Source organism: Oncorhynchus tshawytscha, linkage group LG14 (genome assembly GCF_018296145.1).
Source record: "Oncorhynchus tshawytscha isolate Ot180627B linkage group LG14, Otsh_v2.0, whole genome shotgun sequence".
Classification (NCBI taxonomy): domain Eukaryota; kingdom Metazoa; phylum Chordata; class Actinopteri; order Salmoniformes; family Salmonidae; genus Oncorhynchus; species Oncorhynchus tshawytscha.
In genome coordinates, this window is record NC_056442.1 from 28,370,752 (window position 1) to 28,500,451 (window position 129,700).

The 129,700-nt window shown below is 43.9% G+C and overlaps 2 protein-coding genes and 1 long non-coding RNA gene across 5 annotated transcripts; 1 reads left to right on the forward strand and 2 right to left on the reverse strand.

Annotated features, from left to right (window-relative positions):
* Positions 1-30,730: 30,730 nt before the first annotated feature.
* On the reverse strand, positions 30,731-106,989 carry sorl1 (sortilin-related receptor, L(DLR class) A repeats containing). 2 transcript variants are annotated; one of them, XM_024444864.2, is made up of 48 exons: positions 106,592-106,989; positions 90,052-90,168; positions 88,434-88,568; positions 85,042-85,203; positions 84,504-84,571; positions 82,438-82,618; positions 65,717-65,818; positions 65,160-65,329; positions 63,738-63,930; positions 62,516-62,633; positions 59,003-59,076; positions 57,114-57,202; positions 56,433-56,611; positions 55,985-56,171; positions 55,019-55,147; positions 53,667-53,752; positions 52,284-52,456; positions 51,932-52,063; positions 49,770-49,861; positions 49,270-49,516; positions 48,617-48,755; positions 48,205-48,378; positions 47,208-47,321; positions 46,783-46,905; positions 46,514-46,633; positions 46,289-46,414; positions 45,957-46,067; positions 45,550-45,681; positions 45,134-45,265; positions 44,877-45,011; positions 42,112-42,264; positions 41,636-41,806; positions 41,158-41,286; positions 40,627-40,753; positions 39,778-39,947; positions 39,288-39,400; positions 38,861-38,962; positions 38,662-38,728; positions 38,232-38,314; positions 38,050-38,140; positions 37,706-37,896; positions 37,082-37,201; positions 36,683-36,847; positions 36,053-36,227; positions 35,579-35,685; positions 35,262-35,454; positions 34,731-34,943; positions 30,731-34,032 (listed from the first exon to the last, which is right to left on the reverse strand). In XM_024444864.2, the coding sequence occupies exons 1-48, from the start codon at positions 106,973-106,975 to the stop codon at positions 33,965-33,967; spliced, it is 6,762 nt and encodes a 2,253-aa protein (XP_024300632.1). In that variant the 5' UTR covers positions 106,976-106,989; the 3' UTR covers positions 30,731-33,964. The 2 variants fall into 2 exon arrangements, with proteins under 2 accessions (XP_024300632.1, XP_024300631.1); XM_024444863.2 differs by having other exon boundaries at positions 41,636-41,809.
* Positions 106,990-112,262: 5,273 nt separating this feature from the next.
* Positions 112,263-113,940, forward strand: LOC121839267. Of its 2 annotated transcripts, XR_006078824.1 has the most exons (5): positions 112,263-112,456; positions 112,829-112,928; positions 113,146-113,257; positions 113,559-113,610; positions 113,859-113,876. It is a non-coding gene; the product is annotated as an uncharacterized LOC121839267 (long non-coding RNA). The 2 variants fall into 2 exon arrangements; XR_006078823.1 differs by lacking the exon at positions 113,146-113,257 and having other exon boundaries at positions 112,297-112,456; positions 113,859-113,940.
* On the reverse strand, positions 113,522-121,621 carry LOC112266923 (beta,beta-carotene 9',10'-oxygenase). Its single transcript, XM_024444865.2, has 13 exons — positions 121,537-121,621; positions 121,081-121,282; positions 120,748-120,959; positions 120,512-120,627; positions 118,874-118,976; positions 118,559-118,696; positions 118,158-118,318; positions 117,820-117,987; positions 115,900-116,037; positions 115,349-115,531; positions 115,102-115,212; positions 114,878-115,002; positions 113,522-113,937 (listed from the first exon to the last, which is right to left on the reverse strand). The coding sequence occupies exons 1-13, from the start codon at positions 121,556-121,558 to the stop codon at positions 113,853-113,855; spliced, it is 1,764 nt and encodes a 587-aa protein (XP_024300633.1). The 5' UTR covers positions 121,559-121,621; the 3' UTR covers positions 113,522-113,852.
* Positions 121,622-129,700: the final 8,079 nt, after the last annotated feature.

Below are 129,700 nucleotides of genomic sequence, written 5' to 3' on the forward strand. Positions count from 1 at the left end.
CTATTAAACTGTGATTTGAGAGGGGGACTTTGACAATGGAGAATTAGAGAATGCCTCGTGCCAAGCTGAGGGAGAACCCAGGCTCTCTTCCAATGCAATTGTCGCAGGCTTTCTATGCATGTAGCCTATGAACGTTCTTGTCACTTTAAAGTTTTCAGGAGAACAGTTTTTTTTTCTACCTCCTTCAGCACATAATGTATCATCAAAGCTGGGATTAAAATGTTTCTAGATGAACAGCTCTGACTGCTGGAAGATTTAAGCTTATTAGCTTTAAAACTAGGATGGGAGTTTTCAACTGATGTATGGCAAACTTCAAAGATGTTTTAATCTGTCAGTATACATGCTCTGCACAGACTATTTATATTGGGAACCTGTGCTTCTCGTCGCCATGGCTCTTCCCAACCCAGGGTTTGTCTGGCTGGGCTGGGGCAGGAACTGGAACTAAGGGCTGAGGCTAGGGTGAGACAGCTGCCTCATAATGAACCGAGACATAATGCATGTACCTACATTGACATGTTATATTTATTAAGTCATTGAGCATTTAAGTCATTGAGCATTCAAGTCATTGAGCATTTAAGTCATTGAGCATTCAAGTCATTGAGCATTTAAGTCATTGAGCATTCAAGTCATTGAGCATTCAAGTCATTGAGCATTTAAGTCATTGAGCATTCAAGTCATTGAGCATTCAAGTCATTGAGCATTTAAGTCATTGAGCATTCAAGTCATTGAGCATTCAAGTCATTGAGCATTCAAGTCATTGAGCATTCAAGTCATTGAGCATTTAAGTCATTGAGCATTCAAGTCATTGAGCATTTAAGTCATTGAGCATTCAAGTCATTGAGCATTCAAGTCATTGAGCATTTAAGTCATTGAGCATACCATTAGCAATTTACGATCGGTGCATTCATTTGAGGTATATGAAACAAGCACATATCACAATCCTCAAATTCTGTTGTATATATCGATGTATAAATCATTTCAATATAATATTGCATCTTCCTCTCCACTGCGTTGTAGAAATACAATTCCAATATGTAGTGTATAAGATGTACTATCAGTTTCATATCAACTGTGTACTAAATATTACTACACCTACTCTGAACAGTAGCTGAATAAATGCTTTGTTCGAGTCGATCGGATGTGTCATTGAAGTCTTTTAATCTTCAGGAAACTCCCGTAAGTCATAATTAAAGGAGAAGAGCGATTGTGTTGAGTCATTAGTATCGTTAAGGATTAGGGACACAATAAGTCCATTTCCCATTAATGAAGAACAGTGATGTATCTCTTCGTACCAGGAGTCCACTAATGATAAGCCTAATGTTTGCTGCTGTGGAGAAGACAGATTTACGGGGCGGTTATCACTGTAAGTACATGATCAGATCACAAAGCTCCTTTATTAAGTACACCTTAACGATGTTCCGGTGCTACCCACCACTGCAAAAATGGATCATGCTATAGGGGATGTCCCGAGATGTCACCTGCTCAGCTTCTCAGTGAACATGTGTTTTTCATTTATACTGCTAACAAGCCCTTGATGGTGACGCTTTTCTGAAAGAGACAACAACTCATTTTCTTTCAATCATCTGACTCATCGGTAATGTGTAGGCCTTAAAGGTTATTAGCAGATTGACTGGCTGACCTAAATAATCTTTTTAAATCAAGATGATATAAGAGGTAACCTATTCTCTACTTCTACAAGTGTATCCTCTTTTAGACTGAATGCAGAACATGGAAATTGAAATAAACAAATGAAGAATGACAATTGTATTGTAATTATTTTGTTGTTAGATGGCTCTTGGTACTAAGCCTTTGGATGTAAATTGTTGAGAACCATAAACTTGAACTGTGCGGTTGTCTCTTTTGTTGATATGCATACATCATCTACATTCAAATTAAAAAAGGCACTAGTCCTTCTGGAAGTTCACATCCACTGTATCACCTCTTGACTGTGTAATTGTGCGTTTAACTTACTTGTGAAATGACAAGTCGTCTTTAGAGAGGGATCCTTTCGAACAACCTCCTGTCCACTAACAGGCCTATTACAGTCTGGCAGCAGTGTGTTAATTCAGTGGTTGTTAAAGCAATACTGTAGGTCACCTCGACGTCATTACTAACACAAGTTCTGTTAATAAACATTTAAAACAGGAGCATGACCTGCTACAATTCATAGTCTTCCAATGGTTACCATCAGTCACTTCACATTTGTCTAGCAGATGAATAAAACTAAAAGATTGGATTTAGTATAGTTTTATTTACAATTATGTTTAAAAAATTGTTTTTATTAGTCCTAATTTTTCTAGCGAGGTCCATCCTCTGTTTCAACCTGGAGGAACCTTCATTGGACTATACAACTATAGTGTAGCTGTGAATTACACTGCCTTAACATTGCAGTGGCTGATTAGTATTTAATCCAGCTGGTAGGTTGCGTCCCAAATGCCACCCTATCCCTATACAGTTTGATACTTTCCTGCAGGACCTGGAAAAATGTAGTGCACTAATAGGTTGCCATTTGGGACATATCCATAGTCTGGGTCAGTGGCGAGGTGATGTCATCGTTTTTCATTCTAAGCGAAGTGTGGCTGTGTGATTTCATGCGTCTGGGAGAAGTCGGAGTGTGTTTTTTTGTGACTGGCTATGAATAGCTGATAACAGCTCTTTCCTGTGCTAGAAATAGAGTCTCCGGAATTGGACTCACACTTTCCATTAAACAGCACTTTCCATTAAACAGGGAAAAAAATGCAAATGGTGCATCGCCATGGTAATAATTTACCATGAACTGAAGCTCAATATTCCATAATACTGCCACCTATATCATTGCTGCATACAGAAAAATGACTTTGTCATTTCTGAAACTCTGAGGTAATATTAATTTCCCCTGCCATGGGATGTCTTGTTACTTATACTAAATGATACTATACTATATTATGTCTAGTTACCGTGCCTTCACACACTTTTACTTTTTCCACATTTTGTTATGTTACAGCCTGAATTTAAAATGGATTCAATTGAGATTTACTGATTAGTTAAAAATTTAAATCTAAAATGTCTTGAGTCAATAAGTATTCAACCCCTTTGTTATGGCAAGCCTAAATAAGTTCAGGAGTAAACATTTGCTTAACAAGTCACACAATAAGTTGCATGGACTCTGTGTGCAATAATAGTGTTTAACATAATTTTTTTATGACTACCTCATCTCTGCACCCCACACATACAATTATCTGTAAGGTCCCTCAGTCGAGCAGTGAATTTCAAACACAGATTCAACCACAAAGATCAGGGAGACTTTCCAATGCCTCCAAAGAAGGGCACCTATTAGTAGATGGGTAAAAATGAAAAAAGCAAACATTGAATACCCCTTTGAGCATGGTGAAGTTATTCATTACACTTTGGATGGTGTATCAATACACCCATTCACCGCAAAGATTACAGCCTCGATGCAGGCCTCCCAGAAGGAGATAATAGGCTTTATGTGCTACTTGAGCACCTGTGTTAAAGCCCAATTGCAGCTGAATAGGAGCGGGGCTCTCCTCTCTATCTAATCACCCTCCATGTGCAGCACAGCTCTCCTCCATGGACATACCCCCAGCCTATTCACCTGCTGGAGCTCTCTGGGCAGAGTTTAATGGCTGTGATAAGAGAAAACTGAGGATGGATCAACAACATTGTAGTTACTCCACAATACTAACCTAAATGACAGAGTGAAAAGAAGGAAGCCTGTACAGAATAAAAATATTCCAAAACATGCATCCTGTTTGCAACAAGGCACTAAAGCAAATCCAATAAAACACATTACTGAGTACCATTCTTCATATTTTCAAGCATGGTATTGGCTGCATCATGTAATGGGTATGCTTGTAATCGTTATGGACCGGGCAGTCTTTCTGGATAAATAAGAAACAGAATGGAGCTAAGCACAGGCAAAATCCTAGAAGAAAACCTGGTTCAGTCTGCTTTCCACCAGACACTGGGAGATAACCTAAAGCACAAGGACAAATCTACACTGGAGTTGCTTATCAAGAAGACAGTGACGGTTTTTCTGCTTGAGAATCTATGGCAACACTTGAAAGTGCTTGTCGAGCAATGATCAACAACCAATTTGACAGAGCGTGAATAATTTAGAAAAGAATAATGGGAAAATGTTGTACAATCCAGGTGTGCAAAGCTCTTAGAGACTTACCCAGAAAGACTCACAGCTCTAATCGCCGCCAAAGGTGATCCTATCATGTATTGATTCAGAGGTGTGAATACTTATGTAAATGAGATATTTCTGTATTTCTTAAAAAATAAAAAAAAATCTAAAAACATGTTTTCACTTTGTCATTGTGGGGTATTGTTTGTTAGATGGGTCAGATAAAGCATATTCAATCAATTTTGAAGTAACGTGACAAAATGTGGAATAAGTCAAGGGGTATGAATACTTTCTGAAGGCACTGTAAATACTCTTTGCCTTTCGCAGGAGGCATGGTCTGTGGAGGGAGTGAATGGGGATGGCTTCTTAAAGCTTTAGTTGTATGACTGCATTGTATGACACTTATCAAGAAATTCATGTCCACTTCCGTTATCATGGAATTGACGACAACCCTTTCAGACATCATATGACGTCTGTGGAGCATCAGCCATCTTTTCCCAGTGGCCTAGGTCACAATGCCTGACCTGAATAACAGCTGTCATGCTTGCATTAAGACCATAGACTTCACCAATTCCTATAAAAATGTGTTTCTAGAGGCTCGATTCAATCCGTAGCGTGGAAGTTCAGTGCTATAGCGCGATTGAAGTTTAAAGTCAATGCACCCGTGTTCGCAGAGATGGTAGACGCTGCATATATCAGCACAATCAGAAATATGGATACAGATTCAATCAAGCCCTAAGTGGATGCAACAGCACCTTCAGGGGCATATTTCTGAAATGTATTTCATTATATCATGGCAGGTAGCCTAGTGGTTAGAGCATTGGATTAGTAACTGAAAGGTTGCAAGATCAAATGCCTGAGCTGACAAGGTAGAATTCTGTTGTTCTGTCCCTGAACAAGGCAGTTAACCCACTCTTCCTAGGCTGTCATTGAAAATAATATATTTTTCTTAACTGACTTGCCTAGTTAAATAAAGGTAAATAAATATATGGGTTATGGTAAGAGGATTGCTAATGCACTTGGCGTCACACTGACCTTTATGCAACAAGGCCCTTTGAAAAGGGAACTTTTTAATAGCCTGAACTGTGTGTGTCATAGAGGATCCTAACAAACAGAGGCGATGCTTCTGACTTAAAGACCTGGTGCTTCGGGCAGTGTGAAAACTGAGAAACTGTAGTTTCCCAAGATGTCTGACATAACAGTGAATATCGTAATAAGTGGTGAGATCTCATTAAGACATGTTTTTTAATTTCACAAGACGTTCACTCACTAACTGAAGTGAGCCAATAATTCCGTCCTTAATGTTCTCTACTACTACTGTATACATAAAACATCACTTTTTAAGCCATGTATTGATTGCTTCTTCAGATTTGAAATTATACCGTGGTAAATAAATATGAACTATAAATGTTCCGGGGGAGGTAAGTAACTATGTGTGTGTGAGTGTGCGTGTGTGCCTGTGTGTGTGTGTGTGTGTGCGTGCGGACAAAGCAGAGTTGTGAATACTGTGTGTGGTAATCTCAGGCCGGTCTTTGATCCAGCCCTTTCTCTTGTCCCGTTTCAAAAGGAGCCCGAGAAGAGAAATGGGTGTGCAGTGAAGGAGGAGAAGGTGGAGGGGGTCGAACCATTGAAGTGTTAAGAGTGTGCAACTTTCTTCCCCTCTCTCTCTTTCATTCCTCCCCCCATACTATAAGAGCCTTATTATGTCTGTGGAGAAGTGGTGAAATGGGCGGCCGTGTGACAGGCAAGGCTCTCTCTCCTGTTTATTAATAAAGGAAGCAGGTTCCCACACAGCTAACAATACGTTAGCCAAGCGAGGCGGCATTGTCTGAGTGGTTTGGTAGAGTCTGAAACGTTATACCGCGGCAGAAGGCGATGTCTGGAGGGGACAGGGAGCAGTGAGAAGCAACATGGTCCGTGATGTTAACATACCATCCACTGAAAGTACATACTGTACAAGACGCAGCACATAGAGTTGGGATGTTTTGAGTCTATCTGGAAATACTTGTCTGTGTGTTTCTGTACACTGTACCGTCAATACATTTCACCTCTATTGCCTTCAAAGGAAAAAAATACATAATTGACTGGAACATTTTCTTTCCTTCTACCTCTCTTTCCTTGTTCCCGCCACAACTCAACAAAGCCCAAGCATTGCTCTGGCTGTAATGTGGTAGCAGGCTAGATAATACATACAGTGGAACCCGGAACCGAGTCAGAGGAAATAGCAGATGCTATCAGCCAAGTTCTAGAGCACCTTGTTTTCTCCCCTTCCTGCGATTCTTTTTTTCCTCTCCTCTCTCCCAGGGCCACTGCACAAACGGCCGTCAGCAAGGTATATGACTCTCCATTGATTGTGTGCTGCAGGGGGTCCCTCACTTCAAACCAGGCCCCTCTAAAAGGAGGCTGCCAAAGTCCCACCGAGTCACCTCCCTGAGCCGTGAGCGGAGGGGACAGGCGTGACCGGGCCACGGCCAGGACTTCAAAGTGGGGCGTGGTGGCGTTGTGCCTCCATCCTGCCGACATGCCGCTGACCCTGTCACCCCGCTGGCTTGGAGGGACATCCTTCATTAGGGCAGGCGGGGGGCCGATCACTGAGGCATCATAGCTGGACAGGCACAAATAGGTCATTTTCCGAAATGGAGAATACCTTGCCATATGTCAGCTACTGTATATGGCCGAGTCACTGCACCAACAAATACCCAGGCGACAAGGAGTTCTATGACAAAGCCACTTATTTCTCTTAAGACAAAGCCCAGGGACAGAGGAGGGCAGGGGAGCCCGGGGGGGGGGGGGTGCTGCCCCAACAGCTCCAGCAGGTGAATAGGCTGGGAGTCTGTCCACAGAGGAGAGCTGTGCTGCACATGGAGGGTGATTAGATAGAGAGGAGAGCACCGCTCCTTTTCACCGCAATTGGGCTTTAAACACAGGTGTTCAAGTGGCACATGAAGCCTATTATCTCCTTCTGGGAGGCCTGCATTGAGGCTGTTATGCAGGGCTAACAATATGAAACAAAGCTAAATCTGAGCCAACCACAGCTCCATTCTCCAGTGGTATTAAGGTGGCTCTAATGAGAGTGTTGTAGTTTACCGTATGCCCCTGTAAAGCTGCAGTAACTACATACTACACCATGCTGCACTCTGATTCAAACACCAAGGCTCATTTGGAAAATGGGTAAATCTACGCTTTATCAAATTCTTTGCAGGGCATTTCAAATGTGGTATGGGGCTAATGTTGTTAAACATGCTTGGTTAATGGTCTCTGCAGTAGCTTGACGTGCTGTTTAGAGTGCTGCTCACATGCTGCTAGAATGTTCCTAATTTATGACGAATAACTCTGAGTTGATATTCACATAATAATAAGGAATTCCTCTAGACCACACCCACAAATTGGGGAAAACAAACATTCTTTCCTATTGACCCCCATTGTAAGCGAGTCAACTTCGTCTTAGATTTTTTTGTCATACAGAAATAATAATAAATGCCGAAATGCTGCATTGTTGTTCAATGTAAATGTAACCAGGTCAAAAATCTCGACCTGGGTAATAGACCCTCAGAAAATAACCCTGTGGCTTCAGGCTATTCGGTGTGGGAGATTGGGAAATGTGGGGCCCTGGTGTCCAAGTAGACTGACTACAAGTAGCTAAAGTTGAAGTCGGAAGTTTACCTTACCTTATACACCTTAGCCAAATACACTTAAACTCAGTTTTTCACAATTCCTGACATTTAATCCGAGTAAAAATTCCCTGTCTTAGGTCAGTTAGGATCACCACTATATTTTAAGAATGTTAAATGTATGAATAATAGTAGAGAGAATGATGTATTTCAGCTTTTATTTCTTTCATCACATTCCCAGTGGGTCAGAGGTTTGCATACACTCAATTAGTATTCGGTCGCATTTCCTTTAAATTGCTTAACTTGGGTCAAATGTTTCAGGTAGCCTTCCACAAGCTTCCCACAATAATTTGGGTGAATTTTGGCCTATTCCTCCTGACAGAGCTGGTGTAACTGAGTCAGGTTTGTAGGCCTCCTTGCTCGCACACACTTTTTCAGTTCTGCCCACAAATTTTCTATAGGCTTGAGGTCAGGGCTTTGTAATGGCCACTCCAATACCTTGACTTTGTTGTTTTACCACAACTTTGGAAGTATGCTTGGGGTCATTGTCCATTTGAAAGACCCATTTGCGACCAAGCTTTAACTTCCTGACTGATGTCTTGAGATGTTTCTTCAATATATCCACATCATTTTCCACCCTCATGATGCCATCTATTTTGTGAAGTGCACCAGTCCCTCCTGCAGCAAAGCACCCCCACCCCACAACACGATGCTTCATGGTTGGGATGGTGTTCTTCGGCTTGCAAGCCTCCCCCTTTTTCCTCCAAACATAACGATGGTCATTATGGCCAAACAGTTCTATTTCTGTTTCATCAGAGCAGAGGACATTTCTGGGGATCTTTGTCCCCATGTGCAGTTGCAAACCGTAGTCTGTCTTTTTTATGGCGGTCTTGGAGGAGTGTCTTCTTCCTTGCTGAGTGGCCTTTCAGGTTGTCGATATAGGACTCGTTTTACTGTGGATATAGATACTTGTTGTTTCCTCCAGCATCTTCACAAGGTCCTTTACTGTTGTTCTGGGATTGATTTGCACTTTTTGCACCAAAGTACGTTCATCTCTAGGAGACAGAACGCGTCTTCTTCCTGAGTGGTATGACGGCTGTGTGGTCCCATGATGTTTATACTTGCGTTCTATTGTTTGTACAGATGAACATGGTACCTTCAGGCGTTTGGAAATGGCTCCCAAGGATGAACCAGACTTTTTTTTCTGAGGTCTTGGCTGATTTCTTTAGATTTTTCCATGATGTCAAGCAAAGAGGCGCTGAGTTTGAAGTTTGGCCTTGAAATACATCCACAGGTAAACCTCCAATTGACCCAAAGGATGTCAATTAGCCTATCAGAATCTTCTAAAGCCATGACATAATTTTCTGGAATTTTCCAAGCTGTTTAAAGGCACAATCAACTTAGTGTATGTAAACGTCTGACCCACTGGAATTGTGATACAGTGATTTATAAGTGAAATAAACAATTGTTGGAAAAATGACTTGTGTCATGTACAAAGTAGATGTCCTAACTGACTTGCCAAAACTGTAGTTTGTTAACAAGAAATTTGTAGAGTGGTTGAAAAACAAGTTTTAATGACTCCAACCTGAGGGTATGTAAACTTCCAACTTCAACTGTATGTGTGTGGAGAACATTTCCTCACAGGTGAGACATTTAACTTGTTTAATTCAGTGAGTTTGAAACTCCACTCACAACTTGTAGCTGTATAGTCTGTTTGTTTGTGTTGTTGGTCTTGGCTAGCTAGCTATCCCTCATCATGAACGAATGCATGAGAGAAGCCCTACAATATTACGTTTTTCTAAGTAGTGAGAATGCTCGGGAGCAGGCAATGTTGAAAAGTCATCCTTAGACATGTTGTACTATTCTTAAATGTAATTTTGTATTTGACTAATCAAATCGAATCAAATTGTATCGATCATGGTTAGCAGATGTTATTACGAGTGTAGCGAAATGCTTGTGCTTCTAGTTCCGACAGTGCAGTAATATCTAACAAGTAATCTAACAATTCCACAACAACTACATAATACACACAAATCTACGTAAAGGGATGGAATAAGAATATATGCATATAAATATATGGATGAGCAATGACCGAGAGGCATAGGCAAGATGCAATTGATGGTATAAATAACAGTATATAAAACAAGCAGACAACAAGTAAATTGCTTTTGAAAAAGGTCAAGTTTTTGCTGTGAGTCAATGGGGTAACCTAGGTAACTACTGTACAGGATGTTTTCCCCACAGTCGAATTTCTATCTAACACCGACTGGGAATGAGCACATTATTGTGACACAAGATAATTAGCCTATGAGAAACCTGAACTCTGCCTATTTACAGTAAAAAGTAGGTTTGATAGAATGGTACAGTAGCCCGCATACAGTAGCTGTTTAATCTTGTTCATAGTGAATGTGACAGTAAGTGTACAGTGCATTCAGAAAGTATGCACCCCCCCACCCCACCCCACCCCCCCTCTTCTCTGCAGATCCTCTCAAGCTCAGGTCTCTCCAGAGATGTTCGATTAGGTTCAAGTCCAGGCTCTGGTTGGGCCACTCAAGGACATTTAGAGACTTGTCCCGAAGCCACTCCTGTGTTGTCTTGGCTGTGTACTTACGGTCGTTAGAAGGTGAATCGTTGCCCCCAGTCTGAGGTCCTGAACGCTCTAGAGCAGGTTGTCATTAAGGATCTCTCAGTACTTTGCTCCGTTCATCTTTCCCTCGATCCTGACTAGTCTCCCAGTCCCTGCTGCTGAAAAATATCCCCACAGCATGATGCTGCCACCACCATGCTTCACTGTAGAGATGGTGCCAAGTTTCCTCCAGACGTGACGCTTGGCATTCAGGCCAAAGAGTACAATCTTGGTTTCATCAGACCAGAGAAACTTGTTTCTCATGGTCTGAGTCTTTAGGTGCCTTTTGGCAAACTCCTCCAAATGGGCTGTCATGTGCTTTTTACCGAGGAGTGGCTTCCATCTGGCCACTCTACCATAAAGGCCTGATTGGTGGAGTGCTGCAGAGATGGTTGTCTTTCTGGAAGGTTCTCCCATCTTCACAGAGGAACTCTGGAGCGCTCTCAGAGTGACCATCAGGTTCTTGGTCACCTTCCTGACCAAGGCCCTTCTCCCCCCGATTGTTCAGTTTGTCCGGGCGGCCAGCTCTAAGAAGAGTCTGTGTTTGCAAATGTCTTCAATTTAGAAATGATGGAGGCCACTGTGTTCTTGGGGACCTTCAATGAGGCAGAAATGTTTTGGTACCCTTCCCCAGATCTGTGCCTCGACACAATTCTCAGAGCTCTACGGACAATTCCTTCGACCTCATGGCTTGGTTTTTGCTCTGACATGACCTATCATCTGTGGGACCTTATATAGACAGGTGTGTGCCTTTCCAAATCATGTCCAATCAATGGAATTGACCACAGGTGGACTCCAATGAAGTTGTAGAAACATCTCAAGGATGATCAATGGAAACAGGATGCACCTGAGCTCAATTTCGAGTCTCATAGTGAAGGGTCTGAATACTTATGTAAATAAGGTATTTCTGTTTTTTAGTAAGGTATAGGCTCTCAGCAGCTATGGCTAAATAAGGTAAAAACCTGTTTTCACTTAGTCATTATTGGGTTTTGTGTGTAGATTGATGAGAAAAAAATGTTTTTAATCCATTTTAGAATAAGACTGTAATTTAACAAAATGTGGAAAAAGTCAAGGGGTCAGAATTCTGTCCGAATGCACTGTAAATGTTTTAGTGTTGTTGTCTATTAAACCACAGGCTATATTGAATGTGCTGTCTGTACTGTATGTTTGTTTGGTGCCAAAATACCACATGAAAAGTAAATGGCAAAGCCTAGTGATAACATTTGCTAATATATAATATTATATCCCAAGCAACTTATAGTCATGTGTCATTGTGTATACATTGTGTATATGGGTGTCCCCAGTGGGAATCGAACCCACAACATTTGGCATTGCAACCCCCATGCACTACCGACATGAGCCAAACAAATCACTTACAATCCACACTCAACACCAATTAATCTGTTAAGATAATGACATCAAAACCACTTCTACTGTTAATCTACTGTTTTCAATATTTAGCATTAGTTTGTGTTTGTGTTTGTTTGTGGGAGGGTGAGGATTTACTCTGTTCTCATGAGCTGCACAGCTTGATAGTATCACAATGGGTGCCACAGGCGAGGTCATTTCCGACATCCATACTCATATTACCGTTTGTTTAGATGAGATTGGATAAAACTACTGTACATAAACACTCTTTGCCTAGAACGTTCGAGTCATTAGCAACTAAGTTACCAAGCAACCCCTTGCCTTTCAACTTTTCCCCGCAGAGATAAGTACAATTTCAGACGTTTTTATCGGTTAGGCTTGTGCCTGCACACCACAGGCATGAAAACAACGTAACCACAAGTGCCTCATGTACTGTAAACAACCTTCAGAATGTACTGTACACCACTGTGCGTTTAGTCCATGCCACACGGCCATAAGATCCTACTGGGCTCAAAGGCTCAATGACACGATCAGTTGTAGCTAATGGTTCTTCACACAGTACTTACATTATCTTGATGATCCCATCATACTTACATTATCGTAAATGCTTCCGTCTTATTCTCCATTATCTTACATGATCACATCTTTCTTACATTATCCTACATGATCACATCTTTCTTACATTATCTTACATTGTCCCATATTATCTTAAATGATCTTACATTACACTAGTTCTTCAAATTGCGTAGGAATAACAGGTGCATTATCTAATTGAAGTTTTATTGTGCTTCAACTTAGTTACATTTTGAAACATACATTTTGCAGCTACATTGAGCATTTGTTACTGAAAAACACACAATTGAAAAGCAAATTAAATATCGAATTAACTTTGAATCAGAGCATTGCATTTTTTAAATCTAAAGATGGAGACAATCACAAAAGCCACACATCATTTAACTTGCCAGACGATGAGGTACATATGTAGGATCTTAATTTGAGCCAGTTAGCTACAGCAGGAACAAAATCCTGCAGCAACAGGAAATATGGATTATAATTATGTGGATTATAATTAATGGACATTTTCATAGGGGTTGATACATTTTTCGTAAGGGAAAACCAAGTGGAAATTATAAACTCAGAGCCTTTTTAAACCTCAAACACACTACAAGTTAAAAATATCCTGCATTGCAGGAAAGTTCTCCTGCAACAGGGTGATCAAATCTGTAGCTACTACCTGTGTCTCATTTCAATTTTGGCATAGCCTACAAATGTGTGAAAAACCCATATCCCCCTATGGGAAATATGTGAAAATAAGAAAAAAAATTGTGTGGGAGGTAAGTGTAAACAATTAATTAGACAACTGTCTCACATGATCATTATCTCTCTCTCTCTCCCCCTCTCTCTCTCTCTCTCTCTCTCTCCCTCCCTCTCTAACTCTCTCTCTCCCCCTCTCTCTCCCTCTCCCCCTCTCTGTAAGGGATGGGGGCTCTTTTTGCTTTTGTAGTTGAAATTGCCTTACATTCTTCAGATTAGTCTGCGCACAGCAAGAGCCAGCCCAGAAGTTGCCAGAGAATGTAAATTCCCTCGAAGTCCCTCCATGCCAAAGACCCTGAGGGAGGAACAGTGATCTGCAGTAGAGAGCGGACACCACTGTATTAAGGCTACAGTCATACACCAAACCAAAACTTTAGCCCTAGCTGCTGAGAGCCTATAGGTTAATTGGTCAATTTATGTCTGCTCTCATGGATAAAGAAAATATAGACAGATGGGGTTAGGGTTATAGCTTAATCTCTCTAGATTTACACACACACACACATAACATATTTCATTATTTTTCCGAATTCAGAATTGTACTTAATTTCATTAAAACATAATGCAACATCAAAACATGACATTATAGTTAACATTACTAATCATTATTAGATTCTGTATAGTCTACTAATATAACAGGCTTCTACGGGAGTATAACAATATGAATATATTTGAAATTGCCCTAAACGGACAAATGATAATGACTTTCCACTGTATCCCAGAATCAGAGAACTACACTTCCTAGTCCATCAGTACAATAAGAACTCCAAACAAATCCTTTTCCTTGCATCGTTATAGAAAATAATATATTTGCATCCAATTGCACTAAGTTATGTTGAACCAATTGGAGCCGGCAGTACTGTAAGGATAATGATGTTATCTACCCAGACAGATTACCTCCCCTTGTGTTGGGTGTGCGGGGGGAATATGTGAATCCATGAAAAGTGAAAGATTGCTGCTGTGTGTATATCCGCGCTGGCTGGCTGGCTGGGTGATACTAGCTGAGTGCAATGAGCCATTGGCATTTGAAGGCAATTAGCATGGAGGGAATACGTTCCGGAACTAGCCAGCCTATACAAACAAACTGCTCGTCATAATGAGCCTTGACTAGACTGGGGAGGGGTTACCATGGAGACCCCTCAACAAGCTGTCTCAGTATCATCCCATTTTGGAGAACCCATCTTTTATTGGATGTGTTTAGCAGTAGTAGTGCATGTACTGGAGTATGCTTTGTCAGATGTGTGGCAAGTAGAAAGTCTATGATTACATCAAAAATATATGCTACAATTCAATTCAAAGACACATTTTTCACTGCACTATTTTTTTTACACAGAAACACATTCACTAAGTTTGAGATTCCTCAAGCGTCTCCCATCCTAAGCCTTAGAACTGCGTTGCCCAGCCAACCCTGACCAGGAACAACAGGCCAGGTGTTTGAGGCACTGTTCTGATCCCTCGGAAGGGGGTTCCTGCTCTCTGCTGGGAATGCACACACAGACACAGGGACACACACAGACACAGGGACACACACAGACACAGGGACAGACACACTAACACACACAGGGTCACACGCTTAGACACACACACAAAGCGCACCACATTCAAACTCATTCATCGACTCCCACTATGCGCAATTCTTCTGTTATCCCATTCAGTTGTTTCTATAGGCTAGTGGTACTTCAAGACTGTTTCCTAATATCATATGTCATGCCTCTATTTTATTCACATTTGATTATACATTTTTATTTTGGAGATGCAGTGTTTACGTAATATATATATATATATATTTTTTAATCTCACAGGGACCTATTTCATGCCAATATTATCTGACCAATGATACATGCTTTTTGTTGTTTCATATTTGAAGACATGGACTATGCTTGTCTCTTGCAGTAGTCCATTCTTGTTTTCACTGAATATTGTAGGAATTGAGGAGATCAATATGTGAGTGAAATGATCGTAATGACTTTGCACAGACAGACAGATAAAGCATTCTCATAGTGTGAGTGGTTGTTGGTCCACTGGTTGGAGGTCGGAGGTCGCAGACACAGTGTTCCAGCCCAGCCTGCCGAGCTCAGCAGAGCAGCCTCCTGTCCTGCATGGTGCCCTGGTGCTGTCCAGTCACTGCACCGTCCCTCCCGGCTCCATTTGTCCGCCAGTGGCACATTCCTTCCTCTTGGCCACTCTTGTGTTTATTTCCAAGGAGAAGTATTTTTCCCAGGTCTCTCTTGGCCTCCGAACGAAGGTTTTTGGCTGAGATCCACGCTAGACAAAAAGGCCCGGGCATTCCAGCTGTCTGCGTGTAATCCTCTGTGTCAGCTCGTGTTAATGTTGCAGTGTAAAATCTGAGGGCGCAAAGCGGCGTGGAATATTAAAACATCACCCTCAGAATTCTCTGGAAAGGCAACTAGTCTGCTGGTGGCCACTATACTGTAGGAAAGGCTAGCCACTGGCTATCCTTACAGTTCTAAGTGTGTTTTTGTGTGCGCGTGTGTGTTTTTGACTTGACTATCCTTGGATAGTCCCCACTTGTCAGAATCGCTAGATTATAAAACAATGAAAATTCAGATATTTTTCACCTGTCCCCACAAGGAAAAAAGGCTATTTTAGGCTAAAGATTTAGGATTATGGTTACAATTAGGGTTAGTGTTAGGAGTTTGGGGTTAAGGTTAGGGTTAAGTTTAAGTTTAGGGTTAGGTTAAGGCTTAGGGTTAGGTTTAGGGGTTAGGGAAAATAGGATTTTGAATGGGATTCTTTTCTTTGGTCCCCACAAGGATAGTAAAACAAACGTACAGTATGTGTTTGTATGTATGTGTGTACGTGTAGCGAAGATTGCAGTTGCACTATCAGTAAGGAAAACCGATAAGATTCAAGGAGAATCTCATCCAAATCAAGAAAAGGGAGGAGATAATTGACTAATGCGAGGCTAAATCAGCATTTCCGTTTATCTGAAGGTCCTCCACAGACTACAGAGGCAGACAATGGATGAATGACATGGTTCTGTGGATGGTTAATTATCCAGACTCCCCCCCTCTCTGCTCCTGTCCAACACACCCCTCATCCCACACACCCCTCGTCCCGCACCCCTTCTCACTACTGCACCACCTCCCGCCCCTGTCCCCACCACCCAAATCCGCTTTTATTCATCAAAATGCATTGTCTGCAATAATGTGTTGCATGCAATATCTGTCTGAGGAAGGCATTGACTTCAGCTTCACGGAATCCATTCTTTGATTAATCATGGCTTTGGATCGTGTTGATGCGTGTGTGTGTGTGCGCTCCTGCATGTGTGCGTGTATGTTTGGTATGTGTGTGTGCAGACGTGTGTGTACTCCTGATACGATGGTTCGTCGTTTGTCCTTTCTTCTTTGTCTACTTTCCTGTTTCCCTCGGTCTGTCTGCCACCCAGGATGTTCTCTCTCCTGATGCACAGCCAGTCTGAGATCATCGTTGGCACATTGAGTGAATAGAGATTTGGGATTTATTTACTGAGCAAAGCAGCTTTGGGATGCAGACGGTTTCTGGTTGTGTTTGGATAGTTTGGTTTAGAGAGAGCTGACACTGCTTCCAGCACTAGGAGAGGAAGAGAGATCAGGAGAGTCAATCATATCATGGATGATGTCTCACACAACGACACACACACACACACACACAGGTTAATTAGCTAGTGTATAAAGAGAGTGCAGAGCAGACAGAGAGAGAGAGAAAGAGAAAGCTACGATGGAAAGGCACTGTGTGTGTCTCTGGGAGACTGGGAGGGGGCCACTGTTGCCAGCTGCTGTGCCTGCTTTCTGATGACTTGTCAGTTTGCGAAGGACAGGTTGTTTTTCTGTGCTGCTGGGCAAGGGCCCTCATTATCACATCAGTGTCATCTTTCTCTGTTTTCATCCACAAAGCAGCTCACACCCCTGCGAGAGGAGGACCATACCGGCCTTCATATCTACCGCCTCATACAGATGGGGCCGGCCATGTCAGTGCGTGTGTGCATGTGCATATTCTATTCTGTTTCATACATTTCATCCATGATACTTTTTGGCATGAGTTTATGCAGAGGTAGGGCTGAAGTGGTATAGATTTAAAGGTAATTCCCGACTGAGCAGTCATATGCAGCATTTACAGTGAATGCAGTCTCCGCTAACGCCTTTAAAATTCAGTCACGCCTTTGAATAGAGACCGAAGTTGTGGACTTTTCTTTAAATAAGGGACCATTTTAAATTGTTTTGCAGGAACCAAAGCGTTGGTTTTATTTTTACTTTCAAGTGAGAGAATGGACTTGAACTTGGTCTCCCTAACATTGTGACAAATGCAACTTTTGACCTCTTTTGTCCTCACAGTTCAATAAGACGATACCAGTGTATTGCATATCATATAACTTGTCTTAGGTCATCCTTGTGCCAAAAACTGGTACCACAGAGGTTATTTGATTTGCTGGGAAATGATGTCACAGGAAAACGTGCTCCAAACATTTCTGTTCGGAGACCAATTAGACCCCTTGGTTTGAGCAACAGTTTGGCTCTGTGAGCTCTGTTTAGACATCGAAGGAATACCTGTGTAGCTGGCTCTGTAGACCAGGTGTCTTCAGCACCGTCTGGGGGCACGGGGGGAGGTGTTGACCGCTCCTTTTGACGAAGAGACGGAGTCAGTACGCAACTGCATCGTGTTTCCCAGCTGTTCCAGCCCCTTGTGTCAGAACGCGATTAGCCCGATCTAGAATGAACCCAGAATGTGTTCTTAACACTTGCCTATATGTCCCTCTTATCTACGCCCTAGATGCGAGGCTTCCGTTGGTACCTGTTCTAAACAAGAAATGAGGGGGGGTGGGGGGGAAAGAACACGAGGACAAAGCTGGGAGCAGAGGAACAGAACACAGTGGCTGTTGTGTACGAGGGGGAGCCCTGGCACAAACACAGGCTTTTCTGTAAGAATATCCCACTGCTCCTAGCTCTCTGCCTGGGCCCTCAATAAAGCCTTTGTCCTCTCACATCACCAATGACATTGAGAATCGGCACCCAGCAACACCTGGCCCCTCGCAGCAGAGGCACCAGCGATAGCACTTTCTCTCCCAGCAGGCCACATGCAGCTCATGAGTTATGGTATAGAGAGGATAGGAAGGGGGGATGAGGAGGACACTGTGGCTTTGTGCAACTCGTCTCACCTCTTCTCATTTCTTTTCTTCTCTTCTCGTCTTCTCTCCTTCCACTATCAACAAAATGCCACCTATGTTCATTGGGTAGGCTACACTTCTATACTTATAATCAGGATACAGGAGACTCGTCTTCTCCTGTAATTTTCCTAGCAGCCATCTTTTGTGTGTGTGTGAGAGAGAGAGAGAGAGAGAGAGAGAGAGAGAGCGACACGGAGAGAGTGGGAGGGGAGGAGAGTTGCAGAGGCGGTCAGTCGGCTTTTCCTTTTTGCAACCTGATCTCTGTAACAAGGAGGTTGGGAGAGATAAAAGGAGAAAGGAGCCCTGTCTGAGCCTGACTACAGGAAGAAGGCCATTAGAGGTGAGTCAGTATCAGGTATGCGGTCAGATATCCCAGCCAATCACAAGTTCAGTACATTAGGAAGACGGCAGCTTGTCTCCAGTCCCCCCTCCTCCCTCCCAACTGCTGCCCCATCAGAGTACAGCAATAACACACACACAACGTTGACATATATCGTTCATGGTTGCACTGACCTATCGTGTTGTTTTCAGATTTCTCACTGTCTGTAGCCTATAAGGGACATCCTGGCACATCAGTATAAAAACGGACACCCCATTTCCTACTTGCCACTTCCTGCTCTTCCGAAACTTCGGAGTGAGCGACAAATGGACTCCGGAGGTTGTGTCATTACGATGATCTCCTTATCAGAATGGCTTCTGCTGAAGAGGATCAGGGGCAGCAGAACCTCTATCTGATCATGGCTGTGTCCAAAATGGCTCCCTATTCCTAATATAGTGCGCTACTTTTAACCAGAGCCCTATTAAAAAGGGAATAGGATTCCATTTGGGGCATAGTCCTTGACGGGTATAAAGCCTCCAACTCCTGCAGCTGGGAAAGTCTAGGAGAGCAATGAGGGCTTACGCCTGCCTGCAGGGGGTTCAGAGAGGGTGGAGGTGTGTGTACAGTATGTATGTGTACTGCTGAGGAATGCACATCTTTCAGACCACCTGACCCACTAGTCTCTGGGGTCTGTATAATTGAACCCAGGCTCAGAATAGAGCTGTCGCAAATACACTAGGTCCAGTTGCTTAACTTATTTTTAGATGCTTGCATTTTCTATTATCGGAGTACTCGGACAGGGTCAACAAAAATGGGTTGTTTCTTTTCCTGGTCTAGAATGTAAAGAACTGTCATTCGTCTTTGGGTTGGCTATTAATAATGTGTTGATGTCAGCATTGGTCAGACGGACCTATACAGTTCAGGTTATACTCGATACACATGATTGGATTGATTTCAATCCTCTAAAAAAATTCATCTGGGCAGAAAATGTACATGGAGGTTGACATTCCTCCTCACATGCTACTGCCACCTATCTCATTCAGTTGCTGTAGTCTATAATGTGATATTTTTGTACACATAACATGATGGACGGGATTCCATTCAATCAGAGAATCTTTCAGTCCTGAAGGTATTTACTTTACACTTTGAATTCAACTATTAGGATCCCCATTTGCTGACACAATAATGTCAGCTACTCTTCCTGGGGTCCAACACAGAACTATAAATACATTACAAACAATACATTTACATTAAGACATTACAAACAATACATTTACATTAAGACATTACAAACAATACATTTACATTAAGACATTACAAACAATACATTTACATTAAGACATTACAAACAATACATTTACATTAAGACATTACAAACAATACATTTACATTAAGACATTACAAACAATACATTTACATTAAGACATTACAAACAATACATTTACATTAAGACATTACAAACATTTAACAAGTAGACAGAATAGTCATTGTTTTTGAAAACAAAGCTCTTTTTCAAAACCAGCAAGTCAAAAACACTTGGAGACACAACCCAGGCCAGTAAAACGTACGTGTGAACGGGTAAGAATTCAGTAGTATTCAAAGAGATACACGGAAATATTTCCTAATATGAATGTGGGATTCTCTGTGTTAGGATTTCATGATCGTTCAATGTTCTTCCATTGATCTTGTGTAAAATGTTTTCCTGCGTCTCTCTTCCCTGTCAAGTAGTCACAAGTAGCCATCTGAATGCACATACTGTACTTCCAGCCAATGCCATGCCAATGTGGGAGGTTTGCTCCGCTCAACAGGCAGCCACAGAATACCCATTCAAATGTCACTGCAATAGCCAACAGATGGTTTCCATCTATATCACAAAGTGACCACACATGTCAGTTCTCTCTCTCTCTCTCTCTCACGTGCAAATGCACACGCGCACACTAACACACACTCCTGGCTTGACATGGCTGTGCATGGGACTGGGGGCCCCAGTTTTCCTCCTTTTCACCAGTAATGACATGTGAAAGAAGCTGGCACGGCCTAATGTGGCACCGTGTCCAGACCAGAGAGACATTTTCTCCCAGGATGCCCGTTGCCCCAGCCACATCCCCAGACGCTGTTTGGTAATGGCCTCAGTGATTGAATGGTAGCGGAGGGCTGGGAAGAGGGGGGGGGGGGGCAGAGAGAGAGAACATTTTGTGTTTTTATTAACTTGGGAAGTTGGCAGATTGGGGCAGAGTGTCAGAAATGAACCTGATGAGGACGGAGGAGTCATCAAGGTGATGGGGTGAAGATTTAAACGGTCAACCGTTTCCCTATAACAGTGCACAATTTTTTATTTAATAGACAACCTATTCCCTACATAGTGTGTTGGTCAAAATTAGTGCACTTTATTGGCAATAGGTCATTTCAGACGCATCCTATTATGAGGGGGCAATTCCGTGTATTTTTGGTTCACACTCAAGTCATCTTTCATCTTTGGCCGTTTCAATGCCTCTCTGCAATCTTGCTAGTCCCAACTTCCCATCTTAGATGGAGAGAGCCTTACCCTACATGGTAGCATTAGCTTTAGGTATTGTGGATGAGACTGACTAAAAAAGGGCTTGAATGGCAGCTGCTCTGCTGTGTTCACCCCGGAGAGCAAGGGAGAGAGAGACGTGGACTCACTGCAGCCATCCCACACTGTAGAGCACGATGCCCATCAATCACCCTACTGTCCCACACAGCCTCCCATTGTTGGGGTTCCTGAGAATCAAGAAACACGTTGGCAACCTCTGTTTGTTTTTTGTTCTCAGAAGGGCCCTGCAATAACCATCCCTTTGTCCGAGTCGTATTGATGGAATCTGGAGAATAAGCAGATTTGCAACGGATATTAATGTGCCAGAACAATAGGTGATCAGTGGTGCAACACAGGTCAAACAACAAGCGTGGCTTTTATGTTGCCAGGATACCGTGTGCTTGGGGGTTATTCACTCACAGGAGGAAATGATCATATCTACACTGGGCCTGTCTGTAGTCACCCAGGTCCAGGCGCCGCCCTTGACAGATGGACGGACAGACAATCACTCTTGAAGACCAGAGAACCCTCACAACGACTGAAGGAACAAGAGTTCACAGGAAAAGAACATCAAATGCACATGCAAGCAAAGCATCGACTCGGTAGGTTGTGCCTGTGCTGTTAACGTCTTCATTTCAAACTCGTACCCTCCTCAGAGATGCCTATGGGGCTTACTATAACCCTCACGCCACATGGAAGGGATTGTATTGGTTTAAGCCACAGGGAGTCTCTGTAGCTACAGAACACCTCCAGCCTTGTTCATGCTGGGGAGATGTCTAACATTGGAGACCAAAAAATAAGAACTCACAAGGCTCACATTTTAGGCTATGCAAAATGTTTAAAAGCACCAATGACATTAAGGAAGAGACATTTACATCTACAATGAGCAATATGCGTAAAACGATTTATACGTACATGCATATATATGGTTTGTGCTTAGTAGGCCACCGTACGTAAGGGAGTCTGTGATTTTGGCAAACAAGTATGTACTTAGACACAGTGTTAAAGAGGTGAAAATGATTCAGTAGAGTGCCAACAGCCTTCTTCAAATATTTACAAATAATTTAAAAAATATATATATTAATGTGTTAAAACATGGCCAGGGAAGGGCAAGTGGCCAAAACTGTGGAAGTGGGAGGAAGCTGAATTAAACTTAAACCGGCATCTAAGAAAAGGACTAAATGCAGCTCATGAATTTGTTTGATGGGGGGACAGCAGGAATATCAGGACACTGGGATTGCTCCAAAATTTTCTCACAAGAGGTCATGTTTGAGCCAGAGGGTTTAAAAGTCAAGTTTGTCTTTCTCACACTTCACAGTTGTCATTAAGTGGCCATTACGTTTGTGTGTGCGCACATCCATGTGTGTTTGTGCATGCGTATGTTGAGCTGAGGGTTGACCCCTGAGCTTGATGCTGAAACAGCAGAAGGGCTAGGAGGGGGTAAGCCTTCTCAACCTTGTCCACTCTGTGAGGAGATAGGCAGCTAGCCCCAGTCCTGATGGAGACTCACTGAAACCTAGCTAAACATAGCAACCTGACCAGGCCCGCTATTATTAGGAAGTATGCGCTGAAAGGGGTCAGCAGTCGCCATGGAGAGAATATGATAGTGGCCACTGTCCGGAGTGGTAGCACACCTCGAATGAGTCTGAAATGGTATTCTATGCCCTATAAAGTGCACTGTTTTAGACCAGGACCCATAGGGCTCTGGTTAGAAGTCATGCATTATAGGTATATAGGGGATATGGTGCCATTTGGGAGTTGGAGGAAGAGTCTAAGACAGAAATGGATTTGTCATTATTGCGGCGATATAAATAAGATGTTCTGTCTCATGATTTATCTCACAATATGACTGCACTGCAGACTATGGTTTCATCTACCCATCTCTTTCTTTGACTTGGAAGATTTGACTTCATTTCTCTATTCTAATTCAAGTCCTCTCCTTTGTATCAATGATAAAGGCATTTAAAGAAATGACAGAAAATGAATTGTACATGAGATTTTAGTTTCACTCAAGTCAAAGAAAAGACTGGTAAAATGATGCATCTTATGACACTCACACCAAGTAAGGACCTGTGTACTCTAGTCTACTGTTATTTATACTGTGGCCAGAGGCAGCTTCACAATTTGTGGACGGCTACGGTATGTTTGATGACATTAAACCGTCAACGATAACAAGAATGAAAGACAGATGGACCGAAAGGAAAAAGAAAGAAAAAAAACATTTCTTCTGGGTGTCAGTTAGCTAGCAGCACAGCACAGCTAGGGAGTCTTGTTGCTAGGAGAGGAACAGCACCAATCTCTCCAATTGGCTAGAAAGACCTGCATGATCCTCCAATAAAACCCCACACAGCACTAGGACAGTGCTAGCAATCGTGACAATTAATATGGTAGCCGAGTTCGGGGCTGAAGTGGATTGAAAGGTATATTTATTGGAAAGGTCAAGATTGGACTGTGTGTGTGTGTGTGTGTGTGTGTGTGTGTGTGTGTGTGTGTGTGTGTGTGTGTGTGTGTGTGTGTGTGTGTGATGGTAGTAAATGGGAGTTATTAGAAATGTTGAGAATGCAAGGTGCTATTTTCCTGATTTGTATTCTCTGAAACCATAGTCATCACACATGCTCCACACTAAGGACTGGCTCCACACTAAAGAATGGTTCCACACTAAGGAGTGGGTTCCACACTAAAGAGTGGGTTCCACACTAAGGAGTGGGTTCCACACTAAGGAGTGGTTCCACATTAAGGAGTGGGTTCCACACTAAGGAGTGGTTCCACACTAAGGAGTGGTTCCACACTAAGTAGTGGGTTCCACACTAAGGAGTGGTTCCACAATAAGGAGTGGGTTCTACACTAAGGAGTGGGTTCCACACTAAGGAGTGGTTCCACACTAAGGAGTGGGTTCCACACTAAGGAGTGGTTCCACACTAAGGAGTGGTTCCACACTAAGGAGTGGTTCCACAATAAGGAGTGTTTCCACACTAAGGAGTGTTTCCACACTAAGGAGTGGTTCCACACTAAGGAGTGGTTAACTCCCAAGATTTGGAATAATAGAACCAGTATTACATGACAATACAAGTCCCAACTGTGTCCCATCTGTTTCTCTGACGAGGTCAACCTGACGAGGTCAAACTACACGTCTCCCAAAGCAGAGGGAAGTGATTGAACGTTCGAACTTGGCTTTCGGCAACCTATCCTGCTAGACATTCCCAGCAGTCATTTGCTTTTAATACTAATGTAAATGTTCACCCAACACTTTACCCCGTGGGCAGAACTGGTTGTTCACCCAACACTTTACCCAGTGGGCAGAACTGGTTGTTCACCCAACACTTTACCCAGTGGGCAGAACTGGTTGCAATGACGTAAGGCGGATGTTTTTTTGTGTGATATCATGGTACTGACGTTTACAACCAGAACTAACATCTTTCAATTGTAGTCCTTTAGCTCGTATCCAGAGCGACTTACAAATAAACATCATTATGACTTCCTGTGCCAAATGTTGCCCACTTGGTAGGGTACACAGACAATCGATTTCTTAGCAAAGAACTTATTAGAAGTTGAGCATCATTCACCTTCAGAAAAATGTCACCTTCTTACTGAGCCAGGTTAGTCAATAATCATATTTCCATCCAACCCTTTTTATGCAAGTAAAAAGTAGGCTGCCTGTCGGATAAAAAAAAACTCAGGTCAGGCCTGTTGGAAAAAGCAATTGTCGGTAAACTTTCCTAAATGTTGACAAAACCAAAATACGTTTGAAAGGGTGGATCCTTATTTTGTCTGTGAAATAGATAATGCGACAAATGGCAGTGAATTTTTGTTTTGCATATCTTTTGATAGAATAACCATCATGTCGCAGTAAATGTGCAGTCACATGATGCTATGTTGTGTGGTCCTATGACAGTGCTTTTTATTTACACTACCTAATCATGCACAGCTTTTTATTTACACTACGTAATCATGCACAGCTTTTTATTTACACTACGTAATCATGCACAGCTTTTTATTTACACTACGTAATCATGCACAGCTTTTTATTTACACTACCTAATCATGCACAGCTTTTTATTTACACTACGTAATCATGCACAGCTTTTTATTTACACTACGTAATCATGCACAGCTTTTTATTTACACTACGTAATCATGCACAGCTTTTTATTCGCAACAAGCCAATTTGATGGAAACACACCGCTGCCTGAAAATGTGCATCTCTTTTTGTGTGAATAAAATATTCACCTGAAAATCTTTCGACAAATGGATGGAAACCTAAAGTAGCTATTGAGGCAGACGTTTTCATATAAAAAAAACAATACCAAGGCACCCTTATGATGCAAGTTAAAATGTCATTATCGTGACATGTCCACAAGGATAACTCTTTCAACCTGGACATCCAAAGATTTCTCAGAGGGAAAGTGCCTTTTGAGTTCCCCCTACCAGTGGTAACAATAGACCACAATGGCTGTGGCTTGCTGTCCACAACGGCCTACCTTCTCTTTCGCAAGCCTGTCCTTGACCTTGACCAGCCATCAGTTTCCAGCCTAATGACCTTTCAGCTCCCAACCAATCAGTGGGTCAGGTACCTCTTGACCCCTGGGAAGTGGTAAAGGTGGACTCTCTTCCTCTGGTCAAGTGGCTGTAGAAACTACACACCACACACGTGCACCCACACTGCTCACTGCCCGTCGCTGACCTTCAACCTCCTACTGAGTTGTACTGAGGAGCCTCCATGGTCCTCTGATTGGATTGGCCATGATAAGGCCCACTGTGTGAAGTGTCTAACGGTCTGATAATGGTAGGAACACTCAAGGAGAGTGCCCTTCCTTCTTTATGAAGGAAGGGCATGGTATCATATAGATTGCGGTGTCATACAGATGATGACTCAGTGTGTGTGGTCATGGGGACGTATAGCCACGCAGCGTATAAACATGTTATCATCGACATACATGAGAGGCTCACTCGTCCCGCCGATTGGATTGTCGACGTAATGCTACCATAACGCGCTTAGCATAGCTTCCTCCATTTGCTGGAGGTTTCCCTCCCTTTTTCCTCGACTGATCTTTCACAGCTAAACTAACACAGTCAAACTGAGAAAACGCCAGCAGTAACTCTGATGTTGTCATGTTTCCATCTTATGAATTTAACTCAGATGTCTTCTTGTTAGCCTAGATTTGTAGTTTTACATTCAGTAACTGCAGTGGCATATTGTTTTAATATTTAGGTCGATAATGGTATTGATGTGTATGATATTGACATCTTAACATAAAGACTGCAAATTTGACTTTGATTATGGTAATTTTGTCTCATGTGCAATTATGCCATGAATGTTATTGTCTCACAGTTTTGTGTTATGTTCAATGTATAAAATATATCCACACTACTTTGTTTTTTACCCCATTTTTCTCCCCAATTTTGGGATTACGATCTCGTCTCATTGCTGCCTGGGATCAAGCCCCTGCAATGCAGTGCCTTAGACCGCTGCACCACTCGGGAGGCCCCTATTTTGTATAATTCGAATAAAGTGAAAAACGTTGGTAACGTCTAAGTTCTGTACAGCCTGTATTATACATTTTTTTTAAACAAATTATGACTAAGCAGGAGATCTCCCTTCTCTCTCGAGGTAGCCTAGTGGTTAGAGAGGCAGGTAGCCTAGTGGTTAGAGAGGCAGGTAGCCTAGTGGTTAGAGAGGCAGGTAGCCTAGTGGTTAGAGAGGCAGGTAGCCTAGTGGTTAGAGAGGCAGGTAGCCTAGTGATTAGAGGCAGGTAGCCTAGTGGTTAGAGCAGCAGGTAGCCTAGTGGTTAGAGCAGCAGGTAGCCTAGTGGTTAGAGAGGCAGGTAGCCTAGTGGTTAGAGAGGCAGGTAGCCTAGTGGTTAGAGAGGCAGGTAGCCTAGTGGTTAGAGAGGCAGGTAGCCTAGTGGTTAGAGAGGCAGGTAGCCTAGTGGTTAGAGGCAGGTAGCCTAGTGGTTAGAGCAGCAGGTGGCCTAGTGGTTAGAGCAGCAGGTAGCCTAGTGGTTAGAGAGGCAGGTAGCCTAGTGGTTAGAGGCAGGTAGCCTAGTGGTTAGAGAGGCAGGTAGCCTAGTGGTTAGAGAGGCAGGTAGCCTAGTGGTTAGAGAGGCAGGTAGCCTAGTGGTTAGAGAGGCAGGTAGCCTAGTGGTTAGAGAGGCAGGTAGCCTAGTGGTTAGAGGCAGGTAGCCTAGTGGTTAGAGCAGCAGGTAGCCTAGTGGTTAGAGCAGCAGGTAGCCTAGTGGTTAGAGCATTGGACTATTAACTGAAAGGTCGCAGGATTGAATCCCTGAGCTGACAAGGTAAAAATCTGTTGTTCTGCTCCTGAACAAGGCAGTTAACCCACTGTTCCTAGGCTGTCATCAAAAATAAGAATTTGTTCTTAACTGACTTGCCTAGTTAAATAAAAGGTAAAAATATATCTTAAGTCCCAGCATACAGGACACAGTTATTTTCTCTTTGATTTTGAGGTCATTCACCTCTCTATACAAGAGGGTTCGACAAAGTAGTTGACTAATGATGTTTATCAGTTTGATTGGGTCTTGGAACACTGTAATGTGGCAGTAATAAATGTCTTGTTGAGGAGGCAACACAGATGGTGTTATATCAAGCATGCCCTCTGCTGGAGGAGATTCCAGGCTGAGAAATAAACACTTGTTCAAGTTTCCTCCTCCCAAATCTCTGGCCAGTGAGAATCCTTAGCAATCTGAGGCCCACTAGAGGGGTACTGTAGGCTACAGGACTATGTAACAGGGTTGTTTGAGTACTTACCAGAAGCAATGTAGGAGTCTGAGAACCATGGTTCCGGAAAATTACTATATATGGGGCTGACAATTGTTAAATCGGAAGACGTTCACCCGAAACTGTGACATGCACACATTTGTGAACTGGGTAACCTATTGGTTTAAAAATACCTTGGGATGTGTGTGTGTTCTGCACTGTCCAGTCTGTGCTGTGTACGGTGAACGCTGCCTGGCCATGACAGTACGGGCTGTTTATCCAGACTACCCCTCTCACCCCCCTCCTCCCCAGCAATCTGCTCATCGTCCTCCCAAGGCCCGGGCCTTTTCCTGGCTGCAGTACACACTGGAGCCCACTGTTGCGTCTGCTGGGGCTGATAAGAGGCACCGACCTCAATGCTGCTCCCTCCGATCCACTGACAGGTCACCAACAGAACAACTGGCTGTTGTATAGGGGGGAGTGGGAGGGAGAGACAAATCTGTGACTGACATGAAATTACACCAGTTGAAGGGAGGGTCAGGGCCTGGCCACTTGTGTTTGGGGTCATTTCTTAAGCACTGTTTAGCAAATCATTGTTGTCTACAAAGGTCGACAGTGATACCATGATGTGGAATATTCCATACAAAATCTAGAACTGATGGTCTCAAATCTTGAACAATGTAGTTTTCTCAGTGCATTGGCATCCGTTACTCACATAAACAGTGATTGTGATTTGGAAAGAGATGAATAACTTCGATTTGAAAAGAGAAACAGGGAGGAATTAACTTCTTCAACAAGCAGGTCTTTCTCCGACAGCTCTGAAACCGAACACGTGAGACCTCTAGTGGTAGCCTTGAGAACAACGAAGCTATTCCACAAAAGAAGAAAAGCTTGTCTGGATCCCAAATGGAGCCCTACACTCTAAAAAGGCAAACAAAAAAAGCCAAAGACAAGAGCATCCCTGGTATCACGGCACAGTTACTGTGAACAGTTGAGCTGAGGAAGGAACTTTTCTGACTGCAGGTCTGTGTTTTCTGAACAACAGTGGGGGCTAAATGCATCACAGCGTCAGATAAATCCTGACACTCTGTGGTGTCAGTGCTCTCTGTCTGAGCTGCCCTCAGAATCTGATGGACAGATGAGAATGGAGAGGTGAGGAGAGAGGAGTACCACAACTCAATTTAGAACGTCGTAAGAGTGGAGTGCTTTCTTTTTGGAGCAGAGAAAGAAAGAAAGAAAGTAGCCTACACAACAAATATACTTGGATTCATCCGAGCACAGCATGTCTGGGTCCGCTGTCTGTGGTTGACCAGGACGAGTCAGTTCTGAAAATAAATACAGCCAGACGAGTTTAGTCAGAGAAATAACAGAGAGGAGACAGTTGAGAAGGAGCAAACATTTCTAATAGCGGTTCACGACAGGGTATTTTTACTGAGGGAGACTGCCCAGTTGGTTACTCTTTGGGCAATATATGATAATGTCCCTTTCAGGATTTAATTCCCTGTACTATAACAGTGTTGTTTGAAGTCATGTTTGAAGTTCAAGATTATTAACTATGTTTGGGAGCGTTTCTTTCGGCAATGTCTGAGGGTTCTTTTCAGGTGGAACACAACAATGAGCTGGCGCAAAGGAATGAGAGAGATTAAAGAAGAGGTCATACAGAACTTTTGCCCCTGGGGATGCTCTTGAGAAAAAAGGGCCAAGTGGACAAATATATCTAGAAGTGCACCTTGTTATGATAAAAAATATTGTGTGTGATAATGTGCTGTATATGAACCATACAGCAAACATTCAAGTCACAATTTAGCAAACAATTAGGGAAAGGGGGATACCTAGTCAGTTGTACAACTGAATGCATTCAACCAAAATGTGTCTTCCGCATTTAACTCAACCCTTTGTAAATCAAAGAGGAATTCAACTTCCATATTCAACTTCCAACGTTCGTCTAAGTCTTATAGTATTTATTTGATGAAGTTTGAACTGCTGTTGATATACTGAAAACATGACATACAGTATAGAAGTGTGAAGAGCGTCTTGCTAATGACCTTGTTAAACTTAGTAAAATCATGAACAGCGCTATTTAAGTACACAATTACACCCCCCAAATAAAATAAATATGTACACTTGATTAAGGTAGCACTTCAAAACTTTGATTAAAAACACAAAAGATATTACTCTCTTTTGCGGTTATTGTGTTGTTCTGTTTTTTCATTTCATGGATGTCTAATTCCATTGATTACTGTACTTTGTACCTTCAAAGCACCTAGCCTGACAGTCTACTCTTCTGAGAAGCACACCTGCCTCTTTACTTAATCATAGAGCTGTCTGGGGAATTGTGCAGCCTGCATTAAAGCTGGAATGACCTCACTGTTTGTTTCTAGCCCTCTGTCTCTTTCTCAGAAGTTCCCCTGAGAACGTGGACAATGCCCTTCACTCAACAGTCATAAAAGCCTTATGAGCGTCAGTGGAGCTGTGGTCGTTCTGCATGACTGGAGGAACGAGGGAGAATGAAAAGACCAGGAGATGAGACGCGAGTCAAAAAACCACAGTGAGAGAGGCCTGATTAAGGACTGACCCCAGTTCATCTCCAGGACGTCCGTACTCTAGAACCTCTACACACACACACATACACTACACCGCACTGTCTACATGCACTCCTTCCTGTTTCACGCTGCCAAATACTGAAGGACTTTCTCATAGCATTGTGGTTAACCAAGGCTGAGTTCGTCGTTGCTTTGTTAAGGGTCTTTGAGGAGACTCGATAGAGGATTTGTTTATTTCTATCAAAAGCATTTGGAATTTGGAAGGACATTGACTAAAGACAGTAAATTAAACAAAAATCATTAAATCATTTTAGAAAGCAGAAATCTTCAGTGTTGTTTTTGTCTATCCATTCATCCATCCCCTCTGTGAAAAACGAGGAAAATGAGGCTTCGGCACATTTCCAGTAAGTTTATTTCAGTAGAAGTGGTTTTTAAAACACTTCACACTGTACCTCAAACATCTCACGTCCTTGAGACCCCCATAAGCAAGATCAACATATTCAAATATGGCGGTGTCCAATATCATTATATTCTGTGCAAAAACATTAAGCATACTATTTTACAGAAAGAAAGAAGAAAAGTACATTTTGGAAGGTTGGGGGTTGGAACGGTCACAACAATCAAGAATTATATTTTGTACAATTGTCAAAACTTGGGACTACATGAGATAAACTCCATCAGGTGGCTGTAGATATGTGCCTTGTTTAAAACAGCCAATGCAGACAGGAGTAGTGACCTGTATAGAACAACAACAAACAACTTCTACTGCTCTCTCTTCAGTACAGATCATTCTCTTTAGCAATTGTGTAAGGGTACTGAGTGTGGGTGTGTGTGTGTGTGTGTGTGTGTGTGCACTCGTGTCGTCAGAAATACAGTACATACATACAAACTCAATGTGTTCTAATAAGGCGTATGTGGCAAATCAAAGTCCACAGAAAATAAACAGTCCCATCAGTAACTTTACAGCACTATTTAAGGCCTGGAAAACAGAAAAGGGGGAGATAAAATCACAAGTACCTTAAGGAAAGAATGTCAAAACAATGTATTGAAAGCAGCCCTGCAGTGGCCGGGGGCCGGAGAGTGCGATGGGGGAGGCTGCTGTGACGTCACCCCCAGAGTGGGATGGGGACGTGGTCCTGGAACCTGGGGGTGCGATGCCTGCCCTGAACCAGTCTACAGTCAGACACTATCAAAACTCATTATCAGGTCTCTCATTCCAAGAGTATAGGGGTGAACCATTCAAAGTAGAGTTCTTGGCTATACAAAGTGAGAGGACTGCGAGTGTATCCATTTCACATGAGAGGTGGGAGGGAGAGGGGGGGAACCACATTGCCTCGTAGCCATAAAATCACAGATATAAAATACATTCATGAACAAAACCCCAAAACAGGTCAATGAATAAAAGCATACCTCACATCAATTGAAATGGCTCTTTAGCATAGAGGAAAATACACGTTTCAGTTCATGACTACACAATAGGATGAGATGGGGAAGAGTAAAAACAAAAACATTTCTTGGCGCATCAAACTGACGTGAAGCGTTTTGCTAAACAGGGAGAGAGAGCCGGACACACAGTCCACTTCACTGTGACCTAAACATCATATTGTTATCCCAGCAAGCAAAAGTGGTTTCAATGACATCGTTATGATGTCTATTATTAAATTATGATCAGGTTGTAGATTAGACGTGTCCTTTTTTTAAAACAAAAAAACAAACAGCAACCACAAAATGCAATAGTCTGGTTATCTGACCAGATAACAACCAAAATATGACGTCTTTCCCCATGACATCTTGCTCTCGTCATGAAAAATATATCTTGCTGTAACAGAGACCAGTTCCTTGTCATCTGGTTTTATATTTTCAACCAGAAAACCAGTTTACAACAACATTACGTCATGCTCCAAATGCTGTCTCTAAGGTTACGATAGTACCTCAGTGAGGGTTCTGGCGAAAGACTCAGATGATGGTACCACGTCAGTGTCAGACCAGACAAAGACCCAGTTCCCTGAGAACATCAGAGACAAAGGTTCCAAACACTACAAACTAACGGCAGCAGATTGGGCATAATAATATTTGAATAACAAGAATATTTACATCGTGGTGGTCCTGAAAACAACTCAAATCAAACTGTTTTCCTATTGATGCAGCATTGGGAGTAGAGAAACACAACAGAATGATCGAGCTGACTTTTTGGAGTTAATAAATGTGAACAACTCCTCTGTGTTATTGTTACTGCTGAGTAGACTACAGCAACTCCTCTGTGATATTGTTACTGCTGAGTAGACTACAGCAACTCCTCTGTGTTATTGTTACTGCTGAGTAGACTACAGCAACTCCTGTGTGTTATTGTTACTGCTGAGTAGACTACAGCAACTCCTGTGTGTTATTGTTACTGCTGAGTAGACTACAGCAACTCCTGTGTGTTATTGTTACTGCTGAGTAGACTACAGCAACTCCTGTGTGTTATTGTTACTGCTGAGTAGACTACAGCAACTCCTGTGTGTTATTGTTACTGCTGAGTAGACTACAGCAACTCCTCTGTGTTATTGTTACTGCTGAGTAGACTACAGCAACTCCTGTGTGTTATTGTTACTGCTGAGTAGACTACAGCAACTCCTGTGTGTTATTGTTACTGCTGAGTAGACTACAGCAACTCCTGTGTGTTATTGTTACTGCTGAGTAGACTACAGCAACTCCTCTGTGTTATTGTTACTGCTGAGTAGACTACAGCAACTCCTGTGCTGGTGGTAGGAGGAACATGGATCTATATGACACTGCCTGGTGCCATCGATTTCATCTAATCGCTACTCATTGGTTGGTTACGCGGACGCCGAATGCTGTGTTCAGGCCAACGGACAGTTTCAAATCAAATATCGACAACAGATTAAAGTGATCTCATTCGAACAGACAGCAACATATTCAGATCGATTTCAGTATGGACACTAACCAACATACCATGGGCAAATAGTATACTCTTTAAAGTGACATAAATCCTGAATAAATACCATAAAGACTGTTAATTTATGCTGTGTCAAGAGCTTGTTTTCCTCACTCCCTTCAAGAAGCTTTTATTGGTAACTTTTGAACAATATTTTTTTTTACATACAGTATATTGATTATGTGTATATTTTCTTTCCTTAAGTGTGTTTTTTCTGCAATGGATATTCCAGTTGCTAGGTACTTATTTTGGCTTCAAGCAATGAACTGCTCTTTATGGAGTTACGTTTGTAGTTGGGTCTATTCTCCCAGAGCGACTAACACACGACTCGACTCGCCTGACAGACTCCTAATCCTTCACAGTTAGCATCAGTTCCCGACCAATAAAGTCCTTTGACCGATATATATATTATGTATAAAAAAATAAGTTATTGCGCATCCCAAAAAAGTGCATCGTTTTTTTCTTTTAAAAAATATCTCTCGTTGCGTTTCACTTTTTCTTCCTTTGATCCGGAATCGTATTAAGACTGTTTTCTCTGAGGGGGTTGGTTGACGAAAGTGTTGGCGCACCTTCTTTCTTGACCTCTGACCTTTTGTCGTACCACGTGGGCACGAGCGCGTAGGTGACGGGTTGGGACAGGCAGGGCAGAGTGTATAGTAGAGGGATAGAGGATGAGGAGGGGTGGTCCTGCTACGCAATCACCATGGGAACGTCATCTGAGAAGCCGCTGATCATGGGGGTGTCTTCGTCATCGTCACCTTTAAGGAGGACGGGTAAACAAGAGAACAAGGGAGGAGGGAAGAATGACATGATAGTTGCATTCAGAACGGCTCATGCTAAAATGTGGTTTATGATCCTGGTCATACCCATGAGAAATGAGTGGGACCAGGAGTTTCTCCGGACGATGGGACCTGACAAGGACAAACTACGGTCCCTAGCAGCACAGCCTTTAATTGGGGACTAGAGTGTTCCTGGTCAGGTCACACCATCAGGAGAAACTCCGGGCCCTACAAGTGATTTTTATTTTTTTACCTTTATTAAACTAGGCAAGTCAGTTAAGAAGAAATTCTTATTTTCAATGACGGCCTAGGAACAGTGGGTTAACTGCCTGTTCAGGGGCAGAATGACAGATTTGTACCTTGTCAGCTCGGGGATTTGAACTTGCAACCTTTCGGTTACTAGTCCAACACTCTAACCACTAGGCTACCCTGCCACCCCAAAAGCCATGCCAATCAGATGGACGCAGAGCGGGATACCCGATGGGTGTTAGTTCACAAATAAAGACAACGTGGTTCAAGTCCAACACAGTGTAGACTGATAACATTAAGGCTCCTTAGCAGCCATCACACGCAGGCAAAGTCAACGGTAACATCAAGCGTCAACACCAAACAAGGGAGCGACGCAATTACGGACGTATGTGGCTACTTCGATATAGAACTTAACCAAGGAGTCTTACCCAGCTCGTCCCCCGAGGAGAAGATGGCCGAGCCCAGGCGGGAGTTGTAGTGGCTGTTGGAGAAGGCGGTGAAGTTGTTCTGCAGACGGCGGTGCCTCAGGTACAGGACCACCAGGACCCCACACAGCCCCAGCAGCAGCAGGAACAGCACCGGCACCACCACTACCGCCATGTCCCCTGACTGAGCCGAGCTCCGCACCGCGTCACTGGGACCTGCAGGGAGGTGGGGGGAGGAGTTACACCTGGTGAGTGACATTCACTGACTGACGTTGTTGACATTGCATATACAGCACATGAAGGAGCCATTATGAGAGATTCTTTATATACTTTTATCTCACAAAGTTGATTGATGAAGTAAGATGAACATGGAAAACAATCATATCCATCATATCAGTATCCTACCTCGTATACCTCTGTTGTATGAATGTCACCACACCTTGTTACTGAAACCGACGTTGAGGATTTATGGATGTTGGTAGTAAATCTGTCCCGTAACTTCCCATCCTCCCCAGTGTCCCCTCCCCGCCTCACCTTGTCCCAGCTGGTCGTAGAGCAGCAGGGCGGGCTCGCCACACAGCTGTCCATTGAGCAGGCAGCGGGCCTGGACGGAGAAGGTGTAGTTGTGGCCCGCCAGCAGGCTGCTGATCCGGAAGAAGGTCTCTGTGGTGTTACCCAGGAGCACGGTGGAGTTGGACAGGCTGTCGTACACGTGCACCTCGTAGCCCTGCGGAGAGACACCGAGCACAGATGTGCAGACAGACAGACATTGATGGTGAATATCAGAGGAACTAAAAGACAATGGGGTAGATCTGTCATCACAGGGAGAGACAGCTGTGTGTGTCCCTCACCCTGCTCTCATTGAAGCTCCTCTCCTTCACGGCCAAACTCTTCCAGAAGAGGAACACATGGTCTTTCTCCGTCAGGATCTTCAGAGCCTCTGGAGCAGGCAGGGGCACTATGTCCACACAGAGTAGAAGGAAAACGTTTTAACAACATATATTCATACAACTTTGTTGATGTAAGAACACTAGGTTTTGAATGTGGTCTCCCAGAGCTGTTGGTGCTCTAGCTTGAACTCCTTTAATATTCAAGAAACCTTGACTAGTCACCAGCCACTATATAACACACTGTGGGCGCGTTCCAGGTCGTCTATCTATATTGCAGTCGGGCTGCACATGCCAGAAGATCGCTACATAACATTAACATGACCCCTGAGATGTTTTAGCTCTTTCCCGGGGGATTGTGGGGAAAAAGAAACAACTGATCGTCGGCTGCAATAAAGATGACCTGGAACGCGCCCGTCTCCGGGACATAAGCCGTACTTGTGTTGAGCGTGTAGCTGGCCTCCTTGCTCATGTTGCGCAGGCGGACGGAGACGCTGTAGTGTCCGCCGGGCTCCAGGCCCTTGAGGCAGTACTCCACCGTGTTGTTCTGGGTGGTCAGCTTGTAGCTGCTCTCGGTCTTACGCACCACGTCCTTCAGGTGCACCGCGTACGTCTGCACGGGACGGACACATTCAAATCAAACTTTATTGAAAGTGCATTTAACAATCTCAACAGAGTTTACAGTAATATAATACAACACAAGAACAATGAATGACAGACGTGTTGGCATCCAAAATGGCAACTGACTGACCAGAGCCAGAGCCCTCAAGTTGAGGGAGTGTGCATTTTATCGATGGCAATTTGAATGCACAAAAATTCCATGACCAGATCCTGAGGCCCAATGTGAGGGCCATTTTTTAAGGTATCTGTGACCAACAGATGCATATCTGTATTCCCAGTCATGTTTCAAACAATGTATCCTTACACTGAAAGAAGTCAATGGACAGGGAGAGACTGCAAATCCTTACTTTGGGTCTGTTTTGAAGTTTAAGCTTCAACTTACTTAAAAAAAAGTTACCCATCACATTAACTGTATCTGAAAGAGCTGACGCTTGAGGTTGGCCGTACCAGAGGGGCGCTGGGGGAGTCGTAGGGAGGCTGCCACTTCAACGTAGCCTGGGTTTTCTCAACTCGCACCTTGTGCAGGTTACGAGGAGGAAGCCGCTCGTTGGGAATCATCTTAACCACCGCATACTCCGAGGGAGGGCCCAGGTAGGGAGAGATGGCCCGCACCTGTCACACACACGTGAACAAGCACACACACATTGAGATATTGTTCTTCAGAAACCAAAATGTACACATTGATTAACTGTGAGCGGATGTTCTGCAGTCGATCATTTTACAGTTCAGTACAGTCAGGACCAAAATGGAATCAGTGGCGACAACGAAATAATCGTGTTTGTCGGATTCTGTATCTGAGGTATTGAGAGAGGAATCAGGGCGAAGAGGAATAGGGGGTGAACTCACGAGGAACAGGTACTGCTCATCACTGTCCACAGTGACGGTCCGGCTACTAGCGCTGGTGTTCACACTGTGAGGGCTGCGGTACAGGTCCAAGAAGGAGGTGGCAAAGAAGATGCCATACACCTGTACAGACAGACAACAACCACACAGTACATCACTGGCTGCACAGGGAGCCAGAATACTCCAGCAGGGTGCTTCACAGTAGCGGTGGACGAGGACAGTTCCCCCCCTTACTATGGAAAGAGCTTTGAGCATCTAGAAAATACATCCAATCAGTTATGTAATTCCTTATTATATTTTGATTGTGGGGACAAGCTTTATTGCTCTTGTGTAATGGAACCAATGAAACAGTGCAAACCCCGCCCATCGGGCACTCGAGGCAGGCTTAATCAAATGCTTTAAGCATTTGAAATTATACTACAGATACTACTTAAACCCAGGGTCATGTTCATTAGGCACCAAATAGAAGAAAACAGACTAGAGTAGGGACAACCCAAACTTGTCCAAGAAGAAGCGCTCATTTTCGTTTTCGGGTCAAAAAACGTTGTATGATGTTTTCCGTTGCGTGACCAAATGAACATGTCCCATGTCTGTAATACAATAACTGTCATGCTGTACCCGTGTTACCTGTGCAGGGGATCCGGTTACAGTCCAGCTGCAGTCCACAGAGCTCTGGTTGAGGGCCCGGGCCTTGAGGAGGGGAGGCTCCGGCTGAGTGCCTGTGGTCTGCTGGCGGGACAGGGCTGTGGGGCTGTCTCCTACACTGGTCTGGGCCCACACAGCCACCTCGTAGATGGTACCCGTGGTCAGGTTGGCAGCTGCAAGTGTACAGGTAGATACAGACAGAGTTGGATTAGGATATTGAAAACACTTAAGTGTGTGTTTGTGATGCATAACACGAAGTCATGTTTGAAAAACACTTGTTTTGTTGTCTGAAAATGTGCGGACACTCGTGGCAGACAGGGGCCTACCTTTCAGTACGCTGCCTCGCACAGTGTAGTTCCTGCTCTCCTTCACGTGAGCATCAAACACCCAGGACAGCACCACCACATACTGCCTCACCTGCACACACCCATGGAACAATGGTAGAATTATAGGGCAAGTTAGAATACATAGACAAGCACTAAGTCACTCAGAGACGCCACCAACTGACCTCATATTGGGAGTTAAAGCTGAAAGACAGGCTCATGGAGTCTTCTGTGATGCTGTCGGTGATAACTGAGGGAGGTGGTAGAGCTGAGAGAGAGGGAGAGACAATAAGCATCAGCTCCAATACATAAGGCACCTACACAGTGGTGGCCAGCAGAGGGCGATAGAACACTGTACATCTCCACAACGCAACCAGTGGAGGAAGAGCACTGAAGGATGACAGCTCGAGACCCGTATGTATAAGTAATGTGCCATCCTCCGGTGACCCAAACTAAAAGGAAATAGCGTGTGATTACAGATACATTCTTCTAACTTGCGACCCACATCTCACATACTTTAACAAACCCTGGATTAGTGAATTGGTCAAATTTATCAAACTATCACATTGCCAAATTATATATTGTTAGGGCAATGATCATGAGAGATTGTCATACCTTTCATGGGCATGATGGATTTAACCTCAGTCCAGTTCCCCATACCTCGACCCGTCACTGCTGCCACCTGAAAACACACAGGTTTACAACTCATCAGACAGGCTCACAACTCAACAATTCTAAGAGCTCATGTTACCTTGTTCTAATGCTAAGGACCCAAATGTCAATATGAAGCTGCTCTGAAAGACAGGTCTCTTACTCTAAACTTGTACAGAGTGCTGGGCTGTAGGTTTTTGACCTCCACACTGTTGCCGGTGCTTCGCTGAGAGAACCACTCCACGCCTTTTTCACTGTACTCCACCTGACACACACACACACACACACATACACAGTCAGAGGAACACAACAGGAAAGACAGGGTTGAAACTCTTTTCATGTTCAAAGTCGTTCATATTTTTCTGGTGAACATCTACTTTGTTATCCAGCAAAGACAACGGTTGTTATCCAGCAAAGACAACGGTTGTTATCCAGCAAAGACAACGGTTGTTATCCAGCAAAGACAACGGTTGTGCGTATGTTTCTATCTCTTCTTATAGCCCTACTGCTCAGGACATGACACTAACGGAGAGGCGGTTAATAGGTTTACCAGAGGAAACGACATCGAGTGTCTGGGCAGGCTAACTCACAATGTACTCCCGGATCAGGCCGTGGGCTTTGTCCGGAGCGCTCCACGAGGCCTCCACCATGCCGTCCTCTCCGTGGTCACACGACAGCTGCAGGTTTCTGGGGGGGTCGGGCACTGCAACAAACATTACATAACAGTACTGTCGATCCACCATAATATTCCATTCGAAAACACTGTTGTGAATCCTCTGCTGTGAATGGACACAGTGAAATGATCGTGTGTCTCTCTCCCTCTCCCTTTCACTCCCCCTCATCGCTCCCCTTCCCCTCTACCCTCTCCATTTTAAGAACAGTGATCAGCAATAGCCAATGAGAGATCGCCACGAGCAATGTCGTTCAACTCAAAAATGGATTGAGCAGGCATTTCAACTCTGTACTGCAAGTCTGACTAGCCACAGACAAACCCCTGCAGGAGAGACGGTGGTTTAACGAGAGGCTCGGCGATCTTAGGATTTGGAAAGTCGTGTAGTCTACACACGAGACAGTACTCACATCCCTCGGGCGTTCTCAGGGTCAACACATCGTTGGTCTTGTGCTGCTTGCTGAGACACTGGGTCAGAACCTTCACCTGGTACGTGGTGTCTGGCTTCAGCACCGACAGGGTGTAGCTGCTCTTGTTGCTGTGTGTGTCCATAGAGGTCCACTGCTGTGTGCCCACCAGCCTAGCACACAGAGACAGACATACAAACACAGTCAGACACACACAGTCAGACACATACAGTCAGACACATACACGCATACGCGGTTGCTAGGGGCCCCCAAGCCCTAAAAACTCAAACTTTTTATTTTTGGGGGTCTCAACTTACTATTGAGAGTAAGAATATTAGAATACACCAGGTGTAATTTGAATTGGTTGTGCGTCATTCGGCAGTTTCTCTCATTATGTCACAGACAGTCACTCAATTAGCCAAGTCAGCTGACAATTTTCAGATTGGTAGTTAGCTAGCTATCTAAACTTGTAGTAATCATGGCTGAATATTGAGCGGGCACGCAGGACATGTGACCAGGGCCCTCCAGGGGGCCATGGAAAAATGAGTAGAATTGCAATGTGTTATAAAATTGTTATACAATTTATACAATTACAGAAAACTTGCTTTAAAACTGCAAAATGTTTCTATGCCCCATGGCAAAATGTGTAGAATTACAGGAAATGAACTAAAAACTTAAATTCTTCTCTACGCTGTCAAGAGAGGAGCCACTAAAAATGTTTGCCGCAAGGTTGGGGGGAGGGATGTTGCTTAGGGCCCCCAAAAGGCTAGAGCTGGCCCCGGAGACACACACACTCACTCACTCACTCACTCACGACACTCTCACACAGACAGACAGAACACACAGACTGACCTGAAGTAGATGAGGAAGTAGCAAGAGGTCAGGGGCAGGTTCTTAGGTCTGGACCAGGTGAGGGTGATGGCGCCAGAGAAGTCTGCCGTCCACCGCAGGTTCTGGATCTTGTAGACCAGAGAGTCCGCTACAGACAGGTCAGAAACCCAGCCCCAGTACAAACGTTAGAGAGGAGAGATACTACGCCATCACCCTCACCTGGATGACTGAAGACTCTGCTTATGTACATTGATTGGGGCTGAGACATGAGTTTCATTAAAAGTAGACTCAGCAATATGACATCGTAATAGACAGCAGGGCCACTTCCTGAGTACAGAAATAAACAATAACATTAGAATTGGCCAGGACTGTCTCTATTAGCTCGGTGTGGGTCTGTTTCAAGAGCCAATAGGGGCAGTCTTTCTTGGGCAGAGTTTTAATTCTGTTGTTGTTAACGTCTGTAAAGCAGGAAGTTGCCCACAACGTGTGATGGTTGGACATTCCCTAGTCTCCCTTTTAAGTGCGGAAGAAGCCTGGCTACTGAAGACTCACTGGTGCAGTTGTCCTCGTCGCTGTGGTCGGAGCAGTCCATGAAGCCGTCACATTTCTCACCGTCCAGCACGCAGGCCTCCCCGTCAGCGCAGCGCGTGCCGTTCGCACACGTCAGAGGCCCTCGCGTGGCTACCAGACAGAGAGAGCGAGAGAAAGAAGACAGGGGGAGGAAGGGAAGAGAGAAAAGGAGTGTGAGAACCACATCCCCTTTCAAGGTTTTACTTGGCAACGCAGAGTGAAACGTCAACACTCCAGTGTCTTAGTCTGTGTGTTTTTTTGTGGTACTGACTCAAGATGGAACTGTGTTTTGTGCATTTTATGAATGAACACCGTTACTGGGTTGGCTATGTGTATCAGACGCACCTTTTTGGCCAGTTTGAAAGTTTCCACTCAAATCTGTGTACTGACTGGCTGGCTGATTTAGACCCGTGGCCCCTTGAGGAGCATAGGTCCTTCACACTCTGTGTGTAACACTTACGACAGTGGGCTTCGTCCGAACCGTCCAGGCAGTGTTGGTGGCCGTCGCAGCGCTGCCAGTCAGAGATGCAGGTGGGGGGCTTCCGGCAGAGGAACTGGCCCCTGCTGCAGTGGCCAGGGGGCAGGGGAGGGGCTTGGGTGAGCCACGGAGCCTGTGTCACCGTGCCGTTGGCTGCTGCCATGGAAACAGAACATAACCACACGTCTGAAACTGTCTCACAGAAGAGAGCGTCTGAGCGAGCAAAAAAAGCGCTCCTCTGTCTTACCGTACCCTGCCTAATGTTGAGATTCCACCATCAGTATTTTCCAATCGCTGCAGATGAATGAAAGGAGACAAGTAGCTCCAAAGTGTTTTCTGGCCAAGTCATATGGTCAGGAATAACCACCTGGCCCTACCTACATACAGCTATAAAACTAGTCCTGAGCTGTGTAGCCAAGGTGACAAGCCCTTTGGTGTAGATGGAGACGGTGGCTCACCTGTGGGACAGCCCAGTTCATCACTGCCATCGGGACAGTCAGCGTAGCCGTCACACACCCAGGAGTTGACTATACAGGCTCCCGAGCCACAGTGGAAGCGGTTAGGGGCGCAGGACGACGGGCCAGGGGCAGGGGTGTGGGGCGTGACTCCTCCTAAGAAAATAGAGAGGAAGAGGTGTAGATACACATAGCACTTCAAATGGTTTGGTAATAGAGATATGGCAGGAGTGACAGAGTAAGAGAGAGAGAAAATGAGAGAGAGAGTCAGAGAGAGACAGTCAGAGAGAGAGCGAGAGAGGCAGCGAGAGGCAGAGCGAGAGAGGCAGCGAGAGGCAGAGCGAGAGAGGCAGCGAGAGAGACAGCGAGAGAGAGCGAGGGAGGCAGCGAGAGGCAGAGCGAGAGAGGCAGCGAGAGGACAGCGAGAGAGAGCGAGGGAGGCAGCGAGAGGCAGAGCGAGAGAGGCAGCGAGAGGCAGAGCGAGGGAGGCAGCGAGAGGCAGAGCGAGAGAGGCAGCGAGAGGCAGAGCGAGAGAGGAGAGCAGAGCGAGAGGCAGCGAGAGGCAGAGCGAGAGAGGCAGCGAGAGGCAGAGGAGAGGCAGCGAGAGGCAGAGAGAGAGAGGCAGAGAGGCAGAGAGAGGGAGCAGAGAGGGAGGCAAAGACAGAGCGAGAGAGGCAGAGAGGCAGAGAGAGAGACAGCGAGAGAGGCAAAGAGCAGAGCGAGAGAGGCAGCGAGAGGCAGAGCGAGCAGAGGCAAAGAGCAGAGCGAGAGAGGCAGAGAGGCAGCGAGAGAGGCAGCGAGAGGCAGAGCGAGGAGGCAGAGAGAGAGGCAGAGCGAGAGAGGCAGCGAGAGGCAGAGCGAGAGAGGCAGAGAGGCAGAGAGAGAGGCAGCGAGAGGCAGAGCGAGAGAGGCAGAGCAGAGCGAGAGAGCAGAGGCAGAGCGAGGAGGCAGCGAGAGGCAGCGAGAGAGGAGCGAGAGGCAGACGAGACACAGAGCAGAGCGAGACAGACGGACACAGAGCGAGCGAGAGGCAGAGCGGACACAGAGAGACAGCGAGACAGAGCGGACACAGAGGCAGAGCGGAGACAGCGGAGGCACAGAGCAGAGGAGACAGCGGAGAGGGAGTCAGAGAGAGGCAAAGACAGAGCGAGAGAGGCAGAGACAGCGAGAGAGACAGCGAGAGAGGCAAAGAGAGAGAGAGACAGAGCGGAGGCAGAGCGAGAGAGGCAAAGAGAGAGCGAGAGAGGCAGAGACAGCGAGAGAGACAGCGAGAGAGGCAGAGAGAGAGAGGCAGGGAGAGAGGCAGAGAGAGAGAGGCAGGGAGAGGCAGAGACAAAGAGAGCGAGTGAGACGGACACAGAGCGAGCGAGACAGACGGACACAGAGCGAGCGAGACAGACGGACACAGAGCGAGCGAGACAGACGGACACAGAGCGAGGGAGACAGACGGACACAGAGCGAGGGAGACAGACGGACACAGAGCGAGGGAGACAGACGGACACAGAGCGAGGGAGACAGACGGACACAGAGCGAGGGAGACAGACGGACACAGAGCGAGCGAGACAGACGGACACAGAGCGAGCGAGACAGACGGACACAGAGCGAGCGAGACAGACGGACACAGAGCGAGGAGACAGACGGACACAGAGCGAGCGAGACAGACGGACACAGAGCGAGGAGACAGACGGACACAGAGCGAGGACAGACGGACACAGAGCGAGGGAGACAGACGGACACAGAGCGAGCGAGACAGACGGACACAGAGCGAGCGAGACAGACGGACGGACACAGAGCGAGCGAGACAGACGGACGGACACAGAGCGAGCGAGACAGACGGACGGACACAGAGCGAGACAGACGGACACAGAGCGAGGAGACAGACGGACACAGAGCGAGGAGACAGACGGACACAGAGCGAGGGAGACAGACGGACACAGAGCGAGGGAGACAGACGGACACAGAGCGAGGAGACAGACGGACACAGAGCGAGGGAGACAGACGGACACAGAGCGAGGAGACAGACGGACACAGAGCGAGGGAGACAGACGGACACAGAGCGAGGGAGACAGACGGACACAGAGCGAGGGAGACAGACGGACACAGAGCGAGGGAGACAGACGGACACAGAGCGAGGAGACAGACGGACACAGAGCGAGGAGACAGACGGACACAGAGCGAGGGAGACAGACGGACACAGAGCGAGGGAGACAGACGGACACAGAGCGAGCGAGACAGACGGACACAGAGCGAGCGAGACAGACGGACGGACACAGAGCGAGCGAGACAGACGGACACAGAGCGAGCGAGACAGACGGACACAGAGCGAGCGAGACAGACGGACACACAGAGCGAGCGAGAGACAGACGGACACAGAGCGAGCGAGACAGACGGACACAGAGCGAGCGAGACAGACGGACGGACACAGAGCGAGGAGACAGACGGACACAGAGCGAGCAAGACAGACGGACACAGAGCGAGCGAGACAGACGGGACACAGAGCGAGCGAGACAGACGGACACAGAGCGAGCGAGACAGACGGACGGACACAGAGCGAGCGAGACAGACGGACACAGAGCGAGCGAGACAGACGGACGGACACAGAGCGAGCGAGACAGACGGACGGACACAGAGCGAGCGAGACAGACGGACAGAGCGAGCGAGACAGACGGACACAGAGCGAGCGAGACAGACGGACACAGAGTGAGCAAGACAGACGGACACAGAGAGAATGAGATGGACACAGAGAGACAGAGAGAGAGAGGGTATACCAGAGCACTGAGCCTCGTCAGACCAGTCTCCACAGTCATTCTCTCCGTCACACTTCCACCAGGAGGGCACACAGCGCCCGTTACTACACTCGTATTGGAAGTCCTGCGTGCAGCCTGGCCCCTCAGTGGGGGAGCCTGAAACATACACACACTCAGGAATAATCTCATTTCTAGATACAAACACTTCATTTATAAAGCGCTGCAGTGAACACAACTGATGCATGTGACACGCAAACACACACAACGTGTGTACTCACCACAGTTGGCCTCGTCAGAGTAGTCCCCGCAGTCGTTCATGCCGTCACACTTCCACCCCAGGCTCACACACAACCCGTTGGCACACTGGAAGTTGTAGGCGTCACACGTCTTCTCAAACTCCGGGTGAGTGGCTAGAGGGAGAGATGTTTCAATGCCTTTCTAGGGCCGGCAGATTCATTTCGTTTTTCCTGACCTGGCCAAAACATGTTCCTGGTTCACGGAGAAAACGGAGTGAAACCAAATAAGGAATGCTTGTTCCTTTTCCGTTGCACGTTTTTAAATGTTTCCCTCTGGATTTTTTCCTTTTGAACATGACCCAGGTTCGGTCACATGCACAGGAAAATATATATGTATTTAGTGACTGTAGATATCAGCAACGTTGTAGTGTTTTCTGTGATAGCGGAGTAGGACTCACAGCAGCCGGCGTAGGCCACGTCCTCATCGGATCCGTCCTCGCAGTGTTTGGTGCCGTCACACACCAGAGACTGGAACAGGCACTGGGCTCGGTTCTGACACACAAAATCCATGTAGCGCGTACACAGGGGATCTTCAAGGAGGACACACACACACACACACACACACAGTACTACTATATTACAATGGGATATACGTCGGAGATATTCTCAACAAATGTTTTATTTTAACTCTTTTCTACGACAATAGCCCTCAAATGTTTCCGTTTTTCGAAAGACCAAAGTGCATCTGGGGTAGCAGGCGAAAAACAACACTGACGGTACGCATACACAACGTCTGCAGCATAGAAATAGATTCTATTTCTATAGTTTGCAGGGGTTCTAGTTCGACTTTCGGTTGGTCACTCACCACAGTGTTGCTCGTCGGCGCCCCCTGGGCAGTCCTGTACTCCGTTGCAGTGGGCGCTGGCAGGCAGACAGGTGCCGTTGGAACACAGGAAGCCATTACAGCGATCCCCCACTGTCAACAACAACACAGCATGTGTTAGTGCCAAGCCCTCCTATCAAAGGCTGGGCATAGAAATCTGGGTAACACTTTGCTTGAACTGTCCTTCATAAAGGCTACCGAACACTGTCATAGCATTGTCATAACAATGACATAACATCATGGGTGTTGTTGTCAAGCAGAGAGAGGGCTGTGTCTGTGCGTGTGTGAGTTTGTGTGTGTGTGTGTCCCCTCACCGCAATGTGCTTGCTCCTCGTCAGAGCTGTCCTGACAGTCGTCATCACCGTCACACACCCAGCGCTTAGGGATACAGTGGCCCGTAAGACACTGGAAACTACTGGCCTCACAGGTGTGGTGACCCACTGAGACCGGGAGGGAGGGAGGGAGGGAGGGAGAGAGTAAGAGAGAGACTTGTGCAACATTCCACAGCGGATAATTTTTGAACATGTTCCTGGTCTCACCTGTACAGTTGGCTTCGTCTGACCAGTCCCTGCAGTCATTGTCTCCGTCACATCGCCAGGCCTCGCGGATACACACGCCCCGCGCACACGAGAACTCCCCTGATCCACACTGGTGACTCTCTGGGATACACACACACAGTCGGTCAGTAATCAGAGGAAGAATCACATAGGCTATATACAATCTCAAAAGTCATACAGGCTAGAGCTCACACGACTGAATGGATGGATACAAAAAACATACACACACACACACACTCTCGTCCTCGTACCACAGTGTTCCTCATCACTGTTGTCCCCACAGTCGTCCTCGTGGTCACACTTGAAGGCCAGCGGGATGCAGGAGCCGGACGCCACACAGCGATACTGGATGGACGGGTCACAGGAGGTGGTGGCTGGAGGGGGAGGGACAGGGGGCAGAGGGACAGACAGAATGACAGGGTGTTGACACTGAGGTCAGAGAAAGAACCGCAGCAGAGACAAACTCTAGTCCGGCTCTATTGAACATTATCTGTTGGATCCATTTTATTCACTATGTACACAAACAAGAATTCAGCACCCAATCATTTTTTTACAACAATAATAATAAACAGAATAATCTGAGTGAGTTGTCCATTGTCTAGCTGTGTGTCTGAAATGGTCTGGCCCAAAGTAGTGCACTATATAGGAAATAGGGTGCCATTTTGGCTTCACTCACGGCACTCCTGCTCGTCGCTCATGTCGCCACAGTCGTTGTCGCTGTCGCACTTCCAGATGCTGCTGATACACTTGCCGTTGGAGCAGCGGTACTGGTTGGACAGGCACGTGTGTTCTGGGGGAGTTGAATTTCATTCCGTTTTGGATTGCAAATAAAACGCACATCATCAAGAAGTGTATCTGAATCCTGAAGGACAGCAACTAAAAGTGTCAATGAAAACACATCTCCAAAGTGGTCCTTGCAGAACAACCACCAGTCACACAGCCAGTCAGGAAGAGAGGGGGAGGAGGGCAGTGGTTCTCTGCATTCAATCCCGGTTCCTGGCGACGGGCCCACCGCAGGCTCTGCAGGCTTTTGGTCCAGCCCAGTACTAACACACCTGATTACAACTCATCGCTTGGCGATTAGTTGAATTAGGTGACACAGGTGTTAGTGCTAGGTGGGAACAAAAGCCTGCACCATTGTGGATCTGTAGTAGTGTGATAGGGTCGCCTGAAGGACTATGTCGAGAACCTCAATACTTTATCATGCATTTGTCATTTTACCCCTATATACATGCACATATTACCTCCATTACCTCGACTAACCCCTACCTCTGCACATTGACTTGGTATCGGTACCCCTTGTATATAGCCTCGTTATTGTTATTTTAATTGGGTTACTATTTTTTCTTTAGTTTAGCTACAACATTTTTCTTACCTACTTTTTTCAAACTGCATTGTAGGTTAATCGCATGGCATGAATTAGTTAAGTGCTCGTAAAGAAGCATTTCACAGTAAGGTCTACTACACCTGTTGTTTTCGGCGCATGTGACAAATAAAATGTGATTTGATCAATAGTATTTTGTGCCCACAGAGACCATTGTGTGTGTGTGTGTGTGTGTGTGTGTGTGTGTGTGTGTGTGTGTGTGTGTGTGTGTGTGTGTGTGTGTGTGCTTGTTTGTCTGTCAGAGAGCCGGTGTGCACGTATGTTAGTGTGTGTGTGTGCCAGGCCTCACCTGTCTTGACGCAGGTGTTGTTGTGGAGCTGGTAGCCGGTGGGACACTGGCACTGGAGCTGTCCGTCGGGTCGGGTGGTGGTGGGCGTGCCGTCGGGGCATACACAGGTGTGGCGGTGCCCGGGCTGGGGCAGACACAGTAGGCTGCAGGGTTGGTCTGCACAGGCATTATGGCCTGGAAGAGTGGAGACACACACGGGTTTGTCATGAGCAGACAGGTACACTTAGATCCAATCATGCCATTCATCTAACTCTGCTGAAGTAGTGTGGCTGTCCAAACAAAGCTTCCAGTATTGTCCCTTCCAGAGCAGCATTCTGATAATATCTATTTAATGCTGACAATTGAAGTTCTTGGAAGGTGTACTTACAATGGGCATTGATTCTTAAATATGATTTCGCTGCTTGTCTCTCACCTCTGGTCTTGCCTTTGTAGAAGATTTTGAGGTCCATGACCCCGGTCAGTCTACCCACTATGAGTTCATTGTCCTGGGAGCCTGCTTTGGGAGCCTTGAAGATGCCCCTCCTTGACCAGTCATCCCAGTACAGGTCATTCTGAAAACACACCAGTAACTGTGAGATTATGAAAACAAACCTGGATATCTTTTACAGTGGGACTGTGCTACAGTGTGTGCCACTTATCCCCAGTGTTGCACACTCAACACTGGGGATATGACATCATCATACAGTTTGCCAACGTTTTGCTTCCAGCCATCAATAACATTCTTATTTGCCAAGACTGCCTCTATTGGCTAATTCCAATGTGGACATGCCTCAAGGGAGGGGAGGGGGCACATTTGGAAAAAGTCAATAGGGACAGTTCTGGGCAGATTTTAAATCTGTTGTTGTTGACATCTGCAAGAAGGAAGTTGACAGGCTGTGTACGACGATGTCTACTGAGTCTACATCGAAAGACGATAAGACAAATGAACTAAGCTTGTAAAGGCATTTATAAGTGATATTCTTCAAGAATCAACGGGTTTACATTCATTTAAATAATCAAAAAGGGCTAGAAATATCACAGTGGGTCTGAATAGTCCATAAGCACACATCGACCGTTCCAAAGTACCTTGAAAACAGCAATGGCATAGGGGTGAGGCAGGCCCTGCATGACCACGCTGCGCTGCCCGCCGGCGAAGTCGGCCCGCTCGATGCGGTCGCCGTAGGCCTCGGTCCAGTACAGCCATTGGTCGTCTGCCGTGATGCCGTTGGGCCAGCGGACGCCCTCGGACACGATGCGAGACACGTTGGAGCCGTCCATGTAGCCACGGTACACGCCGGCTGCACGGTCGCCCCAATCTGTCCAGAACATCAGGCTGGTAGGAGAGACGCATCACAGATTAAGGAAGTATATCAGACAGATATTAGCATTGATGTTATTTACGGTAAAGGGGCAATCTGCAGTTCAAACAAAAACAAAGCAATACAGTCCAAGATGTATGTAGCGATCACAGATTGACCCTTTACCAATCGGTCACGAGGGAGACATTTTTTGTGTAAAAAAAGCTTTCTAATTGTATTTGATTGAAAAATGTATGGTAGTTATTCAAGGTTATTAGACTGTGTTACCTCTCTCCTGGCATGAGGACCAGAGCTCTGGGATGCTCCAGCACTGAGGAGTTGAGCAGAGTGTGACGTAGGTCCCCATCAGGGTTAGACACCTACACAACACATACATAAGGAGTGGGTCCCCATCAGGGTTAGACACCTACACAACAACACATGGAGTGGGTCACCATCAGGGTTAGACACGTACACAACAACACAAGGAGTGGGTCACCATCAGGGTTAGACACCCACCACACAACACAACACATGGAGGGGGTCACCATCAGGGTTAGACACCTACACAACACATACACATGGAGGGGGTCACCATCAGGGTTAGACACCTACACAACACATACACAAGGAGTGGGTCACCATCAGGGTTAGACACCTACACAACACATACACAAGGGGTGGGTCACCATCAGGGTTAGACACCTACACAACAACACATGGAGTGGGTCAACATCAGGGTTAAACACCTACACAACACAACACATGGAGTGGGTCACCATCAAGGTTAAACACCTACACAACACAACACAAGGAGTGGGTCAACATCAGGGTTAAACACCTACACAACACAACACATGGAGTGGGTCACCATCAGGGTTAAACACCTACACAACACAACACAAGGAGTGGGTCAACATCAGGGTTAGACACCTACACAACACAACACAAGGAGTGGGTCATCATCAGGGTTAAAACACCTACACAACACAACACAAGGAGTGGGTCAACATCAGGGTTAAAACACCTACACAACACAACACAAGGAGTGGGTCAACATCATCACACACTGTATTGCCTGACACTATTTATCAGGTGAGGAAATACATCTAAATCAAACAAGGCTTCAATGAGATGGAGAAAAAATATTAAATATTTAAGCAATAAGGCCCGAGGGGGTGTGTTATTTGACCAATATATCCAGGCTGTACCCCATCCGGCCGTGATTGGGAGTCCCATAGGGTGGCGCACAATTGGCCCAGCGTCGTCCGGGTTTGGCCAATTTTGTAAATATGATTTTTTTCTTAACTGACTTGCCTAGTTAAATAAATAAATATAATAAATATATATATATATATACACACACCACGGCCGAAGGCTGTTCTTAAGCACAACGCAACGCGGAGTGCCTGGACACAGCCCTTAGCCATGGTATATTGGCCATATACCACAAACTCCTGAGGTGCCTTATTGCTATTATTATAAACTGGTTAACAACATAATTAAATGTTTTGTCATACTCATGGTTTTCGGTCTGATACACCACAGTGTTTAGCCAATCAGCATTCAGGGCTCGAACCGCCCAGTTTAAATATATATATAATCTAAATAAATATATATACATATATATATATATATTTATAAATAAATAAACACATTTATAAATAAATAAACTAATAAAAACACACACTGAACAAAAATATAATCGCAACATGTGAAGTGTTGGTCCCATTGTTCATGATCTGAAATAAAAGATCCCAGAAATGTTCCATATGCACAAAAAGCTTATTTCTCTAAAATGTTGTGCACATTTTTTTTTATACATCCCTGTTAGTGAAACATTTCTCCTTTGCCAAGATACTCCATCCACCTGACAGGTGTGGCATATCAAGAAGCTGATTAAACAGCATGATCATTACACAGGTGCACTCTAAAATGTGCAGTTTTGTCACAATGCCACAGATGTCTCAAGAATTTGGCAGTAGAGAATTTGGCAGTACTTCCAACCGGCATGACAACCGCAGACCACATGTGACTACGCCAGCCCAGGACCTCCACATCTGGCTTCTTCAGCTGCAGGATCCTCTGAGACCAGCCACCCAGACAGCTGAGGATACTGAGGAGTATTTCTGTCTGTAATAAAGCACTTTTATGGGGAACAACTCATTCTGATTGGCTGGGCCTGGCTCCCCAGTTGGTGGGCCTGGCTCCCAAGTGGGTGGACCTGGCTCCCAAGTGGGTGGACCTATGCCCTCCCAGGCCCACCCATGGCTGCTGCCCTGCCCAGTCATGTGAAATCCATAGATTAGGGCCTAATGAACGTATTCAACTGACTGATTTCCTTATATGTACTGTAACTTAGTAAAATCACTGAAAATGTTGCATGTTGTGTTTATATTTTTGCCCAGTATATATAAAATATTGGACAAATCCCTGTTCCTCATGTATACCTCAATCCGCTGCGCTCCGGCGTCCACCCAGTAGAGAAGCCTGCTGATGGGGTCAAAGGTGAGGGCCTCCACATTCTGCAGGTCCTTCCTAACGATCACTTCCTGTCCCGTACTGCCATTTAGACAAAGCCTCTGGAGGGGGAGAACAGGGAGGGATGTGGTCACTGAAGTGTGTGTATATGGTTTTCACTAATCACAATTCACTATGTACTTTTGGTCACTGAAGTGTGTGTAGGATAGATTCTGTGTCCGAAATAGCATTTAATTCCCTATATAGTACACAAGTAATGTACTATATAGGGAATAGGGTAAGTCATGGTTACAGCTGAGTGTCTTCTGTGAAGGCCCTGACCTGTATGGTGTCCAGCGAGATGTCGGCCCAGTAGAGGCAGTTCCTTTCGTAGTCAAAGTCCAGGGCCACGGCCTCGCGGAGACCAGAGAGGGGCAGGGCCTGGTCGGTCCCTGTGGCCAGGTCATAGCGATGGATGGAGTTCCTCACAGCGTACAGGATGAACTCATTACTCTCTGGAAAAGAACAGGAGAAAAAAATAACACTTAAAACTATTCATTCTAATCTACATCCATGTGAAGAGTAACAACTGGTAACAAAATAGCAACAAATAACCTTTTATTTTGTAACTCGACTAACCGGTGCCCCCGCATGTTGACTCTGTATCGGTACCCCCTGTATATAGCCTCCACATTGATGCTGTACCGGTACCCCCTGTATATAGCCTCCACATTGACTCTGTACCGGTACCCCCTGTATATAGCCTCCACATTGACTCTGTACCGGTACCCCCTGTATATAGCCTCCACATTGACTCTGTACCAGTACCCCCTGTATATAGCCTCCACATTGACTCTGTATCGGTAACCCCTGTATATAGCATCCACATTGACTCTGAACCGGTACCCCCTGTATATAGCCTCCACATTGACTCTGTACTGGTACCCCTCTCCTTACCTGTGATGAAAATTACAGGCCTCTCATCTTTTTAAGTGGGAGAACTTGCACAATTGGTGGCTGACTAAATACTTTTTTGCCCCACTGTATCTATATAGTCTTAATTCATCATTCCTACATAGATTTGTGTGTATTGGGTATATGTTGCGAAATTGTTAGATATTACTTGTTAGATATTACTGCACTGTTGGAGCTAGAAACACAAGCATTTCGCTACACCCGCAATCACATCTGCTAAACATGTGTATGTGACCAATAAAATTAGATTTGGATAATTTAGCTATTTGATGATGAATTTTAGGCCCTTTAGGTAATATTAGAATAATTCCTTTGGCCTTTACTACTATAGCCCATAGAAACACAAGGAATAACACATTCATAAATGACAAAAAAGGAATAAGGTTCTCCCCTTTCCATTGTGGCCTTTCACAGGGAAAATAATTGTGAACCCAGTATCAAGCGTCTCAGAGTGTCTCTTATTTATTCATTCAGGTATCTCTTATTCATTAATTCAAGTGTCTCTTATTCATTCATTCAGGTGTCTCTTATTCATTCATTCAGGTGTCTCTTATTCATTGTGATCTAAAAGACTAAACTTATCTTAAATCAGCATACTCCCAGGTGCTTGATACCTGCAGCCCATCGTCTGATTGTATGTGGGTAAGTAAGTTGTGCACTAATGATGGTTTCTTTTATTGGCCCATCCACCATGATGGCTATTGGTCCAGCTCGAATGACGGTTACTTAATTGAGAGAGGGGAGGCTTACCTCCTACAGGACAGGGCAGCATCTCTCCATCCAGTATGGCTTCTACATCCCCTCCACTACAGCTGTCCCCAGACACCTTCCTGTACCTGAGAGAGAGACACACAAACAAACTGGTTAACAATATGGTCAGACAAACACCCACCACCCATAAAGTGTATCTTGTGCGTAGTTGTGTACGAGGAGTACAAACGTTTACATGTTCCCCATTTTATATACACCGAGTATACCAAACATTAAGAACACTTGCCCTTTCCATGACATAGACTAACCAGGTGAAAGCTATGATCCCTTGTTGATGTCAATTGTTCAATCCACTTCAAAATCAGTGTAGATGAAAGGGAGGAGACAGGTTAAAGAAGGATTTTTAATTATTGAGACAATTGAGACATGGATTGTGTATGTGTGCCATTCAGAGGGTCAATGGGCAAGACAAAATATTTAAGTGCCTTTGAATGGGGGTATGGTAGTAGGTGCCAGGCACACCGGTTTGTGTCAAGAATTGCAACGCTACTGGGTTTTTCACGCTCAACAGTTTCCCGTGTGTATCAAGAATGGTCCACTACCCAAAGGCCATCCAGCCAACTTGACACAACTGTGGGAAGCATTGGAGTCAACATGGGCCAGCATCCCTGTGGAACACTTTCGACACCTTGTAGAGTCCAGGCCCAGACGAATTGATGCTGTTCTGAAGGCAAAAGGAGGTGCAACTCAATATCAGGAAGGTGTTCTTAATGTTTTGTACATTCAGTGTATGTCAAGATTTTGCTGGGACATTTCTCTCCTTATGACACTAGGTGGGGCTGTTCTCCATGATAAACGAGGGCTATGTAATGGAATGACGTCACTCCTTCCTCTTCCCCACAGCACTAAAAAAGAACAAAGAGAGTTCCCCCCTGACAACAAAAGACGCCAATTACATAGAGTTCATATCATATTCATCAATAACCATGCTGACATCGAACGCTCATCTCCTGGTGGCAGTAAAAAACATAGAAGACTGAGGTGAAGACTGGTACGCTAGGTAATGCCATTTGTTTTTGCAAGACATATGTCACTGCCAGTCTGCCACCAAGGACAAGTGTATCTCAACCTTTGTTTGTACGTCCCAAACGGCACCCTATTCCCTTTATAGTGCACTACTTTTTTTTTATTACCAAGGCTCATTTGGGACACACTATGACTTCAGTACAAACCCCTTCAGCTCAGCTAGGTCATATAATCCTGACACATCCCACATTGCAAGGCCGTAACAGTCACCTTAACAAAAGGGTAAAGCCTATAATTATGAGAAGGGTAAAGCCTGGTTTCTGATGAAGTGACAATATGTTAATACCAAAGGGATATTGACTTACCCTGTACTGCGACGGTAGGTAGTGCCAACGGGGCAGGGCACGGGAGGGGCGTAGAGGTTCCCGGAGAACTCTGGGTCGGGCAGGCACACCTGGAGGGACAGGTCCTCGCTCAGCTTGAAGCCATAGTCACTGAGAGAGAGAGAGAGAGAGAGAGAGAGAGAGAGAGAGAGAGAGGAGGGTGAGAGACACCGAGAGAGATATAGAGATAGAGAGACAGAGAGAAACAAAGAGGGAGAGGAGGGTGAGAGAAAGAGAGACAGAGAGAGGAGGGTGAGAGAAAGAGACACAGAGAGAGAGAGGAGGGTGAGAGAGAGACACAGAGAGAGAGAGAGAGGGAGAGAGAGAGGGAGAGGAGGGTGAGAGAAAGAGACACCGAGGGAGAGAGGAGGGTGAGAGAAAGAGACACCGTGAGAGAGAGGAGGGTGAGAGAAAGAGACACCGTGAGAGAGGAGGGTGAGAGAGACACACAGAGACAGAGAGAGAGAGAGAGAGACACACAGAAACAGAGAGACAGAAACAGAAAGAAACACACAGAGACAGAGAGCGAGAGAGAGACAGAGAGACACAGAAAGAGACAGAAACAGAAAGAGACACAGACAGAGAGAAACAGAGAGACACAGAAACAGAGACAGAGACAGAAACAGAAACAGAAAGAGAGAAACAGAGAGACCCACTGTTCGCCGACCTAACTATGAAACTATGAACAGATAGAGATGAGTGGAAAGAGGCCGTGGCCCAATTCCAATCAACCCCTAGCTCCTACCCTGAAAGGATAACATAGCTATAATTAAAGGAGAAACATTCCACCTAGTCCTAGCTTAACAGAAGGAAACATGGAGCTGTTACCTTTCTAGACAGCAGCTATCCAATCCTTTCAGATCTATATAAGGTGCCTCGGGGTAGATAGAGTTTAGGGGTAGAGGCAGAGGGTGGATTTGGGCTTGGCAATGATGCCTCTGGTCTCACCACTCGTAGTCCTGGCGTGTGCAGGAGCAGTTGGACACGGTGACGGGCCGGTCGAAGTCTTCCCCGTTGAAGCAGGTGGCGTGGGGCGTGCGTCGCTTGTACACCATCTCTCTACCCAGAAGGCAGTCGTTGCCGTGCTCGTCTGACGGGGACCAGCGCTTGTAGTCTCCCTCGGCACACGGCACGCCTGAAGAGACACACAAATACTTGATTTGGGATTTGGTGATATTTTATTACCGTAGCATGGGGACAGAAGAGTACATATGCCTGGACAGTGGACACACGCGGACGCACAAACACACACCTCAGTGAGACTCTGGGTCAGTGGGCGTATGTTTGTCATTTGCGTTGTGAAAATGGAAGACAAACAGATGCAAAAGCACCAGGCTGAGCATACTTCAGTCGTGACTTCTGCCCAGCGTAGTAATATTATGAGAGTCCCTCTCACCGAGCACGTCGCTGGCGTTGACCTGCAGGATGAGCCAGCTGTGTCTCTGGTCGGCGTAAGAGCCGAAGATGGTAAAGATGGTGCTCTTCTCCCCCGGCTCCGTCAGCAGCTGGTAGACATACACCTCCCTGTCAGAGAAACGGAAGTCTGTCCACGTCTCCCCCTCATTGGTACTGAACCTGAGACACAGAGAGACAGTAGGTAGGTAGCCTTGTCCGAGCCAGAATGGCCCGTAGGGAAAATCTCCTAATTCACCATCTGAACAGGACGCTAGTCTATAGATGGGCCGGCAGAGACAGTACGGAGATCAGAATTAGCATGGTTACAATATGTATACCCTTTTTACACTACTGAGCCAAGCCAAGCTGTAGTGCATTAGCCTGGTTATGTATCCCCATGACCTGTAGTAGCTGGAACCGTGCTGGAAAGGACAATGTGAAAATAACATTTCAGAGCCAGCACAGTACTGCTCGGGTTGGCAGTGACACAGAGGGTTGAGACGGGTATAATTCACTGAAACTTTATTTGACAAAGTAAGCAGACTGAAAGTCAACATCCTAGGGCAGAGTTGCAGTGGGGAGTAGAGGGGTGCAACGAGGAGAGGGTGATACACAGCACACTGTTCTGTTCTAGCAGTGGAGATACAACAGCCCTAAATAAGGCCCCTGCTGTGAGACTCACTTGAGGTGTGTGCTGGAGCCCCCCTGGGCGATGGCCATGAGGATGCCCCCGTGGTCACCCCACGTGTAGAAGTGAGGACCGGCCAGCGCCTTGAGAAGGGGAAATGTGAAGAACAGCCATTAAAGCCACACTCCATAAGATTGCTGGTCAATTGATATAGTTACCATAACAAGAAGAGTACAACTGTCGGGCAGTATTATTACAAATAATATGACACTATGTTCAGATTAAAAGAATGTAAAACTTTTTTTTTTTAAGTCATTCTGCTCTTGTGGAATGTCACATCGTAGACATCAAGAGCAGGTGAAAATGTTGTGGGTGCTTTTCCATTGTTTCTGTTTTTGAGGGTTCCCCCGTGTGGCTTTGTGGGTGCTTTTCCATTGTTTCTGTCTTTGAGGGTTCCCCTGTGTGGCTTTGTGGGTGCTTTTCCATTGTTTCTGTCTTTGAGGGTTCCTCCGTATGGCTTTGTGGGTGCTTTTCCATTGTTTCTGTCTTTGAGGGTTCCCCCGTGTGGCTTTGTGGGTGCTTTTCCATTGTTTCTGTCTTTGAGGGTTCTCCCGTGTGGCTTTGTGGGTGCTTTTCCATTGTTTCTGTTTTTGAGGGTTCCCCGTGTGGCTTTGTGGGTGCTTTTCCATTGTTTCTGTTTTTGAGGGTTCCCCCGTGTGGCTTTGTGGGTGCTTTTCCATTGTTTCTGTCTTTGAGGGTTCCCCGTGTGGCTTTGTGGGTGCTTTTCCATTGTTTCTGTCTTTGAGGGTTCCTCCGTGTGGCTTTGTGGGTGCTTTTCCATTGTTTCTGTCTTTGAGGGTTCCCCGTGTGGCTTTGTGGGTGCTTTTCCATTGTTTCTGTTTTTGAGGGTTCCCCGTGTGGCTTTGTGGGTGCTTTTCCATTGTTTCTGTCTTTGAGGGTTCTCCCGTGTGGCTTTGTGGGTGCTTTTCCATTGTTTCTGTCTTTGAGGGTTCCCCGTGTGGCTTTGTGGGTGCTTTTCCATTGTTTCTGTTTTTGAGGGTTCCCCGTGTGGCTTTGTGGGTGCTTTTCCATTGTTTCTGTCTTTGAGGGTTCCCCCGTGTGGCTTTGTGGGTGCTTTTCCATTGTTTCTGTCTTTGAGGGTTCCCCGTGTGGCTTTGTGGGTGCTTTTCCATTGTTTCTGTCTTTGAGGGTTCCCCGTGTGGCTTTGTGGGTGCTTTTCCATTGTTTCTGTCTTTGAGGGTTCCCCGTGTGGCTTTGTGGGTGCTTTTCCATTGTTTCTGTCTTTGAGGGTTCTCCCGTGTGGCTTTGTGGGTGCTTTTCCATTGTTTCTGTTTTTGAGGGTTCCCCGTGTGGCTTTGTGGGTGCTTTTCCATTGTTTCTGTTTTTGAGGGTTCCCCCGTGTGGCTTTGTGGGTGCTTTTCCATTGTTTCTGTCTTTGAGGGTTCCCCGTGTGGCTTTGTAGGTGCTTTTCCATTGTTTCTGTTTTTGAGGGTTCCCCGTGTGGCATGGGTGCTTTTCCATTGTTTCTGTTTTTGAGGGTTCCCCGTGTGGCTTTGTGGGTGCTTTTCCATTGTTTCTGTCTTTGAGGGTTCCCCCGTGTGGCTTTGTGGGTGCTTTTCCATTGTTTCTGTCTTTGAGGGTTCCCCCGTGTGGCTTTGTGGGTGCTTTTCCATTGTTTCTGTCTTTGAGGGTTCCCCCGTGTGGCTTTGTGGGTGCTTAATAATATGCTGTCAAAGAAAGTGTCCTCCGCTGGTCATTCAGCACTATGGCGAGGCGCTGCACAGAAACCCTTTGGCATATGAGGGGGTGGCATCGGCAGGAAAGAATAACCAACGTCATGATTTACAACATGCTCATCATGTGCATAGTTACGTTTATGGAGCACACGCACAAAAACAAGGCGCGCACAGACAGACACTGACCTCTCTCCATCTGGCCCCAGCACTGCTGGACACATACACATTGGGCTTGTTGGCCAGGTTCTTACCCACAGAGCCTGCAGGGGAGACAGACACAGACACAGGATGATCAGTGGAATGGCTGTGAGAGAGGAGGTGATGAATTAAACATTACACACAGAGAGTGATTCAGTAGGAACACTACTGCAGCTTCAGGTGGTCTCCAGTGCCAGCAGTATCCCGGGCGTTGTCCCAAACAGCACCCTATTCCCTACATAGTGCACTACTTTCGACCAAAGCCCTGGTCAAAGGTAGTGCACTACATGCATAGGGAATAGGGTGCGATTTGGGACGAATTCGAGCACAGCCCAGAGCACACAAAGTGACTTGAGACGCAGGCCATGGAGAAAGGGGCTAGTGTAGCATGGCCCTATGGCTGGGTGGCTCTATATAGGGATAGATTCTATCCAGGGTTTTTAAACGGATGCTTGAGATCAAGCGATAGACCTATGTTCCCGAAAAGTTCCTATTCTCTCGTGTGCTTTATTGTCAACATTAGATTGCAGTGTCAATACTCTGTCCTTACCATGTGCTGAACATATAGGCATGAATAATATCAAAATCAGTCTGCAGTCATTCTAGGGGGAAGGCCCTAACGAGTGTAATGAGTCTAATGTCTAACATCATATATCTATTTATCCTATGTGGATGTAGACTACCATGTTGCACCTAACGGTGTGCGCGTACTGGTACCTGTTGTACAATTCACCAGTGCAATATGGATTACAGCAGGTATCAAAGCTCTGACTCCAACTCCTTATTGTTTTATGTAGTTGTGTACGAGTCTCTCTCTCTATGTGACACTCATCCTGAGAGCTGTTTAATGAAGCCACTGTATGTGAATGGTGTTCTCCTCCCCTGCACCACCACTAATGACTGTCGCTCTTGGAGGCCATATTAACGGTGCTTTACAAATTAAGAAATTGTATACAGGAACCAGTCACAAAACAAAACGTTTCGGTGGAAACGCTCCTCCTGATAGGTGGTGTGGGGATGCTGGTCGTGTGTGGCTGGCTGGGTCCACACAAAGAGGGAGACGGTCTGTGTGTGCGTTTGCTTGTACCCGCTGGGTGATGCAGAAGTAATTAGTGCATCTGTGTGTGAGCGATAACATGGACGAGAGGGGCATAGTGTTTCCGCAGCCCTCCCTCCCTGCTCCTCTCTGCACTTCTCCCCGTGGCCATTATCTACTAATAATTTAATTAAGGGTTCTAGCAGCTCGCAGGGTGTAGAGGCTTCTTCCTCCTTCCAGACACAGCTACAAAGGAAATCAATGTACTCGGCCAAGCAGGCAGAAGCACGACGAGGTAGAGACAGAGAGACAATTTTAGTGGATGAAACACAATGGATGTGTCCAACTGCTCCTCGTGTAGCTCCGGTCTATTGCTCTGACCTGAGTACACGCAGTTATACATGCACACACACACACACACACACGTTCGCACAAACAATGAACGCAAGAACTCAGAAAAAAAGCACTCAAAAATGAGCCCTCAGGGAAAACGCGTGTGCGCGCACGCACAACCACACACCACTCACACACACACACACACACACACACAGTGAATAAGAATTTGCTTTCAACTGAATTGCCTGAATAAATAAAGGTTAACCTCTGAGTAAGGTTAAAAGATTTTTTTTTTTTAAATGAACACAGACGCAGACATACAACAGGAAGGAGAGACTAAGCAGCTTCTCTGTGCACATAGTCTCATTTCCTGTGTGATTGGCTGATGGAGGAAGTGGTCCTCTCTATCAGATCAGACAACAGCGGAAGTTGCACCACCATAAGGGAAGTCACGTATTCGCCATGGAAATGGTCATTAAGTGGCCTGGCGTGTATAGCGGTAATGCCGTAGCAGTATGGGCTCCCTTTAACGCAACCTTCCTCCTTCTTTCCCCACTGTCCTCGTCTCTCTCCATCTTTAAATATATACGGTACCAGTCAAAGGTTTGGACACACTTAGTCATTTAAGGGTTTTTCTTCATTTGTACTATTTTCTACATTGTAGAATAATAGTGAAGACATCAAAACTATGAAATAACACATAAAAAAAACAAAAAAGTGTTAAAATATCAAAATATATTTTAGATTCTTCAAAGTAGCCACCCTTTGCCTTGATAACAGCTATTTTACACTCTTGGCATTCTCTCAACCAGCTTCACCTGGAATGCTTTTCCAACAGTCATGAATGAGTTCACACATATGCTGAGCACTTGTTGGCTGCTTTTCATTCACTCTGCGGTCCAACTCATCACAAACGGGTTGTGGAGGACAGGTCATCTGATGCAGCACTACATTACTCTCCTTGGTCAAATAGCCCTTGCACAGACTTGAGGTGTGTTTTGGGTCATTGTTCTCTTGATAAACAAATGATAGTCCCACTAAGCGCAAACCAGATGGGATGGCGTATTGCTGCAGAATGCTGTGGAAGCCATGCGGGTTAAGTATGCCTTGAATTCTAAATAAATCATAGACAGCGTCACCAGAAAAGCACCCCCACACCATCACACCTCCTCCTCCATGCTTCAAGGTGGGAACCACACATACAGAGATCATCCGTTCACCTACTCCGCGTCTCACAAAGACATGGCGGTTGGAACCAAAAATTTCAAATTTGGACAGATTTCTACCAGTCTAATGTCCATTGCTCGTGTTTCTTGGCTCAAGCAAGTCTCTTCTTATTACTGGTGCCCTTTAGTAGTGGTTTCTTTGCAGCAATTTGACCATGAAGGCTTGATTCACGCAGTCTCCTCTGAACAGTTGATGTTGAGATGTGTCTGTTACTTGAACTGAGGCTGGTAACTCTAATGAACTTATCCTCTGCAGCAGAGGTAACTCTGGGTCTTCTTTTCCTGTGGCGGTCCTCATGAGAGCCAGTTTCATCATTGCGCTTGATGGTTTTGCGACTAAAGAAACTTTCAAAGTTCTTGAAATGTTCTGGATTGACTGACCTTCATGTCTTAAAGTAATGAAAGACTGTTGTTTCTCTTTGTTTATTTGAGCTGTTCTTGCCATAATATGCACTTGGACTTTTACCAAATAGGGCTGTATACCACCCCTACCTTGTCACAACACAACTGATTGGCTCAAACGCATTAAGAAGGTAAGCAATTCCACAAATTAACTTTTAACAAGGCACACCTGTTGATTGAAATGCATTCCAGGTGACTACCTCATGAAGCTGGTTGAGAGAATACCAAGTGTGTGCAAAGCTGTCATCAAGGCAAAGGGTGGCTTTGAAGAATCTCAAATATAAAATATATAACACTTTTTTGGTTACTACATGATTCCATATGTGTTATTTCATAGTTTTTTTTATGTCTTCACTATTATTTTACAATGTAGAAAATAGTCAAATTTAAAAATAAAAAAAACTTGAATGAGTAGGTGTGTCCAAACATTTGACTGGTACTGTACGTATTTTTAAATAAATAGTCATTGTAGTGGTATGATGCTAGTCTAAGCCTTCCTACCTGTGGCCATGATGAGCCCTGGTGCTGACTCCTTGGACAGTATGGGCATCCTGCGCAGCTGAATGTTGAGAAGCTGGCTCCAGCGCTGGGCCAGGTGGAGGGAGCAGCCCTTGGAGAGCTATGGAGAGAGGGAGGGAGAGGATGGGGGAGATAGAGAAGTACCGAGAGGGTATCGAAGAGGGATGGAGGGAAAAAATGAAGGGATAGATAGGAAAGGTGAAGGGAGATCGAGTAGGGGGGAAGGGAGGGAGGGATGGAGAGGCGTTGTGGAGGGAGAGGGGAGAGATGGAGAGAGAAGTGTTAGGTCAATGGAGACAACAATCTGGCAAAACCAAAAATAAATAAATACAAATATAAACTCTTTTCTCAGAAGTGAAGCTACATTTACATCATAGTAAATTTAGCAGACACTCTTATCCAAAGCGGGTTATAGTAGTGAGTGCATACATTTTAGTACAAGGGACACAACCACTTTCTAAAACCAAACAGAACACACCTGTTTGCATCCAACCTTACTTCCCCTTTAGAATGCAAACACAACTTGTGACCTCATGGATGTTGTTCCTAACCACTAATGTAGGTTCATATTAACCCACCCCCAATTCCTACCTCAAAGGACTCATAGACTCAACAATTTGACAGTCTTACACACAACGAGGCAACTTCCTGCTTACAGACATCAACAAGAAAATAATAACATTCTGCCAAGACTGTCACTTTAATGTCTCTTCCCAATTGTTACCCTCCCTTCAGGCATGCCTACATTAACAAGAGCCAACAGTGGGAGTCTTGGGCAGATCTTAATTAGGGCTGGGATATTATAGTATCGCGACACACGCTAGTATCGTGGAAAGGAAACAAAACCCGAAGCGGATATGACTTATTTAGGAAAACAGCCCTAATGTTGGAAACAAACATTACGTTGTCATCCAGACTCACATTTATTTCTTTTCCAAGCTATAGCACACAATATTTTACATGCAGCAGGTTTTTAAAGGAACAAAGAGAATGGTCTGCTTCGTGTAATCATGTTGTTGTCGCCCCGATGTGTATGATGTCACATTGCTGAAGCTGCCAGCAATGGTCTGTCAGGCAGCTATAACCTAGTCTGTGCTTCAGTATCCTGTATCAGTGGTTAGGGGAAACCCACCAGGGAGTAGGTGAACGCTTTCTCTAACCACTGATACAGGGTCAGGTGTTACTGTAACAGCCAGCTAGCTACCTGGCAGTCCAGTGTTCCTCCCAGGCTGTCGGCGGAGGGGGCCTGCAGCAGTTCCCAGGTGCCCCCCTTGTCGAAGGTGATCACGGAGCGCATGTTGTCCTTGCTGAGTGAGCCGTTGATGAGCGTGGCCACGAAGACGCCACGCAGACCCTCCACACGGTGCAGGTCAGCAAAGGGCTCATTGGTAAAGTACCTGGGATGAAACACACACACACACACACACAGGCGTAGGTACACAAACACAGACAGATGCACATATACACACAGACATGATTAGCATCAACAACAATACAGGATCACGTTCAGTGTATCTTGTGGCTATGTTGGTTAAAGAAAACACGTGTTCTGCTCCTGTCGTGAGGTCGCCTCACTATCAAGAAGCAATCAAGCTGCTCTCACGACACAACAACTCCAGGTAGCTGGAGACGTGTTGGGAACCTAGTCATTTGACTAGTTATAGGCCCTGGACGCATTACGCTACACTGCAGCACCGTGACAACATGGACTCAGCAAACATCCAACATCCTGGTCCCTGGGATTTAAACATGTGAACACATGCAAAGGCCCTGCTGTTGTTTACCAACTCTGAGGAGAAAACGCGCACACACACACACACACTGACTCATCGTCATCACTAGGAATGCACACCAGGAGGTCCCCCAGTGCTGCAATGATCAGACGTAGAACAGCCTCCTCTCTCTCCAAAATAAATCAAGTTGGGTGGGTGTGCTTGATCAAGGTGGGTATAATTGATCCAAGGGTGTGTGTACTTGATCAAGGTGAGTTCTGTTACTTTGTTCCTAGCAAGACACTACAGATCTCATAGTGGTTCCTACTAATTAGGCTGCCTTAACTGTGAGTCACATCAGAATATTGCAGACTTCAAATAGTACTTGTTTTCTTTGAAATGCATTGGGTGATTGATTGAGCCTGCCTGGAGTGTCAGACGAGAAGGGTTTGCACTTTTGGGACTTTTCTTTTGATTCTGTTGTGTCAGGTAAGCTCAATCAAGGGCAGCTTAAGTATTTGAAAGATACCAATACTAATTGAACACAGATCTCAGATCCATTGTTGCTTAGTAGAATACTGCAGTGTTTCCAAATCTGATCCTGGGGGGGATACACCAAAGGTGGCGCACATTTTGGTCCTACCCCAGCACTAACAAGCCACTAATCACGGTGATAAGCAGATTAGCTGAATATAATGGGTTAGTGCTGGGATGGAACAAAAATGTGCAACCTGCGATTAGTTAATAGATCAAATCAGGTGGGTTAGTGCTGGGCCGGCCTGAAACAAAAATGAGCAACCCGAGATTGGTTGATTAGATCATATAGAGGAAGCAGGTGTGTAAGTGCTGGCCTGGAGCAGAATTGTGCAACCCCCCAGTAGAGTATTGAGAAGCACTAGGAATATTGTACCTACCTGATGAGGGTGTTGCTGCCTGAACCCTCTGGGCTGTAGTATAGCACATTCTCCAGGGACAGGGAGAAGGACAGGCCCTGCGTGTCTGAGATGTACAGGTGGGTGACGTTGTTGAGGTGGTTGACGCAAACAAACACCTGGTCCTCCGAGGCGTCAGCGATGTAGTACTCCTGCAGGAGAAGAAAAGCGATGTTGAGCAGTTTTCCTTATTTGTGAAGGGCATGGTGTGATTCTCTCACAACTAAAAGCTGATGATTGTAATTAAACTTTTATTACACAAAAACAGGTTAATCTTTAAGATAAATAATGTCATGGAATTAAAAATCTTTCTACTGTGAGTGGAGTGTAACGCCTTACAGCATTGTTCTTGTGATTTCTGGCTCATGTTGAGCTGTCAACTACATACTAGCTACATAGTATAGTTATAGCATTTCCTTACAAACACATTTTCCCAATTTCATCAACGATACATTGGCAGGTTTGTTCTCTAGACTAGGAATCAACTAGGAGCCACAGAGAGGATGTTCTGGTGTGGCGAAGCAGGCCTGGAGACTCACTGTGATTGGGTGGCGGGTCATGAACTGGGCGGCTTTCATTGGCTGGCGGTTGTAGGACACCCACAGCTGGACGGAGGGTGGTTCATGGCTTCCCAACAAAGTCTGGAACCAACAGATGTACAATTAATAAATCAATCAATGAATCAATAAATAAGAAACACAAAGAGCCATGGAGACGGCTTAATGACCACCTCCAAATTATGACTAAATGTGACAAAAGTATTATAGAATCTGCTATTATTAAAAGGACCCCCCAGAGAAAGTTGACAACACTACATCAACGTAATTTCCTGTCCTAGAGAGGAAATGCACGTTTAGGTTCCATCTTCGAAGATTAACTACTTATTCATATTCACAAATTGGGTGTGGGCTTTTCCACGTGGCGTTTATAAACATCAGCAAATAGGGCACTGGCAGCTGGCAGCGTAGCTAGCTAGCATGCTAACCTTACTAGCTAATGTTCTGTTATTTTTTTTTTCTAGGACTATACTATTTTCAAAATATTAGCCAGTAATGGCTGGTTCTGGATTTGTCATGAGCATTGATTTAGGGAAAACCTTCTCACAGATGGAAACCACTGGCCTATCTTTGACTTCACCATCTATTGTGATCTCCAAAGTTTTCGCATCTTCTAAAAAATGATGACCGCGAATCCGCCATCGAAAGGCTTATAAAGAATAAGATGACGCTCCAGTGATATGGATAAGTATTGAAAGATAGCTGATATGCGTTTTTCTACATTTTAATGGACAACCTTTGGTAGTAAGTAGGCTGCTGGCAGGCTTTGGCTGCGGTACATGGTTCTCACAGGGGAAGTGAAATGATAGGCTACAATGACTTTGCTCATGATCATCCACGCAGCAAATGACATGTTACTATAATTTCCTTGAACTTTTTTCACGAGTGCTGTTTCATTATCTGGATAGACAGTTGTGGTGTCTAGGTAATGTTAGACCAATCAAAGCAATGGAGTGTGTAGTGAGGCAAAACGTTAGTGGTCAAAATAATCCGTCTTGGGGCGACGGGGGATTGCAAAATACTATCACATCAAGCAACTATAACATTTATATACAGTACCAGTCAAACGTTTGGACACACCTATTCAAAGGTTTTACTTTATTTTTTACTATTTTCTACATTGTAGAATAATAGTAGAGACATCAAACTATGAAATAACACATATGGAATCATGTAGCAACCAAAAAAGTGTTAAACAAATCAAGATTATATTTTATATTTGAGATCCTTCAAAGTAGCCACCCTTTGCCTTGATGACAGCTTTGCACACTCTTGGCATTCTCTCAACCAGCTTCATGAAAAATGCTTTTCCAACAAGAAGAAGTTCACACATATGCTGAGCACTTGTTGGCTGCTTTTCATTCACTCTGCGGTCCAACTCATCACAAACGGGTTGTGGAGGCCAGGTCATCTGATGCAGCACTACATTACTCTCCTTGGTCAAATAGCCCTTACACAGCCTGGAGGAGTGTTTTGGGTCATTGTTCTCTTGATAAACAAATGATAGTCCCACTAAGCGCAACCCAGATGGGATGACGTATTGCTGCAGAATGCTGTGGAAGCCATGCTGGTTAAGTGTGCCTTGAATTCTAAATAAATCACAGACAGTGTCACCAGCAAAACACCCCCACACCATCACACCTCCTCTTCCATGCTTCAAGGTGGGAACCACACATTCAGAGATCAACCGTTCACCTACTCTGCGTCTCACAAAGACATGGCAGTTGGAAGCAAAAATCTCTCATTTGGATTCGTCAGACCAAAGGACATATTTCCACCGGTCTAATGTCCATTGCTCGTGTTTCTTCGCCCAAGTAGTCTCTTCTTCTTATTTGTGTCCTTTAGTAGGGGTTTCTTTGCAGCAATTTGACCATGAAGGCCTAACTCACGCAGTGTCCTCCGAACAGTTGATGTTGAGATGTGTCTGTTACTTGAACCATGTGAAGCATTTATTTGGGCTGCAATCTGAGGTGCAGTTAACTCTAATGAACTTATCCTCTGCAGCGAAGGTAACTCTGGGTCTTCCTTTCCTGTGACGGTCCTCATGAGAGCCAGTTTCATCATAGCCCTTGATGGATTTTGCGACTGCACTTGAAGAAACTTTCAAAGTTCTTGAAATTGATATACCACCCCTACCTTGTCACAACACAACTGATTGGCTCAAACACATTAAGAATTTAAATACATTCCAGGTGACAACCTCATGAAGCAGGTTGAGAGAATGCCAAGAGTGTGCAAAGATGTAATCAAGGCAAAGGGTGGCTAATATAAAATATATTTTTATTTGGTTAACACTTTTTTGGTTACTACATGATTCCATATGTGTTATTTCATAGTTTTGATGTTTTCGCTATTATTCTACAACGTAGAAAATAGTCAAAAGAAAATAAAAAACCTTGAATGAGTAGGTATATACATGAGTGCTGAATATACATTTTTAATACAGACTAGCTCCAAAATGAGGTGGAAAAACAAATTTGCACCGCGTTTTAATTTCCTCCATTGCTCAGGCGGCCAAGTGAACACAAGGCTATTTGGCTCATCTCAGTCACGAAGAGGAGCAACTTTGCAGCTATTTCTGAATAATAAACAACACTATGCTGGTGGGTGGTAACATTCAAATAAACCCCAGCCCTGAAATGAATGGTAGGCTGAAAATAATTTGTATGTCATATCATAGGAAAAGATACCGCACTCACAAGGATTTGCACGAAGTGGAAACTATGACTTATTGACTTAAATAATTGTGAAAAATCATGGGTAAGCTCTGGCCATGGTCTTATAGGGCATTTAAAGACTCAAGTGATGAATCTATCTGTACTGTTGGGTGGATTGTAAGCTCAGTGGGCCAATGAGAACAATCAAAGGCCAAATCTCATTGTTATGTCAGCGAGACCACTTTGTTCAAGAGAGGGGAAAGGGGCTGTACTCTAATGACTTACAAGCAGGAAGACCAAAGCGCCGAGTCTCGCCGCCCTCCGGATCCCCAGAGAGACCTGAGACGCTATTTGCATCCCAAATGGCACCCTATTCCCTACAAAATGCACTACTTTAGACCAGAGACTAATGGAGCCTGGTCAAAAGTAGTGCACTGTATAGGGTGCCATTTGAGACGCAGCTAGTGATGTGTCTCCTCTTACGTGTCAGTCTGGCAACACCGACACCATGTGATCTGCCTCCCAGGGATTGGCTAAGCTAGGCTCACATCAGCAGGATGGGACCACTAACAGCCTGTCTGGCCTTCCACCCTCCATTAACAACTAACAGAAATATTCTCTTCATTAAAAGCTGCAGGTAATAAATGTCAAGCGAGTACACTTTATTAGGGAGGCCAAATACACAGTTTAATATGATTATATTTGTAGTTATTGAGGCACGCACGCGCAATACACACACACACCGATTAATACAAGTATCTTTACCGAGCTGGGACAAAACAATGTTATAAAATATGACTACAAAAGGTCAGTGTTAACATCATAGAGCAGCCAACAGTTTGTGGAAAAGAGATGTGTCACACAGACATGAAAATCCCACGATGATGCTAACAATGAAGAGGACAGTTGGCTTCAGTAATGCACTGAAATAATACTTCAGTCTGACTGGCCACACAGACAAACACACACACAGGCAAAACACAGCTACACTAGTGGTGCACAGTTGGAAAGCAGGCAGCAAATAAGAGCCCCAATAACATCACAGAATTATTCACCGCATAGGACGGCAATCAGGTTCATGGCATCATCTTGGATTAGCAGAGAGCGCCCTCAAGGCAGCCAAGATGATCAATAAAAACAAAACATGCGCGCTCACAGAGAGCTTTCCCAGTTCCCCCACTGATGACTGATGGATCTAGGCAAGCATTCATGTCATGTAGTCTGTCTTTTATCTGATGACCCAGCAGGCGCAACAAAGTGACTCCCTGTTCCCCGAGACACAATGTGCCTGCCTGCGTGTGAGTCCGTCTGTCTGCCTGCCTGCAAGTCTGTCCGCAAGTCTGGGTCCTCACAGTGCTTTTCAACCTATTGATTTATCTACTGTTGCTGTTAACGTTCCGTCCCCGCGACAGAGTCTGCCGTGTTCTGAAAGTCAAGCAGCCACAACAACACAATGTGGGCATGGAAAATACCAAGGGGAGAGAAACTTATTCTCGGAAAAGACTACTGCTTTAATGCTTCAATGACAGCAGGCCAGGGGGGTCATTTCAACCACAGTAGCTTGACTGGCTTCCATGACAGAAGAGAGGTCTGACGATCTGTGGAAAATGGATTCTATCCACCAGGGATTCATATCAAACCTTGCTTTAACAAATGTACGGTGTCTTAATAATAATTTCATGATAGTTGGATGGATGGTTAAGTCATTATGAAGCGTCATTATGTTAATATAAATACCAGGAACAGATACTGAGCACCATGCATTCTTATTGAATTGATTCACCTGTACATATTCATAGCAAGTATATACCTTCAGCAGTCTAGCTGCTCAGAACAGAAGCACTGTGCTTCCAATGCAAATGATGATATTTGGATAACCCCCCTCCCTTTTCACATTCTATATCTAAACCAATAAACTAGAAGAATAGTAGTGGGGGGGGGGGCACATGAAACCCTGTCCTCTCCAGTCCTCCTGCAGAGCCGAGCCTATGGGAGCTGTCGATGTGGTTTGTTTATCCAGCCAGAAGGTAACTGTTAATCTGAGGGACATAGAGCCATTACCCAGACCTCCCATTGCTTTTAAGTGGCATGTTTATCTCCGCCCTCCTTCTCTCACCCTGGACATGTCGCATTGTTTTTTTTTACAGCGAAGTGCCCTGTTGTGTGTGTGTGTGTGTGTGTGTGATGCGTCACACATTGCAGTGGGAGCTGGGGAAAAGTGGGGTTTGGCATCACACGTTAAGGAAGAAAGTAGAGGACCACTACAGCGTTAAGGGCCATTGCGACCAATATGGCTGCCCAAAGGAATAAAGCTAGGTCTTGTTCTCTGGGTGTCGCAACACTTAAATCTATTTTACAGGGGAAACAAAAAAGTCCAAACAGCAGCTTAAATAGGCATTGCAATCTCCTGTTCAATGTGGTTGTTGGTCTGCTCTATGCCGTTATGGCTACATTAAACACATTGGGGGTATTGACGCATCAGGGAAAGCACAGGCAACCATTCGAAAAGGAAGTCCTTGATCTTGTTACACTCCCCCTCCTCTTGTCGCCACTGAGACACCTTGCAAATAACAAGGAGATGTGTTAAAAAGAAAAACCCAAGAAACCTCTTATTGACATCCATTTATATTAATTAAGCCAGTTATCTTCCGGAGGACTATGGAAAGGAGTAGAGGTCTTAAGGTCTGATTATCAATCATTACTCAGGGATCTATATTGTCAGGCCTGGGATAAAACTCTGCGTTTCTGGGAGCTTTTAATTGGCCTAAGAAGCTCGGTGCTGCCAAAAGCTCGTGATATTCATTACGGTAATCCTATTAGCTCCAGCCGGAGATATTAGTAGGGGCTGGGTAGTGGGTATGACTAGAGACGGATGAGAGTGAGTGAAAGTGACGAGTTAGCGTTGACACGGTGTTGCTAATGCTCTGCGACTGGGCTGCGTCACTGAGCATTTCACATGCTCACTGCTCAACTGTATCTGGGGGGTCACGGCTGTGGGGTCACAGACTGTAGTAGTTTTATTTAATTAACTGAGTGCCTAAGCTAATGATGCAAAGATATGACAACAGAGGCTCTTAGATAGGAACTAACATAGCTTTATATTTATTAAATGTAAGGCTCTGGTGATTAATTTAACCACATTCACTGAGTGTACAAAACATAAGGAACACTTGCTCTTTCCATGACATAGACTGACCAGGTGAATCCAGGTGAAAGCTATGATCCCTAATTGATGTCACTTGTTAAATCCACTTCAATCAGTGTAGATGAAGGGGAGGAGACAGGTTAAAGAAGGATTTTTAAGCCTTGAGACAATTGAGACATGGATTGTGTATGTGTGCCATTCTGAGGGTGAATGGGCAAGACAAAATATTTAAGTGCCTTTGAACAGGGTATGGTAGAAGGTGCCAGGCGCACCGGTTTGAGTGTGTCAAGAACTGCAACTCTGCTGGGTTTTTCATGCTCAACAGTTTCCTGTGTGTATCAAGAATGGTCCACCACCCAAAGAACATCCAGCCAGCCTGACACAACTCTGGGAAGCATTGGAGTCAACATGGGCCAGCATCCCTGTGAAATGCTTTTGACACCTTGTAGAGTCCATACCCCAACGAATTGAGGTTGTTCTGAGGGCAAAAGGGAGTGCAACTCAATATTAGGAAGGTGTTCCTAATGTTTTCTACACTCAGTGTAGTTTTCCATATTGTTTTTTAATTTGCCTATTTTGGATTCATGTGAATGGTGTTGTTGATTAACATAAACTACAATCCAACCATTCGTATGTGTTTAGCCTTTTGTATTTAGCCTCATTACCATCTCTAAAAACAATCCAAATCTACAATGGAAGTGGGAATATCACTTTCTACGAGTGGAAGTGTGAAATGATATAGCTTGGGATACAATTCTAGCTAGAAAAAAAACACACACCGTACTATCCTTTGAACAAATCAGCCCATTGGGAATAGCAACAGTACTTGAGACTGCAGCACACGGCAGCACTGGGCAACAGAACCCTGATGAGTGTGTGCATGAGTGGTTAGTGACACCAAGCAACAACCAAACCACAACATCATTAACAGCACATAGATCGGTCATGTCTGACAAGTTGCACTCTCTAGACCCGACCAACAGGAGTGCTGCTGGCCAACAGGTTGGTTGGGTACGCAGACGAGACACAACATAAGCCATTTCGCTGTTCTGACAATCTGAGCGACCCACCTAAGCATACACTCGCCTCTATGGAGACCGTCATAGTAGCGCATTCTGTCACATGCAAATGTGTTGTTAAAGTCTTCTAGCCTTACCCAAAGAGAGTAGGGACCAGAGGTGTGGACTCGAGTCACATGACTTGGACTCGAGTAAGACTCGAGTCACAAATATGATGACTTAAAGTCAAAGTCGAGTTGTAACACCAATGACTCGTGACTTGACTTGGACTTGAGCCTTTTGACTCGAACTGACTTGATACCCTCCCCATGCCCAAATATTAAAAATGATGCTATGAAAAAAAGTGTGCAGCGCAACAACTCTTCATTTAACGGATTACAGTTTGAATCGGACAGCAGACAATCAAATTGTGTGTGGCAGTGTAGAGTAACGTCGGCAGGTGAATTCAGACGGAGCCCTTGGAAAGATGATACCCAAAATGATTTATTTTTGGATATAAAGACGATGCTGTATCAACAAAAAACGGATTGCAACTTGCAAAACATGAGGGAAGAAAATTACAGACGGAGGCGCAACAATTTCCAACTTTGTTCGACATTTGAAGCTGCACAAAGAACGGTAAGTCGTGGCTAATATAGCCGACAGCTATCCATCACACGAGGCTGTGTGTTTATGAGTGTGTGTAACTTGTTTGTTTCTTGGTTGTTGTTTTTTGCCTGGCTTGTGATGTCTGGAGCCTGTATTGTTATGGGTGCTCCTCACTGCTTGTGATGTCTGGAGCCTGTATTGTTATGTGTGCTCCTCCCTGCTTGTGATGTCTGGAGCCTGTATTGTTATGTGCGCTCCTCCCTGCTTGTGATGTCTGGAGCCTGTATTGTTATGTGCGCTCCTCCCTGCTTGTGATGTCTGGAGCCTGTATTGTTATGTGCGCTCCTCCCTGCTTGTGATGTCTGGAGCCTGTATTGTTATGTGTGCTCCTCCCTGCTTGTGATGTCTGGAGCCTGTATTGTTATGTGTGCTCCTCCCTGCTTGTGATGTCTGGAGCCTGTATTGTTATGTGTGCTCCTCCCTGCTTGTGATGTATGGAGCCTGTATTGTTATGTGCGCTCCTCCCTGCTTGTGATGTCTGGAGCCTGTATTGTTATGTGTGCTCCTCCCTGCTTGTGATGTCTGGAGCCTGTATTGTTATGTGCGCTCCTCCCTGCTTGTGATGTCTGGAGCCTGTATTGTTATGTGCGCTCCTCACTGCTTGTGATGTCTGGAGCCTGTATTGTTATGTGTGCTCCTCCCTGCTTGTGATGTCTGGAGCCTGTATTGTTATGTGCGCTCCTCCCTGCTTGTGATGTCTGGAGCCTGTATTGTTATGTGTGCTCCTCCTGCTTGTGATGTCTGGAGCCTGTATTGTTATGTGTGCTCCTCACTGCTTGTGATGTCTGGAGCCTGTATTGTTATGTGTGCTCCTCCTGCTTGTGATGTCTGGAGCCTGTATTGTTATGTGCGCTCCTCCCTGCTTGTGATGTCTGGAGCCTGTATTGTTATGTGCGTTCCTCCCTGCTTGTGATGTCTGGAGCCTGTATTGTTATGTGTGCTCCTCCCTGCTTGTGATGTCTGGAGCCTGTATTGTTATGTGTGCTCCTCCCTGCTTGTGATGTCTGGAGCCTGTATTGTTATGTGTGCTCCTCCCTGCTTGTGATGTCTGGAGCCTGTATTGTTATGTGCGCTCCTCCCTGCTTGTGATGTCTGGAGCCTGTATTGTTATGTGTGCTCCTCCCTGCTTGTGATGTCTGGAGCCTGTATTGTTATGTGCGCTCCTCCCTGCTTGTGATGTCTGGAGCCTGTATTGTTATGTGCGCTCCTCACTGCTTGTGATGTCTGGAGCCTGTATTGTTATGTGTGCTCCTCCCTGCTTGTGATGTCTGGAGCCTGTATTGTTATGTGCGCTCCTCCCTGCTTGTGATGTCTGGAGCCTGTATTGTTATGTGTGCTCCTCCCTGCTTGTGATGTCTGGAGCCTGTATTGTTATGTGCGCTCCTCACTGCTTGTGATGTCTGGAGCCTGTATTGTTATGTGCGCTCCTCCCTGCTTGTGATGTCTGGAGCCTGTATTGTTATGTGCGCTCCTCCCTGCTTGTGATGTCTGGAGCCTGTATTGTTATGTGTGCTCCTCCCTGCTTGTGATGTCTGGAGCCTGTATTGTTATGTGTGCTCCTCCCTGCTTGTGATGTCTGGAGCCTGTATTGTTATGTGCGCTCCTCCCTGCTTGTGATGTCTGGAGCCTGTATTGTTATGTGCGCTCCTCCCTGCTTGTGATGTCTGGAGCCTGTATTGTTATGTGTGCTCCTCCCTGCTTGTGATGTCTGGAGCCTGTATTGTTATGTGTGCTCCTCCCTGCTTGTGATGTCTGGAGCCTGTATTGTTATGTGCGCTCCTCACTGCTTGTGATGTCTGGAGCCTGTATTGTTATGTGTGCTCCTCACTGCTTGTGATGTCTGGAGCCTGTATTGTTATGTGTGCTCCTCCCTGCTTGTGATGTCTGGAGCCTGTATTGTTATGTGTGCTCCTCCCTGCTTGTGATGTCTGGAGCTGTATTGTTATGTGCGCTCCTCACTGCTTGTGATGTCTGGAGCCTGTATTGTTATGTGCGCTCCTCCCTGCTTGTGATGTCTGGAGCCTGTATTGTTATGTGCGCTCCTCCCTGCTTGTGATGTCTGGAGCCTGTATTGTTATGTGCGCTCCTCCCTGCTTGTGATGTCTGGAGCCTGTATTGTTATGTGCGCTCCTCCCTGCTTGTGATGTCTGGAGCCTGTATTGTTATGTGTGCTCCACCCTGCTTGTGATGTCTGGAGCCTGTATTGTTATGTGTGCTCCTCCCTGCTTGTGATGTCTGGAGCCTGTATTGTTATGTGTGCTCCTCCCTGCTTGTGATGTCTGGAGCCTGTATTGTTATGTGCGCTCCTCCCTGCTTGTGATGTCTGGAGCCTGTATTGTTATGTGCGCTCCTCACTGCTTGTGATGTCTGGAGCCTGTATTGTTATGTGCGCTCCTCCCTGCTTGTGATGTCTGGAGCCTGTATTGTTATGTGTGCTCCTCCCTGCTTGTGATGTCTGGAGCCTGTATTGTTATGTGCGCTCCTCCCTGCTTGTGATGTCTGGAGCCTGTATTGTTATGTGTGCTCCTCCCTGCTTGTGATGTCTGGAGCCTGTATTGTTATGTGTGCTCCTCACTGCTTGTGATGTCTGGAGCCTGTATTGTTATGTGCGCTCCTCACTGCTTGTGATGTCTGGAGCCTGTATTGTTATGTGCGCTCCTCACTGCTTGTGATGTCTGGAGCCTGTATTGTTATGTGTGCTCCTCCCTGCTTGTGATGTCTGGAGCCTGTATTGTTATGTGCGCTCCTCACTGCTTGTGATGTCTGGAGCCTGTATTGTTATGTGCGCTCCTCACTGCTTGTGATGTCTGGAACCTGTATTGTTATGTGCGCTCCTCCCTGCTTGTGATGTCTGGAGCCTGTATTGTTATGTGCGCTCCTCACTGCTTGTGATGTCTGGAGCCTGTATTGTTATGTGTGCTCCTCCCTGCTTGTGATGTCTGGAGCCTGTATTGTTATGTGTGCTCCTCCCTGCTTGTGATGTCTGGAGCCTGTATTGTTATGTGTGCTCCTCCCTGCTTGTGATGTCTGGAGCCTGTATTGTTATGTGCGCTCCTCCCTGCTTGTGATGTCTGGAGCCTGTATTGTTATGTGTGCTCCTCCCTGCTTGTGATGTCTGGAGCCTGTATTGTTATGTGTGCTCCTCCCTGCTTGTGATGTCTGGAGCCTGTATTGTTATGTGTGCTCCTCCCTGCTTGTGATGTCTGGAGCCTGTATTGTTATGTGCGCTCCTCACTGCTTGTGATGTCTGGAGCCTGTATTGTTATGTGCGCTCCTCCCTGCTTGTGATGTCTGGAGCCTGTATTGTTATGTGCGCTCCTCACTGCTTGCCTAGATTAGATTTGCAGATTGACTCGCCACCACGCTGTTTGGAGCTGGAATAGATCAAATGAGCACATTTGTGGCAGAGTGCCTCCTAGAATGGTTGTGTACTCTTCCTAACCTGCTGATTACAGCGAGTGCTTGAACCTCTGGTTGGGTTTATGCTTCACACAAATCCCACCATCCCTGTCTCTGCTGTCCTCCGCAGTTTTGAGCTTTCTCCATTGATAATGAATGAAGAACGGCGGCTTATTTCATCTGAGGCATCGCATTCAGATACAGTCTTACAGATAGAAATGCAATACATAGATCTGTACTCGATTCTCTATTCTACACGGCAACGGCTGTTGTAGGTGATGTATTTCTATGTGAATTGCCATGTTGGATGGCCAGCAGATACTCTGCTGCTTAACTCATCTACAGGAGAGCAACCACCCCACACGACCCAGCCTACCACTCCTCTCCCGCTGTCACAGAGGGGGGTTCTTTCTCATGGCTACCCATGTATTTCCATGGTAATATAAAATGTATTTTCAAAGTAATAAATATATAGATATTTTTAAAAGCATTCATGATTTGGGTAAATGTAATATACTAACTATTACTCTTGTTAAAAACATGAAATGGTATTACATTTGGTGAATAGCACGTTATGCTTGCCTGTCTTGACTTGGAACTTGACTCGGGACTTGAGTGCTAAGACTTGAGACTTACGTGTGACTTGTAAAACAATGACTTGGTCCCACCTCTGGTAGGGTCGACATTATGAAGTATGCTTGTAGCTGTGAATGTTGAGTCAATTGATTTGTAAGAGACTGATATGAATAAAGATAAGGTAGTTACAACGTACAAACATTCACAATACACAATGTGCATATTTATAGGGGTTTAAGAAGCTAAGCAGCAGCGCAGAACCTCAGATCTCCATTCAGTTTCTTTTACAGAAACACCACTTCCTCATAGTGAAAATGCCCCAAACAGCGGTCTTCTGCAATTGTACTTTCAGTCTCTCTCTTTCCCCTTTCCGCTACGTGTGTGTGTGTGTGTGTGTGTGTGTGTGTGTGTGTGTGTGTGTGTGTATATGTGTGTGTGTAGTAATGCCAGGATTCAGATACGTGTGTTTGGCCATGGTTGTTTAACAACAGCGTTGACTGCAGTGAGTCTGCGTGGTTATTCAGGGCTATAGGACTGAGTTTGCACAGACAGAAATCGTTACCCGTAATTGGCTCAGAATAGACATGTGTGCTATCAAATGCAAACTAATATCTCAGCCTAGTTTTGATGGGATCGGTATGTATCAGACCACATTAACCCCAGTGTTCCACAGTGCATGACATGGCCCGTCTCTCCAGTCCACATTGTGTACACAACAAAAGGTATTCCTCTTTTCATGGAGGAGTCAATAATTAAGTTCCTCTTTCATTGTATGACGCTTTATTGGACTGCATGCGCCCAGGCAAAGCACGCTGGATATTTGTGACGCAGATTCACAGCCAAGGAAGGAGCCTGGGATCAAACCGTCCCCATCTGTTTCAAAAAGCAGCAGTCGGGCGCCTGTGGTTTCCATACGCCAAACAACGTGCGACTTTATCGCAAACAGACACTGCTGGGGTTATAGGAGGCCAAATACTTTAGCTAGGGATAAGATACTACCTTTAGAACGATTCTATGCACGTGGTGGACTTATCAGGTATTTAAGCCTACCAGTTCAATATGATGGTTTTGACTAATGACTTACAGTCCCTCAGAAAGTATTCATGCCCCTTAAATTATTCCACATTTTGTTGCGTCACAGCCGGAATAAAAAATGTCTCATCCATCTCCAAACAATACCCCATAAAGGCAAAGTGAAAACATGTTCGTAGACATTGTTGCACAATTTTTGGAAAAGAAATACTGAAATATCAAATTTACATAAGTATTCACACACCTGAATCAATACATGTTAAAATCACCTTTGGCTGCGATTACAGCTGTGAGTCTTTCTGGGTAAGTCTCTAAGAGCTTTGCACACCTGGAATGTAAAACATTTACACATCATTATTTTTATTTTATTCTTCAAGCTCTGTCAAGTTGGTTGTTGATCATTGCTAGACAGCCATTTTCAAGTTTTGCCATAGATTTCTAAGACAATTTAAGTCAAACTTTAACTAGGCCACTTAGGAACATTCTGTTGTCTTGGTAAGCAACCAGGGTGTATATTTGGCCTTGTGTTTTAGGTTTTTGTACTGGTGAATGTTTTCCCCAGTGTCTATTGGAAAGCAGACAACCAGGTTTTACTCTATGATCTTGCCTCTGCTTAGCTCTTCTCCCTAGTCCTTGCCAACGACAAGCATACCATAACATGATGCAGCCATCACCATGCTTGAAAATATGAAGAGTGGTACTCAGTGATGTGTTGTGTTTGCCCCAAATATAACACTTTGCTTTCAGGACAAAGTTAATTTCTTTGCTACATTTTTTGCAGTTTTACTTTAGTGCCTTGTTGCAAACAGGATGTATGTTTTGGAATATTTTTATTCTGTACAGGCTGCCTTCTTTTCACTCTGCCAATTAGGTTAGTATTGTGGGGTAACTACAATGTTGTAGATCAAACCTCAGTTTTCTCCTATCACAGCCATTAAACTCTGTTCCTCACCCAGGAGAGTCATGACACAAAGGCCTCAGATCAGCTTGGTAAATAGCTGACAACAACCAGACCCTCTTACCCACAGAAGAGGGGAAGGGGGGGTGGCCCGGTTTTGACACCTTAACACTCGGTCGTAAATTAGGCAGGAGGAGAATCTCTCCCTTTGCTCCTCAGTATTGGGAAAGAAATGTGCTTTGTCTCCAGAAGATTTTTGCCCCAAAAACCTTTTTGCCCAGAAAGTGAACATTGGAACATCTGAATGTTTCGAATGATCAGTGGAGACTTAAAGAATATATATTGTCATATTCTTTATTATTTTGATGTCATTAAGGATGATATCAAGAAATAACTCTGAAAGTGTCAAGTTAACATCTAAATGTTATACAAAATATATGATTAAGTATGAGAGTTTTTTTGTTAAGATAGGAATGTGATTTTAGTCTTCTAATGAGATAATTGTTTTTCATATAAACTTTTGCCCAGTCAGTAGCCACGCCCCAAGTGAGCACAGACATCGTGTCGGCATGATTGAATGACCCCATTTCCCTGAGGATAAAAAGCCTTGATAACAAAATTTACAACAGACCCGAACATTGCCGGGTTGCTACTGACATGTAAAGTGGTCGGGAGCTGAACCCTGAATAATCAATCTTGAGACCAGCAGACGTGAAGCATGAGCTAAACATTACAAACGGTTGGAAACTCAAAACGAGGCGAAGAAGATAAAAACTAGGCATTAAAATCTCCAGTCTGCAGCTGGGCATGTAAAAGTGGTCCTAGAACTTTGACTAAAGACACGAGGTGGGAAAGAAGAAAATTCCATCTCAGACAATCACTGAGTATCTGTTCTGAAGAAACACTCCACTCCAAGCCAGGACAAGGACATTGCGACTTCTGGTGAAAAATCAGAGCCTTACATTATCGAGCCATTCCCCATAGAAGGATTGATTGGTTTCAACAGAGACACAACAAACAAGGACATATACACATAAATACATTGCATTTCTAACCCAAACGGGTGGCAGTTCGTGTGCAAGTTATAGGATTAATGTGAGAACAGTCCCAGAATGTATCCACGATAAATGTCCCTTTCTCCTCTCTCTCTATTTTCCCCACTTCCTCTGTCAACCATGCTTACCTGCAAGGAAACACGGTGCGGTGTTTCCTCTGACACATTGGTGCAGCTGGCTTCCGGTTTGGATGTGTGTTGTGTCAAGAAGCAGTGCGGCTAGGTAGGGTTGTGTTTCGGAGGACGCATGGCTCTCGACCTTCGCCTCTCCTGAGTCCGTACGGGAGTTGCAGCAATGAGACAAGACTGTAACTACTACCAATTGGATACCACGAGATTAGGGAGAAAAAAAAGTCCAGCAATAGCCAGGACCGTCTCCTAAAGTTGATTCAGCTGTGGGGCACCACCAGAGCTTGCTCATGAATGGCAGCAGGCAGGTGTGAGTGCATCTGCATGCACAGTGAGGTTAAGACTTTTGGAGGATGGCCTGGAAGGGCAGCAAAGAAGCCACTTCTCTCCAGGAAAAACATCAGGGACAGACTGATATGCTGCAATAGGTACAGGGATTGGACTGCTGAGGACTGGGGTAAAGTCATTTTCTCTGATGAATCCCCCCTCCGATTGTTTAGGGCATCCGGAAAAAAGCTTGTCCGGAGAAGACAAGGTGAGCGCTACCGTCAGTCCTGTGTCATGCCAACAGTAAAGCATCCTGAGACCATTCATGTGTGAGGTTGCTTCTCAGCCAAGGGAGTGGGCTCACTCACAATTTTGCCTAAGAACACAGCCATGAATAAAGAATAAAGAACACATCCTCAGAGAGCAACTTCTCCGAACCATCCAGGAACAGTTTGGTGACGAACAATGCCTTTTCCAGCATGATGGAGCACCTTGCCATAAGGCAAAAGTGATAACTAAATGGATCGGGGAACAAAACATCAATATGTTGGATCCATGGCCAGGAAACTCCCCAGACCTTAAAATGCCATAGAGAACTTGTGGTCAATCCTCAAGAGGCGGGTGGACAAACAAAACCCCACAAATTCTGACAAACTCCAAGCATTGATTATGCAAGAATGGGCTGCCATCAGTCAGGATGTGGCCCAGAAGTTAACTGACAGCATGCCAGGGCAGATTGCAGAGGTCTTGAAAAAGAAGGTTCAACACTGCAAATATTGACTCCTTGCATCAACTTCATGTAATTGTCAATAAAAGCCTTTGACACTTATGAAGTGCTTGTAATTATACTTCAGTATTACATAGTAACATTCTGACAAAAATATCTAGACACTGAAGCAGCTAACTTTGTGAAAATTAATATTTGTGTCATTCTCAAAATTTGGCCATGACTGTATGTGTATTCGGTATTACTATTTAGTTAGTTATTAAATAAACAATTAAATACATTTGTTTAGTTCTGAATAGTCAAAAAAGGATGGGGTTCTTGCGGATTCAAGAAGTCTGCGACGTTCCAAATGAGACTGATATGAGGTAATGATTAATAAATGATTGTTATCGATATACAACTTTTATAGTTTAATTCAGGAGATGGTAACTCATTAAACAACTTCTTGCGTGGTGCACAAAATTCCTAATCAGTTCATTGTTACATGACTCATTTAAATGGGGTAACAATTAAACATAGTTAGTGGATTGAATAAATAACAGTCATCAGATTAATGAAGGTCACGTCACGACATCTGTAACTGTTTTAAAGTCACCATTGGTGAAATCCCTGAGCGGTTTCCTTCCTCACCGGCACCTGAGTTAGTAAGGACACCTGTATCTTTGTAGTAACTGGGTATATTGATACACCATCCAAAGTATAATTAATAACTTCGCCGTGCCCAAAGGGATATTCAAGGTCTGCTTTTTTATACATTTTTTACCCATCTACCAATAGGTGCCCTTCGTTGCGAGGTATTGAAAAACCTCTCTGGTCTTAGTTGTATCCATGGTTGAAATTCACTGCTCGACTGAGGGACCTTAAAGATAACTGCATGTGTACAGAGATGAGGTAGTCCTAAAAAACATGCTTAACACTATTATTGCACTATTTAATCTATTTCAACAACAAAATGTGGAAAAAGTCAAGGGTGTGAATACTTTCTGAAGGCACTGTAATAGAACATAGTTAAGATTAGACCACCCAATGTTTGTGTTGTTAAAATAATCAATGTGGGCATTCCTCTCCATAATAACATGAGCATTCTCAACACTGCAAGAGCAACAGCATGCCTGTCATGTATAATTCCCCCTGAAAGTCAACCTCACTTACTGTGGAAGTGGTGGCGAACATGTACTTGTCCCGGAGCTGGAAGTTGTCCACTCTCTCTAGGACGACTCGGCGGTTCTGCTCACTCTGGAAGAAGTCGGTGCTGCTGAGGATGCTGGACACCCCCTGGGGCTCGTGCCTCTGGACCAGCACCGTGGTGGGGGAGTCGTACGGTTCCACACCCCTGGAAAGATGCAGAAAACGGCCGCAAGTGGGACATAGGTAGGGCCAAAGGTTTTTCTTTGTTGACCATGTGAACTGAACTGGAAGAATTTATTGGCCAAGGGCCTTGGAATTCTTCCCATTCAGATAGCATGGTCTGGACGTCTAACCCTAGCTAAACCCTCCACATCCACGCCTTTAAATCATTAACAGATCGGTCAAATCCCTCCAAAGCAGGGCTTTATCTTTTATGGATGGGGTTTGAAAGGAAAATATGTTTTTTGTTTGAATGTGCCACTCTCCTGCCTAGGCCTACTATTTGTGGTGAGAGACACACGGCACTGAAAGTGTCGCAATCATCATCATTATCAGATTGTTTTAAGCAAGTTTGTTGTTTTTGATGTGCTTGATAGACCTTTTCTCTGCAAACTCTGCGCTTCTGGCACTCCAGGCAGGCTCAAGCAAACGTTCAAAGTATTTGAAAGATTTAAAACACTATTTGAACCCAGATCTGATTGATAGCAGGGTTCAAAATCCTTTAGGTGTTACCAGTGTCATTAAGCCATTCACACATAGTGAGCCCCAAATAAAAATCTTGTAATCGGTCTCTCTCTTCCTCAGGGATCGTAGTGGCATTTTCTTTGCATTGTCATTCAGACTCATATCAAACATCTCCAATCTAAAATCAAATCTAGAGTCGGCTTTCTATTCCACAACAAAGCCTCCTTCACTCACGCCGCCAAACTTACCCTAGTAAAACTGACTATCCTACCAATCCTTGACTTCGGCGATGTCATCTACAAAATAGCTTCCAATACTCTACTCAGCAAACTGGATGCAGTTTATCACAGTGCCATCCGTTTTGTTACTAAAGCACCTTATACCACCCACCACTGCGACCTGTATGCTCTAGTCGGCTGGCCCTCGCTACATATTCGTCGCCAGACCCACTGGCTCCAGGTCATCTACAAGTCCATGCTAGGTAAAGCTCCGCCTTATCTCAGTTCACTGGTCACGATGGCAACACCCACCCGTAGCACGCGCTCCAGCAGGTGTATCTCACTGATCATCCCTAAAGCCAACACCTCATTTGGCCGCCTTTCGTTCCAGTTCTCTGCTGCCTGTGACTGGAACGAATTGCTCAAATCGCCAAAGTTGGAGACTTTTATCTCCCTCACCAACTTCAAACATCTGCTATCTGAGCAGCTAACCGATCGCTGCAGCTGTACATAGTCTATCGGTAAATAGACCACCCAATTTTACCTACCTCATCCCCATACTGTTTATATTTATTTACTTTTCTGCTCTTTTGCACACCAATATCTCCACCTGTACATGACCATCTGATCATTTATCACTCCAGTGTTAATCTGCAAAATTGTAATTATTCGCCTACCTCCTCATGCCTTTTGCACACAATGTATATAGACTCTCTTTTTTTTCTACTGTGTTATTGACTTGTTTACTCCATGTGTAACTCTGTGTTGTCTGTTCACACTGCTTTGCTTTATCTTGGCCAGGTCGCAGTTGCAAATGAGAACTTGTTCTCAACTAGCCTACCTGGTTAAATAAAGGTGAAATAAAAAAATAAAAAATTACAAGGGCCAATCTAATCTATATATTTAACTTGGAGAGGCAGGGGGTTAGCTGGCGAGCTGCATGCTTGGTAAGCAGACAGAAATCGGAAGACATTAAGGTCTAGTGAGGGCCAGATGATGGAGGAGGCAGGCAGTCACAGAAAAACAGGAAGTAAACAGGAAATGAAGACACACACGCACATCCCACCCATCCCCAGACCGATGCTTTAATGTTTTGCAGACAGTCTGATACTCAACATCGACAATTGGTTATACTGATGACTGTACGTTCTGCCTCTCCTCACACAATCACAGGGGCATTGATCTTACCAGAAATAGGCCTTCACGTGCTCTTGGATCAACACCCATGTCTCTCCAAAATCGTCAGATTTCCATAGCTGCAAAAATAACAGAGGCGGGGGGGTGGGGAGTAAATGTAGGTCAGGGGCTCATTTGCACATGTTGACTCCAGGCTGCATAGAACTGGCAGAATGTTTGAGAGTTAACCATTTTCCATCATTTCTGTTAAGCTGAAACGTGAATAAGTAGTTAGGAAAAATTCCACAAAATGTATTGTGTTTTTCAGAGAGACAGTTTAGTATATGCAGCTGTGACATTTAATTACTATTTGCATTATGAAATATTGGCTGTGTTTCTCTAGAACACTGTATTATAAACCAAATGCTGTGGGCTATAGTATGGCAATCCAGCGTATGGAGTAGAGCCATTAGTCCACATAGGCATCTAACCCCAAACCAAAATGGTGGACACAGAGCTACAGGCAAAGCGCTGATCATCATAATAGACACCTCCTGCACAAAGATCTCCATTTCTATAGCAGTCAGTTCTATAGCAGTCAGTTGAGTACCTGTTTGTTGGGGTGGGAGCTGTCATAGCCCAGGACCAGGTTGGCCCTCTTGCTGTGCAGCAGCAGGTCTGTGGGCTTGAAGGGGATGGAGAACCCCTGGATGGTCTTGCAGAAGTCAAAGGAGTTCCAGAGGTAGCTGTTGGTGCTGTCTGCAAAGAGGTACTAGAACAAGAGAAGGACAAGACAGGCCAAGGTTAGACTAAATACCCACTGGGGTCTGTTTAGGAGTGTTAAGGAATGTTAAGATAGAAATATATTGTGTAGAAGAAATAGGACATTCTTTCCTGTAGAACAGAGAATCAGTCTTGCTCTATACATAGCATTTGTATTTGTACCTGCAACTTTCTAAACTGAATCAACCTGCTAAAACGTCAAGTCTGACTGATTTCAACAAACTAGAATAGTAAGAACCGGCCTAATATCTCACCTCCAAATATCTCTCGTCTAGCTATTTCAAAAGACCGTTTGCAAACACCCCCCCAAAAATAATGAGAAATTCAAAATAAATATTCAGAGATATTTAATTTGAAATGCCTAATTGCAAATTCAGATTACGTAATTATACAGGAGCTATAATCCCATGTTGTCGGTCCTTCCTTTGATCTATTTTTTTGAACTGCATTCCCAATAACTCCTATATTCTCAACAGCCTCCACTTGGAAACGGGACAAATACATTTTTACAAATTAGAAAAAAATTACAACAAAACAAGTATTCAACCCCTTTGTTACGGCAAGCCTAAATAAGTTCAGGAGTAAAAATGCGCTGAACAAGTCATAAATTGCATGGATTCACTCTGTGTGCAGTAATAGTGTATGACATGATATTTGAATGACTACCTCATCTCTGTATTCCACACATACAGATCATTTTAAGGTCCCTCAGTCGATTAAGGAATTTCAAACAGATTCATACAAAAATACCAGAGAGGTTTTCCAATGCCTCACAAAAACCTATTGGTAGATGGGTAAAAAAAAAGCTGACATTGAATATCCCTTTTGAGCATGGTGAAGTTGTTAATTACACTTTGGATGGGGTATCAACACACCCAGTCACTACAAAGATACAGGCATCCTTCCTAAATCAGTTGCCGGAGAGAAAGGAAACCACTCATGGATTCCACCATGAGGCCAATGGTGACTTTAATGGCTGTGATAGGAGAAAACTGAGGATGGAACAACAACATTGTAGTTACTCCACAATACTAACCTAAATGACAAAGGAGGAAGCCTGTACAGAATACATTTTCCAAAAGATTGCATCCTGTTTGCAATAAGGCACTAAAGTAAAACTGCAAAACATGTGGCAAAGAAATTAACTTTATGCCCTAAATACAAATCGTTATGTTTGGGGTAAATCCAACACAACATGTCACGGAGTACCGCTCTTCATATTTTCAAGCATGGTGGTGGCTGCATAATGTTATGGGTATGCTTGCCATTAGCAAGGACTATAGATTATTTTTTACGATAAAAATCAAATTAATAGAGCAAAGCACAGGCAAAATTCTAGAGAAAAACCTGGTTCAGTCTGCTTTCCAGACACTGGAAGACAAATTCACCTTTCAGAAGGACAATAACCTAACTCACAAGACCAAATATACACTTGAAGAGGACATTGCATGTTCATGAGTGGTCAAGTTACAGATTTGACTTAAAATCGGCTTGAAAATATGTGGCAAGACTTGGGGCGGCAGCGTAGCCTAGTGGTTAGAGGGTTGGACTAGTAACCGGAAGGTTGCGAGTTCAAACCCCCGAGCTGACAAGGTACACATCTGTCGTTCTGCCCCTGAACAAGGCAGTTAACCCACTGTTCCCAGGCCGTAATTGAAAATAAGAATTTGTTCTTAACTGACTTGCCTGGTTAAATAAAGGTCAAATTTTAAAATTAAATTTAAAAAAAATGGCTGTCTAGCTATGATCAACAACCAACTTGACAGAGCTTGAAGAATAAAATAAAAATAATAATGTGCAAATACTGAACAATCCAGGTATGCAAAGCTCTTAGAGACTTACTCAGAAAGACTGAAAGCTGTAATCGATGCCAGAGGTGATTGTAACATGTATTGACTCGGTGAGTGTGAATACTTGTACACATGGAAACATGAAATGACCCCGGGAATAGAACATCAGTCAGAGATGCAAAAAAAATAAAACATTCAAAATGGGTGAATCTTTCTTTTAAATAGGCAGATCCGTAACCAGTCAGACTCCAGAGAGCGGTATTATTATACAGAACAAAAATACAACAGGTCAGTTGAATGTTCTTTTCTTTGCAGGCCAACCTGAACGATTCCCATTATTATGGACAGAGAGGAACTGATCCTAGATCTGTACTCCTAATCTGAGAAGCTTGCTAAATACAGGCCCTGAATTCAAAAGGGAAAGCTCACAGCTCAATGTGCAGATGAGAAGAAACCACTCATTTCCCATCGTAACCATCTCCATGATGTTGGGAACATGTTGCAGACTGAGAGGGTGGAGTCCTCCAGCTGTTATACCAGGCCGCCCTACCTCGCTCTCTGGAGTCCACCTGTCTGCAGACTGATGGCCCAAGCCTGCAGGGCTCAGAAGGCAGGCCACATGCGAATGCCTGCCTGCTAATGGAACAAACTACGTTTCCCATGCACCCTTACACCTTGCAATAACCTCCACTGGGCTGAGTGCCAGGGGGAACGGCTGGGGGCGGGGCCAGGGCTATGACTCACCGGCACACAATGAGACATAATCGAACACGGCACCGCACCAAACCTCAAGGCACTGCATCGAACAATCTCGAGCTCATGACTGATAACTACGCATGTACACAAACACACACACACACACTATACAGGTAAATCAACCCTAATAAACAACAAGCTCAATAATGTTATGTGCCTTGCGCTGGTTGTGCGGAGATGGGAGAACAAACGAAAAAGAGCTATACACTCAAACTTAGAAAACATAATACAACTCCTATCAGGGCAGTCTTCGATATAGAGAAAGGTCTTAATACAGTGTGTCTTATCATACTGTACACTGAGTAGACAAAACATGACATAGCTTTCACCTGGGGTGAAAGGTGAATGGGCAAAACTAGTAGGTGCCAGGCGCACCGGTTTAAGTGTGCCAAGAACTGCAAAACTGCTGGGTTTTTCATGCTCAACAGTTTCCTGTGTGTATCAAGAATGGTCCTCCACCCAAAGGACATCCAGCCAAATTGACAATTGGGGGAAGCATTGGAGACAACATGGGCCAGCATCCCTGTGGAACACTTTCGACACCTTGTAGAGTCCATGCTTGACGAATTGAGGTTGTTCTGAGGGCCAAAGGGGATGTGACTCAATATTATGAAGGTGTTCCTAATGCTTCGTACACTCAGTGTACGTACCTCTATGGTCTTCAGCCACTTACCCTCTTATTGTCAGCGGGGCTGTGGTAGAACTGGGAGATGACCTGCTTGTTCCCCTCTTTCTCAATCTCCCCACTCAGCTGAAACCTCTCTGAGATGGGGGAGAAGCTGGTTCCATAGTCATAAGACACGTACACCTACCATGTGACAGAGGAGAGAGGAACGAGGTGAGAACATGGAAGTCACAGTACATGGTAAACAAATGAAATCCACTATCGCTGTCTTTTTGTTGTGATGCCTTTTGGACAGGAAAAATGATTTTTGATGAAGGACATTTCTTGTAGAGGACAAAATTATTTTAGAATGGGTGTATTGGGAGGGAGGCCATTAACTGACTCAGTAAAAGGAATCAAAGCATTTAAGCAGTAGCTAGACTTTCCAGCTACAGACTTTATCTACGGAGAGAAACACAATACTTGGGAAAAAGCTTTGTCCATGTTAAGTGACTAGAGAGTTTAGTGTTCCGTTCTGTTCCCTCCTGTCCTGCAGATTCTACCAAAGACAATATACGAGTGAGGTCAGAGCTCTCAGATTCCCGTCAGAGTGCCAGAGACCAAGGATCTCAGACCACAGAGAACAGCACACAAAGACCACTGAATCCACAATGCTGGCTGGAAGTTATATCGAGGAGCGTACTGAACTGGGAGCGGAGAGAGACACAAAACTAACAATTCTTGTACAAATAAACTGTCCTTCACCAGTGGTATCTCTGCGGTTTAGTATCAAACACTTTTTTTTGCAAATGGCATTACATCTAAAGTTAATTTCATTAACCCCTTGAGGAGCGCAGGAGGTCCTTCTTACACTGTGCACAAAAGCAGTGGGAGGTGCTTGGGTTACTGTAAGCTGAGTGTGAGTAACAGGCAGGACAGGGAGCTGATAACATCAAAAGAAGACAGAGTAGAGAGAGAACTATTTTGGTGGTGTAACAGATGGAGGGATTCATCCGTGGCTCAGTGAATCTGATCTGTGAGAGGAGAGGAAGCACACGGCCGGCTGGCAGGCCACGGCGCCATCTCCTTGGCACAGGAGAACAGGTCCGGGCCCCGCAGCACTGACAACACGTGGCCTGTCACTGTCACTGACCAGATGGGCGGCCCGCGCACACAAACACACATGCATGCACGCACACAAACACACATGCATGCACGCACACAAACACACATGGATACACAAAGACAACATGACACAGTCAAACTGTGGTTAACATGGCACTACCATTTCTGCCATGGTAACTCGAACAAAGGAGTCTACAGTTGAAATGGCAGAATCCTATGTGTGTTATCTGAATAGAGGGAAATGTGAATTGAGAGGGAAGAAGATTCAAAAGAGGTTCAAAACAACATGTAGGCGTCAGGCTATGTGGTGGTGGATAGGTTCATGGATATGTTATTTTTGTGCGATTGTGGAACACCATCCAACACAGAAGGTATGTTACTATACTTACAGGAAATGTAGGCTACTACATTAGTGTGCTCACGGGAAGTGTACAACTGTACTCGCAGGAAGTGTTCTACTGTAGTCACAGGTAGTGTATTCCGGTACACAGAGGAAGTGTACTACTGTACTTACAGAAAGTGTACTACTGTATGCGCAGGAAGTGTACTACTGTGTACTCACCGAGCTAGTCTTGGGACCTGCGGCTCCGACACTGTCTCTGGCCAGCGCCACAATGACATTGCTCTTCTCCCCGGCCCAGTGCACCACCATCTGGTTGTGGGAATCGTTCAGGTTGGCCTGCAAAGAAAAGAACATTCAACTGACCTGTTGTATTTTTGTTCTGTTTGGTCAAAATGCAGCTCAACTCAAGAGTCCAATGAACTAAGCGACTATCTGATAAATTACAGAGGCTTTTATATCAGATAAAAATCCTTGGACCATATCAAATGTGTTATGAAACGCTATTATCAGCTCCACATTGTAATGATTTTGCTGGGTTCGCAGCACCTGCTTAGCTGGTAGAAATCAGTGAAAGGTTGCTGTACCTTGCCTGGCTGTGTCTGGTGTATTGAACAGGGCTGTTGTGCTTTTCTTTATTCATCCTTTTAACCAGTTAAGCTCACTGGCGCACGTTACTATGGCAACGGACTTCGTGGTCTTATTGTTATGACCTTGTGAGGAGCACCTGGCTAAAGGCTCCTATCTGTGAGTGTGTGTGAGTGAGAGAGACAGTGAGCGAGAGAACAAGCAGTGAGCAGCTTTACCTCACATCGCCCACTTTCAGAGGCCTTCACTGTGTCCATTGAAACAACACAATGCTGCTATACTAAGTGCTTGTGGTAGATGTAATAGTGTAAAAGCAGAAGGCACAGGTCAAACAAACGCCAACGCTCCATTGGTGCAGCTCTGACATTAAGATCTGTGAAGTGTGAGTCCACAAAAAAGTATGTCATTTTAATTCCCACTGCCGTTGCCTCTCATCTGAGCGCTCCTCTCTCTCATTCTTCATGTATCATTCTGCAGGGGGCTGTGGCTCTTTGAAAAGCTCGGTTTTCTCCCTTTACTACAGTATTTCTACAGACTTGCACTGTTGACAACACAAAGACTGTAATTTCTGTCTAAATGATGAACAGACGTTCCTCTTCTTTCAGTGGTAACTTTACACCCACTATTGGTACTACGGCTTGTAGACTTAGTAATGGAATGTGATTTCTGCCGCAAATTGCTACAAAACAGCCTGCAAGGGTTTGTTGTGTGTGTATAAGCATGATTTCAGCAGGAACATTCTAATACGGTAACCCATTCCATGTAATAACATTCTCATTCGCTGAGATCAGAGTTCCAAAATAGTAGAAGAACACTTCTACTAACGGGACTTGTCTAATAAGAAACGCTCATTCAGAACGTGTTAAAACATTTCACTACGGTGGGCCCTACTGAACACATCCCAGGAGGTCAGCTGAGTCAAAGGCAAGGCCGTCTTCAAGGCTGAGATGACTCTGCGGGAAATCTCAGAGCCGTTTAAGCCTCGTTGCCCGCCGACCATGTAAAAGGGTGCCGGCGTGGTCCTCCTGACACAGCTGAATCGGGAGAGTGATGGCACTGGTAAACTGCTGCAAATGGCATCGTGAGACACAATCTATTAATCTCGCCGCGCTCGATAACAAATCAACCATTAACAGGTAATGACGTGAGCGTCACTCAAACCATCTCCAGCTACGTGAAGCATTGGACTATGCTTGGGGTTAGGGCCTCATAAACTCACTGTTGTCCGTTTGGTCCCAAAAGGCCTGGCTACCATTCGCTAAATCTCACAACACAGCTTTTAGGGTAGATGGGACTGACTGTAACTGCCTTCTATTTAGATTTGTGATTAATTAATAATAGGTCTAATCACTGTGTCTTTAAAGTCTTTGTGTGTAGACATTTTGGGCTACCTCGAGCACAATGGCATCTCCTATTGCTTGTGGTCTTGCAAGTGATTGACGTTATTACCAAAGACAGTGCAGCATGAAAAGGCTATAACTGCTTCTCCAAAAGAAATCCCTGATCACACTTGTAGGCGATGTCATGGCGACGTTGGCGAGCAAAGCTCATGCGTAGAAACACGTAATCGGGTCGAATGGTCGTCTCGTGCCAAACTGAGCATGTGCAGGCCAAATCAAAGGCACTCCTTCGATATAGAGTTGTTTTTGACAAAAATGAAAACGTGTCAGTTTGTCACTTTCATAAGGTTGGAATAATAACATTTAACTACTTAAAGCATTGGCTCGGATCTAGGTTTTGCCTTTAGATTGAGAAAATTAACAAGTAAGGAAGAAATTTTCACTTCGGTCATTGACTTCTCAAACCCCAAATACCAGCCTGGTCTGTTTGGTCTGTTTCGTAAGCGTTCCAGGAAGTCTCTGATGTCACAGAGGCCTTGAAGTAAATGTTGGGCCCGAAAATGTGCCTAACTTTGATTTTTAGCATAGATAGTCATGATTGATAGTATGCCCAGTTAGAGGACAGAAAGTTGCAAAGAAAGAAGTGACCCTGTACATAAAAAATACAACCAGCAGTCTTCACCAAGCAAGTCCCAGGGATTCTAACAATACAAATTCCTTTGCATTAGTGCATTGACGTAAGCTCTGGTATCACCAGACAAGCCAAAATTATTCAACACCAAGTCAGGAAGAATGCAGGCCCATTTCTCCTTTATTTATTTACTTATTTTTTTATAGACTTGGCCAAACCTTGAAGGAACAGTAAATTAATCTGGCCATAGCTCAAGGCTCATGCTCCTTTTGCACTAACCGGGCGAAGCTAGATTAATATCAGTTGCAAAACATCATCAGAATGGAAAAGGAAGTATGCAAACCATGCTTTACAAAAGCCAGGAGACACTTTCGTGGTACCAAAAACAACATTCTCTCCTTTTCTCTTCTCATGTACCCTCCTTTCTTTGAGAAGCATGGTTGTGTTCAGTGGAGAGAAATTGATTTGAAACGAGTGAAACAGGGAGGTTGGCTAATACCTGAACTTGTCCAAGAAACGCTCTTTTTCTTTTACCCTACTAAACGCAACCCTGGCGCTACTACGTCAAATCGGTTTCCTCAACAACAACAAGCAAATAGGGTGAGTATACATCTCCCCCATCAAGTTTTCCCTCATTATTTAAGAGAGCATAATGAACCACGGCTGAAAGAGTGTCACTGTTGGAGCGGCGCTGAACCGCCGATGATACATTTGCATTTTCAAACTACCAGTGTGTATTTTTGGCTGGATGCAGCACAATCGAGCCACTGTCCTCTGTGACAGTCATACCACACATTATTTAATATATATATACATACATACACACACACACTGGATGATGGCCAGCTAGCTGCGACAGGACCTGATGTAAATGTGTTATAGGCTAGATGTTTATCTCCCCATGGTGTAGTCTGGGCTCGGCTATGTTATATAAAAGGGCTGCCCTGCTCTGTGGAATCTCTGAAGTGGGCTCCTTGACAGAGACTAGAGAGTCCTTCTTCACAAGGCTGAATGATAAGTGGGTTAACATGGCAGATCATGGTGAATGTCTCAATGCTGTTGCCAGCTGAAGAGTAGCCAGCCAGCAAAACATTAGTGAGTGCCTGGCACATTCTTTTGGGGTAAAATGTGAGAAACAAGCTTGAAGTGAGACTTGAAGTGAACTTGGTGTGTGTGTGCGTACACATTTTACTATACTTGTGAGTACCAGAAGTATTCACTTTAGTAAACCAACACAAATTCAGAGAAGTGAGGAACATTTTGCAGATCCACAATTTTAGACATAGGGGTTATGTTTAGGATTAGAGTTTGGGTTAGGGGTTAAGGTTAGGGTCAGGGAAAATAGGATTTTGAATGGGAATCAATTGTTGGTCCACAAAAACATATACAGTACCGGTCAAAAGTTTGGACACACCTACTCATTCAAAGGTTTTTCTTTATTTGACTATTTTCTACATTGTAGAATAGTGAAGAAATCAAAACTAATGAAATAGTACATATGGAATCATGTAGTAACCCCCAAAAAAGTGTTAAACAAATAAAAACATTTCTTATTTGAGAATTTTCAAAGTAGCCACCCTTTGCCTTGACGACCGCTTTGCACACTCTTGTCATTCTCTCAACCATCTTCACGAGGTAGACACCTGGAATGCATTTCAATTAACAGGTGTGCCTTGGAAAGAAATTCCACAAATGTACTTTTAACAACTTAATGAGTTTGAGCCAATCAGTTACTTCATAGATGTCTTCACTGTTATTCTAAAATTTAGAAAACAGTAAAAACAAAAGAAAAACCCTGGAATGAGTAGGCGTGTCCAAACTTTGGACTTGTACTGTAGCTGTGTGTGTGGTGTGTTCGTTCCTTGGAAGGTTAAGTTGGTTCAGCACAAACATTCATTCAGCTCCAGGTGATTTATAGTACAGTTGAAGTCGAAAGTTTACATACACTTAGGTTGGAGTCATTAAAACTCGTTTTTCAACCACTCCACAAATTTCTTGTTAACAAACTATAGTTTTGGCAAGTCAGTTAGGACATCTACTTTGTGCATGACACAAGTAATTTTTCCAACAATTGTTTACAGACAGATTATTTCACATATAATTCACTGTATCACAATTCCACTGGGTCAGAAGTTTACATACACTAAGTTGACTGTGCCTTTAAACAGCTTGGAAAATTCCAGAATATGATGTCATGGCTTTAGAAGCCTCTGACAGGTTAATTGACATTATTTGAGTGTACCTGTGGATGTATTTCAAGGCCTACCTTCAAACTCACTGCCTCTTTGGCAAAATGGGAAGGAAAATTAGCCAAGACCTCAGAATAAAAATTGTACACCTCCACAAGTCTGGTTCATCCTTGGGAGCAATTTCCAAACGCCTGAAGGTACCACGTTCATCTGTACAAACAATAGCACGCAAGTATAAACACCATGAGACCACGCAGCCATCATACCACTCAGGAAGAAGAAACATTCTGTCTCCTAGAGATGAACGTACTTTGGTGTGAAAAGTGCAAATCAATCCCAGAACAGCAGCAAAAGGACCCTGTGAAGATGCTGAAGGACACAGGTACAAAAGTATCTACATCCACAGTAAAACAAGTCATATATCAACATAATCTGAAAAGCCACTCAGCAAGGAGGAAGCCAGTGCTCCAAAACTACCATTAAAAAAAAAACAGACTACGGATTGCAACTGCATATAGGAGCAAAGATAGTACTTTTTGGAGAAAATGTCCTCTGGTCTGATGAAACAAAAATAGAACTGTTTGGTCATAATGACCTTCATTATGTTTGGAGGGAAAAGTGAGAGCTTGCAAGACAAAGAACACCATCCCAACCATGAAGCACGGTGGTGACAGCTTCATGCTTTGGGAGTGCTTTGTTGCAGGAGGGACTGGTGCACTTCACAAAATAGATGGCATCATGAAGATGGAAAAGTATGTGGATATATTGAAGCAACATCTCAAGATATCACTCAGAAAGTTCAAGCTTGGTCGCAAATGGGTCTTCCAAATGGACAATGACCCGAAGCATACTTCCAAAGTTGTGACAAAATGGCTTAAGGACAACAAAGTCAAGGTATTGGAATGGCCATTACAAAGCCCTGACCTCAATCCCATAGAAAACTTGTGGGCTGAACTGAAAAAGCGTGTGCGAGCAAGGAGGCATACAAACCTGACTCAGTTACACCAGCTGTCAGGAGGAATGGGCCAAAATTCACCCAACTTATTGTGAGAAGCTTTTGGAAGGCTACCTGAAACATTTGACCCAAGTTAAACAATTAAAGGCAATGCTACCAAATACTAATTGAGTGCATGTAAAATTCTGACCCACGGAGAATGTGATGAAAGAAATAAAAGCTGAAATATATCACTCTCTCTACTATTATTCTGACATTTCACATTCTTAAAAGAAAGTGGTGATCCTATAACTGACCTAAAACAGGGAATATTTACTGTCAGGAATTGAATGTCAGGAATTGTGAAAAACTGAGTTTAAATGTATTTGGCTAAAGTGTGTGTAAACTTCCGACTTCATCTGGCCTTGACAGACTAGTGAGCTGAAATACAGCGCACACACGCACACACACACACACACACACACACACACACACACACACACACACACACACACACACACACACACACACACACCAGAGCATTGAAAATGCCCTTTTGACATACCTTTTCCACATCTGTATTGTTTACCTTCTTTACTGCAACTTGCAGTGAATTCACACCAATCCTAACTGTAAGTGAGTGTTAAGGGTCAAAAACTAGTCTATGGTTTTCGTGCTGAACGGATCTGTCAGACTGTAGTGAATGATATACAAACACAAAAGAAACCAATGAAATGGATGAAGGGGACCACGCTGGTATAGCTTGCCAATGCTTGTTCTCTCGCTCGCTGTCTCTCTCACACACACACACACCGATAGGCCGAAATAGTGAATGAGCAACAAGGTGTCTAATACAACTGCAGATATTCAACCATAATTTTTTCATTCCGGTCAAAGATGATCAGGATTGTTCAGGATTGTTTACCAGAGCACTTGTTTTTCACCGGCACTCACTTCACTGCAGTTAGCAAACAGTAATTGTTCTACTACATTAGGCCTGATCTCTTGAAACTCAACACATAACCGCAAACATATGTATCCTCCTTGCTCACACAGGCTCATAGACGTAGGCTAGATGACATGCATCAGAACGAGACCAGGCACCAGACAAGTCTAGTCAAATGTATTCATCAAGGCTCCTTACGTGTGACATGATGACCACTATTTAATGAGGAAAATGAGTAGAGCCAAGCATTCCCCAAGCCAGACCAAACATCACCATGGCACTGAAATAGTGTTCTTATGCACAAACCCTGTTTGATATGTTGACTGTGTGTCCTGTGGCAGGGAACCAGATCCTGCTTGCAGTACACCTTCAGAGTGTGTCATGTAATTTCCCTGGAGATGTTTGTGAACTGTGGGAAACCATTTACTGGATAGATTGAGCAACTTCAGGGGTGTGTTCAGTAAGGCACGCCCTAGCAAAACAAAATCACTATTGGACAAGTTCAGGTATGACTTCCGCGTTTCGCTCTGTTTCAAGACGTTCTGTCTCTGCTGAACACAACCGAGACACTAGACTAGAGGCTTGGCTCGCTTGTTTGTTTTGAGTGAGAATCTCAACTGGCAGATGCCCGAGACAGGTTTCAGTCACACTTCGCACTTGAATTTCACAATCCAGCCCCCTCGAAATGCTGCCTACACCGCAAGTCAAATCAAATTGTATTTTTCACATGTGCCAAATACAACAGGTGTAGACCTTAACATGAAATGCTTACTTACAAGCCCTTAACCAACAATGCAGTTAAGAAAATAAAGTTAAGAAAATATTTAAAAAATAAACTAAAGTATAATTTTCAAAGTTGTTTTAAGTAACAATAAAATAACAACAATGAGGCTATATACAGGGGGTACCAGTACTGAGTCAATGTGCGGGGGTACAGGTTAGTCGAGGTAATTTGTACATGTAGGTAGGGGTAAAGTGACAATGCATTGATAATAAAACAGCAAGTAGCAGCAGTGTAAACACAAAAGGGGGGGGGGTATCAATACAAATAGTCCGGGTGGCCATTTGATTAATTCTTCAACAGTCTTATGGCTTGGGGGTAAAAGCTGTTAAGAAGCCTTTTGGACCTAGACTTGGCACTCCGGTACTGCTTGCCATGCGGTAGCAGAGAGAACAGTCTATGACTTGTTTAAAGGTCTTACTCACATCGGCTACGGAGTGTGACGATACAGTCATCCAGAACAGCTAGTGCTCTCATGCATGCTTCAGTGTTGCTTGCCTCAAAGCAAGCGTAAAAAGATATTTAGCCCATCTCGTAGGCTCGCGTCACTGGGCAGCTTGCAGCTGGGTTTTCCTTTGAGGTCCGTAATAGTTTGCAACCACATCCGACGAGCATCAAAGCCAGTGTAGTAGCATTCAATCTTAGTCCTGTATTGACGCTTTGACTTTGATGGTTCGTCTGAAAGCATAGCGGGATTTCTTAGAAGCGTCCGGATTAGTGTCCCGCTCCTTGAAAGCGGCAGCTCTATCCTTTAGCTGGGTGCAGATGTTGCCTGTAATCCAAGGCTTCTGGTTGGGATTAGAGGTCGACCGATTATGATTTTTCACCGCCGATACCGATTATTGGAGGACCCCAAAAAAAAGCCGATACCGATTAATCAGACAATTTTTTTTTTTTTTGTGATAATAATGACAATTACAACAATACTGACTTAATATAATACATCAATAAAATCTATTTAGCTTCAAATAAATAATGAAACATGTTCAATTTGGTTTAAATAATGCAAAAACAAAGGTGTTGGAGAAAGTAAAAGTGCAATATTTGCCATGTAAGAAAGCTAAAGTTTAAGTTCCTTTCTCAGAACATGAGAACATATGAAAGCTGGTGGTTCATTTTAGCGAGTCTTCAATATTCCCAGGTAAGAAGTTTTAGGTTGTAGTTATTATAGGAATTATAGGACTATTACTCTCTATACCATTTGTATTACATTAACCTTTGACTATTGGATGTTCTTATAGGCACTTTAATATTGCCAGTGTAACAGTATAGCTTCCGTCCCTCTCCTCGCTCCTCCCTGGGCTCGAACCAGGAACACAACAATAACAGCCACCCTCGAAGCAGCTTTACCCATGCAGAGCAAGGGAAACAACCACTCCAAGGCTCAGAGCGAGCGAGTGACGTTTGAAATGCTATTAGCGCGCGCTAACTAGCCAGCCATTTCACTTCAGTTACACCAGCCTCATCTCGGGAGTTGATAGGCTTGAAGTCAGAAACAGCGCAATGCTTGACGCACAACGAAGAGCTGCTGGCAAAACGCACGAAAGTGCTGTTTGAAGGAATGTTTACGTGCTTGCTTCTGCCTACCACCGCTCAGTCAGATACGTCGATACTTGTATGCTTGTATGCTCAGTCAGATTGTATGCAACTCATGACACGCAAGATAATATCTAGTAATATCATCAACCATGTGTAGTTAACTAGTGATTATGATTGATTGATTGTTTTTTATAAGATAAATTTAATGCTAGCTAGCAACTTACCTTGGTTTACTGCATTCGCGTAACAGGCAGTCTCCTTGCGGAATGCAACAAGAGGCAGGTTGTTGTTGCGTTGGACTAGTTAACTGTAAGGTTGCAAGATTGGATCCCCTGAGCTGACAAGGTGAAAATCTGTCGTTCTGCCCCTGAACGAGGCAGTTAACCCACCGTTCCTAGGCCGTAATTGAAAATAAGAATGTGTTCTTAACTGACTTGCGCAGTTAAATAAAGATTAAATAAAGGTGTAGTAAAAATAAATAAATAAAATAAATCGGCAAATTCGGTGTCCAAAATACCGATTTCCGATTGTTATGAAAACTTGAAATCTGCCCTAATTAATCGGCCATTCCGATTAATCGGTTGACCTCTAGTTGGGATATGTACGCACGGCCACTGTGGGGACGACGTCGTTGATGTACTTATTGATGAAGCAGTGACTGAGGTGGTATACTCCTCAATGCCATTGGATGAATCCCGGAACATATTCCAGTCTGTGCTAGCAAAACAATCCTGTTGCGTAGCATCCACGTCATCTGACCACTTCAGTATTGAGCGAGTCACTAGTACTTCCTGCTTTAGTTTTTGCTTGTAAGCAGGAATCAGGAGGATAGAATTATGGTCAAATTTTCCAAATGGAGGGTGAGGGAGAGCTTTGTACATGTCTCTGTGAGTGAAGTAAAGGTGGTCTAGAGTTTTTTTTTCTCCTCTGGTTGCAAGTGACATGCTGGTAGAAATGAGGTAAAACGAATTTAAGTTTGCCTGCATTAAAGTCACTAGGAACACCACTTCTGGATGAGCATTTTCTTGTTTGTTTATGGCCTTATACAGCTCATTGAGTGCGGTCTTAGTGCCAGCGTCAGTTTGTGGTGGTATATAGACAGCTACGAAAAATATCAATGAAAACTCTCTTGGCAGTGTGGTCTAACCAAATCAAACTTTATTTGCCACATGCCCCAAATACAACAAGTGTAGACTTTACAGTGAAATGCTTACTTACAAGCCCTTAACCAACAGTGTAGTTCAAGAAGAAGAAAGTCTACAGCTTATCAAGAGGTACTCTACCTCAGGCGAGCCGTACCTCGAGACTACCTTAATATTAGACATTGTGCCCCAGCTGTTATTGACAAAACGACACACACCCCCACCACTGGTCTTACCGGACGTAACTGTTCTGTCCTGCCGATGCACGGAAAACCCAGCCAACTGTATATTATCTGTGTCGTCATTCTGCCACGACTCGGTGAAACATAAGATATTACAGTTTAAAATATCCCGTTGGTAGGATAGTCTCGAACAGAGCTCATCGAGTTTATTCTCCAGTGATTTCACGTTGGAAAATGTTTATTTTCCTTATTTCCTTATTTTTTTCATGTGAATGATGGGGATTTGGTCCTCATCTGGAAGCAGCATTATATCCTCGCTTCAGACTCATTAATGAAATGATCTTCATCCAGTTATTAGGTGAGTAATCTCTGTTCTGATATTCGGAAGCTCTTTTCAGTCATAAAAGACAGTAGCATCAACATTATGTTTACCTGCTGTTGTTGTGCTAGCTGATTAGCTGTTGTCTCACCTACTGTTTAAGCTAGCTTTCCCAATTCAACACCTGTGATTACTGTATGCCTCACTGTATGTCTCTCTCAAATGTCAATATGCCTTGTATACTGTTGCTCAGGTTAGTTATCATTGTTCTAGTTCACAATGGAGCCCCTAGTTCTACTCTTCATACCCCTGATAACTCCTTTGTCCCACCTCCCACACATGCGGTGACCTCACCCATTACAACCAGCATGTCCAGAGACACAACCTCTCTCATCATCACCCAGTGCCTGGGCTTACCCCCGCTGTACCCGCACCCCACCATACCCCTGTCTGCGCATTATGCCCTGAATATATTCTACCATGCCCAGAAACCTGCTCCTCTTATTCTCTGTCCCCAACGCTCTAGGCGACCAGTTTTGATAGCCTTTAGCCGCACCCTCATACTACTCCTTCTCTGTTCCGCGGGTGATGTGGAGGTAAACCCAGGCCCTGCATGTCCCCAGGCACCCTCATTTGTTGACTTCTGTGATCGAAAAAGCCTTGGTTTCATGCATGTCAACATCAGAAGCCTCCTCCCTAAGTTTGTTTTACTCACTGCTCTAGCACACTCTGCTAACCCTGATGTCCTTGCTGTGTCTGAATCCTGGCTCAGGAAGGCCACCAAAATTCAGAGATTTCCATACCCAACTATAACATCTTCCGTCAAGATAGAACTGCTAAAGGGGGAGGAGTTGCAGTCTACTGCAGAGATAGCCTGGTAATGTCATACTTTCCAGGTCCATACCCAAACAGTTCGAACTACTAATTTTGAAAATTACTCTCTCCAGAAATAAGTCTCTCACTGTTGCCGCCTGCTACCGACCCCCTCAGCCCCCAGCTGTGCCCTGGACACCATTTGTGAATTGATCGCCCCCATCTAGCCTCAGAGTTTGTTCTGTTAGGTGACCTAAACTGGGATATGCTTAACACCCCGCCAGTCCTACAATCTAAGCTAGATGCCCTCAATCTCACACAAATCATCAAGGAACCCACCAGGTACAACCCTAACTCTGTAAACAAGGGCACCCTCATAGACGTCATCCTGACCAACTGGCCCTCCAAATACACCTCCGCTGTCTTCAACCAGGATCTCAGCGATCACTGCCTCATTGCCTGTATCCGCTACGGAGCCGCAGTCAAACGACCACCCCTCATCACTGTCAAACGCTCCCTAAAACACTTCTGTGAGCAGGCCTTTCTAATCGACCTGGCCCGGGTATCCTGGAAGGACATTGACCTCATCCCGTCAGTTGAGGATGCCTGGTCATTCTTTAAAAGTAACTTCCTCACCATTTTAGATAAGCATGCTCCGTTCAAAAAATGCAGAACTAAGAACAGATACAGTCCTTGGTTCACCCCAGACCTGACTACCCTCGACCAGCACAAAAACATCCTGTGGCGGACTGCAATAGCATCGAATAGTCCCCGGGATATGCAACTGTTCAGGGAAGTCCGTAACCAATACACGCAGTCAGTCAGGAAAGCTAAGGCCAGCTTCTTCAGGCAGAAGTTTGCATCATGTAGCTCCAACTCCAAAAAGTTCTGGGACACTGTGAAGTCCATGGAGAACAAGAGCACCTCCTCCCAGCTGCCCACTGCACTGAGGCTAGGTAACACGGTCACCACCGATAAATCCATGATTATCGAAAACTTCAATAAGCATTTCTCAACGGCTGGCCATGCCTTCCGCCTGGCTACTCCAACCTCGGCCAACAGCTCTGCCCCCGGCAGCTCCTCGCCCAAGCCTCTCCAGGTTCTCCTTTACCCAAATCCAGATAGCAGATGTTCTGAAAGAGCTGCAAAACCTGGACCCGTACAAATCAGCTGGGCTTGACAATCTGGACCCCTATTTCTGAAACTTTCCGCCGCCATTGTCGCAACCCCTATTACCAGCCTGTTCAACCTCTCTTTCATATCGTCTGAGATCCCCAAGGATTGAAAGCTGCCGCAGTCATCCCCTCTTCAAAGGGGGAGACACCCTGGACCCAAACTGTTACAGACCTATATCCATCCTGCCCTGCCTATCTAAGGTCTTCGAAAGCCAAGTCAACAAACAGGTCACTGACCATCTCGAATCCCACCGTACCTTCTCAGCTGTGCAATCTGGTTTCCGAGCCGGTCACGGGTGCACCTCAGCAACACTCAAGGTACTAAACGATATCATAACCGCCATCGATAAAAGACAGTACTGTGCAGCCGTCTTCATTGACCTTGCCAAGGCTTTCGACTCTGTCAATCACCATAGTCTTATCGGCAGACTCAGTAGCCTCGGTTTTTCGGATGACTGCCTTGCCTGGTTCACCAATTACTTTGCAGACAGAGTTCAGTGTGTCAAATCGGAGGGCATGCTGTCCGGTCCTCTGGCAGTCTCTATGGGGGTGCCACAGGGTTCAATTCTCGGGCCGACTCTTTTCTCTGTATATATCAATGACGTTGCTCTTGCTGCGGGCGATTCCCTGATCCACCTCTACGCAGACGACACCATTCTATATACTTTCGGCCCGTCATTGGACACTGTGCTATCCAACCTCCAAACAAGCTTCAATGCCATACAACACTCCTTCCGTGGCCTCCAACTGCTCTTAAACGCTAGTAAAACCAAATGCATGCTTTTCAACCGATCGCTCCCTGCACCCGCATGCCCGACTAGCATCACCACCCTGGATGGTTCCGACCTTGAATATGTGGACATCTATAAGTACCTAGGTGTCTGGCTAGACTGCAAACTCTCCTTCCAGACTCATATCAAACATCTCCAATCGAAAATCAAATCAAGAGTCGGCTTTCTATTCCGTAACAAAGCCTCCTTCACTCACGCCGCCAAGCTTACCCTAGTAAAACTGACTATCCTTCCGATCCTCGACTTCGGCGATGTCATCTACAAAATGGCTTCCAACACTCTACTCAGCAAACTGGATGCAGTCTATCACAGTGCCATCCGTTTTGTCACTAAAGCACCTTATACCACCCACCACTGCGACCTGTATGCTCTAGTCGGCTGGCCCTCATTACATATTCGTCGCCAGACCCACTGGCTCCAGGTCATCTACAAGTCCATGCTAGGTAAAGCTCCGCCTTATCTCAGTTCACTGGTCACGATGGCAACACCCATCCGTAGCACGCGCTCCAGCAGGTGTATCTCACTGATCATCCCTAAAGCCAACACCTCATTTGGCCGCCTTTCGTTCCAGTACTCTGCTGCCTGTGACTGGAACGAATTGCAAAAATCGCTGAAGTTGGAGACTTTTATCTCCCTCACCAACTTCAAACATCAGCTATCTGAGCAGCTAACCGATCGCTGCTGCTGTACATAGTCTATTGGTAAATAGCCCACCCATTTTCACCTACCTCATCCCCATACTGTTTTTATTTATTTACTTGCTCTTTTGCACACCAATATCTCTACCTGTACATGACCATCTGATCATTTATCACTCCAGTGTTAATCTGCAAAATTGTAATTATTCGCCTACCTTCTCATGCCTTTTGCACACATTGTATATAGACTCCCCCTTTGTTTTCTACTGTGTTATTGACTTGTTAATTGTTTATTCCATGTGTAACTCTGTGTTGTCTGCTCACACTGCTATGCTTTATCTTGGCCAGGTCGCAGTTGCAAATGAGAACTTGTTCTCAACTGGCCTACCTGGTTAAATAAAGGTGAAATAAAAAATAAAATAAAATGTACAAAATAAGTTACAAACAATGTGAAAAAACACAAAATAGCACAATTGGTTAGGAGACCGTAAAATGGCAGCCATCCCCTTGGGCGCCATTCTTTGTCTCAGAGATTGTTTTTTCTACTTCCTTTCCTCATTCTTTTGAGCTCATTATCAGGTATGAACTTTAAACCAACATTCCACATTCCTTACTTAAACTAAGAAACTGATTAATTGTATCCACATTTCACACACACTGACAACACCCAATACAGATTTGTACAATAATTTAATTTAAAGGGAGAATTATATCTATATAGGATATATCTATATAGGTTAGCATTTCACTACACTCGCATTAACATCTGCTAACCATGTGTATGTAACCAATAACATTGGATTTGTTTTGATTTGATATGGCTAGGGATGGGGGACTGAAAGCTTACTTAAAACTTAAATGCCAAAATAACAGCCATACAGTTTCTACAAATAGCCTACCTTATCACTAGTTGCTACAAATAGCCAACCTTATTTATTTATAAACAAATAAAGTACCTTTTTGTGCATTTTTGGCAAACAATTTGTGCATTTTCGCTGCAGCACCTTTAGAAACATCTAGGCTGAATCCCATGAGTGCCCTGTCTAGTGAACAAAGCTATTCAATCCCTGAAGATATTGGCTTTCCTCTACTGTCACAGAAGAAACACCAACTGTCCAGAACAAAACATGACATCTGACCAGCAGAGGAATTATTTCCAAAGTTGATCACATAAGCAACCCTGTCTGTTCCAATTCGAGGTTGTGTGGAATGCGGTACAACCACCAGTGACTTTTAGTTTCATTTTAAGGAATACTGAAGAGCTGACTACCTTAACAAATAAGAAATCACATTATGGAGCTACTCAGCAGTGTGACCTGACTCTTACAGACTTGATATCATTGGCCACTTTAATAAATGGAACACTAGTCAATTTAATAACACCATTTTAAGAATGTTTACATATCTCGCATTACTCATCTCATATGTATATACTGTATACTACACTATCTATTATCTATTGCATCTTAGCCGCTCTGTCACTGCTCATCCATATATTTATATATTTATATATTCTAATCCCATTCCTTCACTAGATTGTGTGTATTAGGTTTTGTGGTGGAATTGTTGATATCAAATGCATAAGCATTTCACTACACTCGCAATCACATCTGCTAACCATGTGTATGTGACCAATAAATTTTGATTTGATTCATCATACACAACAGCCCCAACATCTTACAGAAATCAATAACAAAAATATAATATACAAAGACTGCCATTATTGGCTTTTCGCAATATTTCCACCATCCAATATGGCAAGCATGTCCACATGGGGAAGACTATAGTGGCAGTCTTGGCTAATTAGAAATGTGTTGTTGTTCACTGTCATCAACTGTGTGATTGTGGTGACATGCTGTGATCACGGGGTTTCTGAAAAACTGGTCAAATAAAAATACTGCATTAGTTTGGTCAAGAAGATAATTCAAAGACTTCGTGCAATACATGTGTGTGTAACAGTCTGTTGGTAGACAGTAAAACGGAGGGTTTGTTTACTAGATGGACTGACGTCATTGAATAGGCAGTGCTTTCTTTATGCCAGTGCTTTCTATGGTAGCTCGAGCCTTACATCGGGGAGAAAAGCGCCCGCCATGGCATCGTATGCTGAAAGGGGACGGTCTGTGTTAAAAAGCCGAGTAGCTATCTCGCTACAGTGGTACTGATAATCACACACTGACTACTGACTTCGAAAGCCTGGCTTTGGCTATTTGCTCTTCACCTCTCCTCGTCAAGGGTCGTGCATGACATGAGAGCCATACAGCAGGGTTCCCCAACTGGCGGCCAGCGGGCCGAATTTGGCCCACGGGTGGTTTTATTTGGCCCCAAGTTTGTTTTTGTTTTTTATTAAATGCTCCCAAGTGATTTTTATTTAAGAAATCTGTTCTCAAGTATTCACACATATAATAGAGATACACTTGATCCTATACAAACGTAAGCCAGGTTTGAAATGATGTTTTAGTCAAACATTATACATGTTGTGGCTTCTTGCGGTCAATTTGCAGTTTACAAATTATTCGTAATTATGTTCAGGTCCCCGACCATCCACACAAGAAAAAAAATCGTCCCGCAGCTGAATATAGTTGACGATCGCTGACATTGAGGTTTCTGAGTTCCGTTACTAAACTAGCTAGGTAGTTAACGTTAGCTGCTAAACCTAACTAGCTACTGTAGCTAACTGTAGATAGCCTGACGAGAGATCAGCTAGCTAGCTGCTTTCAGTAGAATTTTAGTTACACTGGAAAAGTAATGCATTACCTGTCCATACACCTTTGGCACGGGTGGTTGGACTGCACTCCGCCGAATGCGATGCTGATACATGCCCGAAACTCTGTCTTCCCTTGCATTACGTGCAGCTCGTCGTTTCGCATCGGCGCCTATTCCATGGATACATTCTTCATTTGCGTTCACCGTAGAAAACCCCCTGTCCTGCAGTAGCAATAACCGCTGGTCTCGATGAAGACGAAGGGTGGAGGAAAATGTACCCGGAGCGAAGAAAAATAACAAATATATTGTAAACCTAAGAGGGGACAGCATCTTGACTGTCTGTCTTGTCGCCATGTTTGTGTATGTTTCGTTTGGGTAACTAGAAGTGCTCCTTCGAGAGGCGATTGGAGTAAGCGTAGGAGGCACCCCCATCATCCCCCTCTCCTAAGCAAAGTATGCTAGTTGCATTGGGCAAGTTCGTTTTGCATGTCTCGGTGCGTCGTGTGGGTGGAGATTTCACTTAAGGACCAATGGAATGTCTAAAATGTATAAACTCCGGACATCACGGGCACCGGGCAATGGAAAATGAACTCGCCCGTTGTTAGCGACTTTTGGTATATTGAATGAGTTTACAGATGTGGATGCACTTGAAAAATATGATATACAACCAATGATATATATCTAAATAATTCTATACAACACTACATGGCAAATCCTTACACATGTACCAACCCCAAAACATCTGAATGACAAAAATCTCAAAAGTCTGAAGGACAACGTTCAAACGGTCCAAAATTAACTAATGAGAAGTATAGGCCTACTCAAGCTCAGCCGTAGGACGCACATTGGTCTTAATCTTGTTGTACATGAAAGAACTTGCCCCCAGTTACCTGTCTTGTTATTTTAATTTCATTCGAGACTCTCACAGCCATCACACCAGAGCCAGTGTTATTAGGTTATAGCCTTTTTATAAAATGGATTAAATTGTTTTTCCCCTCATAAATCTACACATTATGCCCATAATGACAAAGAAAAACATGTTTTTTAGATCCTCTCAAGCTCTGTCAGGTTGGATGGGGAGTGTTGCTGCACAGCTATTTTCAGGTCTCTCCAGAGATGTTCGATCGGGATCAAGTCCGGGCTCTGGCTGGGTCACTGAAGGACATTCAGAGACTTGTCCCAAAGCCACTCCTGCATTGTCTTAGCTGTGTGCTTAGGGTTGTTGTCCTGCTGGAAGGTGAACTTTCTCCCCAGTCTGAGGTCCTGAGAGCTCTGGAGTAGGTTTTCATCAAGGATCTCTGTACTTTGCTCCATTCATATTTGCCTCGATCCTGACTAGTCTCCCAGTTGTTGCTGCTGAACAACATCCCCACAGCATGATGCTGCCAACACCATGCCTCACCATAGGGATGGTGCAAGGTTTCCTCCAGACGTAACACTTGGCATTCAGGCCAAAGAGTTGATCTTGTTTTCAACAGACAGAGAATCTTTTCTCCTGGTTTGAGAGTCTTTAGGTGTCTTTCGCAAACTCCAAGTAGGCTGTCATGTGCCTTTACTGAGGAGTGGCTTCCGTCTTGCCACTCTACCTTAAAGGCGTGATTGGTGGAGTACTGCAGAGATGTTGTACTGCAGAGATGGTTGTCCTTCTGGAAGGTTCTCCCATCTCCACAAAGGAACTCTAGAGCTCTGTCAGAGTGACCATCAGGTTCTTGGTCACCTCCCTGACCAAGGCCCTTCTCCCCCGATTGCTCAGTGTGGCCGTGCGGCCAGCTCTAGGAAGAATTTAGGTTGTTCCAAGATTCTCCCTCTTTCAGAGATCACCGTTTACAGGGAATGTTTGACTGGAACACTCCAGAAAGAATTTTGGTGATTCCAACTGTGCCTCGGCACAATCTTGTCTTGGACAATTCCTTTGACCTCATGACTTGGTTTTTGCTCTGACATGCACTGTCAACTGTGGAACCTTATATAGACAGGTGTGTGTCATTCCAAATAACGTCCAATCAATTAATTTACCACAGGTGGACTCCAATCAAGTTGTAGAAAAATCTCAAGGATGATCAATGTTAACAGGATGCACCTGAGCTGAATTTCGTGTCTCATAGCAAAGGGTCTGAATACTTATGCCAATAAGGTATTTTTTAAATATATTTTTCTATAAATTTGCAAACATTTCTAAAAACCTGTTTCTGCTTTGTCATTATGGGGTAGATTTATGAGGATTTTTTGAAATTTCATCCATTTTAGAATAAGGCTGTAACATAATGAAATGTGTAAAAGGTCAAGGGGTCTGATTACTTTCTGAAAGCACTGTATGTCAAATATTGTTATAACTAGCTCTGGCTGGGTTTTTATATTTGTATTTATTAAGGATCCTCTTTATTAAGGATCCCCTTTACACACTCTTCCTGGGGTCCAGCAACATTAAGGCAGTTATGTCCAATTAAAAATATTACTTGACATTACATTTCATAACACTTTACCCAAAACATTTAGTGTGTTCCCTCAGGCCACTACTCCACTATCACATATTTACAATACAACATCCATGTGTACGTATGCATAGAGTGCGTGTCTTATCATGTGTATGTGTGTCTGTGCCTGTGTGTGTGTCTCTTCACAGTCCCCGCTGTTCAATTAAGGTGTATTTTTATCCTTTTTAAAAATCTGATTCTACTGCTTGCATCAGTTACTTGATGTGGAATACAGTTTCATGTAGCCATGGCTCTATGTAGTACTGTGCGCCTCCCATAGTCTGTTCTTGACTTGGGGATTGTGAAGAGATCCTTGGTGGCATGTCTCGTGGGGTATGCATGGGTGTCTGAGCTGTGTGCTAGTAGTTTAACAAACACCTCGGTGCATTCAGCATGTCAACACAAGTAGTGATGAAATCAATCTCTCCTCCACTTTGAGCCATGAGAGATTTACATGCATATTATAATATGTGCTGCATTGTTCTGAACCAATTGTAATTTTCCAAGGTTTCTCTTTGTGGCACCTGACCACACGACTGAACAGTATTCAGGTGAGACAAAACTAGAGCCTGTAGGACCTGCCTTGTTGATAGTGTTGTTAAGAAGGTAGAGCAGCGCTTTATTATGGACATACTTCTCCTCATCTTAGCTACTGTTTTATCAATGTGTTTTGACCATGACAGTTTACAATCCAGGGTTACTCCAAGCAGTTTAGTCACCTCAACTTGCTCAATTTCCACATTATTTTTTACAAGATTTAGTTGAGGTTTAGTGAATGCTTTTAGTTTTTGAAATATTTAGGACTAACTTATTCCTTGCCACCCATTCTGAAACTAACTGCAGCTCTTTGTTATGTGTTTCAGTGATTTCACTCACTGTAATAGCTGACGTGTCTAGTGTTGAGTCATACGCATACATAGACATGCTGGCTTTACTCAAGGCTAGTGGCATGTCATTAGTAAAGATTGAAAAATGTAATGGGCCTAGACAGCTGCCCAGGGGAATTCCTGATTCTACCTGGATTATGTTGAAGAGGCTTCCTTTAAAGAACACCCTCTGTGTTCGGTTAGACAGGTAGCTCTTTATCCACAATTTAGCAGGGGGTGTAAAGCCATCAGCAGACTATGATCGATAATGTCAAAAGCCTCACTGAAGTCTAACAAAACAGCTCCCACAATCTTTTTATCATCAATTTCTCTCAGCCAATCATCAGTCATTTGTGTAAGTGCCGTGCTTGTTGAATGTCCTTCCTTTAAGCGTGCTGAATGCCTGCTGTCAATTTGTTTAGAGTAAAATAACATTGCATCTGGTCAAACACAATTTTTCCCAAAAGTTTACTAAGGGTTGGTAACAGGCTGATTGGTTGGCTATTTGAGCCAGTAAAGGGGGCTTTACTATTCTTGGGTAGTGGAATTACCAGGTCTGAGGGCACACACTTTCTAGTCGACTTAGATTGAAGATATGGCAAATAGGCGTGGCAATATTGTCCGCTATTGTCCTCAGTAATTTTACATCCAAGTTGTCAGACCCCGGTGGCTTGTCATCGTTGATAGCAAACAATAATTTCACTTCTTTACGGAATTCAAAATGTCAATGCTTGTCTTTCATCATTTGATCAGTTATACTTTGATGTGTAGTGTCAGCGTTTGTTGCTGGCATGTCATGCCTAAGTTTTCTAATCTTGTCTAAGTTATTGGCAACATCAGTGGGTTATGTGATGAATGAGCCATCTGATTCAATGGTGCTGAGTTTGCCTTTTTGCCCCACATTTCATTTAAGGTCCTCCAAAACTTTTTACAATCATTCTTTATGTCATTTATCTTTGTTTCATAGTATAGTTTCTTTTTCTTTTTATTCAGTTTAGTCACATGGTTTCTCAATTTGCAGTACGTTTGCCAATCGGTTGTGCAGCCAGACTTATTTGCCATTCCTTTTGCCTCATCCCTCTCAACCATACAATTTTTCCATTCCTCATCCATCCACGGGGATTTAAAAGTTTTTACTGTAATTTTTTTAATGGGTGCATGGTTATTAGTAACTGGAATAAGCAATTTCATAAATGTGTCAAGTTCAGTGTCTGGTTGCTCCTCATTACACACCACAGACCAACAAATATTCTTTACATCCACAACATAGGAATCACTACAAAACATATTGTATGACCTCTTATACACTATATTAGGTCCAGCCTTTGGAACTTTGGAACTTCTTAGATATGCTTACTACTGTATATTCTGATCACTACAGCCAATGGATTTGGATAGTGCTTTAAACCAAATTCCTGCAGCATTAGTAAAGATGTGATCAATACATGTTGATGATTTTATTCCTGTGCTGTTTGTAACTACCCTGGTAGGTTGACTGATAACCTGAACCAGGTTGCATGCACTAGTTGCAGTTTTAAGCTTTTCTTGAGTGAGCAGCTTGATGAAACCCAGTCAATATTTAATTCACCCAAATATACCTCTCTGTTGATATCACATACATTATCAAGCATTTCACATGTTATCCAGATACTGACTGTTAACACTTGGTGGTCTATAGCAGCTTCTACAGTAGCAGGTTGGTCTGCAACAACTCATTGTTCTATCTATGGTTATGTGTCATTGAGAGTGATTGGAGGTGCAGCTACCCTATACCAATAGTGCTGACCAGGCACAGGTTTTTTTGGGAAACAGTGATCAAAAGGATCATCATTGTGTTCATACAGCAGACCAGACACACATTTTAAAGGCAATTTGTTTCACATATAAAAATCACTTATCTTCAAAAACAGAGGTAGTTAAATCAATTCACAGCTAACATAAGGGAATGTTGGGCTCCTGAGTGGTGCAGTGGTCTAAAACACTGCATCGCAGTGTAATTGTTTTATTTTTTTATATTTTTTTCCCAACTTTTTTTAACCAGGTAGGCCAGTTGAGAACAAGTTCTCATTTACAACTGCGTAAGAGATGTGTGTCACTGCAGTACCTGGTTTGAATCCAGGCTGCATCACATTTGGCCGTGATTGGGAGTCCCATAGGACAGGTTTGGCTTGGGTAGGCCTTCATTGTAAATAAGAATTTGCTCCAAACTGACAAATTGCCTAGTTAAATAAAATAAAAGTCAGACTTCCTTTATTATAGACAAGACAGCCAGGCAGCACATGGACTGACAACACACAAGTATAAACATCATGCAATTCAGGACTTGCTGAACATAAAGTACCAGAGGTTCGTTGCATAATCAGACATTGCCATCAAGATATTGGATTATTTTGGGATATTGGATTTTGTCCAAAAAATTATGTCATATTTTTCGCTGTCTAGAGACAGTAGGTGGCGGTAGATCATGATAGTGTGAACTGTAGCACGTCCTGGTTCGTGAAAATGATGGAACGTTCTGATTGGCTCGCGCAAAACACTCGGAATTCGAATTTGGCAAACCAAACGGATACGCAAAAGTAAGTATACTTTTCAAATGTTTTAGGTAGCTAGCTAATCAATTTACCATAACATCATTTTTTGTTAATTACCTCGATAGATTAACTTTAAATAAATTAAGGATGTGTTTAAGTTAAACATGTTAGCTAACTAGTGATAAGGCCCTGCCAGCTACCGTTGGCTAACCAAACTTTAGCTAGCTAGTTAGCAGTGTTTGTTAGTTGAGGTCAGCTGTGCTGATTCTGCAGCTGGTAGAATGTTGTTAGTTAGCTGCAGTTGTTCAGTTAGACAGGCGCATAAACATTACCCAACGTTAACGTTACACTGTGTTAAAATGTAGTCTCTCATCAGCCATTGTAGCTAACCACACATCTCTCCACGTAACTTTTTAGAAAGCAGTGAGGAACTTTTAAGTGACCATTGCCAGGCAGAGTGATGCCACCGACAGGGAGGGGAATGGACAACAAAGGCCCCAAAAAAATGGCGCAAGAGGTCAGAAAATGCTGCAGTTTTGATGTTATCTGCTGGAAAAGTACTCCCTGGGGCCATCAGAAAAACATGTCTTCCATCTACCATTGGGATAGCTCATTTACGTATTTCAATCTGTTCTGAACTCAGCCATATCAATTTTATATTCGCTAGTCCCTGCAAATCCATATTGATTGTGTTGTAGTCATTGAGAGTTGTCTTTTCTCTTTCATTGCAATAGGTTGAACAAACATCTGCATATTGTGACAGTTCTCCAGCAAAAAATAAAAAAACACACAGTAGTAAAACACCAGCTTCAATCTCTTCAGATTTGTTTGAGGGTGCACTTGCAGGTATGCACATATTTGCATTAGGAATCATTTTTCTCTGTTTCATAGATCAGAATGATAAATGTTTGGCTCAATTGATACCATCACTTCTAGCTAATAATAGAATGTAGCTCAGGTGGTAGGGCATGGTGCTTGCAATGCCAGGATAGTGGGTTCAATTCCTGGAATCAGCCATTCATAAGTTCATACACTTGCTATGGGTAAAAGTGTCTGGTAAATGGCATGTATTATATATCTTTTTTTTAAAATGTGTTTGCTACAGAGAAATTGACATTACTGCTCTTTATTTTCCTTCAAATGATAGGTGCAAATAGAGAGGTCAACATGCTATTTTCCAAATACTCTGAAGTGTTGAGGTAGGTACAACAAAGGTAACGTGACAAACGTGTTGAACAGGTTTTCATTCCATTCTTTGTAATGTCAGACAGACCACATGAGTTTAAATGTCAGTGCTTTGCCCACATCACATATTACGTTAAGTACCCAGGCAATTGTATTGCATACACACATTTTTTATTATGATTAACAAGCATTGGGTGAATATGCTTTTCTTGAAATCTGTATACACCATGTCGATCATACATAGTGCCTTTGTTTCCTACAGTGAGAGGGCTGCAATAGATGCTTCACAAGTTAGGGAGTTGGAAGACATATTGATGGAGGCCAGAAACTTGGAGTCACACCTGAAAGAGAAGAAAGATCACTTGAGGCGTACCTTGGCTCTCATTTCTGACAAACTGCAGGGATAGACTTGCTACATGGGCCACAGACATTTGTAAATATTTCTTCACTGATCTCAATAAGTAACATGTCAGTACTTTTATTTTGACCTCTATGTATGTTTTTTAGGTTTACTGTCCTCACTCTTTATCCCACACTGGCAAACACAATGTGGGTGTCATTGTGGTTCATTTCTTTATAAATGACCTATTTATATTGAAGCATTGGGAATACTGTAGATCTAGGCCTATGTAGCCTACTGTAAACAATAAATAGGTTATAGAATATTGACGTTTCAGTGTCTGCAATATCCAAAGTTAAGCACTAGTTTTTGAAATGTATAAAATCAATGATTTTTTTACTTGAGACAGTGAAATATAGCCTAATCATTACCAAACAGGAAACTAACTTTTAGGTAGTAACTGTGTTGTGAGTGACCACAAGTCGGTCACAAGAGTCAATGGATTCAGTTCAGGCTGTAGGACTAATTATCCTGTGTATCACATGGAATATTGTGTGGTGTTATCATAGCCTATATTTCACTTTTTCCAATAGCATATTTGAAATATTTATTACAAGCTTTTCATTGGTGAGTGAACCAAATTATTAAAAAATTGCCAATGGCTTTTCTTAATACATCTTTTTTGTTATAAGTTTATATAGAGGATTGATATTCACAAAACAGGAGTGGATGTAAATCTTACAAAAAATACACATATTTAAGAACATTAAACATTTTCTTTGTTTGTGTGGAATTAACAGGTTTTTCAGTGCTTTTAAAGTAAACTTCACAATAAGGTGTTTTGATGGTTGTCCAGTCAATAATCAGAAAGGATACTTGGCAAGAAATGAAAGATGAATACAGTACTCTAATGTGCCTCCAATTTTCTTTCTAATAGATACCTTCTATGAGTCATAGTGGAGTTGAATGTCCCATGGAAACCATAGGGAATGTTCACAGGCACTTCCGCTCTGCCCAACTCTTTGAATGTCTTGGCATCCAAAACCAACAGGAATGTGCTCTTGTCCTGGAGAAAGGGAACATGCTTACATTAGGAGGCTAACATTGGGAGTTAGGAGAGCAACAATTGTTAACAAACGGGCATAGGTGTTTAAGGGGGACTGACCTTATTTGGAGTGATGACCACAGACATAATGACACCGTCATCCTCTTCTGTAGCGCCAGGCAAGGGTACAAAGACAGGCTCTGAAGGGTACAGTCCAGGATGCTCCCACACCTTAAAGCACAGCAGTGTGAAGGTCAGCATTGAATTTCCTATTACCTAGGCCTACATCACGCATCGCAATAGAGTACTGTGTTACTGATGCAGATATTCTTGAGCACAAAAAAAAAAGGAATGAATGACATCCAACCTTCATTTTTTTGCCTTGGAGGTCCATCTTGATGAGTGTGTCTCCTACTAGATGTCTGAAACCGCAACCGTAGAAGTAGCGATATGGTTTGGTGTTGTACTTGGCATAGTTGATTTGTGGGAACTCAAGACCACCATACGTATGGAGTTCCTCATCGTGCAGATCCTCATGTGTACAGAACACCTGCAGAGAGCGAGTTAATGAGGCTCTAATAGTGAATATTCACATAATGAGGGTAATCACAACCTTTTGTTTACTGAACTTGGACATTTTTAAAAATGTAACTAGCTAAGTGAGTTAAGAACATTCTTATCTTACAATGACCGCCTACCCCGGCCAAATCCTCCCCTAAGCCGGACGACGCTGGACAAATTGTCCCTATGGGACTCACGGCCGGTTGTGATACAGCCTGGGATTGAACCAGGGTTTGTAGTGACTCCTCTAGCACTGAGAGGCAGTGCCTTAGACCGCTGCCCCACTCGGGAGCTTAGCTTAGTGATGCATTTCAGCAGTGATGTATAACAGAAGACTTATGATTATTATTCACACACCTTGTCCTTAGCAGTCTTGGTGGCAGTGGCGGTACTGTCAGGACGTGTGTTCAGATTTTGCCCACTGGGTGTCTCCTTGTCTGCGTTGAGAGGCAAAACAAATCGCCGGGGAAACACTCTGCACATAGTGTTGTATACCTAATTTGAACAAAAACATTTTCAACCTCAAGCAGTTCACATGTAGGATTCCTGATCCTCGTGACTTCAGCTAGTTACACTTACAGTGCATTCGGAAAATATTCAGACCCCTTCACATTTTCCACATTTTGTTAGGTTACAGCCTTATTCTAAAATGTATTTCAATTTTTTTTTTTTTTTTTTATCTACCTAAAATACCCCAGAATGACAAAGCAAAAACGGTTGTATTTATTTTTACTTACATAAGTATTCAGACCCTTTACTCAGTGCTTTGTTGAAGCACATTTGGCAGCGATTACAGCCTTGAGTCATGGGTATGACGCTACAAGCTTGGCACACCTGTATTTGGGTAGTTTCTCCCATTCTTCTCTGCAGATCCTCTCAAGCTCTGTCAGGTTGGATGGGGAGCGTTGCTGCACAGCTATTTTCACGTCTCTTCAAAGATGTTCGGTCGGTTTCAAGTCCGGGCTCTGGCTGGGCCACTCAAGGACATTCGGAGACTTGTCCCAAAGCCACTCCTGCGTTGTCTTAGCTGTGTGCTTAGGGTCGTCCTTTTGGAAGTGAGCCTTTACCCCAGTCTGAGGTCCTGAGCGCTCTGGAGCAGGTTTTCATTAAGGATCTCTTTGTACTTTGCTCTGTTCATCTTTGTCTCGATCCTGACTAGTCTTCGAGTCCCTCCCACTGAAAAACATCCCCACAGCAAGATGCTGCCACCACCATGCTTCACCATAGGGATGGTGTCAAGTTTCCTCCAGAAGTGACACTTGACATTAATCCAAATGATTTAATCTTGGTTTCATCAAACCAGAGAATCTTGTTTCTCATGGTCTGAGATTCTTAAGGTGCCTTTTGGCAAAGTCATCCAAAGGGGCTGTCATGTGCCTTTACTGAGGAGTGGCTTCCGTCTGGTTACTTTACCTGAAGGCCTGATTGGTGGAGCGCTGCAGAGACGGTTGTCCTTATGGAAGGATCTCTAGGAACTCTAGAGCTCTGTCAGAGTGGCCATCGGGTTCTTGGTCACCTCCCTGACCCAAGGCCCGTCTCCCCCAATTGCTCAGTTTGGCCGGGCGGCCAGCTCAAGGAAGAGTCTTGGTGGTTCCAAACTTCTTCCATTTAATAATTATGGAGGCCACTGTGTTCTTGGGGACCTTCAATGCTGCAGAAACATTTTGATACCCTTCCCCAAATCTGTGCCTCGACACAATCCTGTCTCGGGCCTCTACGGACAATTCCTTCAACCTCATGGCTTGGTTTTTGCTCTGACATGCACGGTCACCTGTGGGACCTTATATAGACAGGTGTGTGCCATTCCAAATCATGTCCAATCAAGTAAATTTACCACAGGTGGACTCCAAGTTGTAGAAACATCTCACGGATGACCAATGGAAACAGGATGCACCTGAGCTCAATTTTGAGTCTCATAGCAAACGATCTGAATACTTATGTAAATAAGGTATTTCTGAAACTGTTTTCGCTTTGTCATTATGGGGTATTTTGTGTAGATAAATTATTTTTATTTAATCAATTTTAGAATAAGGCCGTAACAAAATGTTTTAAAATTCAAGGGGTCTGAATACTTTCCGAAGGCACTGTATAACTAATGAACAAGCCATTATTAATGCTTTAAGTTATACAACAAAAGTATATATTCTTCTGAATTCTAATGCATATAACTGTTTAGAAATAATGGTATATGTATTTGTAGTTAGTAATAGTATTTGTAAATTGTTTAATGATTATTCATTGAAGTGGTTATACCCTTCAGTTTAGACTTATACTGACCTCGTCCAGAGCCTCTCCTGACTTGCGCATGTTCTGAACAATGTAGTTGTTGATGGCTTTCCCATCGTCTGCGGCACAGAGGTCCATAACCAGGAAGCCATCCTCCTCCCAGGCGTTGATCTGGTGGAATGTGGACAGCGCTTTGGCATGATACTTGACTGAGTTGAGCTGGAAGAGAATAAAGGATGTCAGTCATCAGAAATGAAATGTATAACTTAAAAGCAATTACTGTAGGCTTAGTATCCTTTGTCTCGTTCATAGCTTGTCATTTACCAAAACTTTCAACACGAATTGAGAGACTCCCAACAATTCAAGGGCGTTCTAGACCAAGGTCTTACCTTGCCTGTCTGCTTGTTAATCAAATGAAAGATGGTCTCAAGTTTAGGGTCCCAGTAGATCCCATCGCTGATACCCTTTCCTCTCAGCTTGCCTGTCACAATCTTCAAGAGGTCCATTTTGATAGGCTGCTCAATAAACACCACGTAATTCTCCGACATTGCTGAAATTGAATGAGCAGTATATCAATTGCCACTCTTTTGGAGTTGAGTCAGATCATATCAGTATTGATAGATCATTGCTGTGCATTCTGATTAACAAAAGGATGAAACATGACCATTTTGCTTTGAAGATGGTTGGCAGAGTGAGCCATCTACTGGTGAGAGGGTTTACATGAGAGGCTGTTTACATTAAATGTGTCATTAGCTATGGAGCTTCTGGAGGCTTTGTGTGGTCTGCTCACCAAAGCTGTGGTAGTATGAAGGTCTTGCCTTGTCCACTGAAGGAATAGAACAGACCACTGTAGCTCCCTCCAGGGTTTCCTTTGGGTTTTCTGGCATTGTCCTTGTCGGAGGCACACGGATGATATTGTAAATTGCACCTGAAAAAAACACTGGTGGTTTTAGTTTTATTTGGAACCTGGAAAACTGACCTTTGGCCAATTTTTGCAGGCAGATTTCAGGTTTAAGAGGTTTGTGTTTTGTCATTCTTAATCTGCAATTTGTTAGACTTAAGTGAAGGTGGTTAGTGAATGGGCAGGGTCTGATTCCTTATTTACCTTTAGCAGAGTAAGAATTCCCCATGTTGTATGTTGTACCATCAGGGTCTGTGTGGGGGTGGGCAGTGGCTCCATTGACAGCAATGAATTTGCTCCAGTCCACCTGTTAAGAGCATCAACAAAAATTAAATGTCTTGATAGGCCTTCAATCATCCTATCCTAAACTTAGCACACAAAAAACATCCTCACTGTCAGCAAACCTAACATGTGTATGAACATAACAAGATTCAACAACTGTGACCTAAACTGAACAAGTTCCACAGACATGTGACTAACAGAAATTGAATGTGTCCCTGAACAAAGGGGGGGGGGGGTCAAAATCAAAAATAACAATCAGTATCTGGTGTGGTCACCAGCTGCATTAAGTACTGCAAGTGCATCTCCTTATGGACTGCACCAGATTTGCCCGTACTTGCTGTGAGATGAGATCCGGGCTCTTCGCTGGCCATGGCAGAACACTGACATTCCTGTCTTGCAGGAAATCATGCACAGAACGAGCAGTATGGCTGGTGGCATTGTCATGCTGGAGGGTCATGTCAGGATGAGCCTGCAGGAAGGGTACCACATGAGGGAGGAGGATGTCTTCCCTGTAAAACACAGCATTGAGATTGCCTGCAATGACAACAAGCTCAGTCCGATGATGCTGTGACGCACCGCCTCAGACCATGACGGATCCTCCACCTCCAAATCGATCCCGCTCAAGAGTACAGGCCTCGGTGTAACGCTCATTCCTTCGACAATAAACGCAAATCCGACCTTCACCCCTGGTGAGACCAAAAACGGTGGGTTTGTGCCCATAGGCGACGTTGTTGCTGGGGATGTCTGGTGAGGACTTGCCTTACAACAGGCCTACAAGCCCTCAGTCCAGCCTCTCTCAGCCTATTGCGGACAGTCTGAGCACTGATGGAGGGATTGTGCGTTTCTGGTGTAACTCGGGCAGTTGTTGTTGCCATCCTGTACCTGTCCCGCAGGTGTGATGTTCGGATGTACCGATCCTGTGCAGGTGTTTGTTACACTTGGTCTGCCACTGCGAGGACGATCAGCTGTCCGTCGCGCCTCCCTGTAGCGCTGTCTTAGGTGTTTCACAGTACGGACATTGCAACTCATTGCCCTGGCCACATCTGTAGTCCTTATGCCTCCTTGCAGCATGCCTAAGGCTCGTTCACGCAGATGAGCAGGGACCCTGGGCATCTTTCTTTTGGTGTTTTTCAGAGTCAGTAGAAAGGCCTCTCTTTAGTGTCCTTAGTTTTCATAACTGTCACCTTAATTGCCTACCGTCTAAGCTGTTAGTGTCTTAACGACCGTTCCACAGGTGCATATTCATTCATTGTTTATGGTATATGCATGGCAAACAGTGTTTAAACCCTTTACAATGAAGATCTGTGAAGTTATTTTGATTTTTCGAATTATCTTTGAAAGACATGGTCCTGAAAAAGGGACGTTTCTTTTTTTGCTGAGTTTATAATGTAATAGGTCTCTTATTAAATATTTCAACGAAATCATTTGGTTATTTGTTTATACTGAATGGAACCTTTTGTACTGTATGAGGCTACTGTAGGTAGTGTTTGTGTAGATCTTTAAAAAGAAAAGGCTACACACTAGTAGATCCGATGCAATATTTTATTAGCCAAGGCCTACCTTTTCCTTTGTCTCAAGTGTCTCAGGGTCCACCTTGTGCATGAAGTTTGTCTCCGTGCTCACATAGTAATCACCCTTGTACGTCACAAAGCTCACATTGTCATTATCTGACGCTTCTGTGGACCAAAGACAGTTTTCATGTGATTAGTACAACGTAAATCAATTCTCCGTCTGTCATATATTCTCCACTCTTTGACCTCAAACTCTTGAATTGCAGACTTGAACTGTAAACTCACTTGGCAGTTCGAACCGGGACAGAAAGCGTTGGAAGAAGTTCTTGCAGGGGTCTGGCATGGCCACAGTCCCGAATTCAGACACAACGATGCGGCTGTTCTCACTGTTAGCTGTGTAGCAGTCACTGCCCAGGAAGCGGCTCTTGTAGGTCACCTGGCCTCCAGCGATTTTGAATTGATGCAGGAGGGCCATTCCATCAAACCAGTGGTTGAATCTGAGAAGCAGAAGAAATAGTTAATATAGTACAGTAAATCATTTCATATATGCAGCAATAGTCATTTTTCTCCTCATTTGATTCTGGTTAAACTTATATAGCTTGTTTAAAATATACTCACTTGTTATTACCAATCTCAAACTTTCCTGGTCCGTTTCTGAGGAAATTGCCACTAATCCACTCTGGGATAGTTCCACTGATATTCGTGCTGATGGCCTCTGGGGTCTCATCCACAGAAGCCACGATCTTCTCAATGCATGGCAGGCCGTGCACGTCTGTGTAATGATGATCCTTATTCTTCTTTGACTTAGTCTTTTTCAGGTCTGCAAGGGGAAACAGACAATATTATTACTCAAAAACACCTGAAGACCTACAAAGAAAAACAGCAGATGGATATCAAAGCAGAACTAGAAATTGTATTAAAGGAGCTTGTGAGGATTAATAAGCCTAAAATAAGTTACTCTCGAGAATCTTTTTTACAAACTGAATAATTATGTTTTAAAGATGAGATGAAAGGTCATTAGGCAATGTTTGACTGCAAAAATGCTTTAACCCTCATTGGAGAACATCAACTTACCTGTAGAGCTTGGAGGTGACATTGCTGTCAGGATTGAGAATGTCTGTGGCTGTCTTGCTTGAAGGGAGTGCAAGTGATAGGACTCTTCTCATGTGAAGCTCCTGTGTGCCGCTTAGTGTAACGGGCTGAACTTTTATACGGTCGCTGTAGCGCAACCCTTTAGACCACGTGGTGGTTCTTACATAAGTCTTTGCAGAACAGAAGTTCTGTAAGCATAGCCGGGGGAGGTAGGGGTACTGAGGGTGCAGCAGCACCCCCTCAAAAATGTGCATTTTAAAAATGTATATTAATAACGCAAAGTAGTGCACTGGGCATTTACTAGTCCTGTATTTCCCTGTCAGTGATAATCACAGCACCCCCACCCCCAAACATCTTCCTGCGGTCAAAAAAGGACCCATGATTGATAACCCAATCATGGGGATAATATCTAGATAGTTTACAACTTCTGGAACCCATCACAGCAGTAACTACACTATGCAGGACATTATATTTTGGACCAGGTTCATTAGCTATCTGTGTACATTATTTGTTACTTAACCTTTTACTGAAGTGGGCTAAATCAAGGTCACACAGAGTGTTTCAAGGTAGTCTTAAACAAATGTACCTTGAAACAAAAGTATACACCCCACCACACACATGGTTGTGGGCTTAGAAAAAAGACCTGTACCATGTCAGAGTTGAATGTATTCAATTTTGAGTTTGCATCCCAGTATTACATTTTATAAACATCATAGAAGACTGAAATATAACAAAACCGTTTGTCATATACCCCTTTAAGACATGGAATGTGGCCCCTTGGCTATGGCATGTTTGTTTGTCTGAAAGGGTACATTCACTACGGCTTTTTAAATGTCGCCACGAAACCTTCTCAGGAGATAGTTTTGAAGCTCCACTGAAGGGTTATTTAACATGTCTGTAAAGGAATGTCCATTCTGAAGCTGGACTAACTTCTATCTCCAGGCAACCAGAACTGCCAATCAAATGACCTCGAGCTGCCTACGTGCACCCTGCCTGGTGCCTGCTTGCAGACCACTCTCTCCTTAGAAAATTATTTTGAAGTTCGTTAAATACAATGGCATACCAATACATTTAGTAGAAAACACAACACATCGATCTACCCTACCATTTAAAAACATCAGAAAAAGAACACAACAGCACATCAATCAGCAACGTTTGTTGTCAGGGAAACAATGCTGAACATTCTATGCAGGAGCAGAATTCTGTCTGAAAAGGTACAGATGCTTCTGATGCGGCACTATTATTTTCTGGAAGGGTTTCAATTGTCGCTATCAACCTGTTACTGTAGCCGTGTCCTATGTATGAAAAATATGTACTTTTTAAATTATTTTTTTTTATTATGGAAAAATATGAATAACATGCCACTAGGCCAGGAAAGTCCAACAGAATAAACCATCCAGTCATAATATTTGACACGCTCCAGCTCTGTATCCTTAGGCTGTTTTATTAATAAAACAACACAAGCTATTTGTGTCGGGATTTTCAGAGATATAAGCTTATAATTTACAGACAATGAATGTGGATCAAATAAAATGTTTATGCATACTCTATGTGAACTGATATCCATCTTGGACATCATGTTCCTCACCTTTTTAAGTTTCATCCAGTTTTCTAAGATGCTCCAGGGACCTTAAAGTTGATCCTATCATTATTCTATGAAATATTTTTTTATCGTTATTATATAATTTTTTATTATTTCTAGGGACAAACATGGCCATATTTGGTAGAACAATTTACTGTATCTAACCCTTTGAAACATTGTCAATGCAAGAGTAATACCAAAGAGATTGGTGTAATATGTGCCAGGGTGTTTTAAGAGTTGACCTCAATTGCACAGTGCTGAAGTTTGAGACTAGGGTACGTTTACAGTCATGAACAGTAAATGTTAACTTACAAGAACTGCTATTGTATGATAACTGACCCCTGAGTAGTGCATCACCTAAATGTGTCCCTCAGTTAACCTCAGGAAGCACGTCACACAGCTGCTGTTAAGCTTTTATCATTATTACATGTCATGTTACAGCTCAAACACATCCTCACTGGACAGATGTATGAAAAGGTGGAGATTAACAAAAGATTTGTGGTTTCACTTTATTTGGTTAAACTAACTAAAAGTAATTCGGTAATTACAAAAAAAAGTTACATTATGGGATGCCTGGAACCTTATCAGACTCTAGCCAGGCAATAACTTAACTGCAATGGACATTGTACCATCTCATAAAGATGGGTCATATAAAAGGTGATACTGAGGGACAGCAGTTTGTATGTAGGCTACTCAAACATCCAAATATGTGGATTCACCTGACACATTGGCTAAGCTTGTGGTTATTAATCAACTCTAAGTTGGGCATATTGACATTGGCATAAGGTTTGTTTGTTGTCTGATTGCGTTTCACTTTGTCTCGGGTTTAACAACACCTTTGACAATATATCCTATAAAACCCGCTCACTAGGCACAAACTGGTTGAATGAATGTTTCCGTTTTAATTTAAATCTATTTTACATTGTTCCTTCTGATGACATTGAATCAACGTGGAAAACCTATTGGATTTGCAAAAAGTCATCAACATAAAGGAATTTGATTTCCTTTCATTTGTCTTTACTCAACTTTTAACCTAAATCCATTGACCTGGTGAAAATGTTTGTTTATTTCACTTTGAATTCACATTAGCTGACACAAATGTATGTTGAACTGACGTCTGTTCCCAGTGGGTGGCTTCTCTGGCATCATCACATACATGTCGATTTACTGTTACTTTCTCTGCAGTACACTGTGAATTTACTGTGTTATATTCCCCCCATTATATCTTATTACGATCTGGAAGTTGTTAACCAACTCAGTCGATAGAGCATGTGTGTTTGTTTTGTTATTATTATCTCTAGCTGTCACAACATTTGAAAAGTCAATAATTGGTTAAATCAGCTGATGTCAGTACAGGAAATTCCCACTACAAAAATCCTCCACGCACTCATAATATTGAACATACCTTCCAGCTCTGTACACTGAATTTGGTGAATGAGGCTGTATTAAAAGCAGAACTCCAGCGGTCTGCCGGGATTATAGGGAATTTCCTGAGATGTCTTTGTATGTCGCCATTGTCCATGTCTCCATAATTATTAGTGTGTGTGTGATTGTTTTAACTTGGGAGCTTGGAATGTTTGGTCTCACTCTCAACTTTCCTCATTTAGCCAATAAGACATTCCTATGTACAGCATTTAAACATACTCTTTCAGTCTTCCAAGATTGGATGGTCACTGAAAAAGCTCATCCCTGTTAATCCTTTTAATTTTATCATACTTGATAAATGTATACTGAACAAAAATTATTTGTTTACTGAGTTACAGTTCATATAAGGAAATAGTCGATGGATTTCACATGACTGGGTAGGGACGCAGAAATGGGTGGGCCTGGGAGGGCATAGGCCCGCCCAGCCAATCAGAATGAGATTTTCCCCACTAAAGATTACAAACAGAAATACTCCTCAGTTTCATCAGCTGTCTGGTTGGCTGGTCTCAAATGATCCCGCAGGTGAAGAATCTGGATGTGGAGGTCCTGGGCTGGTGTATTTACACGTGGTCTATGGTTGTGAGGCTGGTTGGACTTACTGCCAAATTCTCTAAAACAACATTGGAGGTGGCTTATGCCCAACCAAAGAATTTCTGCATAAACTGTCAAAAACCATCTCAGGGAAGCTCATCTGCATGCACGTCATCCTCGCCCAGGTCTTGACCTGACTGCAGTTCGGCGTCGTAGCTGACTTCAGTGGGCAAATGCTCACCTTCAATGGCCACTGGCACGTTGGAAAAATGTGCTCTTCACAGATGAATAGCAGTTTCAACTGTAACGAGCAGATGGAAGACGGCGTGTATGGATTCGTGTGGGCGAGCGGTTTGCTGATGTCAAAGTTGTGAACAGAGTGCCCTATGGTAGGGTTATGGTATGGGCAGGCATAACCTACGGACAACACACAAATTTGCATTTTTATCGATAGGATCTCTGTGCATTGAAATTACTGAGGCCCATTGTTGTGCCATTCATCTGCTGTGTCACCTCATGTTTCAGCATGATGATGCACAGCCCCATGTCGCAAGGATCTGTACATAATTCCTGGAAGCTGAAAATGTCCCAGTTCTTACATGGCCAGCATACTCACCAGACATGTCACCCATTGAGCATGTTTGGGATGCTTTGGATCAACTCTATGTGAAGGAGAAGTTGTGCTGCATGAGGCAAATGGTGCTCACACCAGATACTGACTAGTTTTCTGATCCACGCCCCTACCTTTTTCTTTAAGGTATCTGTGACCAACAGATGCATATCTGTATTCCCAGTAATGTCAAATCCATACATAAGAGCCTAATGAATTTATTTCAATTGACTGATTTCCTTATATGAACTGCAACTCCAACCTTTGAAATTGTTGAATGTTGCATTTATTGTTGTTCAGTGTATTTATCAGAGTTATTGACAATAAGACAGATTTAATTAACTTGCATTGTGGTGCTGAAACTTGAAGCCGCAGCACAATCAATCAGAAATAGGCAACTCGTGGGGCTGAAAGTAGGCAAATTCGAGCAGGCATAATTCAGTTTGTCTACATATGAGATGAACACAGGCATATCTCTGCTCATTCCTGTAATTTCAGTAATGTGTGTGTGGTATTAAAATATATTCTGCTAATGTAAAATTACTAGAATTGCATGATTTAAAAAACAATATATATATCTCTTAAAGGAGATCTTTCCATCTCTACTCTTGTCCACGGTGGTCTGTGAACGCACAACCTTCTGGCCCACACCATCAAAATTCCTGCGCTGCGTTTAATACCTACAAAACAGAACAGTTTCTAAAACTGTATATCTAAGGGTCTGGTCTGTCCAAGAAGTTTTAATTATTATTTTGGGTATAGGGGAGGCCCCTCCCCCCAAACGGTCGGTGAGGGTTTAGATAATGTATATTTTGCGGAAGGGAGGGCCATCCATTTTCATTTCAGAGAGGTCCGATTTTTCTCCATATTATAATAAATAACGCTCACACCTGCAATATTAACTGGTTATAGGTAGATGAACATTATCCCCTCGTCACCCCATCGCTGACATACAGAAGTGTAGACAGAGATGAAGGAAAACCATATCTTTGGTGTAAATCATTAAGGTTCTGCTCTGAACATTTTATATGCAATAGTTGCATTTGAAAAGTCAATTGGTTAAATCAGCTGATTTCAGTACAGGAAATTCCCACAACACACAAATCATCCATGCACTCATAATATTGAACATCCCCTCCAGCTCTGTACACTGGAATTTGAGAACAAGGCTGTTTTGAAAAGCAGAAACTCCAGCTGTCTTTGCCAGTATTGTAGGGAATTTCCTGAGATGTGTTTGTCTGTCGCCATTGTCCATGTCTCCATAATTATTACTGTGTATGATGGTTTAACTTGATATCATGGTCCTCATCTTCCCTTTCGAGCCGGGTCAGTGGTGGTCAACTTCTCTGAACCTTTCTTCACTTGCGGTTGAGCTACGTTCTATCAGCTTGGAACGTTTGGTCTCACTGGCAACTTTCCTCATTTAGCCAATAAGACAGTCATGTTTTATTTCTATTTCACCTTTATTTAACCAGGTAGGCAAGTTGAGATAAGTTCTCATTTACAATTGCGACCTGGCCAAGATAAAGCAAAGCAGTTCAACACACAGAGTTACACATGGAGTAAAACAAAAACTGTCAATAATACAGTAGAAAAGTCTGTATACAATGTGAGCAAGTGAGGTGAGATGAGGTAAAGGCAAAAAAAGGCCATGGTGGCGAAGTAAATACAATATAGCAAGTAAAACACTGGAATGGTTGATTTGCAGTGGAAGAATGTGCAAAGTAGAGAGAAATAATGGGGTGCAAAGGAGCAAAATAAATACAGTAGGGAAAGAGGTAGTTGTTTGGGCTAAATTATAGATGGGCAATGTACAGGTGCAGTAATCTGTGAGCTGCTCTGACAGCTGGTGCTTAAAGCTAGTTAGGGAGCTAAGTGTTTCCAGTTTGAGATTTTTGTAGTTCGTTCCAGTCATTGGCAGCAGAGAACTGGAAGGAGAGGCTGCCAAAGGAAGAATTGGTTTTGGGGGTGACCAGAGAGATATACCTGCGGGAGCGCGTGCTACAGGTGGGTGCTGCTATGGTGACCAGCGAGCTGAGATAAGGGGGGGCTTTACCTAGCAGGGTCTTGTAGATGACCTGGAGCTAGTGTGTTTGGCGATGAGTATGAAGCGAGGGCCAGCCAACGAGAGTGTACAGGTCGCAGTGGTGGGTTGTATATGCGGCTTTGTTGGCAAAACGGATGACACTGTGATAGACTGCATCCAATTTATTGAATAGGGTATTGGAGGCGATTTTGTAAATGACATTGTCTAAGTCGAGGATTGGTAGGATGGTCAGTTTTACAAGGGCATGTTTGGCAGCATGAGTGAAGGATGCTTTGTTGCGAAATAGGAAGCCAATTCTAGATTTAACTTTGGATTGGAGATGTTTGATGTGAGTCTGGAAGGAGAGTTTACGGTCTAACCAGACACCTAGGTATTTGTAGTTGTCCACATATTCTAAGTCAGAGCCGTCCAGAGTAGTGATGTTGGACAGGCGGGCAGGTGCAGGCAGCTATGTACAGCCTTTAAACATACTCTTTCAGTCTTCCAAGATTGGATGGTCACTTAAAAAGCTAATTTAATCCTTGTTCATTTGATCATTCCTGATAAATGTAAATTATCGCAGTGTAGAGAACACACGACATAGTTATATTGACCTGTTCATGATGGATAAGCCTAAACCAACTGGAAGATGACAATATACATGATAGGCGCTATCTGCCGCTGAAACTGTCTGAATTGGCACAGTCCCTTTGACGTAACTACTGTACATTAGTAGCCTATAGATGGAACGATAAACTGAAAATTAGTCACTTAACACTGGCATTTTGTTGATATCATTCATTATAAGTAGCCTATGCTAGAGAAATGTGAAGTTTGAAATGAAACAGGTTTTCTAATATGGGTGATTATTAATGGGACAATTGATGGCTACAACAATCAAACTACTACTAGTAGTAGTGTTGGTGGTAGTAGTATTTTAAATTAAACTGTGGTGCACTTTCATGTTATAAACTTAACGTTGTATTTATCATTATCGCATCAATTCAGGCAATTTATCATGATATAGCATTTTGTCACAATGTAGCCTTTATGAACTATAGACCTGGGTCAAATACCTACAGCATGAGTCCCCAATTACATTCAGCCATGGGCCGATGGTCGGGGACGTCAAATAGTTATACATCATTTGTACACTGCAAATTGACTGCAAGAATCTCAAACAGATAGAATGACAAAAACAGAACCCCTAAAATAAAATATCCCAATGCCCCAGGGCAGTGATTGGGTACATTGCCCTGTATAGGGCGCAGTCTTTCGAATGGGACGCTAAACAGGTGTCCTGACTCTGTGGTCACTAAAGATTCCATGGCACTTATCGTAAGAGTAGGGGTGTTACCCCGGTGTCCTGGCTAAATTCCCAATCATCCTCAGCTTCCACTTGGCCCATTCATCCTCCCGTCTCTCCACTGTAAAACTCTTCCCCAGGTCGTTGCTGTAAATGAGAATGTGTTCAGTCAACTTACCTGGTAAAATAAGGGTTAAAAAAAACTATTGTGCCATCTGGTTTGCTTAATATAAGGAATTTTTTATTATTTGTACCTTTACTTTTGATACTTAAGTATATTTAAAATACTCATAGTATTTTAGTGGGTGACTTTCACTTGAGTAATTTTCTATGAAGGTGTTAGGAATCCCTTTGTCCCGGCAGTCTGGGGGGGATGGTATCGAGACCCGTAACTTAACACATGCAAAGCTTAGTGACAAAGTAACGGTGAGAACGAAATAACCACAGACCACTAATATCTAAAAAAAAAAATTTAAAAAGGGGCTGAGCTGGACCCAAGGAAAGCAACAAATATCCAAAAATACCCCACTTCCATACAGCTAACTAACCAAAAATACAGTGGGTGGTCTGCCCAGTTCTAACTAGTGTTCTTAGACAAAGTAGTCCTACGGGTAGTGTATGCCCGGGGGCAACTTGTCTTGGTTCCCCCTTTTCCCACTGTCAAAC

What these genes read in the sequence shown, in the direction of transcription:
- sorl1 (XM_024444863.2), bottom strand. Translation starts at nt 106,975, where the DNA reads ATGATGGGGGTGCCTCCTACGCTTACTCCAATCGCCTCTCGAAGGAGC. An exon ending in AGGGCTCATCATGGCCACAG is followed by an intron (nt 59,077 to 62,515) that starts GTAGGAAGGCTT and finishes TCTCCCCTGCAG; the next exon opens with GCTCTGTGGGTAAGAACCTG. An exon ending in TGAACTGGGCTGTCCCACAG is followed by an intron (nt 41,810 to 42,111) that starts GTGAGCCACCGT and finishes TTTCCATGGCAG; the next exon opens with CAGCCAACGGCACGGTGACA.
- LOC112266923 (XM_024444865.2), bottom strand. Translation starts at nt 121,558, where the DNA reads ATGTCACCTCCAAGCTCTACAG. An exon ending in TTTGAGATTGGTAATAACAA is followed by an intron (nt 120,960 to 121,080) that starts GTGAGTATATTT and finishes TCTGCTTCTCAG; the next exon opens with ATTCAACCACTGGTTTGATG. An exon ending in CCAAGACTGCTAAGGACAAG is followed by an intron (nt 115,532 to 115,899) that starts GTGTGTGAATAA and finishes CGCTCTCTGCAG; the next exon opens with GTGTTCTGTACACATGAGGA.